At 54.4% G+C, this 139,314-nt stretch overlaps 3 protein-coding genes and 1 long non-coding RNA gene across 17 annotated transcripts in view; 2 read left to right on the plus strand and 2 right to left on the minus strand.

The window, feature by feature from the left end:
* Window positions 1–7,748: 7,748 nt before the first annotated feature.
* On the minus strand, window positions 7,749–8,215 carry LOC309854779. Its single transcript, XR_014306426.1, has 2 exons — window positions 7,996–8,215; window positions 7,749–7,781 (listed from the first exon to the last, which is right to left on the minus strand). It is a non-coding gene; the product is annotated as an uncharacterized lncRNA (long non-coding RNA).
* A 16,221-nt stretch (window positions 8,216–24,436) lies between these two features.
* Window positions 24,437–79,389, plus strand: SUN1 (Sad1 and UNC84 domain containing 1). 13 transcript variants are annotated; one of them, XM_082714027.1, is made up of 24 exons: window positions 24,437–24,650; window positions 41,271–41,367; window positions 48,323–48,511; window positions 49,828–50,012; window positions 51,523–51,549; window positions 51,661–51,858; window positions 57,311–57,508; window positions 58,092–58,175; window positions 58,424–58,534; window positions 59,611–59,709; window positions 60,200–60,293; window positions 61,026–61,084; window positions 61,223–61,368; window positions 61,791–62,030; window positions 64,687–64,773; window positions 65,956–65,999; window positions 67,201–67,336; window positions 68,527–68,781; window positions 69,237–69,321; window positions 72,228–72,343; window positions 75,285–75,452; window positions 77,173–77,265; window positions 77,636–78,468; window positions 78,516–79,389. In XM_082714027.1, exons 2-23 carry the CDS (start codon window positions 41,291–41,293, stop codon window positions 77,747–77,749), a joined length of 2,805 nt encoding a protein of 934 aa, XP_082570153.1. In that variant the 5' UTR covers window positions 24,437–24,650; window positions 41,271–41,290; the 3' UTR covers window positions 77,750–78,468; window positions 78,516–79,389. The 13 variants fall into 13 exon arrangements, with proteins under 13 accessions (XP_082570153.1, XP_082570161.1, XP_082570163.1 ...); XM_082714032.1 differs by having other exon boundaries at window positions 24,529–24,650; window positions 67,201–67,340; window positions 68,531–68,781; XM_082714033.1 differs by lacking the exon at window positions 24,437–24,650 and adding an exon at window positions 37,433–38,002.
* Window positions 79,390–80,797: 1,408 nt separating this feature from the next.
* GET4 (guided entry of tail-anchored proteins factor 4) lies at window positions 80,798–99,189 on the plus strand. 2 transcript variants are annotated; one of them, XM_082714064.1, is made up of 9 exons: window positions 80,798–81,040; window positions 85,759–85,837; window positions 86,114–86,195; window positions 86,631–86,780; window positions 91,606–91,744; window positions 93,177–93,317; window positions 93,416–93,491; window positions 93,581–93,653; window positions 98,345–99,189. In XM_082714064.1, exons 1-9 carry the CDS (start codon window positions 80,889–80,891, stop codon window positions 98,428–98,430), a joined length of 978 nt encoding a protein of 325 aa, XP_082570190.1. In that variant the 5' UTR covers window positions 80,798–80,888; the 3' UTR covers window positions 98,431–99,189. The 2 variants fall into 2 exon arrangements, with proteins under 2 accessions (XP_082570190.1, XP_082570191.1); XM_082714065.1 differs by lacking the exon at window positions 80,798–81,040 and adding an exon at window positions 81,162–85,341.
* A 1,974-nt stretch (window positions 99,190–101,163) lies between these two features.
* The window catches only part of ADAP1 (ArfGAP with dual PH domains 1), a 49,830-nt gene continuing 11,679 nt past the window's right edge, over window positions 101,164–139,314 (minus strand). The window contains exons 2-11 of the mRNA XM_082714063.1: window positions 125,207–125,337; window positions 120,890–120,981; window positions 115,607–115,689; window positions 109,463–109,575; window positions 108,741–108,887; window positions 103,062–103,145; window positions 102,809–102,871; window positions 102,194–102,265; window positions 101,779–102,007; window positions 101,164–101,696 (exon numbers count right to left, since the gene is read on the minus strand). Coding sequence (XP_082570189.1) covers window positions 101,668–101,696; window positions 101,779–102,007; window positions 102,194–102,265; window positions 102,809–102,871; window positions 103,062–103,145; window positions 108,741–108,887; window positions 109,463–109,575; window positions 115,607–115,689; window positions 120,890–120,981; window positions 125,207–125,337 — 1,043 coding nt within the window. The 3' untranslated portion in view covers window positions 101,164–101,667. The remainder of the gene's footprint in view (window positions 101,697–101,778; window positions 102,008–102,193; window positions 102,266–102,808; window positions 102,872–103,061; window positions 103,146–108,740; window positions 108,888–109,462; window positions 109,576–115,606; window positions 115,690–120,889; window positions 120,982–125,206; window positions 125,338–139,314) is intronic.

The raw sequence follows: 139,314 nt of genomic DNA on the forward strand, positions 1-139,314 counted from the left end.
CAGCCCAGATCTGTGGTGGGCCCGGTGGCCAGCCCTCCAGGGGATTGATCCCCTAAACTGGGGAGCCCCACACTCATGTTCAGCAAGAGCGCCATGTTCCATCTCGGATCAGCCGCAAAGTATCATAGGAGCCAAACGGAAGTGGCCGAGACCTTGGCTGGAGGTCACAGGCCCAAGACAGGCGTGGTTGGATGCTGGCATTGGCAGCTGGCTGCCATAGAAAGATGGGCATGGCATTCCAGGTTCTGGACGTCTCTTCCTCTGAGAGGAAGCATTCTGAGCATCGCAGAGGTCAGTGCCACCTGGCATGGCGTCTACAGGTGGGTGTGTTCAGAGAAAGACACACAACCTCAGCTCACAAAAGCTAGCTAAACACCTGAAAACCAACATCTCCCTCTTCATAAGTTTTTTAAATTCTTGGTGTGTCTGGGTGGCTTGGTGAGTGAAGCATCTGCCTTCGGCTCAGGTCAGGATCCCAGGGTCCTGGGGTCGAGTCCCATGTGGGGCTCCCTGCTCCGAGGGAGGCCTTTTTCACCTTCTTTCCCTCCTCCTGGCTCATGCTCTCTCTCCCTCTCCCGCTCAAATAAAAATAAAATGTTAAAAAAATATTTTTTGAAAGTCATCCACGCTGCTCAGTTAAACCAGCAGCTGTCTGTGGTTCGTTAACCTTCCGGCACAGGTGCGGAAAAACAGGGACGTGTGGGATGTAGCCCCTGAGGGTTGGCAGCATTACCGAGACATACTTAGGCACTGTGACAGTCACCCCCGCTGGGTATGCAGTTGGGTGGGAGTCAGCAAATCTTCAGAGCTGTCTTCGGACACCTGTGTCACCCGGAGAGCGTCACCGAGCCCTAGTGCAGCTGACCCCTGCATTCACAGCCCAACAACCACTGAGCCACTCTGTCTCCAACCTGGCGTCTGTTCTAGATTGCTTCACATACATGGAATCATCTCTGCAGTCTTCGGAGTCTGGCTTTTTTCTCGTGCCACAGAGCTTTTTTCTGTTTTGTTTTGTTTTTTAAAGATTTTATTTATTTATTTGACAGAGCGAAATCATAAGTAGGCAGAGAAGCAGGCAGAGAGAGAGGGAAACAGGCTCCCTGCTGAGCAGAGAGCCCAATGCGGGGCTTGATCCCAGGACCCTGAGATCACGACCTGAGCCAAAGGCAGAGGCTCAACCCACTGAGCCACCCAGGTGCCCTGGCACAGAGTTTTTGAGGGGATTTATTTGTGCGGAGTTCAGGGGTCAGCAACCCCTCTCTCTGAAGGACCAGAACATCCTTTTAGGCTTTGAGGTCTCAACTCTATTTGCCGTTCACCCACTGATGGGCACTTTGGGTGAGGCCATTGTGAATAGAACTGCTGTGGACTCTGTGACCCGTGTGGGCATGCTTCTGCTGTCTGGGGACTCCTCAGGGCAAAATGGCCTGTGTATTTGATACGTTTGTAGCCCCTGACGGATCGAGGGATTACTGTTTTCAACCGCTCCGTGAAAGGATGCTTGCCCTACAGTTCACTGCACACACTTAAAGCGGGCAGTTTGACAAGTCCTGACCCACGTGCACCCGTGAACCTCCCACCACCCTGAAAGTTCTCCCTGCCCTCTCCCGCAGCCCCACCCCACCCCAGACGACTCTGGTCTGGTCCAGTTGCCACACAGTATGCCCTGCGTGTTCTGGACTGACGCAGCACATGTTCACCCTTCAGTGTTTTGGCCTTCTTTTGTGATACACAATTGTTTCAAGCTGTGTCCACGCCGTAGCACCCATGGGTGGTTGCTCAGTCCTCGCCATTGCTGGGCAGTACCGCACTGGTTGACCACACCGCAACCTCAATGCGGGCTGGCCCCTAGCTCCCGGCTCCTGCAGAGAAGCTCCTCCCAAGGCTGGTGCCCAAGTCTCTGTTAGGACTTGGCTTTCACTCTCACCCCCCCATCCTCACCTCAGGGAAGCATCTGGGAGAGGATGGGCAATTGCACTGGATGTTATTTAAGTTTTTAAGAGACTGTAAGCTGTTTTCCAGGGGGGCGGTACCCTTTTATCTTCCCGCCAGCACCGTATGACAGTCCCAGTTCCTCCCATCTCTGCCAACATCTGACACATCAGCCTTTTCCGTTTCAGCCATGGGAACAGGCATGGGCTGATGTCTCAGTATGGTTTTAGTTTGCATTCCCTTCATGTCTCATGGTGTTGAGTATTTTTTCATGGGCTTATTGGCCATCTGTAGCTCTTCGTTGGCGAACTATCCTAAAATCTCTTGCCCATTTAAAAAAAATCTATTTATTTTTAGAGACAGAGCCCACGTGTGCATGCAAGCAGGGGGAGGGGCAGAGGCGGAGTGAGGAGGAGAGAATCCCAAGAAGACTCTGCACTGAGCGCACAGCCACGCGTGGGACTGGACCTCATGACCCTGAGATCGTGACCCGAGTCAAAACCAAGAGTCAGTCACTTGACCGAGCCACCCACACGCCCTCCTCTTGCCCATTTTTTAAAAATCAGGCTTTCTCGGGCACCTGGGTGGCTCAGTGGGTTAAAGCCTCTGCTTTCGGCTTGGGTCGTGATCCCAGGGTCCTGGGATCAAGCCCCGCATCGGGCTCTCTGCTAAGCAGGAAGCCAGCTTCCCTTTCTCTCTCTGCCTGCCTCTCTGCCTACTTGTGATCTGTCTGTCAAATACATAAATAAAATCTTAAAAAAAAAAAAAAAAGATCACAGCTCTGAGATCAGGAGCTGCACGCTCCGTTAACTAAGCCAGCTGGGCACTTCTGTTTTCACTCTTAACAATGTCTCAAAGAACAGAAGTTTCTAGTTTTGAAGGAATTTATCAGTATCTTCTTTTATTATGTTTCTGGTGTTATATCTAAATTATTCACTCACACCAAAATTTCACTTCCTAAATTTCAAACTCAAAAAGTTATTTTCAGGGCGCCTGGGTGGCTCAGTGGGTTAAGCCGCTGCCTTCGGCTCAGGTCATGACCTCAGGGTCCGGGGATCGAGTCCCGCATTGGGCTCTCTGATCAGCAGGGAGCCTGCTTCCATCTCTCTCTCTCTCTCTCTCTCTCTGCCTGCCTCTCCATCTACTTGTGATCTCTATCAAATAAATAAATAAAATCTTTTTTTTAAAAAAGTTATTTTCATAAAGATGATTCCTCTACTAGCTGTACCTACACCATGGTTCAAAAGCAAGCTTTACTTCCTTTGGAAATCTCCTTTCAGAGCATCTGGGTGGCTCTGTCATTGGGCATCTGCTTTCAGCTCAGGTCATGATCTCAGGGTGCTGGGACAGAGTCCCACATCAGGCTCTCTGCTCAGCAGGCTCCTGCTTGTGTTCCCTCTCTCGCTGTCTCTCTCTGTCAAATAAATAAATAAAATCTTAAGAAAAAGAAAAAATCTCCTGTGATCTGAATGAAACTAGGAGATCTCTCTAGGGTAAGTTGGTTGAAAATAAAACCCCTACCTTTTAGTAACCAGAGACAGTCCCATATGGGACAGTATGGGATGATCTTTAAAAAGCATTAGTAATCATAAACAAGGAGCACAGTGCTGTCTAGAATGAACCAGAAATAAAAGGAGGAAAGAGGTAGTAGCTGCTGAGCTGCTTTCATGCAGATACAGCATTTCTGGAAGGGTACAGAAGAAGCAGGTGGTTGCCTCTGGGATGGGGGGGGGGGACCTGCATGACAGGGACTGGAGTGGGACATCAGTCTACACTTTTTGGTGCCTTTGAATTTACTTTCTTGCGCATGTATTTCTTATTCAAAAACACAACTCTGCTGAGACTCCTCAATCAGCAACCCACGGACACTGGTGATGTTTTTAGCTCTGAGGCCAGCACACCTGTTTCCTCTGTAGAGAACAGGGTCCCGTTCCAGGCTAGGATATTCTGGACGTTTATCAACAGGTTGTTTTGTTGAGAAATGAAAATGTGGACACTTGCACCCAAGTGTTCATAGCAGCTGTCCTCCAGCCCCAAATGTCCATCAACAGTTATGAGTGGATCTTTATGCTGTCCACTGCACTGAAGAGTGCGCCCAGACGAGAGGAGCACACTCGGACACACGCCACGGGGTGGCTCTCCCAGCCATCAGGCTATGTTAAGGAAGCCAGGGTTTCCGTGAAAATGACTGTAGGATTCTAGAACAGGCAAAGCAGATCCACAGGGGCTGGGCTGTTCTTCCCTCTTCCCTACTTGTGTATGTGTGAATTTTGTGTGAGCTTTTTCATAACTTAAAGTGTGGAAACTTCAAAACAATCGTGGATTGAGCTTGGAAGGCAGAGGCTAAGACTAAGTGCTTTCAGACGCTGCCTCTCCTCCAACCCAGAGCACAAAATGGGGTGTCCCCTTACAAAGACCCACTTTTCCACTGCCAGTTGCCTTACAACCAGCTTGGAAAATTAAGTTTTCTGTAAAGATAAATCTTCCCTCCGGACTTTTCCCCATGTTCCAGGACTCTCCAAATACATCATTCAGACGTGCCCAGGTGATAGAAGACATAAGAGAAACAATCACTGGATGTTACTTGGGGTGGCAGGCTACGGATAGCTTATTTTCCTGACATTGAGTCATTCAGAAGTTTAAAATCCTTTTCAGAGGCCATGGGCAGTGCTGTTGAGGATGACAACTGGGACCTCAGAGAGAGGCTGCCACTGAGTCCACAGCCTGTCCTGCTTTTGACCTAAGCATGTCCTTGGCCTTGTACCCAGGGGTCTGAGCCCCTCTCCTGTGACCCTTTCTATAAGCAAATGATGGTTTCAGGAGCCGGCTGGGACACTAAGACCTGGACCCTGTGCCAAGGACAGTGGTACTCGCTGATTGTTCTTAGGCATCTGGGCGGGGTTTTCTGGTCTTGGAAAGTGTAATCTGAAGAGAATGGCACCTGTTGCTGGGAGACAAGTGTAACCCTAGACAGAAGGATCTTCTAGAAGTCTAGGTGTTTTCCTCTAGGACTTTGTTAGCTTCTTTGTTATTTCTGTCCTTCAGAGTGTGTTTATGGTTTTGGCTACAACTGAGAGCAAAGAGAGGCAGTTGGGTTGGCAAGTATGAACTAGGGACCAACAATGGCCTTTTAAAGTAAGGAAGGGGAACTCATGGGGTTTGGTGTTGGGGACACTGGATCTGTCTCAGAGTCTCCGAACGACAGGCATTTCGATTGAGATTTTAATCCTCATGATCAACTGTTTTGGGCTCTCTCTGTCCGTGCAAGAGGTATTCTGGTTTTAATGTACACACATCAGTGTTGCTGCTTACAGGTAAACAACGTGCTGGAAATTACCCTGGTAGGAAGTCTGTTTATCCTCAAGAAGGGCCTTGCTTTCAGAGGAATGGCTTCTTCAGCAACTAACACCTGTCATCAAAGTGCCCGAATCTGTCCTTGTTCCCCTTATCCACGAAGTAAAGCTGATGGTTCAGAAACGACATAAAGCCGCTGATGACAGGTCGTGCCGAAACCACCGACAGGCATTGCTAACGCGGGAGCGTAAGGCTCCGGGATAACATCCTGCCTTCCCACAACTGAGCGAAGTGGATGCCTCAGACCCCAGCCCTGGAGCCCTGCGCCCTGCCCAGCCTCGCTCAACAATTAGCAGCCAGGCCACGCTCAAGCGCCCGGGGCTGTGTGCAGCTCGGGGCATCCCAGCCCCGTGCCCCCAGCGCCCGCTGCCCCAGGCCCCCCAGCACCCCAGTGTCCACACCCTCAGCAGCCCCGGTGCGCGCCCGCGCCCCCAGCGCCCGGGCGCCTCCCAGAAGCCAGACAGGTGCCCCTGCAGCGGCGGCGAACAGGTGACCACAAGCCGGCCACCCTGGCCAGCCCCCGCCTGCACCTGTCGCCGCCGGACGCCGCCCGCTCCCGCGCCCCGCAGCCACCCAGGACCTTGACTAAGAGCTCCCGCGCGGGCCGCGCCCCCACTTCCCAGTCGCCCCCGGGGCGAGGGCGCGGCCAAGGCTACGGCCACGTGACCCGGACCCGCTCCTTCGCCGACGCCGCCGGCACTGGAAGGCAATGCGCTGGCGCTTCTGCGCATGCCCAGCCCGAGGCCGCGCCTACCCCAGCGCCGCGGCGTGGTCCATCCCCGGGCTCTTCCCTGGCAGGGGAAGCATTGCGATAGAGAGTCAGATGCCTGCCCGGGTTGGAATGACCTGGACGAGGTCGGCTTTGTCCGTCTCGAGAGCGTCGGACTGCCTGACGGCAAGTACTGGGACCGCTAGGGTTCGAGCCGTCCTCGCCGCGCTCAGTCCCCCCGCCCTCCTAGTGGGGGAGGAGCCCCGAGTTGGGGAGGAGCCCCCGTCGACAGCGCAGTGAGTGAGTCCGCGCTCCCCCGGGGTGCTCCGAGGCCCGGTCCTGCTCGTCCCGGTGCAGCGCCTACGGTGGGCAGTGAGCCCGCGCACCCCTGGGTTCAGCCCCGAGTCCCCGTCCTGCTTGTGCAGCCCCTGCGGTGAGCAGTGAGTTCGCGCTACGCCGGGTGCTCCGAGTCTCCATCCTCCTCGTCCCCGTGCAACCCCTGGGGTGGGCATTGTGTCCCCGGGGTGCTCCGAGTTCACGTCCTGCTCGTCCCCGTGCAGCCCCTGCGGTGGGCAGTGAGTCCCTGGGGTGGAGTTCCCTTCCTGCTCGTCCCCGTACAGCCCCTAAGGTAGTTAGCGCTCCCCCGGGTGGCCCTGCTCCTCCCAATGCAGCCTGGCACCCCATACCACCCCTAGGGAGCACCCAGGGTGCTGCAGGGCTTTGGGGTGTGGTCCACTAAGAGCACCCACGTGCTCTTAGCCACATCCTTCCTGGTGGGAAGTATACTTCTCTGAGACCAGGGGTGGGAGGAGGAGGCTGGGAGTGCCCTTCCTTCCTTTTTCACCACACCCTCCTGCTACTCCAAATCAACCAGCACTTAGAAATGGGCCACTTAAACAAGTGGTCAGTTCCAGGGCGGGGACAGGAAAATACAAGATGAACCTGGCGCATCCTGTGTCACTAGAGCTAGGGAGGGGCTTGCAGAATGATGGTGGGATGGGCAAGGACTCAGGAGCCAACCTGAACCGCCAGTGCGGGAACAGTGTGAACTGCAGAGCAAATAATACTGCTGAGTTCTAACTTACAGGGTAACAGAAATACTCTAGAATCCATAGCGATAAAGAGTAAACAAGTAAGTGAGGTAGAAGGAACAGCTCTTTCCTGTGGAAAGATCACAATTAATAGACATAGTAGGAATGAGAGAACTGGAAAAACAACTTTAGGCGAATGACAGCATAGTAATTGCAAGCCAGATCTCATAGATGCTAAGACTAGTGGGCAAAAGTTTTGAGACCGATTATTGCCTCAAATCTCTCTCCCAAGATACTTATTAACAGGGACAAAGAGTAACTTCATAGTGGAAAAACTTGATCAACACACCTCAACCAGGTAATTAAGGTATACAACGACAGCATCAGCCCCCGACGTCCTAATGCATCGAGAAAGATGCAGCAGCACTCCTGTGGTTTTCTTGCCAAAAATGTATCCCCTCAATCAGATCATGGGAAAACTTCAGAGAAATCCAAGCAAGGACATAGTACAGCGTAACTGAGTACTCTTCAAAAGGGCCAAGCTCCCAAGAGAAGGAAATTCTGAGGAACTGTCCCAGGCTGGAGGTGTCTAAGGAGAATGACAACTGAATGCAATGTGGGGTTGCAGATTGGCTTGGACTAGGAACAGTACTACTGTGGAAAACCATGAAATCTGAGTGAAGTCTGTAGTATAGCTGACAGTATCTGCCGTGGACTGAATGTTTGTGTGTTCCTGGAACTTCATCTATTGAAACCTAATCCCCGGGGCGCCTGGGTGGCTCAGTGGGTTAAGCCGCTGCCTTCGGCTCAGGTCATGATCCCAGCGTCCTGGGATCGAGTCCCGCATCGGGCTCTCTGCTCGGCGGGGAGCCTGCTTCCTCCTCTCTCTCTGCCTGCCTCTCCGTCTACTTGTGATTTCTGTCTGTCAAGTAAATAAATAAAATCTTTAAAAAAAAAAAAAAAAGAAACCTAATCCCCAGTGTGATGGTGTTAGGAGGTAAGGCCTTTGGGAAGTGCTTAGATCATGAGAATGGAACCCTGATGAATGGCTTCAGTACCCTTGGAAAGGAGCTGAGAAAAGACAGCTGTCTGTGAACCCAGAAGTGGACTTTCACCAGGCACCAAATCTGCTTATACCTTGGTTTTGGACTTCCAGCCTCCAGAACTGCAAGAAATAAAATTTTAAGCACCTGGCCTGTGTTATTTTCTTACAGTGGCCCAAACAGACCAAGACAGTATTACACCAGAATTAATTACCTGGCTTTGATGTTTGTACCATAGATACACAAGATATTAACCTTAGGAGAAACTGGGCAAAAAGCATTTGGGAACTCCCTGTGACTTTTTTTTTTTTTTTTGCCAAATATAGGTGGGATAGGGTGAATTCATCCCTCTGCTAGACCAGGTGAGCAAGGGATAGTCTCGCTTGTGTCCCAGGAGGGCAAGCTGATGAGAAGCTCAGACAGGTGCCCCTTCATGAACTCCCTGGTGCCCAGTGTGCCTCTGCTAGCTTGTCTGGTACAAACGTCCTGAGCAAGAACAGGCTTGGCAAATCAGAGGGCAGCAAGGAAGCCAGATGAGCAGGAGGAAGATTGCAGGAGGCGAGCTTGGACAGACAGCAAGCATCAGATGGGTGAGGCCCCATCAGGTGAGATTAGAGAAGGTATTCTTTCTCATTCTACCCCTTCACATCTCCCATCTCCATTTTTTAATATTTAGCAGACAGAGATCACAAGTAGCTGGGCGTGGGGGAAACAGGCTCCCTGCTGAGCAGAGAGCCTGATGCGGGGCTTGATCCCAGGACCCTGAGATCAGGACCTGAGCTGAAGGCAGAGGTTTTAACCCACTGAGCCACCCAGGCGCCCCTCCCATCTCCGTTTAGTACTGGGTTTTTCTCAGTTACCTGTGTAGCATTGTGTAACACTTAGAACTTAAACCGCTGTATCTTGTCCAGCAGCATGGGACAGTATCTGCCCTCTTGTACCATAGAAGACAGGGACCCATCCTTGACCGTCTGCCCTGCTTCCACCCACCTCCCAGCTCACGTCACCTAGATTTTGGCTTGCACATTGTCAACGTTGCTGCCGGTCATTAGAACAGATTGAAAATGATTTCTTCATGCTTTATTCATAGATGGGAATCTCAAGGTTAAAAATCCATCAGGGGTTTTTCTGTTGATGGCTGCATGTGTTTAACTTATTGAACAACCTGTTTCACTAGCACTTGCCTCTCTCTATGCTCAATGGCCTTAAAATGATTATATTCCGTGAGCTGCCCAAGCGAATGCTGCAGTTGGTCAAAGCACAGGGACAGGACCCATAGGCAGAAAGAGCTACTGGCCCTCGGTCCCCAGGAGTGGCTGTTTATATTCGCAAGAGTTGGGGAGGTGAGGACAAAGGGGGTGTTCAGAAGGGCTGTCATGTGGTAAAGAAGACTCAGGATACTGGAGGCCTGGTTATTGTCAAGCCAAGTTGTGGGGTTTTTAAAATTTTTATTCTAATGAGATAACATGAAGACAGTTGGGAGTCTTCTAGAAGTTAGGCTGTTGTAAATCACTAGGAGATTTGTAAACCGAGGGAGACGGTCCTGCAAACTGAGGGAGACTCCTGTCCTGCAAGACTGTGATCTCTACTAGTTAACCATTTATTCTTCTGTAGGGCAGCCAGGAGTGCCTGAGGAATGTCACACATGTCACAAGGGGGGGGGGGGAGGTGGTAGGGAGGTGCATGTAGGGTGCCAGCTTCTGCTTTGTACTCCTTAGCTAGCCTTTTGCTCCCTCATCACCCTCACTCCTGTCGTTTCTCACCTGTTTTCTTCTCTTCTTCCTCCTTTTCTTTCTATTGACCTTTTTATTTCAACCACTTTTTTTTTTTTTTAGATTTTATTTGACAGAGAGAGATTGATCACAAGTAGGCAGAGAGACAGGCGGAGGGGGGGTGGGGGGAAGCAGGCCTCCTGCTGAGCAGGGAGCCCGATGCAGGGCTCAATCCCAGGACCATGAGATCATGACCTGAGCAGAGGCTCTAACCCACTAAGTCACCCAGGCACCCCCAACCACTTATTTTTTAGAAGTCTCTATTGGGGCACCTGGGTGGCTGAAAGGGTTAAGTGTCTGCCTTCTGCTCAGATCACACGCCCAGGATCCCCTGTGTTGGGTTCCCTGCTTCTCTTCCTCCCTCTGCCCCTCCCCCTACTTCTCTTTCTCTCAAATAGATAAAATCTTTTTTAGAAAAGTCTAGTTTTCTTGGGGCGCCTGGGAATCTCAGTGGGTTAAAGCCTCTGCCTTCGGCTCCGGTCATGGTCCCAGGGTCCAGGGATCAAGCCCCGCATGGGGCTCTCTGCTCAGCGGGGAGCCTGCTTCGCCCCTTTCTCTCTGCCTGCTGCTCTGCCTACTTGTAATTTCTGTCTGTCAAATAAATAAATAAAATCTTTAAAAAAAAAAAAAGTCTAGTTTTCTTTAAGTGAACTTTATTGATACTGGATTTATGTACAATGAAGTGGTCGCATTTTAAGTGTACATTTTGATCAGCTCTTGTGCAGTTTTGTTGTTCTCACCACAGTCAAAACACAGTTGTTCTGGGCCCCTTCCCAGGCACACCCCAACCGATACCCACATGGGGAGAGGCAGCCAGAGAAGCAGGCGTCCCTAGCATTCACTTTTTTTTTTTTTAAGATTTTATTTATTTATTTGACAGGCTCTGGGCAACCACTGATGGGATTTGCAGATTGGAGCAGTGTTTTCTGGACCACGGTGGTGGTCCAGAGTGTGTTTGGGATCCTGGTTCTTGCATCTGGCAGCAGGAGCTTACATTTTGATTGCTGAATGGATTCCACTGTGTGCACATAACACAACAGTTAACACTGTTTGTCGGTTGACTGGTGTTTGTGCTTTGCCAGTTCATGTTTGAATGATGCTTCTGTAAACAGAAGTGCATAGGTCTTTGTGTGGACATGTTTCGCTCTTGCTTGGGCGGCTCCCTAGGAGTGGCCCAGCTAGACTGTGTGGTGTGTATTTAAGTACATACTAAATGGCTGATGTGCTTTCCAAAGGAGTTGTATCATCTGACATTCCCTGGAGAAACGTAGGAGTTGCATTTGCTCTGAGTCTTTGCGGTCACTGGGTGTGGTCAGAACGTTCTGAGATGTGCCAGGTAGCTCAGCGTCCCTGACAGGCCTCCCACCTCAGGAGAAAAGTTGGCAGGAGCTTCATGTCCAAGAGCTCACTGGGCATTGGGGTCTTTTTGTGAGGTATGGAAAGGAGGGAGCCACTGGAGACTTCACCAGATGCCAGACTGAGGAAGGGCACTGGAGACCTTACCAGATGGCAGATTGAGGAGGGAGTTACTTGGGAAGACCAGATCCGCTCAGAAAGGCTCCTAAGCACTTTGGGAGACAAAATCTGTGACCTCCTGAGCGGTGCTGTGTGGCAGACCTGGGGAAGGAGCAGCTGTTCCAGCCCAGGGCTTCGGTTAATCCCCTCGGTGCTGGCCTCTCCCCCAGACCCAACCCAAGCTGAGCCTCTGAGACCACAGGGGGCATAAGCCCCCATCTGCCCAACCCCAGCCCCCAGTGCCTATGCTGAAATGAAGCCTCCTCTGCCCACCGCTCTGCCTGTGCTTCCTCTTCCCCAGAAATGTTCAAAGTCTCTCCCCAACTGCTGCCTCCGTCTTCCTACGTCACTAGTCTCTGCCAGTCATCTCCCTGAGGCCTCAGGTGAGAGGGAGGAGGTTGCCTGTGGTAGGATTTCCGCCTCCCGGTACGACATCCACACAACTGGCTCTGTAGAGAAAGCCAGTTGTGAAACAGCACATACACCAGCCCCCCCCTTTTTAAGATTTCATTTATATATTTGAGAGAGCACAAGCAGGGGGAGAGGCAGAGAGAGAAGCAGGTGTCCCTAACATTCATTTTTTTTTTAAGATTTTATTTATTTATTTGACAGAAATCACAAGTAGGCAGATGCAGGCAGAGAGAGAGGGGGAAGCAGGCTCCTCGCTGAACAGAAAGCCCAATGCAGGACTCAGTCCTAGGACCCTAAGGTCATGACCTGAGCCGAAGGCAGAGGCCTAACCCACTGAGCCACCCATGTGCCCCCCTAACATTCACTTTTATAAAAATATGTAGTACGTACAGAGAAAAGTGACAGAATAGGCGTTGAAATGTTTGAAAAAGTTACTTCCTGGTGGTGGGGATTAAAGGAGTCTGTACATCTTTTTAACTTTAAGAAAAACTTTCACATGCAGGTCACCTGGGTGTCTCAGTGGTTAAGCATCTGCTTTTGGCTCAGGTCATGATCCTGGGGTCCTGGGATCGAGTCCTGCATTGAGCTCTCTGCTCAGCGGCAGCCTGCTCCCCCCCCCCCAGCGGTGTACTTGTGTTCTCTGTCTGTCCAATAAATAAAATCTTAAAAAAAAAATGTAAGTGGGCATTTTAGCTGTGGGGGAACCAAAATGATAAATTTACATATGCGAAGAACCTGATTAATCAATGGCGGGCCTGGTCTACCAGAGTGAGCAAATTCCCACAAGTCCTCATAAGTTGTCATCCTATGAACTGACACCAGGAATCCAGGTCTCAGCGGCTTGACAGAACAGCGCTGTAAGTCAGCCTGAGCTGTGCGCTTGACCACATTCCACGTTTCCCGCTGCGTAAAAGAAGAGAGGGATGTCCGAAGTTCAGAGAAAGGGTGCTGGAAGAGGAAACGAGGAGTGAGATTGCTCAGAGCGTCCTGGGACAGAAGGAAGCGGGTTGTGACCTGCTTAATTAGTCTTACTGTGGTGGTGTTCTCCCTTTAAGAGTCTTGCATTATAAAGGATCAAAGTATGGACAGACACCAGAGCTTGGATGAATCTCCAGGGAACTGTGATGAGTTTAAAAAGCCAACCTCAAAAGCTTACGTCCTGTGTGATTCCACTTATATAATATTTCTTTCAAGTAAACTATGCCCAACGCAGGGCTTGAGCAACTTGTGACCTGGAGACCAAGAGTCAGCACACTTTGCACACTGAGCCAGGTGGCAGATTGAGATAACATTTTTGAAATGATGGAATTGTAGAAAAGCAGGGCAGATTTGTGGTTTCCAGGGTTTAAGCCCCAGGGGAGTGGGACCGGAGGATGCGGGGGGGATGGGGTGGTTATAGAAGGCCGCAGGGAAGACCCCCGTGAGGCCGAAACTGCCCAGAGAGACTTCCAGGGGGGAGAACTTGCGCAACTACATGTTATAGGCCCAGCCTGCAGTGCAATCCAGGAGGTCTGCATAAGGCGGGTGGATTGTATCCATGTCAATCTCCTGTGACAGTGCGCCCTTGCTTTGCAAAATGCTACTATCAGGGATGGAAGGGGTGTTTCATTTCTTAGAACTGCATGCCAGTCTACAGTTACCTCAGAAGTTTCAGTGAAGCAGAAAGTTGTCTGTGTGTGTCTTCAGGATACATAATAACATAGTCTCCAAAATTAAAATGTCCAGTAAAGGAATTTTTTTAAGTGTAAAATCATGTGTTGTGGTGGCAGACAGAAAGAAACATTACACAATTTCTTCATGATTTCTTCTATTCATTATTATTAATTGCACTGTTAACTAGTCCTGTGGTGTTTTTGTTTAAAGGATAGTATTAATGTAACAGAAAAGTAAGTACTACAAAATAATGCATGGTTTCAAAAAACACCTTTCTTCATTGTTTGTATGAAGTGATAGCACACGTGTGGGTAGTTCTTTTCTATGATAGCGCTGTGTTTTGGGGTGAGGTCTGGTATGTCTTCATCCTGGGCTGGCATTCTAAACCCTCGGTCCCTTAATGCCATCCCAGGTTCTCAGGCGCCCCGGCAGTGACAGCCCAGAGGGCACTGGTGGCGAGCACTTAGAGGTTATCTCTGCAAGAAGGGGTTGCACTACACTTCTATTGAAGCAGAAGTGACCGTCGTCGCAGGGAGATAATCCGGGAGCGGGGAAAGGTGCTCATCTGGGCCTTCACTGAACTCCTGGGCCAGGCTTGGGGGAGTTGGGGCTGCAGGGCTGGAGGCAGCCCACTAAAAGACACAGTCCGGAGAGATAGTTGCCTGGGGTTTCCTAAGGACGTCCGCCACCAAAACCCACAGAAGCCCCAGACCCAGCATCGTCAAATTAAAGTGAGCTATGGCCCCTCTCCAGTGGAAATCACCTTCATGGACCCCCACCTCCATCCCAGGGTGTTTAAACCATTTTAATTGTAAACTTCCTTATATCCGTGCAAATGGGAATCTAAACATAAAGACCTTGCGCTCTTGGCTGTCATGCAGCTGTGAATCCAGCTGTGTGCACAAACCGAAATTACCAGGAATGATGTGCATACTGTGCCCGAGTGGGCAGTACTGCCGTGGCTGAGCCCACCCCTGTGTCGCAACCTGAGCACAGTTGAAGCAGGCTGGCTCTCCCCACTCCTCCCTTGCTTGAATCCCTGAGTGGGAAATGACATGTGATAAAGGGTTAGTAACCAAAGTGTATAAAGAACTGATACAACTCCACACCCAAAAAGCAAACAATCCAATAAAAAAAAAAGGACGGAAGAGGTAAACCGACATTTCTCCAAAGAGGATAACCGAAGGGCCAGCAGCCACATGGGAAGACTCTGGACATCACTCATCATCAGGGACATGCGAGTCAAAACCACCAGGAGGTACCACCTCGCACCTGTCACAGCTGCAAAATTCAACAACAGAAGGAACAACGGGTATCAGCGAGGGTGCGGAGGAAGGGGAGCCGGGTACGCAGGAAGGGGAGCCGGGTGCGCAGCTGGTGGGACTGCAAGCCGGGGCAGCCAGCCTGGAAACAGTGTGCAGCTTCCTCAGAAAGTTCAAAGCAGAGCTACCTCACGACCCCACAGTTGCACTACTGGGTATTTACCAAGAAACCCCACAAAAATACTAACTCAAAGGGAGATACACACCCTTATGTTTACAGCAGCATTATCTACAGGAGCCAAGTTATGGAAGCAGCCCAGGCGTCCACTGATACGAATGTGTAAAGAAGGTGTGGTATGTGTGTGCATGTATGTGTGTGAAAATGACTCCACCATAAAAAAGAATGAGATCTTGCCATTTTCAATGACGTGGATGGAGCCAGAGAGCATAATGCTAGGCAAAGTCAGTCACTCTGAGAAAGACAAACACCGTATGATTTCACTCCTACGTGGAATCTAAGAAACAAAGAAAAAAAGAGACAAACCAAGCAAGAGACTCTTAATTTATTTAATTGAGAGAGAGACAGCGAGAGAGCACAGGTGGCAAGAGGGGCAGGAGGAGAGGGAGAAGCAGGCTCCCTCAGCAGGGAACCCCACTCAGAGCTCCATCCCAGGACCCTGGGACCATGACCTGAGTCGAAGGCAGACGCTTCACCGACGGAGCCACCCAGGCACCCGGGGAACCGACTGTCAGCCGCAGAGAACAGACCCACTGATGGTCAGCAGAAGGGAGGTGGGAGGAGGGGGAAGCAGGGGTAGGGACTCAGGGTGCACCTGTCTTGATGAGCGGGGTGGCAGGGGCTGATGTATGGAAGGGATGACTCCCTCTGTTGGGCCCCAAGACTAACATACCGCTGTGTGTGTACTAACCAGCACTTGAATTTTAGAAGTGGAACAACATACTCCGCTAATAGCTTGCTGTGTGGAGTCCCTCCCCTGGGAGAGCCTGGGGCACGGGGAGCCCCCAGCCTGAGCGCCGTTTCCTGGCTCTGTGCTTTGCAGGAGGAGGTCATTTTCTCTGCGCACAATGTTTCTAGGGAACAGAAGCCACCCAAAATTTCTCTTGCCTTTGACGCAGTGACCTCACTTGCAGAAATTTCTCGAAGGAACTAGTCCAGCCAGAGAGCAAAGGTGGGTGCTCAGGTGGTTTCCGTTCATGGTGGGACATCTCCAGCCAGGAGCAAATGTCACTGGGGGATTTGCGCTGACCATGATGGGGGCTCTCATGAGAAAAGGTACAGGACAGCTCCATTTTTGCTTAAAGAAGGAAGTATGTCATGTCTAAAACATGAAAGGCTGTTCTTTTTTGTGAGTTGCTGCTGTGATTTTTAAAATTTATTTATTTTTTTAAAGGTTGTATTTATTTGACAGAGATCACAAGTAGGCAGAGAGGCAGGCAGAGAGAGAGGGAGGAAGCAGGCTCCCTGCTGAGCAGAGAGCCTGATGTGGGGGCTTGATCCCAGGACCTGAGCAGAAGGCAGAGGCTTAACCCACTGAGCCACCCAGGTGCCCGTTGCTATGATATTTTAAAGTAATATTAGGTTCCCCCACTGCCACCTCATTGGGCTTTTTTTCTTTTCTTCTTTTTTTTTTCTACAACACAGCTTACCTGTGATGTGGAAAAAACAATAAAAACTGAGCAAGAGGGGCACCTGGGTGGCTCAGTGGGTTAAAGCCTCTGCCTTCAGCTCAGGTCTGATCCCAGGATCCTGGGATCAAGTCCCGCATTGGGCTCTCTGCTCAGTGGGGAGCCTGCTTCCCCCTCTCTCTCTGCCTGCCTCTCTGCCTGCTTGTGATCTCTGTCTGTCAAATAAACAAAATATTAAAAAAAACAAAAAACTGAGCAAGAGCAGCTCCCCGCCGTGGGTGGCCTCCCCCCCAGGTCAGAGGGCAGCCTCCCTTCCCTTCCCTCTGGCTCCCAGGTCCCCGCACGCATGCTGCCCTTTCTCCACCAAGGAGTTGGAGTCCCTGAGCAGGTGGTTTCACACCCGGCAGGAGAAATGAATTCCTGAGTTCCATGGCCCCAGGGAGGTGGCTTCCCAGACGGCCCGCAGAATTGTGCTGAAACACACGTGCTGTACGATGTACTGCATTCACCATGTTGCCGTGGGTCGTTTGTGCTGTGGAGCCTGTTCACACTGTCCCCACCGCCCACCGTGTCCAGGGCTCTTGCATCCTGGCAAGACAAACTCTGTCCCCCGGCCAGCCCCACTGCCCACTGTCTGTGAGTCTGACAGCTCCAGACCCTCTCGGACAGGGATGCGACATGCTGTCTGTCATCTGGTGCCTGGTTTATCTCACAGGGCCACATGACCTCCAGACTCGTCCCTGCGGTAGTGGGCTCAGAGTCTCCTTGCTTCCGCGTGGCTGAGGGACAGCCCACCACGTGGACGGGCCACCTCGCGTTTATCCATCAGCTGGCAGTGGACACGTGGGCCGCCTCCTGCGCGTGTGGGGGGGGACAGTGTTTCTGGAGGTCCTTCTTTGGGTTCTCTTGGTCACCCCCTGCCATGGAGTTGCCCAGTCGCTCAGGGGTGCCAGCCTGTTTTATGCCAACTGCACCGCCCTACACGCTCATAAAATGGTTAATTTTGTGTTGGGTGAACTTCACCTCAATCAAAAGAAAATGTTAGAAGTGGGCGGGGTGTTGCTCAAGAGACCAGGATCTGAACTAGGGCTTCTCCCCTGAGTGACCTGAGAGCCAGGGGCGGCCGTGAATGGAGCAGTCATGGGGTGGAGAAGGGTTGATAGTGAAGGGTGGGCATAGGGAGACCGGCTGGGAGGCTCCCGTGATCCTCTGAGCTAAGGCTGGTGGCGGCTCAGGTCAGGGGCATCTGTCTGAATGGCAGGGAGGACCCGAGGGCAGGTGGGGTACAGGTGGGAGGACACCTGCGTCCAGAATTCCCAGGTTCCCGCCTAGAGGCATGAATCTGGGCTTCGTCAGCCTAGGATGTGTTGAAAGGAATGGCGTTGGATAGAAATAGGAAGTCCTAGGATGAGCCCCAAACTCCTCAGCATGCGGGGGTCAGAGGGATGAGGAAGGAGCCAGACAGCCAGGGGATGTGTGTGGAGGACGGGCCCAACCCAGATGCGGCTGCCCCCAGCCACCGGCTTGCGGGAGCCAGAGATGCAGGGGGAATAAAACAGAAGCCCGTGTGGAGAGCGAGGGCCTCTAGGTATGGATCTTTGAATTCCAGAGTTAGGGACGACGGCCACTGCTGTCCGTCTGGGTGCTTCCAGGAATCCCTATGTCTGTCATGCATGGGATGCCGTGGCGGACCCTGGGAGCCACGGACAGTGGCCTTCAAGGGATGCCCTCGCCTGAGCCCCGGGCCCCAGGAGGAGCCTGAGGTGGGCAAGACAGGAACCAGCACCAGGAGACGTGAGATTGTTTCCCCTGAGATGCTGCTCCTGGTAGTTTTCCTTCCTGGCTTCTCCACCAGCTCTACCCTCTATCTCACGTTGGCCCCATCGTCTAGATGCACAAAGCTCGGGCTTGGGTTTCTGACCCCGTCTTTCTTACTCCTCTGCCAGGAGTCAGGTTCTGTTTACAGCTGAAAGCCAGAACCTGCTGCTAGACAGGAGGTATGTGCGGCACGGAGAAGAAAGGGTCCTTCCCTCTGGGAGCTTAGCAAAACAGGCATCCACTGCCCTCCGTCTGCTTCCCTCATCTCAAGACCACGAGCAGGCCACAGACCGTGGCGCCTGCCTCACCTGTCCACACTAGCCAGGCTGCTGGTGCAACTTCTGCCTTGGTTTCCCTGGTTGTGGAACCATCCTGCCCAGCAGCAGCGGGGAGACAGGGAGTCTCAGGGACAGGCAGTTTGGCCCAGGCTCCAAGTAGGCTGATTGATGCACAGGCGGAGAAGCAGCCCCTGGCTATGCTCTCCTGCCCGCCTGTCCTTATCCCTCCTTGCACCTGCTCCTTGTGCTCCTCTTCTCTGGATGGAGGCCTTGCAGGCTGTGCCAGTACCCCAGCGGGAGAGGCCCAGCACCCCCAGGGGCCAGGTCCTGGTGCCAGGTCCCTCTCCAGGGAGAAACCCAAGCAGTGGGCTCTGTTGCAGAGCATAGGGAGTAGGCCCCAACCCGAGCCATGCCTCTGAAAGACCTTGTCTTCACGCCCGTGACATGTGACAGTTGTGAGTGTCCCTTGGGCTGGTCTGCAGGAGTGCAAGGTGGTGCATTGGGCCCGCAGATGCTGGGGTTTTGGAGCTGTGTGGCCCACCTCCCTGCAAGCCCACAGTGGGGGTCCTGAGCCCTCTGCCTGCCCCCAGACTCCAGTGGGCTTTGGCCTCAGACTGTCTCTGCTCCAGAGCCCACCCTGAGTTCCATGGCATAGCTGTAGGCAGCACTCCCACCATCACCCTCTGTGACCATGGACATCACTTACTGCTTGCTTCCAAAGGGCCAGGAGCTGCCAACATGTTACTGCCATTCTCTGGAGGCCCTGCAGGCAGACGCAATCAGTCCTGTTGATAGGGGAGGCCACTGGGGCCCAGGGAGGCCAAGGGCTTGGGTCAGTGCCCCACAGCTCCAGCTGGCTGAGCCAGGGTAGGGGTGGGGTCAGAGCTGCTGGCCCCCAGCCCACACTCCTCCCACTTACTCCTCAGGAGAACATAACAACTTAGAAGCTTCCATCCTCAATACTTGTCATTATTTTATTCCATACTCCTGGGTTAAGGCATTGCAAAGTGGCATCTCTTTGCCATTTATTTAAGTGACGTGAAGTTATGTTGAGAAGTTATTTTTAGCTCTAAACCATGGGAAAGTAGCAGAGAAAGTTTGATTAGGTTGCCTCTGCCTTGACTGAAATCCAGTGTGTTTTTCTTCGTTAATTCTTTGGAATTTATGTAGTCATAAGTGAATTATAGTTGTATTAATTCACACGATATACAAACGTATGGAACCCACTTCATTTATTCCTATGATATATAAATGTGCTGTTTGTAATCATAATCTATAGTAACTTTTAAAAAAGATTTTATTTATTAATTTATTTATTTGATACAGAGGGGCAGAGGGAAAGGGAAAAGCAGGCTCCCCGCTGAGCATGGGGCCCAATGTGGGGCTCGATCCCAGGACTCTGAGATCACAACCCGAAGGCAGGTGCTTAACTGAATGAGCCACCCAGGCACTTCTATATTTAGTAACATTTTAATAAATGCTTTACAAATATTATAAAATAAGAATTCTTTATGGAACATAGCCACATTAAATCAAACATTTACTTTTTTTAAAGATTTCATTTATTTATTTGACGAGAGAGAGATCACAGCTAGGCAGAGAGGCAGGCAGAGAGAGAGGAGGAAGCAGGCTTCTCGCTGAGCAGAGAGCCTGATGCAGGGTTCGATCCCAGGACCCTGGGATCATGACCTGAGCCGAATGCAGAGGCTTAACCCACTGAGCCACCCAGGCACCCTTCAAACATTTAGTATAAAGATAACTTGGGTCTATCTAAAATTGGTATGTGTTGTCTCTGTGCTGAGAAGCCCTACTGCTGGGCAGAAGACACCCCCACAGGTGGTGTTCATAGTGGTGAGACCCAGGAAGGGCTTACCACCCATTGGCGAGAACAGGTCTGATTTACTCTGTTCTTCTTGTGGAGGGGGTATATCCAGTACAGGGAATGGAGCAGAGCCCTTGGTATCCAGGCCTAGCGTGGGGGGAGGGAGGCACACTGAGCAGCAAGCCATGCCCTGGTGCTCCACGCACCTGACCCCCGCAGCAGGGCATGCACCCTTACAGGAACCGGCTTGTGGGCAGGAGGCCAAGCTGCCTCGAGTCTGTCCATCAGCCTCCCTGTTGAGGGAAGACGTTGAGGGCTACAAGGGGGACCAGCAAGCCTTAGGTCTATGTATCATCTATTGATATCTATCCATCTTATCTTTGCCTATTTATTTGACTTCCGTCTATCCCATCCAGGGTGGAAGGGGGAGGGAATTCAGCCCTCCTCCATGGCCCGCTGTCATCCTGATCCCTCCTGGTTTCACGCAGTTACTCTCTGGATCATTCCCTACTCCTCTGCCGTCCTCTTCCCCAAAGGTCTTACGGTTGGTGTCTCTCTTCCTTGCCGTGAGTGTCCTTATTACCCACACAGCCCTGCTCGGTGTGTCTTCACTCACCTGAATGGTGTTATGCAGAATAGAGGGGTGAGTGTATGTGTCAGTCCGGGTTCTCCAGAGAGACGGTGGAAGACACGGCACGTGGGGCAGGTGTGTACATGTGAGAGAGATATGCATATATGAAACTGGTTCACGGGGTTATGGAGGCTGGAACACGCAGCAGCGGAGACCCAGGAGGGCTGCTGGTGTAAGCTCCAGCCTGTCTGAATCTAAAGGCAGGAGAAGAGCTGGACGGGCCACCGGGAGCCCAGATATTCATGCAAAGATTATTCTGGACTGTCTGCGAGGGAGTTTCCGGGTGAGGTAAACATCTGATTCCATAGATGGACTCAGGCAGATGGCTCTCCCGGGAGTGGGTGGGGCTCGCCCAGTCCACTGTGTGCCTGGAGAGAACACACGGTGGAGAAAAAAAGGGATGCTCTTGGCCAGCTGAAGCATACAGTGAACCAGCATGCTGTCTGCCCAGCGGGCCTGGGACACCCTGCCTGGGGGGTCCCTATTTGCTCAGGGCAGAGTGTCGGGACCAGCACCTTGGAGGGAAGGCCCTGTTCAAGTTCCCTTCCCAGGGGCCTGGGGGCGGGTGTGCAGTTCACGGACACCAGGATCCCCAAGTCCTCCACCCACCCACCAGCACTTGGCATCCTTCCCTCTCTGCTACTGACTGGATGGAGGTGGGGCGAGGAGGAATTATTCTATTTGCATTTCTCTGATCCCAAATGAGCTCCAGCATCTCTTCTTAATTTTTGAAAATTTTTAAGGTTTTTAAGGTATAATTTTTAAGGTTTTTTTTTTCTCTGCACCTAACGTGGGTTTCAGACTCACAAGCCTGAGATGCACAGTTGCACTGACTGAGCCTGCCAAATGCCCCATCAAGCATCTCTTCTATTCCTGTCATGCATTTAGGTTTCTTCCCAGTGCATTGTCTGTTCACACCCTTTGCCTGCTTCTCTGCTGTGTTCCTGTCTTCCTCTTGATGATCTCCAGGAGCTCCTTGGACGCTCTAAGCAGTAGCTCCTTGTCTGTTTTAAATGTGGCAAATATCTTCTGACTGGTCACCAGCTGCTGACTTGTCATGGTGTCTTTTATGGAACAGACTTTTTTTTAAAGATTATATTTATTTGAGAGAGAGACAGACAGACAGCATGAGCGGGAGGGGCAGAGGGAGAGGGAGAGAATCTCAAGCAGACTCAAGCAGAGCCTGACGTGGGGCTCAGTCCCAGGACCCTGAGATCACGACCTGAGCTGAAAACAAGAGTTGGACGCTTAACCGACTATACCCCCGGGGCGCCCCCAGACACCCTTCATTTTAACATAATTCATCTGCGTTCTGCCGTTGATGTACTTCTGAGGTTTTGTTTAAGAAATCCTTCCCTGCTGCAGGGAAACAAATTCTCCTTGACATCTCCTCTAGACACTAGATTGTTTCTTTTCATTTGGCTTTCCAGTTATCAAGCAGCTGGTTTTATTTCTTTAAAAATGAAACTTCAAAAAGGGACATGACAAGATAGTCCCAGTTAATTTGGGATAGTGGAATCAAGGTGGATGTCACAGTACTTTCTTATAGTTTAACACTTAGAAACTTTGAAAACTTCTAAAACTGTTGAGTTCATTGTACAAAATACAGTAACACCAAGTAGGACTAGAAGAGCAATGCACCTACTTGGAGTTGCTGGCATCATTTTTCCAAGCTGTGTGTATGTGTGTGTGTGTGTGTGTGTGTGTGTGTATGTGTGTGTGTGTGTGAGAGAGAGTGTGAGTGTGTGAACACATGAAATCCCACAGCATATACTGTTTTCAGTTAATGGCTTGTCATTTCCTGAGTGCATTTCTTGGCCCAGTCTCTACATTTATGTGACACTATAAAGTGCTTTCTTTCTTTTAAAGATTTTTGCTTATTTATTTGAGAGAGAGAAGCAGAGCAGGGGTGGGGAGGAGCAGACAAGGAAGGAGAGAGACCAGCAGAGCTGAAACCGAGTCTACATCCAAAGCAATTGATCCACCCAGGTGCCTGTTTCATTTTGAAGAGCTAGCCTTGTTCTTGGACATGTCTCCTTTATGATTTAAGTCTGTGATGTCACCTTCAAGTCACGTTTCCTTATTGCGACTTCACACCGACTAGATGTCACTTGAAGAATTTCTTCCTTTTCTCTGGAAGCCAGTGTCCACACAAACGTGGCTTCCTGGACCAGTGAATGAAGGCCTCTACGTCTTCAACCCCCACCTCAGGGTGCTGGCATCTGCTTTTCTGTCTGCCCCGAATGCTGCTGGTTTGCTCCCTTGTGTCTCCTGTGTCCCCACCTGCCTGCCACATTCATAATTTGCAGGCCTCCCACACCTCAGCCCTGCCTCTGCTTGTTTTCCTCCAAGCTTGCACAGAAACACAGAACTCCTCCCATCGGAATGTGGGGACAGAGAATGTGATTTTCTACGTGCTTCAAAAATGCACCTGATACAGGAGGCATCCAGTGAACATGGGGTCGTGCCGTGCAACCCCAGTGAGGAGCGTGCGCCCACGGAGCTGTCCGGGAGTGAACATGCTGGGTTTGAAATAAGGGGATCAGATGGCCCAGGGGAGCGGAGAAGGCCCACATCCAGAGGGAGGGGGGCAGAGTGGGGGAGCCGGGCAAGCAAGGACCCCCCTCGCCCCTGACCCTGACGGAGCCCACAGAGAAGTGTCCCCTCTCGGGCCTCCTCGTGAGGCCGGACTAGGTGCTCTCTCGAGTGCTCCTCCCTAGGCCGAGAGGCCCCGCGTCGCGATGGCAGCAGAGGGACTCCTGCACACAGCTCCCCCATGCAAACGGGTTCCAGCCCGCTGAGTCCGGCTGCCGTCAGTAGGAACTAGTTGAGCCCAGGCGAAGCCAACGCAAACCCCGCACAGGCGGGGGCGGGAGCCAGGTAGGCGTGCAGGGGTCCCCCGTCCCTGGTGCGGCCTTTCTCCCAGGTGGCAGTTCCAGGACACAGCGGGCCGCAGGTTTCCTCCCCGCACTGCGCGTGTGTGTGAGGAGTCCTACCCTGCTCTCCAGCGCTTCTCCGTCCTAGAGCATCCCTCGTGCTCCCGGAGTCCTCCGCAGGGCACCGTGCCAAGCCCCTCCCCAACCTGCGAGGCCATCTGGTCGGCCCCGTGGCGCGCGCGTCCGGGACCCACCGCAGCCCGCGCCCCCCACCCCAGCAGTCCCCACCCCTAACACCCACCCCGGGGAAAGGGCGTCCGAGCTCCTCCGAGAGAGCGAGTCGCAGCGTGCGGTTGCGAGCGGACCGGCGCAGACTCGCGGAGGCCCCCGGCCGCCGGAGCCTCAGTCTCCACCCGGGTCCCGGGCAAGGGCGGACGGCAGGCGGGGCGCCACCCTCGCATCAGCCCCCCAGCTGCAACTCAGGGCCGGAGGCGCGGACCCCGCGGGGCGGAGACAATGGCTCCGCCTCCGTGCGGCCCCTCCCGCGGCGGCCGCGGTCCCGCCTCTGCCGTACAGCCGCCGCAGCGTACGTCGCCCCCTCCCGCCGTACGGTCCGGCGCACCGCCTCGCGGCCCCGCCCACTTCTCCGCTTGAGCGGTCGGCCTCAGCTCGCGATTGGCCAGGCTCCTAGATAGGCCGCCTTCTTACTGGCCAAGGGGCTTCAGGTGGCGCGCTCCAGACTGGTGGAAGTCTGCGTTGCTCCCGCCCGCCTCCAGTCGCGGCCCGCGATTGGCTGGCGCCCGCAAGGTCTCTTCTCGAGATCGGGTCTTGGTGGCGCGGATCAGGCCTGGGGCGGCAGCGGGGGCGCAATCGGTGGTGGCTGTGGCGCGAGGCAGGTGAGTTCCTGGGGAGGGGAGGGGAAAGGTGGGAGGGGTGAGGGGGCCGGAGCGAGGTCGGCGGGGGGAACAGGAATGGGGCTAGGGCGTCTCTCACAGCGGGCGGGAGCTGCGGGCCGGGGGCGGCGGGCACGGACTGTGCCACGGGCCCCGCCTGTGCAGCCAACGGCCGCCGCCGCCTCCTCGGCCTTGCGCGTCCCCGCACCTGGCCCCAGTCTGCGGCAGGCAGGTCCCGGGGGCGTCTCCTCCGCCCGACGTCAGCGGGGTGCCGGCGGGGCTGTGGGGACGCTTGCGCACCCGGGGACTTCTGTCGTCGCCGCCCTCCCCTACCCGGGCTCCCACACCCGGGAGCCCCCGCCTCCCCCGACGCCGACACCCGGGAGCCCCCGCCATCCCCGACCCCCGGGAGCCCTCCCCTTCCCCCGACCCCCGGGAGCTCCGCTTACCCCGATTCGACTCCCGGGAGCCCCCGCCTCCCCCGACCCCCGACTCCGACACAGGGGAGCCCCCGCCGACCCCGACTCCCGCCATCCCCGACCCCCGCCATCCCCGACCCTGACACCCGGGAGCCCCCGACACCCCCGACCCCGACCCCCGGGAGCCCCCGCCTCCCCAACCGCGGCACCCGGGAGTCCCCGCTTCCCCCACTCACCCAACACACGGGAGCACCCGACCCCCACCACCCCCACAACCTGGCACCCCAGCCTTCCGCACACCTGGGTGCCCCTGACCCCTGTCACCCCCAACACTCCGGTGCCTCCGATCCCCGCGCCCCCAACACACGGGAGACCTCCACCCCCGTCATCTGGGCTCCCCTGACCCCCCACCAGGGTCCCCGGCTTGGCCTCGGGGTGCTTGACCTCGCTGGAGCGCGGGGTGGGGCGCTCGCCCCCTTGACCTGCTCTGCAGCTCTCCTACAGGTCCCAGAGTTTCTGCACCTGGTGCGCTGGTCCTGGTTGGGCCCTCACCCTCCGCCCGCCAGAGTGAGCAGGTGTGGAGTGCTTGCCAGCCCCGGGGTGGGGCGGGGTCCGGGGCCTGCCTTCCCTTTGGGGACCTATTCGTGCCCACAGGAGCACTCCGGTGTGCTGTGCGGGGCTTGCCTTCCCAGGGTGCTTGCGGCCCGCTGCCCCAGTAAGTGCTGCTGGGTCTCAACCCCGGGTGCGCGCACTGTTTTCACTCCCAGGGTCTGCAGTGCTCGGAAACTTGGGTTTTGGTTTATTCGCCTCAATTTCGTGGGACATTGTGTAGTTTTTCTAAGTCTGGAAGCTCAGGAGGGTTAGTTCTGGGGCATTTTCTTGCACTGTTTTCTTGGACACTTTTCTTGTTTTACTTTTGTTTTCTGTGTGTTTTGGAAATGCTTTTACTTGGGACTTAGCCCTTTTGGTCCCTGTTTGTACTTTTTAAATATAAAATCTTTATCTCTCCCATTTTCCATTTTTGTCTTTTCATTTCACTTTGTAGATTTCCTCAGTGTTTTTTTTTTTTTCTTTTATTTAGCATTTTATTTTGGTCATCGTATTTTAAATTTCCCAGAGCTTTTTTGGAGGTTCCTTTTTTCCTCTAAAATTCAGCCATGTTTCTTTCTTTCTTTCTTTTTAAATTTTTATTTATTTATTTATTTATTTGACATACAGAGATCACAAGTAGGCAGAGAGGCAGGCAGAGAGTGAGAGGGAAGCAGGCTCCCCACTGAGCAGCTCCCCACTGAGGGATGGGGGGGGGCTTGATCCCAGGACCCTGGGATCATGACCTGAGCTGAAGGCAGAGGCTTTAACCCACTGAGCCACCCAGGCGCCCCTCAGCCATGTTTCTTATTTCGTAGACACGGTAGTGGCTCATTCTCTTCTTCCGTGACCTCAGTTTTTGCTTGCTTTGGCCTGTGTTCTGTGACATGTTGGGTGATCCTGGTTGAGCACATTGGAGAGCAGGACCCTGCCCACTCCTGTGGTAGTTCTGGGCTGATAGGGAGGGGCATTACCTTTATCCTTTATTGGGCATTTTATCCTCTCAAGGGCTTTCCAGTCTCCTGCCTAGTTTTCCAAGTTGGGTAGAAGAGTGTGGTTGTGGCCTTCAAAAGTGAGTAAGGAAGTGCTGTTCCTCTCCCTTTCTAGGAGGACATCCTGGGGCTTCAGGATTCCCCTTATCCTCTGCTATAGAGACCCCTTGGTGTTTGTTTTTTTGTTTCTTTAAGATTTTATTTATTCCTTTGAGAGATAAACGGAGAGAGAAGCAGACTCCCTGCTGAGCAGGGAGCCCCACGTGGGTCTCTGTCCAGGACCTGGGGATCTGGGACTTGAGCTGAAGGCAGATGTTTCACTGGCTGAGCCCCCCCCCCCCCCCCACCAGACCCCTGGGTTTTATTCTGCAGTCTTTCCTGAGGGAAGGCAGGAAGCAGCTGGTTGACGCATGCCAGCTAACCACTGCTGTTGTGTGGCTGGTGCAATACACAACATAAAATTTGCCCCTTTGATGGGTCTGGAGGGGCCAGCCCTCATCACGGTCTAGTTCCAGAATGGTCTGTTTTGCCCGTTAGTGGAAACCCCATACCCGTCAGCAGGCACTTCCCCGTTGCTGCCAGCCTCTGGCCCCACTAACCTCCTGTCTGTCTATGAGTTTTCCTGCTCTGGGTTGTTTTATAGACGTGGATTCCTACAGTATGTGGCCTTCTGTGCCTGGCTTCTTTTACTTAGCATAATGTTTTCAAGGTTTATTCATGTTGTAACGTATCAGAGCTGCATTTCTTTTTTTGGCTGAAGAATACTGCATGAATATACCACAGTTTTTTTTTATCCGTTTATTGGTTAGTGGACATTTGAGTCATTTCTACTTTTTGCCTATTAATGAGTAGTGCTGCTATGACCATTTGTGTACAGGTTTTTGTTGGAGTACATGTTTTCCCGTTTTTTGGGGATGTATCTAGGAGTGGGGTTGCTGGATCATATGGTAGTTCTAATTTAATGTGTAGAGGAACTGCCTGACTGTTTTCCGCAGTGGCTGCATCACTTTACAGTCCCACCCGCTGCATACAAGGTTCTAGTTTCTCTATATGCTCTCTTGCATTCACTATCTTCTTTGCTTTGTTTTGGCTTTCTTTTCTTTTCTCATTAAGATTTTATTTATTTATTCGAGAGCTGGTGGGATTGGCAGATGGAAAGGGAGCTAACAAACTCCCTGCTGAACTGGAAGCCTGAATTTGGGGCTAGATCCCAGGGCCTGGAGATCATGACCCAAGCTGAAGGCAGATGCTTAACCAACTGAGCCACCCAGGCGCCCCTCCATATGAATTTAAAGATTAACTTTATCGTGTTTGCAAAGAAGGCCATTGGAACTTTCATAGAGGTTGCATTGAATCTGGAGATCTCTTAGTAATCTTCTACTGCCATGTTTCAAAATATTAAGTCTTCTGGTCTATGAACAAGGGAAGTCTTTCCATGTATTTTTCTTTAATTTCTTTCAGCAGTGTTTTGTAATTTTCAGTGTACGAGCCTTGTTCTTTCTCGGTTAAATTTACTCTTTAAGTTTGTTTTTCTTTGGGAAGCTGTGGTAAGAGGAATTGTTTAATTTCATTTCCAGATTGTTCATGGCTATTTTATAGAAATACAACTGATTTTTGGGTGTTGATCCTGTAACTTGCATCTCTGCTGAATTTGTTAGCTTTTATAGTTTTTTTTTGTTTGTGAATCCTTTATTTCTATATATGAGATATGTCATCTGTGAGTAGAGATAGCTTTACTGCTTCCTTTCCAATTGGAGGTCTTTTGTTTCTTGTTCTTGCCTAACGGCTCCCGCTGGAACTCCAGTGCCATGTCGAATAGCAGTGCTGGAAGTAGGCATTCTTGTTTTGTTCTTGATCTTAGGGGGAAGCTGTGCGTCCTTTCCCACAGAGGATGATGTGAGCCGTGGGTGTCAGTGAATGCCCTTTATTGGCTTGGGGAAGTTACCTTCTACTCCTACTTGGTTGAATATTTTATAATGAAAGGGTGTTGGATTTTGCCAAGTGCTTTTCTGCATTGATTGAGGTGTGATCATGGGTTTTGCCTAACTGCGTTTAAATGGACTTTCAGTGTTCAATTCCTGCTGTATTTCGGTTCCAGTCTCCACCCTCCCATCCAGATGGAGTCAGGTGCCACTATTGTAACCTTTTGGGGGTTCCATGATGACAGTTGGACCATTTCTCAGTGCTTCTCCTTGCAAGCTTGTGACTCAGCTTTTTCTGGCTTAGGTGTGTTTTCGTTAATTTGCATTCTACCTTCCAGGTTTCTTGCTGTTGTCTTTTCTTGGTTTTGTTTTGATCTGTGGCTGTGTGCCTTTAGAAAGAAAACAATCTCATTTTAGGAGGGGTATCAGAAGAGAGTGGGAGCTACCATCTTTGTTCATTGTACATTTTCAACTGGAAATTACTGGGTGACCTATTTTCAGGGAACACTGGCGTTTGATGGAGTGTCTGCTCATAGCCATTGGTTCCTGGTTCTGAATTTGTGATGATCGGATGATCTCCAGATTCTGAAAGTAGAGCCAATTTGAATTTGCTCACAATTACAAGCGCCAGGCAACAGTTTTTGGTAGAAGAGATATGGGAGGGAACCATCTTTTAGCCCTGCATCTCCTGCTCCCACCTGAATATTTTGAGGGGAGGCAAGAGTGCGGGGAGTCATGGCACCTATGAGACCCACTGAGATGCAGGGGTGGTCGGCCTGAGCACCTGGTGGAAGGTTACGCCCACATGTAGGCTCCAGGGCACATGGGAACCAGACAGTGGTGGTGTCCCAGCAGGAGTGCTGTGGGAGCCAAGCTGCAGCCCCATCTAGTTCACTGGGGTAACCGTGCTCCTCCTTTCTTGCTCCCTCCATTCCCAGATTTGGAACTCATGGCTGTTTTGGCTTGCTGACCCTTCTTGATTTCGGGTAGAGGAGACTGAACCTAGGATGTGCTTTTGAAACCGTTTGCTTGCACTGGGTCAAAATGAGCAGGATTGGCAGATGGGAATACAGAACATGGCCCTGCCGCTTATGCTGTGTTTTGTTGGTTCTATTTCGTTAAGTGACTTGGGTCATTTGTTAGGCAGTTCTGCAGTTTGAATCACATCTGAAACTAACCATGCTTGTTATCTGCGTGCCTTGTTGACCATTTAGTCACAGGTGCACTCAGCGAGTAGTCCTGGGTTGCACGTTTTAGTTTAGGAGATAAGAGCTGTGCAAGGCACACTTCTTGATCTTTGTGCGTAATAGGAGTGCGGGTCCTTGATGCATATGGAGAGCGGTAAAGTATAGGTGAGTGGCTCCCGATGGGGAAGGAGCCGCTTCCCCTGGGGACATGTGTAGCTTGAAAACAAAGGTGTGCTTTGCCTGGTTGGTTTGTTTTCCAGTCGTTGGCAGTATTATTGGATGATGTGAGCTACATCTAGAATATGGAAAACAGATCAACTTGATGAGTTCTTCACTTGCTACCTATGCTGCAGAGCTTTTCAGGACCAGAAGACACCGATTTTGAGCCTGCTGCTTCATGTTTGTGGGGACAGCATGAGAAGGGTTATTGAGAACTCGTGTGGATTAAGCGTTTGCAGTACAAATAAGAGCCTGTGATTGCTGTTTCTAATTCGCATTCCCAGTTATAGGTGGAATAAGACACAGCTGACACAGCTGTTCTGATCTGATGAGCACAAGTGAGAAGCACTTTGAGTCTGTTAGGAGATAGAATAAGGGGGCCCAGGTGTGCAGGACCCTTCCTGCTTATCACACGTTTGTATCGCTCTCGGCACGGTTTTGCCAGGTGTGGTCACATGAGCAGTGGAGGCTGGATTTTCGGGTGATAGGCAAAGCGAGGAACCCGCACAGCAGTGAGTTCTCCCCGCTCTGCAGGCGCCTACACGGTGTTGATCTGTTGAAGTGATGTTCGGGGGCCGCGCTCAGAGCGCAAGGTCTCCTCAGAGAGGAAGACTTGTTAGTAAGTGGTGATTACGGTCTCCGTGGAGTGATGAGTGCTGGAGGGAGCACTAAAGCGAGCGTCTGACTTGGATGCGGGGTTGGGGCTCCAGGAGCGCTCCCTGCATGTGGACTCTCAGCTGAATTCTGAGGCTGAGCAGAAGATAGCCAGGAGCAAGTGGGGTGGAAAGAGACGGAGGGATGAGGCTGGGAGGATGGCCTCCCAGCCAAGGAGGGAGCAGAGGAACTGTGTACCTGGGGTCAGAAGAAGAGGGTTGTCTGGGTCCAGGGCCTCAGTGAAGCTGCCCTGTGGATTGCTGGGAGATGGAGAGGATAAGTGGGACGTCTGGATGGAGGGTCTGGTGCAGGCCGCCTCTTGGGCCCTGTCTGTGGGTGCTAGGGAGCCATGGTGGGATGCGAAAGTGGTGAGGTGGTCCCTCTGATTGTAGACAGCCCCTCCTGGCAGTATTCTAGCTAGAGGGGGCAAGGCTGGAGGGCAGGAGCTAGTCAGTGCTTGCTGGAAGCTGGCAGGAGATGGAGCAGCAGGGGGAGCCGGAAGGCAGAGGGGGTAACCCCCTGGGAGGGGAGGGCCAGACTGATGGGTGCTGTGGATGATCCCGGCAGATGTGCTCGGTGTGCACTCCTGATGCTTACCTCGCTGTACGCAAAGGACTCAGGGACGGGTGAGGGACCCAGATGAGCAGTAGAATCCATAGCAGACTGTTGGCATGTTGCTGGGTTGGAGGGAGCCTTTCTGAGCCAGCGGGAGAGGCGGGAACCTCTGGCAGTGCAGCCCGAGTCACTAGAGACTGCTTCTGTGACAGGCAGGGGTGTCCCAGACACGGATGAGATGCGTACGGTCAGCCTCCTGTCAGACAGTAAGAAAAAGGCAGCACCCCCTCTCTTCTTCCCACGTCGAAGTCGTCACACTCCCTGCAAGGGCCAGGAGGGGCCCCGTCAGCCGTGGGAGGGGCCCCCAGACTCACTGTGCAGTGCTACTGTGGGATGGCCCTCCACAGGGACGGCATCTCGCCATGGAAATGGCGTCGTGGGCAGCCCCTGTGACTGCCGCTTGTGAGGAGATGGAGTGCGTTCCGGGTTGAAGCAGACACTGCAACCCTGTGGTCATGCTTTCTGGACTCTCAGAACGAAGACCTTTTATGTTCATATGGACAGAATAAATAATTTGACTTTGGGCTTCTGCTGAAATACTAGGATAATACCACTATCAGGCAGTGGGTTTTTTATTAAAAACATCTGGGGCACTTTTGATCAGGAGAGGTAAGCATGTGATAACTGTTTTCTCTTAGGAGTAATTATCTTTCCTAAAACTCAGAGCTGTTCTCTTATGTAAACAAGCCCATCGGCCTACCTCTCCTGCTGTTGTCTCATCATTTCCCAAAAAAGGAAGGAAACACCCGGCCTTGGCTGGACACTGTTTTTCAGCACAGACTTGCTGCTAATAACTGACTTTGAGTATTTTTATTCTGTGCCAGGCAGCACCGAGCAGGTTGGGTACTCCCTGGCTGACCCTCCAGTAACACTCTGGGCTTGGGCGCTGTGGAGACTCCTGTCGACGGCGCCCGGAGGTGTGAGGACCTTGTCCTTCCCTTCTGTTCCGGGTTCTCCTAGCTGGGTGACAGAGCCCGAATGGAACCCGTGGGTCTGCCTGCCCATACCTCTTCACGGATGGAGAACAAAGAAACTGTTTGCAGAAGATAATAGTTACTGGATTAGTTGTTGAAATTATAAGGCTAATACCTGCTCTTTAAAAAAAATGTTGAACAGCACAGGAGGGGTAAGTGAGGAGTAGAAGTCTCAGTCTGTATAATTTACCACGAAATTTAGTGGTGTTTTCCTTGAAGTTTAAAAACATATTCGTGTATGTGTGTGTGTATACGTAAAACATGTAGCGTTCTGTGAAGCTTTCAAGTATTATTGTTTTAGTCATTTGTGTCCAATTCACTGTTTTACTCAGTTCATTTTTAGGGTCCTCACTTAGTGTAAATCACAGCTTTTTGTAAACATTGTTTTATTGCTTAAGATAAAAACAGATGAACACCAGTTTTCTATTTTTTATGGTAGAAGTAATTACATTGAGCATGACATTTGGAAAACACTCATTTCTAACCCAAATTATTATCATTTTTATGGTCTTACTTAGACCAAATTAAGATTTTTTTGGTTATGTAGACAAAGATAACTGATGTCTTTGTTAGTCTCTACAGTATTTAGGTTTAACAGGATTCCTGTTGAGCGGGACAGTTACATTAAGATGTGGTTCTAGGGTGGTGGGCACCGAGGGGGGGCACGTGGCAGGATGAGCCCTCGTGTCGTCCGCAGCAGATGAGTTGTAGCTAATGCTACGCCCTGTGTGGACCACCTTGACCTTATATACAGTCTTGAAAGGAAAAAAAATTAGTTCTAAGTTTTAAAGGGCCACCTTGGCATTTTACTTTGAAAAGTAACCCTCTTTGTAGAGGACGACACAAAGGAAACAGCCAGGGCAGCCGCCCTCTGGGTGATAAGGATCGGCCCCGGGTGATAGAATGTCGCTTCTGCTGCGGGTGCACTCGGCCCTGGGACCTCTCTGGAAGGTCTGTTGAGCGCCCACTGCTGGCCGGTCACGCTGAGTCCTGTGGGACCACAGGAACCCCGTGCTAGCCGCGCCCAGTGTCCCAGAGGGACGGCACCGTGGCAGATGGCGTGTCTGGAGATGTGCCAAGTGCTGGGGGAACGTTCTGGCTATCGCTGTCCCCTTTGATGGCTTCTGTCCCCGAGGACGGGTTATGGGCAAGAGCCACAGGTTCTGACGTTGACCTCAGGGGGACCCGCAGCAGGTCCTCTGTGAGGATTTCGGATCATGAGGTGGCACTGGCCTCTTCTGCTTGGGCTCATTCTGTTTTAGCCACTTTGTCAGTGACCAAATCAGCTGAAAGTTTGATTTGTCACCTACCCATCTCTGTAAACCCAGTGCTTTGTGCACTGTTCAATAAAATAAAACTGTCGGGGCGCCTGGGGCATCAGTCGGTGATGCATCTGCCTTTGACTCAGGTCAGGATCCCAGGGTCCTGGGATTGAGCCCCACATTGACTCCCTGCTCCGCGGGGAGCCTGCTTCGCCCTCTCCCACTCCCCCTGCTTGGTTTCCCTCTCTCACTGTGTCTCTCTTGGTCAAATAAACAGATAATGTCACAAAAAAATAAAAAAATGTATTGTTGAATAGGGAATGCTACTTGGGGCCTCCAGGGGTAAAAAGGAGGTTCCTTTTTCCAGTGTTTCTTAAGAACAGATAGCATTTCCTAAGAAAATATTGTGTGCTAATATTATTTCAGAGATGTTAGTTTTTTCTGTGTCTTTGGCTTTGCCATTTCCTCAAAGCTCCGGTTTTTTTTTTTTTTTTTTTAAGATTATTTATTTATTTATTTGACAGAGAGAGATCACAAGTAGGCAGAGAGGCAGGCAGAGAGAGAGAGAGGAGGAAGCAGGCTCCCTGCTGAGCAGAGAGCCCGATGTGGGACTCGATCCCAGGACCCTGAGATCATGACCTGAGCCGAAGGCAGCAGCTTTACCCACTGAGCCACCCAGTCAAAGCTCTGTTTTTAACCCTTGTGTGACACTTGTAAGTTTTGAGATTTTTCAGGCACGTTTTCTAGATTGTTAACTAGATTAGTACAGACATTCTAAATAGAAAAAATTCAAATTGTATGTGCCCACAGCACTAAAATTCATTCTTGGTTAAAATATTCAAGAACCAAACAGCTTTATATTTTTGTCTCTACCGTATGATGACAGTGTAGCAGTATGTACTCAAGGGGCATTGAAGGAGAAACCTCGCTGGGGTGCCTGGCTGGCTCTGTGGGTTAAGCCTCTGACTCTTGATCTCAGGGTCGCCCGCTTGAGCCCCTCATTGGGGAACCTACTTTAAAAAAAGAATCTTAACTCTGATTTTATAACTTTCTGTAAACTTTTAAAATTTTTACTTTTTTTAAAGGTTTTATTTTTTTCATTTGCCAGAGAGAGAGAGAGAGAGAGTACAAGCAGGGAGAGCAGCCGGCAGAGTGAGATTCTCAGCTGAGCAGGGAGCCGGATGTGGGACTCGATCCCAGGACCCTGGGTTTATGACCTGAGCTGAAGGCAGATGTGCCACCGACTGAGCCACCAAGTGTCCCTAACCATTTTTTTTTTAAAGATTATTATTTATTTGACAGAGATCAGAAGTAGGCAGAGAAGCAGGCAGAGAGAGAGAGGAGGAAGCAGGTTCCCTGCTGAGCAGAGAGCCCGATGTGGGGCTCGATCCCAGGACCCTGGGATCATGATCTGAGCTGAAGGCAGAGGCTTTAACCCACTGAACCTCGCAGGCGCCCCGCTAAACATTTTTTTAAATTCTGATTTTAGAACCCTACTAAGAATTGCATATTTGTAAAGGTTCTTAAGTCCTCAGGTTTGTAACTGAAGTTCAGCCTGAACAGAGGCCCTCTCCTCCTCCTGTGCTTGCCAGCCTGCATATTCTCTTAGCTGCAGGTAGATCGAGGTACAAGGAGACACTGAGTGATCTTTTCTGCTTGCAGATGCTGCACTCAGCCCTGTGGCCCCTAACGTGTGCTTTTCTTGTTTGGACATGGCAGCTCCGTGCCCGCCCTGAAGAAGCTCTCTTTCGGGGGTGCTTGGGTGGATCAGTGGGTTAAAGCCTCCCTTCGGGTCAGGTCATGATCCCAGGGTCCTGGGACTGAGCCCTGCATCAGGGTCTCTGCTCAGCAGGGAGCCTGCTTCCTCCCCTCTCTCTCTCTCTCTCCCTCTCTGCCTGCCTCTCCCCCAACTTTAGATCTCTGTCTGTCAAATAAATAAATAAAATCTTAAAAAAAAAAAAAGAAGCTGTCTTTCACCAGGATGGAGGAGGCGCCCTTGTGCACTCTGCCCAGACTGCCCAGGCAGGGAAAGTCCTGCCCTGGGGCTCTGGACCTGGGGCCTGCAGTGGCCCCTCATAAGGTCCTAGCAGCCAGAGCAGAGCACTCTGAGGACAGTGGAACCTGGACAGGGCCCCTCTTCTGTAGCACATGCATTTGCAGAATGTCAGCCTCAGATTCTTTCCAGGGTTTTCTGATGCCATTGAAGACATTTTCAATCTGCCTTTTTTTTTTTAAATTTTATTTATTTATTTGACAGAGATCACAAGTAGGCAGAGAGGCAGAGAGAGAGAGAGGAAGGCAAGCAGGCTCCCTGCTGAGCGGAGAGCCCGACATGGGGCTCGATCCCAGGACCCTGGGATCATGACCTGAGCCGAAGGCAGAGGCTCTAACCCACTGAGCCACCCAGACGCCCCTCAATCTGCTTTTTTATCTACTGTTGTATGAGTGCAACTCAGCTTTCCCTTGAGTCTCAGGCTGGGGCCAGTAGAGTCAGGGCCCTGATACCAGCAGGAAGGCTGTGGTGTTCGGGGGATGGACATGGAGGCTGGGAGCAGCGTTTTGAAATTGCTCAGTGCTCCCGTTTAGTTATCAGTGGATCTAGAACCCGAGTTGCACGTTTGCTGTTGGGAGTTCTGGTATGCGTCTGACAGGTCCGGGCTGACGTTCCCACCTGTGGGCTCCTGGTTGGAGCTGTCCACGTTGCTGATGGTCTTTGCCTTTAGACCTGGGAGTGAGTTAGATCTCCATCTCAGCGGTTGCTCACTCAGAAGAAAAGCAATGTTGAAAGGATTGAGAGTACAGCTGTATAACTCCATTCTACCAGATGTTCAAGCTCACTTTTTTTTTAAAGATTTTATTTATTTATTTGAGAGAGAGGCAGTGAGAGAGAGCATGAGCGAGGAGAAGGTCAGAGGGAGAAGCAGACTCCCCGTGGAGCTGGGAGCCAGATGTGGGACTTGATCCCGGGACTCCGGGATCATGACCTGAGCTGAAAGCAGTCGTCCAACCAACGGAGCCACCCAGGCGTCCCTCAAGCTCACTGTTGAGCATTGTGTGCCAGGCACTGCCTTGCACACACGATTTCATTTCATCCTTCTTGCCACCTTATTTCATTTTCCTTCTCTGTATTTAATGCGCACGTTTCATGGAGGGAACTGAAGAGTGATTTAAGTATTAGGGTTAGGGGACAGGGGGAGGGAAAATGGGAGAAAGCAGGATCAGTGGAGAGAAGCACCGGGTAAATTCCAGGACCGTTCACCATCACATCCAGGAACTCTGCTGCAGTGAGCGTGGAAGAGAGCAGCCCATCATCCCTTCCTTCGGAGACTCTGGGTCCCGCCTCTTTGTAGTTCTGCTTTGTGGGTGTTTGGTCCTCTAGTGCTTCTCCAGGGGAGAAGTGGTTTTAATGTCCTGTGGACTAAGCTGTGGCCAGAACACACCCCTGGGCCACAGGTCAGGCTCTGCATATGGCTCTGTACCTGGATGCACTTCATGTGGTCCGAGGAGTGAAATCAGAACTACTTGGAAGAGGTAGGCGCGTGTTTACTGGGCCTGGGCTGTCGCAGCTGCTGAGTGCCTATCGTGGTCCCCTCTGCACGCCCTCCACTGTCCCCTCCTGTCCTCCTCTCCTCCAGAGCCACACTGCCTGGTGTGCCTTCTAGAGTCTGGTGTCTTTCTGCACTGGTCCTTTGGAGGGTGTCCTCTCTGGGCATGTTATTATGTCCATGTCTCCTCTCCTGGCCCATTTTACCAGGAATCTGCCACTGTCTGCTGTATCTCCCGGTTCTCACCGGTTACGTTTTTGATGCAGTCGCTGCTGGAATTCTGTCATTCCTGGGATCCCATGATAGCCAGTGGCTGTGCTTGCTGCTTTGGTTGGATTTATTTCAGTGACAAGAAATTCAGTTTATTTATTTAGGAAATTTTTTTTTAAAGTAGGCTCCATGCCCAGAACCAGACCCCAAACGGGGCTTGAACTCACGACCCTGAGATCAAGACACGAGCTGAGATCAGGAGTCAGACAGTCAACCAACTGAACCACCCAGGTGCCCCCAAATTAAATTTACTTTTAAATTGTGGTGTAAGGCCTACCTGAAACCTGGCTAGAGGTGGTATGGTTCAGCCTTGTCATCTGGCTCATTGATGGGAAGAACCAGGTTGAAAAATAGGGCTGTAGTTGGTCTTACACCTCCTGTTAGCTTCTGAAAACACCATTAGAAACTAACCAGAATCTCTTTCAGGTGGTTGAAAATGTGAGAACATATAAATGTTAACTTTTTAAATGAGTCTGTGAGTTCTTACACAGGGCTTCCTCAGGCTCTGAGCTCCCTTTCTGTGCTGAGTCATGGGCTGGAGCTCCTGGGTCCTCAGCGGCCTTGTCAGGAGAGCTGGCCCCCCCTCCACAGTCTGCTAGTCGGGGCGGAGCTGGGACCGGAGCCCAGATCCAAGGACTCCGCCCTGTCCTTAGCAGCAGGCTCTAATGTCTCTGTGTCCTGGTCTTGATCTTGGAAGTGAATGCTCAGGTATTGGCTTTAGGGCTTCTGCCCTTGTTTGTTTGTAATGGTGACCTCTGTAAACTTCAGGGATGTGGTCACTAAGGGTGTGTCAGACACCAGTTGTAGCACAGTTGGTAGAAATTAGTGATTAGGACAGCTTTTTGCTGGGGTTTAACGTTGGTAATGCAGGTGTTGGAGAATATTAAGTGGGAATGAAGTTGGGAAGTTGGTGTTCCATTAATCAGTGGGTAACTAATAGGGAATAAGAACCTAGTCCATGGTCACCTCTGGAGAATGAGGATAGATATGGGGCATTTACAGTGTCCCCCTCCCAGGCCTTTCATGGCTGCCTGTTGAGTAAGTGCTCAGCCCACAGTTGTCAGGAGCCTTTGTGACGCGGCTGGGGTGGAGCTTGGGCGGGGCGGGGGGGGGGCTGTCAGTCCTCGAGGCCAGGTGCCAGGGAGCCAGGCGTGCCGGGAGCCTTGCTGGGAGGGAACGTGGCAGGAATGCGCTTGATTCTGCTGTCCTGCTGCCCCTGCGTCTGGACTTGAGCGTTGGCTAGAGTAGGCCCTGGGGGAGATTAGGCAGGGGAGCAGGTGGGCAAGCACACGGGTAATGCCATAGTGCGTTGATCGGTGCGGAGACGTTGGCGTGTGCACTCCAGTGCCACGGAAGGCTGAGGAGCGCATGTTAAAGGATGTTTCACGGGCAAGTGGCTGGGTCTCTGAGAAGAATGAGGAGTGGAAATGAGGAGTTTTGTGGTGTTTGTTGAAATTAGTAGTTAATATTTCTGTGTTTAACTCCATAAAGAACATCCGTGGAGCCCCCAGGTGGCTCAGTTATGCATCTGACCGACCAGGCATCTCCCCTCCAGTCTTGATCTCAGACTTGTCAGTGTAAGCCCTGTGTTGGGGTTTGCACTGGGCGTGGAGCCCACTTAAAAAAAATTGTTTTGGACTGTTTCAAAGAAAATGGTGTGAATCAGAGTACTTTTGGTTTAGTTCCGAGAAAATAGTCATTTACACATAAATATTTTTTGTCCATGCTGGTTTTTTTTTTTTTTTTAAAGATTTTATTTATTTATTTGACAGAGAGAGATCACAGGTAGGAAGAGAGGCAGGCAGAGAGAGAGAGGAGGAAGCAGTCTCCCTGCTGAGCAGAGAGCCCGACGCGGGACTCCATCCCAGAACCCTGAGATCATGACCTGAGCCGAAGGCAGCGGCTTAATCCACTGAGCCACCCAGGCGCCCCCTTTTTTTTTTTTTAAGATTTTATTTATTTATTTGACAGAGAGAGATCACAAATAGGCAAAGAGGCAGGCAGAGAGAGAGGAGGAAGCAGGCTCCCCGCTGAGCAGAGAGCCCAATGCGGGACTCGATCCCAGGACCCTGAGATCATGACCTGAGCCGAAGGCAGCGGCCCAACCCACTGAGCCACCCAGGCGCCCCCATGCTGGTTTTTATTTTTAATTTTTATTCCGTAGATTTTTCAGTAATAGGTTATGAACCATTTCACTACCGTGTGTTTTTAAATTTTTTTTTTTAAAGAGATTTTATTTATTTGAGAGAGAGAAAGCACGAGTGAGGAGGAGGGAAAGAGGGAGAAGCAGACTCCCCACTGAACAGGGAGTCCGATGTGGAACTTGATCCCAGGACCCTGGGATCATGACCTGAGCCAAAGGCAGAAGCTTAATGGACTGAGCCACCCAGACGCCCCTGCTTATTTTTAATTTGGTGTGTGTGCGTGTATGTGTGTGTGCGCGTGAGAGACTGTGTGAGAATATTTTTAGCCAGAGGAAAGTTTGAGTCATTCCAAAGAAATTTAGATGACAATCTGAAAACAAAACTTTTTTTTTTTTTTTTAATTAAAAAAAAATTTTTTTTTTTTTTAAGTAGGCTCCACACCCAGCGTGGAACTCAACATAGGGCTGAAACTTATGTGAGATCAAGACCTGAGCTGGTATAAAGAGTTGGACACTTAATTGACTGAGCCTCCTGGGCACAGCAAACCATTTTTTGTTTATTTATTTATTTATTTCAGATTTTATTTATTTATTTGAAAGAGACAGAGAGAGGGAACACAGGCAGGGGGAGTGGGAAAGCAAGAAGCAAGCTCCCCACCTACCAGAGAGCCTGATGCAAGCTCAGTCCCAGGATCCTGGGATCATGACCTGAGCTGAAGGCAGAGGCTTCATGACTGAGCCACCAGGCGCCCCCAAACCTTTTTTTCCCTTTTTAAAATATTTATTTATTTTTAGAGAGAGTGCATGTGCACTTTGGGTGGGGGGTCGGGGAGAGGGAGAATGGAATCCCAGGCAGACTCCTCACTCTGAGGAGGGAGCCTGACTTAGGGGCTCAATCTCACAACCTGAGCCAAAATGAAGAGTCAGACGGTTAACCAACTGGGCCACCCAGGTGACCTAAAAAAAAAATTTTTTTTTTTTTAAAGATTAAATTTTAAGTAGTCTTTATGCCAAATGTGGCTTGAGCTCAAAACCCTGAGATCGATTGGACTGAGCCACCCAAGCAGCGCCCCAAACCTTTTTAATTAAAAGATAATCAGTGTTCTTTGGGGGAAAAATAAAAGTGTAAGCCATGCCTTCAGCTCATGTGTCATTTAGCCTGCAGTCTTCTTGTTCAGCGGTGCATGGGCAAACAGCATCTAGAATGAGTGCTTGACTGTGGATTAGGAGGCCGTTCTATTTTATTTAATAACAATGAAAACTAGGGTGCCTGGGTGGCTCAGGGTTAAGCCTCTGCCTTCGGCTCAGGTCATGATCTCAGGGTCTTGGGATTGAGCCCCGCATCAGGCTGTCCGCTCAGCAGGGAGCCTGCTTTCTCCTCTCTCTCTGCCTACTTGTGATCTCTGTCTGTCAAATAAATAAATAAAATCTTAAAAAAAAACAAAAAACAATGAAAACTTAGTGCTGGAGAATGAGAACATTTTGATTCCTTTAGGAATTTAAAAAGACATTTTAAAAAGGGTCTGAATCACTCCCTGGTTTTTGGAAAGTGCCCCAATTGTCATAATTATGAGTGAGTAGTCTAGGGTTTTCCCTTTCACTCCTGTGGATTTGTCATTCTAGGGAACTAAACAGAAGGACTTCTAACTATGAGAAAATTTTGTCTCCTTTGCTTAACCAATAAAAGCAACGACTGTTAGTTTGTCTCACTCAAACTGTGGTGGTGATGTTTGGGTCCCCAAGTGTGTGCCCTGGGTTGGCTGCAACAGACAGACTTGTCTGTGTGTTTCTACCCTGTTAACACCCTGCATTGCTTTTTCCCCACTTCTGCAGTATGACTTGAGGCCGTGACCATGGATTTTTCTCGGCTTCACATGTACACCCCTCCTCAGTGCGTGCCCGAGAACACTGGCTACACCTATGCCCTCAGGTGAGCGCGCTTGCATCCGTCCTCGTCCTCGTCCTCTGTCACCTGTCCGCTCATAAAAGCCAGGGAGGGCCATCCCCTCCACGGGAGCTTCTTGCCACTTGTAGCCAAATGCTGTCTTTTGAAAGGGAAAATAACTGCCAAGTTCCTATGGTACTGCGGCTTTAGGAGACTGCTAAACCACCATGGAGATGGTGAGGTTGTTTTGAAAACTAAACGTTCTGGTGACTCAGGGTGAGTCATTGCCCATGTCCTGTTGTAGACCCCACCCAAGTGGCTGTGGTCTCCCGGGTAAGTCTTTGTGGTTATGGGTAGGGTTTTGCGACTGGTATTAATGGCGGGATATTTGAAATTAACAGAAATAACCTGGAAAGTGATTTGCCTTTGAGAGGAGGAGGTATCAGAACAGAATTGTCGGGACGCCTGGGTGGCTCAGTGGGTTAAGCCGCTGCCTTGGCTCAGGTCATGATCTCAGGGTCCTGGGGTCAGGTCCCGCATCAGGGTCCTTGCTCGGCAGGGAGCCTGCTTCTCTCTCTGTCTCTGCCTGCTTGTGTGCTCTCTCTCTTTCTCTCTGACAAATAAATAAATAAATAAAATCTATTTAAAAAATGAAGCCCCAGGTCTCAGGAGTTCCTGCAGCTCCGCATTGTGTGCTGTTCCTGACCTGATACTGAGGTCTGGGAGGCCTGGCTAGTTCACAGGGTGGCAGGGGTCACGGAAAAGAGGCTGAAGCCTGTGCAGCTTGGCCTAGTGTCAGACAGCACAGCATTGGGCGGGTCCTCCAAGGCACACGAGGAAAATGCCTTTGTGAAGTTTTCCAGTGGCTAATCTTCTAAAGGATAAAACTAGAGTAGAAACTATAAGAAAACTGGAAGGTATTTTAGCAAAGGTACTTTTTTTTTTTTTTTTAAAGATTTTTATTTATTTATTTAACAGAGAGAGAGAGAGATCACAAGTAGGCAGAGAGTCAGGCAGATTGAGAGAGAGAGAGAGAGAAGCAGGCTCCCGCTGAGCAAAGAGCCTGATGCAGGGCTCGATCCCAGGACACTGAGATCATGACCTGAGCCGAAGGCAGCGGCTTAACCCACTGAGCCACCCAGGCGCCTCTAGCAAAGGTACTTTTTAACTGTGTTAGTCAAACTTCATATTTGATAATTGGAGTGTTTAGTTCATAGTTTTAGATTATGTCACCTTTGACTGTTTTTGTCAAGAGTCCTGAAATATTTTAGAACAAAGGGAGTGGGCCGACTCAAGTAAAACTATTCCTTACTCTGTATTGTAGAGTCTAAAAATAATTACTCCTGGCAACTTATTTTTAGTCTTTAGAACCTGTTTTAAATACAGGTTTTTAGAAATGCACGTGTGTAGGTCTCCCCTTGGGGACGTGGCCCTGTGAGTTTCAGCACTACCACCATCCCTCCCACCACCCCCCTTCAGGTAGACATGTGGGTGGGGGCCATGGAAGCAGAGGAAAAGTAAGCCGAGGTGTGGTTCCTGTGCTGGGCTGTGAGCTTGGACTGTGTCTGAGGGCAGTGGGACCCAGGGAGAGGTTTGAAGCCAGGAGTGGTATGACCAGGCTTGGGCTCAGAAGGGTGCCGAGGCCGGCAAGGTAGGTAGCGGGGACGGGAGCTGCTCAGAGACCAGGTCACTGGGGAGTGCTGGGCAGAGCAAGGGTGTTCAGAGCCGGGGGCTGTGGGAGGGGCAGGTCCCTGTGTGGGCCCCAGGGTACAGATGGGGGAAGGGAGGGTGGGGAGAGCAGAGCCCTCAGCAGGAGACTCTGTAGGACTGGGGGCGGGGGCGGGGTTGTAGGCAAGAGGATGGGTGGCAGTCTCTGATCTGGGCATTGGTGTGGCATGTAGGGCTGTGCCCCGGTTGCTGGGGTGAGGGGGTCAAATGGTGAGGGGGCAGCCGGTGGGGTGGTGCGGAGCACAAGGCTGAGGCTCACACGCATGACTTTCGCCTCTTGTCTTTCCACTTGTACCTCTGTATCCCCTTTGAAACCTCCCCATCACCCAGTTCTGCTGGAAGCTGGGGGTCCCCACAGTCCCCAGCCACCTGGCCGCCTTGGTGGGTCCTTCCCCTCAGTGCTGGGGACTCTGCATCCCTGGCCGACAGCTGTCCAGCATGTCTTCATTGTGGTCTCCGTTGTGCACATGGAGGATCCGCCAGCATCCTGGGCGTTCCAGTTACTTAATTAAAATATTTTTCTACCATGGAGATTGCCATTAGTGTAAAAGTCTGGGGGCAGGAATAAGCCCTTCTGTCTTCCCCCCAGTTTCCATGCTTCTGGCACTAGGCTCCTCCCTCCCTCTCCAGTGGGGTGTTGCGAAGCACATCTCTAAAAGATGATACTTGAAAAACAATTAGCCAGAATACTAATATCACACCAAAAGCTCCTAGTAGTTTTTAAATTTTTATTTATTTTTTAAGAGATTTTACTTATTTGGGGGCGCCTGGGTGGCTCAGTGGGTTAAAGCCTCTGCCTTCGGCTCAGGTCATGGTCCCATGGTCCCAGGGTCCTGGGATCGAGCCCCGCATCAGGCTCTCTGCTCAGCGGGGAGCCTGCTTCCTCCTCTCTCTCTGTCTGCCTCTCTGCCTACTTGTAATCTCTCTCCCTGTCAAATAAATAAATAAAACCTTAAAAAAAGAAAGATTTTATTTATTTGACAGAGAGAGGGAACACAAGCAAGTGGAGGGGCAGAGGGAGAAGCAGGCTCCCCAGATAGCAGAGAGCCCCATGTGGGGCTTAATCTCAGGACCCTGAGACCATAACCTGAGTTGAAGGCAGACGCTTCACTGACTGAGCCCCCCAGGCGCCCCAGCTCCTAATAATTTAAAACAACCCCTGGTACCTTTGTAACACACCGAAGAGTCACTGCTCAGTTTCTCAGATCTTCATCTTTGTTTTAAATCAGCAGGATTTTGCATTTTCCCTAAGTGTTTGCCTCTGAAGTTCTCCTCTGGGTGTTCCTGTGAGCTGGTGGTTAGACACAAAGGTTCGATCAGTGCGGGGCTTGTGTGTGCGTTGGCAGGACGACACCCTTCCTTCCTAGCAGGGGAGGCCTGGCATCTGGTTTGGTGTCCCTGAGGAGCCCCCAGCTCCACACACGATGGGGATGCAGCTGTGGGGACACTGACTTGAGCAGGAGGCCGAGGTTCTCAGAGGCCCGCCCCCCGGCCCCTGCAGAGACAAGGAGACCCCGCTCAGGTGGCAGCCCACACTGGAGGCAGTGGTCTGACTGCCACCTTGTGCTACCACGGTCTCTGCCACAGACGCCACGAGGCCAGAGTGTGTCGAGGAGGGTCCCGAGGACAGGGCTATACCTGGGAATGCAGCTCCATGGGAGTTTGCACAGACACAACCTGAACACAGCAGCGGGGGCAGGAGTTGGAATGAAACGCGTCGAGTGAGTGTAGACAACGTTTTAGCCAGTGTGGCTGGTTAGAGAAGGAGAAAGGGCCGGCCCTGTTGATGTTTGTTTTTTCTGGCACCATGGGCACAGATGGGAGGGTGTCTACATGCTGATGGTTGGGGGCCACACAGAGGTTGCAGGGGAGGGAAGAGGCACCAGACAGAGAAAGCTCGCCCGGAGCGCACAGATGGCCGTTGGAATGGCGCGTCTGCTGTTGCGGGGAAGGAAGAGGACAGGGCCACAGGAATGGGAGTCATTCCATACGCTCACCTGAGAGGGGCCCGATTTCCTGGAGAGGAGGAGGGGCAAGCCCTTCTGTACCCTACAGTAGAGGTGGGGTGAGGCGGGAGCGCACTGCTGTGGTTTCCAGGGGTTGGCAGCTGTCTGGTATAGAGGCACAGCTGGGTTGGTCCCAGGGTCCCCACTGCTGGGACCAAGAGGCCAGTGGGCTGTGGCAATAATCCCCAGGCAGAACCCAAGTGAGGCTGAAGGACCCTTGTAGCAAAAGATCCCAAAGGGCGGGTGATGGATGGTTGGCTCAGGGGCGGCCGCAGGGCTCACATAGAGAAGAACTGGGACCCATGGGGGTTGGGGCAGATTCCTATATGGGACTTGCTCTGTGCTGTCCCCCTGCCCAGCGGCCGAGCTGCTCTGTGATGATGTTGCAGCTCTGGAGGGGGTTGGCACCACCAGCCACGCGGCACTGGCCGGCCTTTACAGCTCGTGGCTTCAGCCTGTGGTACATTGTTCTCTAGTCTTTTAATTAGAAGTGCATCTAAATAACTGACATTTCTAAAAGAACATTTCATTGATAAGGGACCCAAACTCCACTCTGCTCTGAGGGATTAAGTGTGTCATTATCTCCGGGGTCTCTGTACTCGTCGTATATACTAGTTATAATAATGGACTGTGACATGACGCTGGCTGAGGGGCTGGCTGGTCTGGGTGCCTGGTGGCTCACATCTCCTGCAGATGTTTGCACCTTTCTGCCCAGCTCTGGGCCCATCTGCCTGCAAGAACCTTGTAGGAATAATTGTTGGGATCCCAGCCTAGGGTAGAAGGGCACTCCTGGCTGGTGTGGCCCTGGGACCGCAGCCCTGGCGTACATCCAGAAGGCACCATGTAAGCACGGAGACCCAGACCAAGTGGCCTGTGTTAGCCCTGTCTCGGGGGAAAGGTGGCCCCACAGGTGTGTCCAGACTCAGAACCTGGAATGGCTGGCTGTTCCCTTCTTCCCTCCCTCCCTCCGAGCCCTCCTGCTTTGGAATTCAGTGTGCCCACCTCAGACTGAAAGGGCCTGAGGCCCCATCTGCTTTCTGCTCCAGAGGTAACCACTGTGAGCAGTTGGAAGGCGCCTTCCCGCTCTCTTCTGTGCCTTTCCCTACCTGTGTGTGTATACGAATGTGGGCTTCTGGTTTTTTTAAGGGATAGACCATTTTTTTTTTTTAAAGATTTTTATTTATTTGGGAGAGAAAGTGTGTGTGCATTCATGAGTTGGGGGAGGAGCAGAGGGAGAGGGAGAGGCAGATTCCCGCCGAGCAAGGAGTGCGAGGCAGGACTGGATCCCTGGACCAGACACGATGTGAGTCAGAGGCAGTTGCCCAGCTGACTGAGCCACCCAGGGGGTCCCTCTCTTTTTTTGTTTTTTGTTTTAAGAAGGCTCTAGGCCCAGCGTGGGGCTTGAACTCACGACCTGGAGATCAGCGTGGCACGCGATCCACTGAGTAAATGTCCCGTGTGCTTCTGTTTTATAGTTTGTTGTAACATAAATAGAATGATACTAGCGTCTTTTCCTTTTCTGTTTAACAGTATGTACAGATCTCTCATGATCATGTTACAGAATTTAGGCAGATGTAGCCTGGTTCATTTAACTGTTCCCCTGCTGGTGGACAGTTCCCAGTTGTCTGCTGTTGTAACACTCCTGTATTTGCTTCTTCTAGGCCCTTCTAATCACACTGACAGGGTTTAGAACACTCTTTTGATGGCCAAGGCATTCCAGGTTCTGTGTTGGAATCCTGGGCCCCCGTCAGACCGCCGCAGTGTCACAGGCTAGGGCCTTCAGAGCCCGTGAGCTGGGCTGCATCCTGTCAGCTCACTCACCTACCGAGTAACGTGTTTGTCTAGAGTGGCCAGAGTCACATCTGTTTTGGGGCTTGGACAGAGGTGGATGGACTTGGATATCATTGTCTTCTGACGTTCAGGTTTTTCATAAATGGCTGTCCTTAGATGAAGAGGAAGAGTGTGCTGGGGGAGGGGACTGGTCCAGAGTTACACAGTAAATTCTGACTGGAAAGAAGAGAATTTTCTTAAACTAAGATTGTACTTGTATAAAATATTTTTGGAAGAAGAGTATAACCCATACTTTGGATTGTACTCAAGTTCTGCTTCCGTCCTTGCCGTGTGCTCAGCGTGGGTGAGTGTGGTATGTCTGAGCCCCTGCCCCAGCCTCTGGTGAGAGTGAGGAAGGGGTGCTTCCTGAGGCTGTTTGAGACCCCTTAGTGCACGTGGCAGGTGGGAACAGCTGGTGTTTACTTACTGCTGGTTTGCTTGAAAAGTTTTCAGTATCAGATCTAATATATTTATGGTGAACGTGATTCTGAAAAAAAAATTTTTTTTTTTTTTTTTTACTTTGATATAATATAAAACATAAGGCAAACTTGTCCTTAGCTTGCTTCCTTTGCTTGAGAGCCTCATGGTTTCTGATGGTTTCTAGATGCTCAGCCCAGCCTGCTCTCCTGAGCAGGGCTGTTGTCCTTCTGCTTCCTGGATGCCTCCCTGTGGGTAAACAGACCTGCAGGACAGGGGCCCCCCCTCCAGCGGGGTAGGCAGCCCCTCCTCAGCCTCCAAGTTTGTCTCTTGCCCGCTTTGCTGCCCTCTTTGGCCAGGAAACCCTCAGCCCATGCTCCTCTGCTCACGGCACCGTGCCTGCCGAGCGTGGCTCATCTCCAGCTGTAAGTGTGGGGTGCTCACTGGTGGGAACCTTGCAGTCGTCAGCGGGATGGTCTGGGCAGATCAGGAAGTACACTTCCCTTCCCAGGGGAGGCACAGGATAGATGCTTAGTTAAGGCATCTCAATTTGGAAGAACTTTCTAACAGCACAAAAGTATGCATCTTTTAGTTGGAGATGATTATGTACAGGGGTATTGAAGTGACTTTGTGACCAGCTTGTGTCTGGCTTCCTGGTGAGTTAGTTGCGTACGGCACAGCATTCTGCTGCTTTTCTCCCTGTGGGGTTAGTGGTCCTGTGGTCACCATGTCCTTAACTGCTCTGGCAGGCATAGAGTCTGCTAGTAAATGCATTCTGACTCTTTAAGGATGTTGACGTAGTTCCAGGTGGAGGTTCTCGTGAGCACGTCCTCACACAGGTTAGGGTTAGCTCTAGACTGAGATATTTGGGTACTTGGAGCCTCGATCCCATAGATGCTGTGGCCAGAGTGTGTCTGTGGTGAGCAGATCAGTACCCGTTGTGTTCACTCTTTGGTGAGGAGGATGTTTCAGAAGTGGCTGTCTACATTCTTCGTCTCTGACTGTGTTTTTCCTTCCAGTTCAAGCTACTCTTCTGATGCGCTGGCTTTCGAGGCTGAGCACAGACTGGACCCCGTGTTCGATTCTCCAAGAATGTCCCGCCGTAGTCTGCGGCTGGTCACCACCACGTGTGCTGTGGAGGATCGCCAGGCTGGGGATGCTCATTCCTGCACCAACAGCGCTGTGTCCCTGAAGGACCGCGTTGCCAGGTGAGCGCTGCTTCCCGTGTCCCCTGACATGCTTGAATGCTGTGCGATCCAAGTGAGCAAGCTTTCAGGTCCACTCTTGTGTCTAAGGCTGTGTGTGTGCACATGCACACACATGCCTGAAGTCGTAGCCCTTCTTCGGGACAGTGTGGCTTGTCTGGTGCTTGTGCAGGCTAAGGTTGCTAGCTCACGGGCTCTTTGCACCGACAGCTGGCCTCCGGCGTCATCTATGGGGCCTTGCCTTACCAGATGGTTGAGTGGCGCTGAGCTCTGCATCGTTAACACTTGGTCTGTTGATTGAAATCTGTGTGACCTAACAGACGCATCCATGAGATTTAGCTGTTCACTTCTGATCGTGATTACGTTCACTTGATTTCTGAGCTCTCCGTGTGCCCGTCACACGTGCATACCCAGGAAGACGCAGTGTGCGAAGTCTTCCTGCCATTTCAAGATAATGTTCTGTTGCTCATGTAAGAATGATGAGTTTCCCATCTGAATGGTCATCTTACGCTCAGACTGGGGCAGTCCCTGTGAAGACAGTGGTGGAAGGCCAGCTTGCAGCCGGGCCAGGCACTGGCAGCTGAGGCCGCGTGTGCCGCACACTCACTGTGGGTTACTCAGAGCACAGGAGAACGGGACTGCACCTCCTCAGACTCAGGACGTGTGTTGGAGAGCGCCAGTGACTCCCTGTGTGTGCCCTAGTGAGTCTGTTTTCTGCCCTGGGGCAAGGCCCTAGGCGGTATCTGGGCACTGCATACTCAGGTTAAGAGCACGTGGCTGTGTCCTGGCTCACTCCCTCCAGGACAGAGTCGTCTTATCCAGCCTGGTGCTGACATTAATGAAGTTTGTCTTCAGCGGTTTTGTTGTCTGTGCTGAATACGGGTACACAAAATGAGGTTGCAGCCTTTCCTTGCTGTCCTTAGTGCCGCTCCATCTTTACCAGTGAGTGAGAAATTAAGCGGGTATCTGTGTGAACACGCTTGTTCTGGGAAGGGGAGGAGTTAAATTTATAAATCATAATTTTTATTTTAACTTTTTTTTATTAGATTATTTTAAATTTTAACTACTTTTGGGTCGTGAGGCCTAAAATAATCTGAAAACTGTCTTGTGTGTATAATTTTAGAAGCCGCTCTGACCCCAGCTTCAGGTTTCCTGTGTTAGATCAATGGTATTTCATTACAGCAGAGAAGACAGAAGAAAATGGCCTTAAAAACACTCTAGTTGTTTTTAGAGATTTTGTATTGGTGAAATAGAATTCTTTTGTATTTACCATAGGAAAGAAGTCTATAAACTTGTTCCTTTTATTCTTTTCTTCTTAGAACAGTAAAACAGCGCAGGAGTGCAAGCAAGCCAGCTCTTAGTATAAACCATAGCTCGAGGAAGGCTGTGTCCTGTGCCGCAGGCCAGAGTGTTGCTAGCACACTGTCAGGGGCGGCCTGCCTGCGGCCTCCCGTGCTGGATGAGTCTCTGATCCGTGAACAGACCAAAGTGGACCACTTCTGGGGTGAGTCATCTGCCCCTTACAGGGTGGGAGAAACAGCGGGAAGGCCCAAACTTTCCTCCAGACTCAAGTGCAGAATGTAGGCAGTGTCTTATAAACCCCGGCTGCTTCTGCTGGCTGTGCTCGCACACACTCCCTGGCGATGTGAACCAGAAGTGGTCAGGACATAATCTGGGCGTGCTGTTTCCATAAGATGGGGGAGCACGGTTGTTAAAAAAAAAAATTCACCTGTGAACGTCAGGTTCCAGATAGCTCTCAGCAGCAAAGCAGACAGTATTTTTGTCATTAGGAAGCACCCCACATGGATGAATTAACTCTAGGAAGCAGTGTGGCTCGTGAACCTTCTTATCTGAGGCAGCGGCTGTGACCCTGTCCTTGCCGTGGGTTGGGTGGCAGCCACAGGATATGCACCTGCTTGCTTGGTCCTCTCCATGTTTTGGTCGGCCCCCTTGAGAAGACCAGAAGATGTAGATCAGCTCCCAGAAGTTTGTGTGCTCATTTGGGGCAACCTTGGGATTGCTGCTTGCTCCGTTTGGTTCGGCTAGCCAGGGTGGTTCCCAGGCGACGCCAGAAGCAGAGGGTGCTGGTGGGGCTTCTGCCTCTCCGTACCCGGGTCTTGTCTTTGTGCCCCCTCTCCAGGTGTGTGTGTGTAGGTATGGGTCTGCGTGCAGGTGCGTGTGAGTGCAGGTGTGTGCAGGTGCATGTGCGTCTGTGCAGGTGTGTGTCTTTGTGCAGGTGCATGAGTGCAGGTGTCTGCAGGTGCACGTGTGTGTGTGTGCATGTGCCTGTGCAGGTGTGTTTGTGTGAGCACAAGTTTGTGGGGGTGTGTGCATGTGAGCATAGTTGTGTGCAGGTGCATGCGTGTGTGTGCAAGTGCAGGTGCATGAGTATGTGTTCAAGTGCCTGTGCAGGTGTGTGTATACGTGTGCGTGAGGACAGACATGTGCAGATGTGTGTGTGCAGGTACATATGCAAGTGTCTGTGTGCAAGTGTGTGTGTGCAGGTAAGTGTGAGTGCAGGTGTGTGCAGGTGCTTGTGCGTGTGCAAGTGTCTGTGTGTAGGTGTGTTTGAACACAGGTGGGGCTGTGTGCAGGTGCCTGTGAACACAGGTGTGTGTGAGTGCCTGTGCAGGTGAGTTTTTTGTGAGCACAGGTGTGTGTACTTGTGCAGCAGGGGGGCAGGTGGAAGTGCAGGTGTGTGACTGTGCAAGTGTGTGTGTGCAGCTAGATGTGCGTGTGCTTGCCGATGTATGTAGCTGCATGTGAGCATAGGCGTGTGTATGTGTGGAGGTGTGTGGAGGCGATCTTTCTGGAGATGTGCTTTTATCTTGAATCAGAAGATGGTGCCTATATATATCTCAAGGAGTTTCCATTAGTTGCAGGCGTTTCAGGAAATAAGTCTTGACTGTTGCCAACATGCTGATTATTAATCATTGTACCTTTAAATTTTGGTGTATTTGGGCTTTGTTGTGATAATTGGGGGTCATAAGCAAACATGTGTGTGTGTGTTTTAGGTCTTGACGACGATGGAGATCTTAAAGGTAACTATTTTAGTCCTTTTTTTCTACCCACTTTTCAAGATGGAAGTTTCTTTTTTAGGTGTCTCCAGATGGTGATAACACTGGTTTCCTCTACTTTGTTGTGAACTTTAGGTGGAAATAAAGCTGCCACTCAGGGAAACGGGGACCTGGCAGCAGAAGGCACCAGAAGCAACGGCTACACGTGCAATGACTGCCTCCTGCTGTCCGAGCGCAGGGACACTCTCACTGTGCACTCGGCCCCCCATGGGGCGTCACCGAGGTTGTACTCAAGGAACAAGAGTCAGAAACAGGAGTCTGTCTCTTTGAAAGGTTAGAAAAAGATTTCATGTCCAAACATTTCTACTTTTTTTTTTTATAAACTTGGTTTTATAGGGCTCTTGACATCTTTACTGTTTCCCGTCATTGCTTGAACTCAAAATTAGTCTGATAAATTTTTTTTTTTTTTTAAGATTTTATTTCATTTGAGAGAGAGAGAGAGTGCACAAGCAGGCAGGGTGGCAGGCAAAGGGAGAGAGAGAAGCAGGCTCCCTGTCAAGCAAGGAGCCCAATGTGGGACACCATCGCAGGACCTGAGCCGAAGGCAGCCACTCAACTGACTGAGCCACCCAGGCGTCCCTGTCTGATAAAAATTTAAAAAATATACCAAAAATGAACTTTGTTCCTATTTATCTATCCTCTTTGAATTTAAATTTTTTTGTTCATAGTTTTGTGCCTGGAGTGTCTGAAATTCTGTGAATTTGAGCTTCAGGTGAGCAGAGGCAGACTCTCCTTCAGGGAATCCTGGTGGCAGTGTGTGGCCACTTTGTTTTCCCATAGGGTCATGGATGCTCCTGTGAGTGGGAGAACAGCTTGGTCGCGGTTCATGCCCATGACATGAGGAGCATGTGGTCTCTGTGGTTACATAGAGTCCGTGAGCTCAGGGTTCCTCAGGAGTGTGTGGTGTTATCGTGGGGAGTCCTCATGGGCCTGTGGCCTGTGTGCCCGTGGCCCGTTCACTAGCCGCGGTGGGCTTCAAGGCCTGGCTGCACTTGCTTGAACAGAGAGGCCCTCGGAAGTGGCTCTGGATCCATTGGGCTGCCACAGCTTTTGTAGGCTGGCCTGCAGGCCGTCTCCCTGGGCTGGGTACTCGCTGCCTCTCCTCTTTGCCTGGGTCCCCGGGGAGAGCATAGCAGCAGATCCCTGTCCAGGTTCTGTTGCTCGGCCAAGACATACCTGCTGGCTTGGGCACTCATGCCTGTCCATGACTCCCTGTCTTGTGATCATGGAAAAGCCAGGGAGCCCTGGTTGCCTTGTCTTCAGCCACCCCCCCCTCGCCCCGTCTGTTTAAGCCAGTCTGCTTGGTCAGGCTCAAGGGCATAGTCAGGTGGGCAGGGATCCAAAAGGGCGGACATACCGTCTGTCACTGTGTTCCTGGCTGTGTCCTCCATGTGAGGGCATTCAGTGTTTTTCACATGACTGTTTTCAACGTCATGCAGGACGGTAACAGGACTAAAAGTTATTTCCATCTTAGTGTCTCATCCTTGTGGCTCAGTTTTCTGGTTCTTCTACTTTGGGTTATTGACACTGTTGGCATTAATAGATCAAAACAGGGAGGCAGGAAGGGGAGGGGGCAGAGTTGGTCTGAGGAATTCGTTCCTGGCACCTTCTGGATTGTGGCAGCCAGCATCGCAGAGCCCTCTCTGGCTTCCCCTGGCCTGCGCCCCGGCCCTGCAGTCCTGTTGCTCTCCGTATCTTCTATACTGGCACACTGGGCTTTAGCTAGCTCAAGAAGCTCACTGGTAAGTGATGGAGCTGGAACCTAGAGCCAGATGTCAGGCCTCCAGGGTGCTCTTCCCGAGGCGCTGTGCCACCTCCTGAGGGCTAACCATTTGGGTGGAGCCCAGGAGCCAGGCCCGGCACCCAACTGTACTGTATGCTGCTGTCAAACATACCGTGTGTCTGGCTTTATGGAGGCTGTGTTTTGAAGCATGCTGTCACCAAGAGGAAGATAGTAAAAGCATGTTCCACCAAACGTAACCTCATGCGATATCTGCTGAAGTGAGCATGTGTAGAGATACTCCCTGCTTTCCTGCAGCCTCTTGCTCGCATCTGGTAGAGGTCACCTCTGTTTGCCAACAGCCAGCTGTCTTCATCCTGAGGCTGTGGGTGGGTGTTGACGGTCTGAGCTCAGCTCAGATACAGTGGGCCAGATGTGGTTTTGGGAGTAGTCTCTGGACATCTCTTGTACTTTTTTGCTTGAATTGGTCTTGATTTTTTTTTTTTAAGATTTTTTTTTTTTTATTTGACAGAGAAAGAGGGCAAGAGAGGGAACACAAGCAGGGGGGGAGTGAGAGAGAAGCAGAGTTCCTACCGAGCAGGGAGCCCAGCAGAAGGCAGATGCTTAACAACTGAGCCACCCAGGCACCCCCTGTTTTGAATGTTCTTGGGAAAACAAGCTATATTTTTATCTACTTTGGGCCTCTGTGCTTATCCCCTTCCTTGCTGTTTTAAATTATAATAATGATTACAATCAGCACTAATTTAAAAACCTCTGTTCTTGATTATTTGGGTAAAGCGTTTATCAAAGACCATTTGGAAATCCCAGACATGCGCAAGGAAGAAAATTAAAGTCGCCTGTAACCTACCATCCAGAGGGGAGGCTGGGTCCAGCCAGCTTTCCCCCGTTGCCTGTGGAGACCATACTGCACGTTACTGCAGTTACTGAAAATGCATACTAGTCTTCTCGAGCATGAATTAATACCCGACACATTTTCTGTCTTCGTTTTTGTTTTTACTTATTGTTCTGGTTGTATAGTCTTGGAATGGTACAGATAGAAGAGGTTCCTTCCCCTTGTCCTTCCTCCATTCCTGTCTGGTCTCCCTTCTAGAGGGAACTGGAGCTAGGACTAGGAGATCACGGCGAATTCTTCCGCTTCTTAAAATGACGTAAAATGCACCTAACATAAAATTAGCTGTTAAGCATCTTAAAATATATGATTCACTGGCATTTTTAGTGCATTCACAATGTGCGACTACCCCTCCGTTTTGCTCTTGTGCACTTACAGAAATATGTCATGTATTTCTATAATGTCATATCCTACATGCTAGCATGGTGTGGATATGACTTTGCAGCTTTGTATTCTGTGCCTGTTCAGGTTGACTTCTTTTTTTATTTTTTAAGATTTTATTTATTTATTTGACAGAGATCACAAATAGGCAGAGAGGCAGGCAGAGAGAGGGGGAAAGCTCAGCAGGGAGCCTGATGCGAGGCTCTATCCCAGGACCTGAGATCATGACCTGAGCTGAAGGCAGAGGTTTAACCTCTGAGCCACCCAGGCGCCCTGGGTGGACTTGATTCTTTCCGATGCTTACCTAACACTGCCTTTATGGTTGTATGAGTGTATTTAATCAGTGTATGTCTAATGGACATTCACGTTCTTTCTGTTTGTATGTCGTTAAAGATTTTATTTATTTGAGAGAGTGAGCGAGCATGCTGGTGTACATGTGCATGAGCAGGGGGAGGGGCACAAAGAGTGAGTGAGTCTCAGACTCTGTGCTGAGCTCAGAGCCTGACACGGGGGCTCAGTCTCATGACCCTGAGATCATGACTGAGCTGAAGTCAAGAATTGAATGCTTCACCAGCTGAGCTACGGAGGCACCCCTCTGAATGCTTCTGGAAACAGTGTTGCCCAGGTGTGTCCCTAGTGTGTATGTATTTGTGTATGTGGACAAACCCTTCCCTAGGGCAGACAGACTGGAGGGAGAACGGCTGTGTTCGTGCTCATGGACCCACTTGAGCCGTATGGTTTGAGTCCTCAGCCTTTCGAGGTTCGGGTGAAATGCAGCCCTGATAGGATGTGAATTTCTGGTGCCCATCCAGAAGGCTTTTTTTTTTTAAGATTTTATTTATTTATTTGTCAGAGAGAGAGAGGGAGAGAGAGCGAGCACAGGCAGGCAGAATGGCAGGCAGAGACAGAAGGAGAAGCAGGCTCCCCGCCGAGCAAGGAGCCCGATGTGGGACTCGACACTGGGATCATGACCTGAGCCGAAGGCAGCTGCTTAACCAACTGAGCCACCCAGGCGTCCCTCCAGTAGGCTTTTTAAAAGACTTGGAAGTCTTTTCCTTGGGACATCCAGCAGTGCTCTACAGGAGAACTCCTGCGAAGCATGGAAATCTGGACCCTCAGGGCCTTCCCAGTCCTCATAGGGAGGCACCCAGGAAATGAGAAATGGAAAAAACAGCCCTCCGTGTCCTCTGTTTTGCCTGTGGCAGGTCTGAACTTAAACCTTCCGTTGGCTGTAGCTTAGAAAGGAGAGAGGCCACGGCTTTGACATTATTATTATTTTTTTTTTTTGGATGAAAAATCGTCATTCAACTTGGTGGCTTAGAGCCCACATGTGGCTCATGGAACCAGCATCAGGCTTTGGAATAATCGGAACTTGTGCCCATTTCCTTTGGGCCCACGGAGGAGCCCAGTGCTCCCATCCCACCGGTCGGTCGCGGCTGCAGCTAGAGCCGGCAGGCTTCCTGGACAGGGCTGTGGGCTTGGGGAGGCAGCCGCGCATGCGCTCTTCCTGTGCCAGGCAGCCCTGACGTCCCCGCTCTCCCAAAGAAACTGTAGCTAGCAGTTAAGGAATATTTAAAAAGTAGTTCTAGTCTGCACCTTCTAAGTAAAAGTCACTGCTGGGGACAGAGAAGTTCTTGTGCGATTCTATTTTAAGTGAACTCCCGCTGGCTTCCCAGAAACCGGAGCCCGGTGCTCTCACCCTTTGGCAGCGTGAACATCCTCACCGTGTGCTCCGCTGGTTCTTTGTGTGTTTGTGCTGCCCATATTTTGTCGACTCCTTGGGTACGAGATGGACTTGCAGTGTGTGTGATTACCAGTGGGATGGACTACAGGTCACCTCTTCATAAGCGTTTTCTGTGTTCGCGGAGCATCGCCGGTGGGCGACAGTTTCGGTGCTGCTGGCGGGGTCGACTTGCCGCCGTTCCATTTCGGTGTGGTGCTCTGATTGCCGGTGGCTACCAAGTAGGCGATTTGAAAAAGGAAACATGAAAAAACTCATTTCTTTAAAATCTCTCCACCTCTACTTCACTGGTCCCAGCTGGCTACATGCCAGACATCCTGACCTCATGCAGGGCTTCCCAAACCAGGAGAGGATGTGGACGGGTCTCAGAAGTGCTTCTGGGTCTACACTTGATGGAATAAAAACTTCTAGCAGCTGTAACTTGTAGACTCTCACCTTACCCATTTTAGGGTAACAGAGGAAAAGTTGTCAGGGATTCTGTGGTGTCTCCTGAAGCCACAGGCACTAAAGACAGGTAGCAGAGGACAGTGGGTCCCGTGATGGCCCTGCTCCTCGCAGAGGCTTATGCTGCTGGTTGCAGATAGATGCTCTAGCAGACGTCGCTGAAGCTGCTGGACAAGTCTGGGGGTCCTTTCCTGTCAGGTGACAGAGGACGGTGGGTGGTGAGCAGGTATCTAGGCTTTGGAGTGTGTGTGAGCAGGATTGGGGTGCAGTCACCTCACGCAGGCTCTTCCGTGCAGGCTCACCTGTGACCAAGACATGGCGTGCGGGGCTCAGTGTGGGGCTGCTGTGCAGCTCGGCCTCCGTGAGGAGGTGACATGTATCCTTATGGCTCCTCCCAGGTTGTCATCTCTGATATACATGTGAAAAGTTGGTTCTCTTTTGCCCAAAGTGAATGATTTGGCTCACTTTTCAGGGGGAGGAAGTGTTGACTTTTGGGGAAGAAATAACTGTGTTCACGGTTTTTCAATAGGCGGTGCCCCTTTCCACACGGATAGGATTTTGTGGCTGGCCAAGAACACTTCGTCATCCTTGTCATCATTCTTAGTCCAGCTTTTCCGAGTGGTTTTAATGAAGCTCAATTATGAATCAGAAAATTACAAATTGAAAAGTTACGAATCAAAAGAATGTGAATCAAAAAGCTATAAATCAAAAAGCCATGAATCAAAAGGTATTTAAATCATTTTTTTTCCTCTTTTTTCCACCTACTAATGCTTTCAAGGTGGAAAAAACACTCCTTTCCCAGCGTGGTGCTTCCTCCACGTCTCTCCTCTCATGCTCTTATGCGGATGTTCTCGTGACGCTTTGCTGGGGTCTTCCTGTGAGGAGCTGATGGAGGTTTCTATGCTCTTGTACTGATTCCACTTTCTGAAAGGGGAATGGTGTTTCAGCGCTTTTAAAGTCATTTTTAAAAAACTAAACGTACTCAAGTTTTTATTCTTATGACCTCTTTAAAGCAGAAACCATTTATTATGAGTGGCATTTAGAATGTAGTTGTTGGCAGCCATTCCTATGCGGGCCTCAGTGTTGCATTGGCTGTGGGGCCTTGTTTCACCGGGTGGGGCTTGAGGCTCCCTCCGCCCACAGCCCGGCCTGCCACCTGCACCGCCCCACCATGCCTCACCTGTGCACGGGAGCCAGCAGCCGTCAGCCTGGCATGCGCCTTCTCGGACCGTGTGGCCCTGTCGGCGCCCGGGATGCATCAGAACCCCACCTGGACAAGGGTCTCTGAGCCTGTTTTGCGTGTGTTGCAGCTCATTCCAGTCACTGTGGGACAGTGCATGTAGGAGGGCTTCTCAGAGAGGACGGCCACCTCAGTGTGACAGGGGAGTCCTTGTGTAAGTATGGCTTCACGGTGCGGGGGCTCCCACAGGGGGCGGTGTGGGGCTGCCGACACGGACCGGGCACCCCCTCGCTCATGCACACTTGCAGGGGCCAGGAGCCTCCAGATTGCATTTGCTTAGATTGTTCTCTTTTTGTGTGTAATTTCCTAATTTTCTCAAAGTGACATTGTTGTGCACAGTTCCAATGGACCAGGTTTGCATCATAATCTGTCAAATTAACTGCTTGTCACCACCACCCGCAGGTGATGACTGTAAGAGGAAGGAACTCCTTGAGACGCACACAGCTGTCCGCTCGCAGTCCTCGAGTCCAAAAAGGGTAGCAGGGGCCATTTGGCACATCTTTTCTTATGCAGGTTGTCATTTGCACCTTTTTATTTTGTTTTTATCATATTCTTCACAAATGCTGTAGTTCCTTCTTTGTATTGGCCCGTCAGGTGCTTGTAATACTGATTTGAGCTTAAAATACAGAGGATGTCTTTCTTGAAAAGCTTTTTTGTAAATGTATTTAGTGAAAGTTACATGTATGTCAAGTAGCTTGCTTTGAGGTGAATCAGAGGCCAAGAAAGGCTGGTTGCCCTCCCATGGGGCAGTTGGTCTGACAAGAAGCTGCTTGTCCCTTGCCTGGTTGCAGGGACACACGGCATCACTCCGGTGACTGCTGTGTCCTGAGCCTTTGCCAGACGGAGGTGTCCACCTGAAGTTAGAGGTTTTCTAATTTATACCTGTAAGCTTCTTGCCAAAGGGCACCTTTTTTAGACAGTTTTTTTTTTTTAAGTTGAGCTTCAAAAATAATGATCTCTTAACTGCTAATAAAATAAAACGATAGATTAAAAGAATCCCTTTAAGCCATGTTTCTTTTCACATCAAGTATAGTGTCAGGAGTCAGCACACACATTCTTAGAGGAGTGTATGACTTCCAGCAGTTACTCTTAAAAAACTGAACCAAAATGGATTTCATAAGCAGTTTTCTGCCTTCTGTAATGTGTGACATGTGACAAAGTTTACTGTCTTATTAGGCCATCCAGTGGTGCTACCATTTGTAATCCCCAGATACTTTTTTCCTGAAAAAGTTAGACTTTAGAATGGTCTGGGAGCAGTGAGCCCTCCTGCTATCAGCTGGAGCTAACTGCTGGTGTCTGCGGGGTTTTCTCTGCACGTTGTGTTGGCACCAACTGTGAACATGCGGGCAGGGGAGGGGGACACGGGGGATGCTCCCAGGGCATCTGTGTTTCTGCGGGAAGAAGTGATCAGCCATTCCGTATGTAGCACCACTTCCTATGTGAACTTCAGTCTTGCTTGGACTTGCTTGGTTTTTTTCCCTGAGAAGAGACTGTGAACTGATTTGAGAGAATTTTGGTAAAATGCATACGAGAGTAGGTTTTCTGGTGTGTGTTGAGTGTGCCCCTCTTGCACACGTTATCTGTCACAGGTCACCTGCTGGTGCAGACGCTGCGAAGGATCGGCGGCTGGGGATGGTCTGTGTCGAAGACACTGTTGTCGGTCCTCTGGTTGGCTGTGGTGGCTCCAGGTGGTTATTTTGGCTTTCTCTGTCAGCACTCTTGGCAAGTCTTTGGCCGTTAGGCACCTACAGTTAATGATTGATGTAGCCAAATGGAAGGTTCATTTGAGGGTCCTGTGTTTTGCTCCTTGGTCTAACACATGTCATTGCCTTAGACGTGCTAACATACATGCTCTGGGTGCATGAGCGCTCGTCGTTTCCCTGCTGTGTTGGGTCCTGTGGACGTCCAGCTGCTCTGCTGAACTGGCATGGAGAATGCATGGGTGTGGGGTTTCCTCATTCGTAGCTCGTCCTGTGTGCTGCTCAGTGTTGCCGTGTTTGAGCGTGTGGACACTCCCCCTCGGGACGTGCCATCCCTAACTTCGTCTTCACGTACTTACACCGTATTTGTTAGCGAATGTCCTTGTGCTTCTTGCTTGACCTGCACAAAGACGATCCATTTAGGAGTTTAATTTTCCAAAGAGCATGTCTTTAGAATGTTCGGTGTTTTCTCTTTCAGGGAAAGCAGCCTCTGGAATATTCTGGTGGCTAGGGATTGGATGGTACCAGTTTGTTACTTTGATTTCCTGGCTGAATGTGTTTCTTCTTACAAGGTAAGGAAACCAATATCGTATCAACTTGGTGTTTTTAAGAGTTGACTTTGTGCTCATTGCAGGATTTAATTTGATTTGTTGTTCTTTTAAAATAATGATTTGGTTTATGTTTACATTGTTTTTATAGTTTGGTATATGAACGTCCTATCTTTTTTATATCACTTTATATTTCGTGTTTTTATGTAATTTTTCAAACTATGACTGTAAGAAAGGAAAGGCAGTTGTTATTCTTAAAATCCCAGTGGATAGGAGTTATGGGCTTTGTTCATGGATTATGCAGATCGGGAGAGGGTCTGGCTCCCACATCCCCAGCCCCGGTTGAGTAACTATAGTGGGCCAGTAGCCAAGGTCCTTCAGTGCCCAGCACAATGCCGTACAAATCACTAATTAGTGAGTGTGTATGGTTGTTATTGTGGGCCAGGACACTGTTTCATAGACAGGTCCCTGCAGGTGTATACAGACCTTGTAGATAACACCAGAACTGCGTTTCTGGAGCACCTGGCCAGCTCAGTCAGAGGAACATGAGGCTCTTGATCTTGGGGCCTGAGTTCGAGTCCCATGTTGGGTATGGAGCCTACTTTAAAAAAAAAAAAAACAATTGTAACTGCATTTCTAATACTGTAGACTTTCTTTTTAAGATAAGGGCAAGGTTATTTTGTGTAAAATTACCCAGAGATAAAATAGAATGGTAACTCTTTTATATCCAAGTTAAGTTTTTCTTTTTGTTCCTAGGTGCCTTCGAAATATCTGCAAGTTTTTAATCTTGCTCATTCCATTATTACTTTTACTAGGTAAGTAAACTTTGACTTAGCTCCATGATGAGTATCTGCACACGAAGACGTCAGTGAGGGGAGAACTTAGCATTTCAGTGCATGCGTCACAGAGCCTTGTCCGTACACACGCATATGGTTGGCCCCTGTCCCCTTCAGGTGCAGGTCTGTCCCTGTATGGCCAGGGGGACCTCCTCTCAGGCCTGCCTGTGTTCAACTGGACGCGCGTGTATGGAGCCTGGTGGGTGGGCAGCCCCGAAAGCACGTTCACACCAGATGCGTCTCACCTGCACCGGCCGCTGGAGGTAACCACACAGAAGCCCTCTTCTGCGGCGTTCCCCCTCTGTGTTCTGCAGAGAGCAGGCGCCCTGGTTCAGAAAGTGTTGTTAAATGTCAAATCAGCAAGCTTTATAGCTCAGTAAGTGTTCTGAGGTAGTCCAAGTAATGCATAGGTAAATAATCTCATTTAGTTAATATTAATTTAAAAAACAGTAGTATGCATTACTTTGGAAAATATAGAAAGTAAGAAGGGAAGTCAAGCCCCCATAGTCTGCCATGTAAGGAAAATCCCTGAGAATAGGCACTGTCCTGTCCAGTCCTTTAGCGTGTCCACACTTATTGTAAGGACGTTCCGCTGTGATACTGTGCTCTATGTCTGTGCCTGAGGTTATTTGATGCCAGGCCTGATGTCTCCTTTTTGCTGCTGGACTTGCTCTTACTGTTGTAGGAGGGAGACAAGGCTTACCATTGGCATCGGATGAGTGAAGTGGAAAGGGAGATGACCTTGCTGTCTGGACAGTGTCGCAACCACGATGAGAAGCTTAGAGAACTGGCTGCTGTGCTTCAGCATCTGCAGGCACGGGTGGACCAGATGGACGGCGACAGCGAGGGGACACTGTCCTTGGTTCAGCGTGTGGTAGGGCAGCACTTGAAGGAAATAGGTGCCGACAGACTGTCGGGCTCTCAGGTAATGCTGAGGGGTTCTCAGGTGTTTGCTTTCTGTTTGGGGATGAACAGGAGAGGTGCTGCTGTGACAAGTGGTTGTGCTTTTTGGCTCTTGGGAGCAGTGTGCTGAGGGCCAGGGCCTTTCCTGATGCTTGCCCGGGACTGGGAGCTGCAGCCTGTGGAACACTGGCAGAGTAGGAGATCCCGCTGGGGGCTGGGGGGCTGGGAGCAGCAGCCATCGGGCATAGAGTCGCTGTGGGAGGTTTGCTCTTGGGAGCCACAGGTCCTGGTGCCGTCTGTGAGTTGCTCCTGACCCGCATTTTACTTTGACAAAGGATTGAACCTACTAATTCAGTGAAGTTTCCCTGTCAGCTGTGATTTGATTTGCATTTCGTGCAACACTGATTTAAAATGTTCAAATCTGTGATCAGTCTCACAGTAATGAAGTTCAGAGGAGTTGCTGTTCTGTGTGGAACCCTGAACAAAAATGTCTTGTTTATTCAGTATCCTTGAGGAAAGAATTGTCAGTTTTCCCCAAAACTGGTGTTTATTTTCCTAAGTTTCAAAATGAGTATTTATTCAATATTTAGGTACATTGGAAGGAAGTCTTTAAAATATGTGTTGCCTGTTGCGCGAATAGCCTGCTTCTCCCTGTGTCTTGTCTCAGAGCGCCTCCACCTAAGTTGTCCTCAGCACAGTAGAGGAGGAACTGCTGATTCCCCCCACCCCTTGAAACCTTCAGCTAGACTTGGCTCCGGGCCAAGCGTCCCCAGGCCGGGTACTCCCTGACAACCACCTTCCCTCCCACCTTTTAGGTTACTATCTTCTCACCTGTGATGGTGAATGAATGGCCCTTGTCTTGACTCTGGTCTGGCCCAAGGCGCATCAGTAGTTATCACTGTAATGTGCTGATAGCACGGGGACCTGAGGGAACAGGGCATGCTGGCACCTTCTCCGCATGGTCGTAGTGGCCATACGTGGAGTTCCCACAACTGCTCAAGGTGCACTTGGCATCCTGCATTGATTCCTCGGTCTTTGCTGCTTTTCAGCTTCTTGACCCTCAAACTGAGGATGATTTCGGTAAAATCCAGTTGACACAGTTGTGATTGGCCTGTTTTTACTGGTTGTTTGACAGCTTTGTACATGGAAAGGGTGAACGGAATTTAGCTTGTTTTTTGCAGACATGTTGGACCAGTAGGTAGGATTGAAGCTCGTCCATCTCAAGGGAGATGCTGTTTGCGAAAAAAAAAAAAAAAATAGCTGGACTGTCCCTGTGGGCGGGACGTTTCCTAGGTGAGTGTAGTGTCACGGCAGGAAACGTGTTGATCTTAAGGAGGGTTTCTCAGGTGAGGCATTCTGAAATAATTGTCCCCACCACAGGGATGATACGGCTGTGAAATCCTAATTCTCTTGGCAACCTTCAGTTGTGGTGATTTCTTTCTCTTGTAGAGAAAAGAGATGACGGTTCAGAAAAACAGCAAAGCATCAGTTGTGTTGTGTTCTGTGAACTCTCAAATCTTACACAGTCTGGGCTCACTTTAGAACTGGGTTCTGAATTAGATTAGTTGAGTACAGCTTGAGCGTCGTCTTCTCACCCCGTTCTCTGGTATGTTCCTGTGCGCACGTGCACCTGTGACACTAATCCTGTCTCAGGGGCGTCCCTCGATCCCAGGCTGGCTTCTGAAGTGGCCTGTGCTCAGCTCACACTTGCGCTCGGTCCTCTGGTCCTCCCCCATCCCCTCCCGGCATGTGTTTGTGCCCTGCATCTGCACCGTGCCGTCGAGCACACCACCAGCTGTCTGGGCAGTGGGAGCCTAGTTTCCCAGCTGCACTGGTGGACAGCCGAGAGAGTGGACCCTCTCGTCGTGGTACAGAGTTCGGTGGCGGGCAGCAATGGTGAGGAAGCTCACGGCGGCATTTGTGGCCACCCTTTCTGTGTGTCAGCGACTTGGGTTTGTCTGTCTAGCTAGCCTTCATCCCTGTGCTCTGGTTTATCTCGTTTTTAATTTGTTTTTATGTAAGCCTCTATAAATTCATTGTGGTTCTAATTTGGAAGAGATGGGGTCTGATTAATAAGCATGACCTCCAGTAATGAAAGATTCAAATTACTTTCTGTTTCTGTATCTTCTGGCCTGGGTTTCAGTCTCTTCAGGGCGCTTGGTGCCCGTCCCTGCCTTCTGAGCGGATGGTTGGCAGTGACTTATCCAGGAACGGTATCTGACAATCTGCATGTACCTCTCCCTTCTAAGAATTGCTGAACAAGTTGGCCGGGCATAGGTTAAGCAAACCATAGTTTTTTAGCAATTCCCTCGCTTCTCTGATACGCTTGTTGCTCTCTTGTTTCATGAGCTGGAGGAGTAGCTTGTGTGTTCAGTGCTAAGAAAGTCCCTTGAGGCATGTAGGAAACTGTGCTGCAGGGTGGTGCTCTGATCGGGTCCTTCCTAGAGCCTCGTCATGTGTCGCACAACTGTGTGTGAGCTCGGAGAGCGGGTCGCTGTGTCTGCCCTCCCTCACGTGGGGGGGCTGTCCCCATGGCATGTGTGCGCTCAGGTGAGGGGTAGATGTGCGGACACTGAGGGGGCCCCCCTGAGGACGCCAGGCCAGGCTGTGACCAGGCGGTCTCGTGTTTGGGGTTCTGTGTGGAAGGAGCGTAACTCCCACTTGTGTTCCTTTCCAAGAGTGACGCTGTGACTGTCCGCCAAGAGCAGGAGTTGCGCCTCTCCAACCTAGAAGACCTTCTTGGAAAGCTGACGGAGAAGTCTGAGGTATGCGCCTCGACCTTCCCTCTGCGAGAGGGCACCTGCATCCGTCTGTGTGCTCGCACTCCTCAGTGTGCGAGGAGAGAGCTTTCTCAGTGTTGCCTCCGCCCCGGGAGCTCATTATACGATTTGCACAAGGGTGTGTTTTTCATGGACTCCAAGAGAAAGGCATCTTTTCCAGGGGGCCTGAGCCCCTTTTTCTCCTTGAGGTCACACAGCCTCCTGCAGAGAGACTTTGTAGAGCAAGAACCTTAGACAGTGTTAATTTTCTATTGGAAAAGCTATTATTGTCAGATATTGGTGGGGGGCTGGGGGTGGCTAGGATGTTTGCACTGATCTGAGCCGCAGGGACAGTGGCGCGCTCTGGCACGTTGGATTCAGGGCTGACATGGAGCAGTGTGGGGGGTATTGGGGCAGCTCTCCTGTTCCTGCACGTGGAACCAGGTAAGTCCCAGTCACCTGCTGACAGCAGGATCTGTGGTATCAATGGGGAGGGGACGGCTGGAGAAGGAAGCCAGAGGCCAGGAGCGTAGTCCTTGCTTTGTTTTGTGCTAGGGGATTCTGACCTCGTTTAGCTGGAGTTTGAATGGACATGGCTTCCCCACGTGGTGTGGTGGTGTCAGCCCCCATCTGTGAACAGACCCTGTTCCTGAGTCCTCTCTCCATGTGTGACTCTGTCACAGTCTGGTCCTTCCCCTTTCAAAAATGACTTCCCAGAGGTGCCAACGGTGTTCTCCGTGGCCTGGGTGCTGGTTGCAGGAGCTGCTGTTTTGAATGTCCATCAAGGTGTTTCATGTGATTTCTGCGCCTCTCTGAATATTTCTTGTATGTCTTCTTAGGGTTTATTTTGAGGGGTGCCTGGCTGGCTCAGTTGGAAGAGCGTGTGATTCTTGACCTTGGGGTCGTGGGTTCAAGCCCCATGCTGGGTATAGAGATTACTTAAAGGAAAAAAAAAAACAAAAACAATGATATAATCCTTAAGAAAACAACCAAAAAAACCCACATTTATTTTGAAAAAGTAAAAATCCCTTGCCTTCCAACCAGCAGGCAGGTCCGGGCTTTGAACTACAGGGAGAAAAAGTCACGGGTAAATACGTGTAGTTCCATATAGAAATAATGTTAAGTGTGTGATTTATGAAATGTTGGTATATAGCTCCTGTTTAAACAATTCTTTCTCATTTTTTTTAGGCCATCCAGAAGGAGCTAGAACAGACCAAGCTGAGAACAGCTAGGTAGGCTACTTTCAGATGAGTTAATACTGGTCTTGTGTTTGTGTGAACGCAGCAGACGTCCCTGAGGGGGCGCTGTGTGCACCGTGCGTTCTGGGCTTTCTGGTGGACATGCTCCCAGCTGTATCTTTCTGGGTGGCCCTTGGTGCCACCCGAGGACCAAGAGCCCAGGGTGCTCTCAGAGCCAGGCCAGTACCCTGGTGCGGGCAGACATCTGCACCTGGGCTCGGTGTCACGGCAGCTGTTCAGGCATGTGTGTGGCTCTGTGAGCCACGACCTATGTTTTTGGCAATCTGAGTGACCCTCCTGTCCCTGATGGTTTCCTGGGGGTGTGGTACGTGGGCTGCTTTTGTCTATCCCCCTGAATTCTCCTGGAAGTGTGGCCTTGCCCTTTCCTCGATTCACTCACCGCACCTTTCCCCGCACCTCTCATTTTATTGACATGGACTCTCTGCACCCCTGCCATGTATGTCTAGATGGGACTCCTGTCCCCTCCTGTTGCCCTAGGGTTTCCTGCAGCTCTGCTCGGACCAGACATGAGCTTTAACTAAGCACCATCCCATCTCTGGCTCCTGTGTGTGTTAGAGACCCTATGTCACTGCAAGTCCCATGTATCCTTCCTGAGGGATAGATTTGAGTGTTAATACATCTTACTCCCTTCCAGACCCTTTACTGCCATAAAAAGGTGTGTTGGTATGCTGACACACAGATCCTAAAAGGTGTATCCCGAAGTCTGCTTTTCTGAGGAATGAATTATTGGTGTCTCACCAACTACACTGACATATTAAAAAAATATAATATTGCAATATATTGCGTTATAATGTATAATTCCTATATAAAATGGAATTATTAAACTCTGAAGCCATACATTTTTAATTCAGTTATCTGTTCCATTAGCTTGAAAATTTCATATTCAACTTTATGATGATTATTGATAAATATGTCTCATTTCTGCGGGTGCGTGACTGGACACGAATGGGGTGCGTGGACACACTGCGTGGACTGGTGGGGGCGGGGTCTCTGTGGGCTCTGACTCGAAGCTGATGGTTGGTGTCCACGTTAAGGTGGGACAGGTGGAGGCGGGTGTAGACACGACTGGTCTGGGGTGGCGCTGGTCCCCCCCATGAGTCTGTAGCCACGTTGATGCATGTGTGACTGCTGACACGGACTTCTCTCCTCCTCCCTCCTCCCATGCACTGACCAGCGGCGCTGAGGAAGAGCAGCGTCTCCTTTCTGTGGTCACGCACCTGGAGCTGGAGCTTGGTCGGCTGAAGTCCGAACTGTCCAGTTGGCAGCATCTGAAAAGCAGCTGTGAGGAGGTCCATAGCATCCACGGAAAGGCAAGTTGGAAAGTCTCACAGAAAGGAAAAGAACGCTTGAAGTTTAGGTTTATTAAGTAGATTTCAATTTTCTCTAGAACCTTTTATCTTCTTACATATGAAATGTTTAAATATCGGAGATAAAGTAGTGAATAGCTCTCCTGGGATTTCCTGTAACTCGTGAATGCTTCACTGTGCTGCTTCCCATGCTTCCTCACATGCACATGGCCACGTGCCAGCCCGGCGGGGTCACGCTGCCTCTGCCTCGTAGGGTCGTGTGTTGGGCGCATTGGGCCCACGCCGCCCATACAGAGAGAAAGTCCGGACATTCATACGTGAACAGTTGTGTGCAAATGCAGCCATGAAGGTTCGCACGGTAGACGTCATCGTCATCGCGAGGCAGAGGCGGATTGGCGGGTTGGGAAAGAGGAATTCCGACACAGGTGGTACACTGATTTCTGCTCAGCAGAGAGCTCCTGAAGTCGCCAGGAGAGGGGACAATGGGGCCATGGAGGAAGCAATCCCCTGACGGCATTTGCGGGGAGGAGGAGGACAGGGCTCCCGGGCTGACCTGGCGGCGTCGTGAACACCCACAGCGTTTTGGGGGTGGGCTGTCTGGGGGTGCCGAGCAGTTACAAAGATGCACACTCTTAGCCAGTAGCAGCCATACTCTCGGGGCTCCCCCAGTAGAAGTGGACGTGCTGGCAGGCGGGGATGGGGAGGGCGTAGAGAGGTGTTTGTGGTGTGCGATGCCCTGGAGCTCTGAGGGGCCGGGCTGGGCCTCCCTGTGTTATTTCTCCCCAGCCGAGCGAGAGGGGGGTGTGGAAATGACGCGCAAGGGCATTGTTAGTGTACGTGAAGTAACACCTCAGTTGCTGGTGTGGCTGGTTCCCCGCCGGTCCAGGTTCAAAGACCAGGGGCTCCCCTGTCTCTGCACCAACCTCCGGGGCTCCCTGCGCCGAACGCCTGCTGACAAGGTGGACGGAGGAGCTCTCACCTCAGCTCCCCGGGTGCTCTTCTGTTCCCATTGTCCGTAACCCAGCATTTCTGGAGTGCTTCTCAAAGTGTAAAGGAGGAGAGTTGTCGCAGTTACAGGATGGATATTTGAGAATCCTTGTGAGAGTTTCGAGGTGTTCAGGTGACAGAAGAGGAGTGTTGAGGATTTTGTTAGAATAGTTACTTCACGTTCTGCTTGTGTGTGGTTTTCCTAGGTAGATGCCCAGGTCCGAGAAACCATCAGACTCCTGTTCTCGGACGGGGAGCAGGGCGGGTCCCCAGACTGGCTGCTGCAGGCGCTGTCTTCTCGGTTCGTGAGCAAGGACGACCTGCAGGCTCTGTTACGGGATTTGGAGCTGCAGATCCTGAAGAACATTACGCACTACATCTCCGTGACGAAGCAGGTTCCGGATTCTGAAACTGTGGTGTCTGCTGCCAAGGAGGCGGGGGTTTCGGGAATCACGGAGGCGGTGAGTGTGTAGGAGACTGGGTTGCCATGCATATTGTGCCCGAGCTGGGGCGGTGATGCCACGGGCGCTCAGTACAGCCCTGTGGCTGGGACCCAGCTGCTCGCATCCCAGAGATTCCGTCCACCCGGGCAGCTGAACAGCATCTGCAGTCACAGAAACTGCCCAGGAGCGTGGTGCCGAGCTGCTGTCCCAGACCCTAGTCCTTGCTTTACTCTGGGGAACCCACAGATTTTCCCGCTCAGGATTGTTGCGGCCGTGTAAGTCCTGGGTGACAGGGCAGCCCTGTCCCACGTCCACATGAAGGCCCCTGTGGTGGGGGCACAGGACTGAACCCTCCAACCCTATTGCCCCCAAATACAATTAACTGAAAATGTGTTCTTGGAGGAAACGTCTGGCCTTCATTTTCCCATTAACGCTGAGTCTTGTCTTCCCCACGGTGCCTTGGCTCCATCCAGCAAGCACGTGTCATTGTCAACAACGCTTTAAAGCTGTATTCCCAGGATAAGACTGGCATGGTGGACTTCGCTCTGGAGTCTGGCGGTGAGTGAGCTCCTGCTTACTGAGTTTAGCGGTCACCTGGTGGCCAGCTGCTGCCTGCCCACTCATAAGCAGTCTGGAAGCTGATGCTGAGAAAGGGCATCATTCCAGGGACGCCCCTCGCGCTCTCCATCTAGGGAACCGTCAGCTTCTCCCGTGGACGAGCTGCTGGTGACCTGTGTGACTCTCACATAGGTTGGCAGAAGCCCGTGTAAATTCCTTGCATCAGCAGAATCCCAGGCTGGGGGCATTTGAAAACTTTTGGCTTCTTCTGGGTATATCAGTTTCCTGACGCAGAAGCATTGGTTGTTTGTGATCTGGCGTGGGGTCAAGTGTGATTTCTCTTTTTTTTAATTGAAATGTAGAAGTGCCATAACAGACGCTAGAGCAGCAGTTCTCAGACTGTTTCCCAGAGCGCTTGGTGGCGTGAGCACATGTCCCTCCAGGTATTCAGTGAGCGGCGGGTTCATGCCTGCTGCACGCGGGGACCAGCCCCGTGGGAGCCTTCCCTCCGTGGGGGTGACAGGTGGCAGACAGAAGGCTGTTTGTGATACCTCACCATGAGCAGAGCTGTGGGGGGCTGCTTGAGTTCTGCAGAGACATGAAGGGGAACGTGGCAGTCTGTTAAGTTGGGGCAAGTGGTGCAAGGCACCGAGCTTGGGCCTCTGTCCTCTGGGCCAGGTGTGTGTGAGCCACCAGAATGGCGCTGTAGGGAAGCGTTGTGGTCCACATGTCTTCTGTCACCTGCCCCTTTGGTGACATTTGGGATGGTGCCCCTGGATCAAGCATGGGAGCATTTCTTTGAGGAAATGGGTGAATGTCTGTACTGCATGAGGGGTGAAGGCTCCAAGGGACATCATGTATGTTTAGGGGAGGTTTTGGCATCTACCATCTGTGTCACCGAAAATTGTGGTTTTCTTAAAATATAGGACTTGTAGATCAATGGCTAGTTGAACCAGCATTTTCTCAGAGAAAGGAGGTTCTTGATGCATGGTAGCTGATGAAAGGGTCAGAGAGCCCTGTAGGGTAGCTGTGACTTGGTTTATTCTCCCCCGCCAGTGTGGCAATCCGTGTGATGGCCCTGGTCAGGAACCGGTCCCTGCAGGCCCTGCGCTGGCCTGGAGCTCTGCTGTGCGCGACCCCCTTGCCCTCCCAGTGTCCCCAAGTCAGGAAGGCTCGGAACTGTTGTCAGTGGAGAATGACTTTTGTGGAGAATGACTTTTTTTTAGAATATTAAGTGATTTTAATTACACATTTTTGAAATGCAGTGATTTATGAAGAAACCATTTCAATTCAGAAACATCAAATGCTGTTTTAACCATTCAGCTGGGTCATTGTTTTCTCGGGAGCGTAGCTGATCCTGACAGACTTGTACATCCTGTAGAATTGTGGTAATTTTGATGATGCTGAACCGAAGGTTCTGTCATTACTCAGGGCATTCATTGACTCTGTAAGTTAAAGAACTGTTTTTTATGGGGTCCATATTTAAGTATGCCAGGTTTTTTTTTGTTTGTTTTTTGTTTTTTTAATTTAATTTAAATGAGGCTAGAACATTTAAAAAGGTAATCAAGAGGTTCAGAAGTTCAGGTCTGTTGATCAGCAAGGTCTTGATTTCTTTAAATTCCTGGTTCTGCTGGCTCACGATCAGAGAAGGAGTCAGATTGCAGCCCCACAGCTGCCTTTGTCAGGGGGCTTTGATGGGCTCCCCACCTTGGCAGTCCCCCTGCCTGGAATACAAACTTCTCAGCAGCTTTTATTTTATACTATTTTTTCTCGAGTATTTGTTGTTGCTTCCCACACCATCTTGTCATGGCACCAGCACCCTGTCTGCCTGATTTCCTGTTGAGGGGCCAATTGGATATATTTTTTGTTTCGTTTTTTCTTTTTAATGGAGATAGAATTCACATAAGCTAATCTTCACCCTGTTTAAGCATTGGGATTCAGTGGTTTTCAGTGTAGTTGTTCTGGAATACTTAGGTCACCCCAGATAGAGCCCTGGGCCTGTCAGGTTAGCAGATGTGGCTCCTGACCCCGGCCCCCCGGGCAGCCACTGAGGTCTGCCCGTTATCATGCCGGGGACGGTTGGCCCTCTATGACACACACCTGTCAGGGAACCACAGTGCCTATCAGAGCCGCTGCTCTTTTTTTTTTTTTTTTCCTTTTAAAGGTTTTATTCATTTATTTGACAGAGAGAGATCACAAGTAGGCAGAGAGAGAGGGAGAGGGAAGCAGGCTCCCTGCTGAGTAGAGAGCCCGATGCGGGACTTGATCCCAGGACCCTGAGATCATGACCTGATCCAAAGGCAGTGGCTTAACCCACTGAGCCACCCAGGCGCCCCTGCTCTTTCTCTAGTAAGAGGCACGGAAGCACATTCCGAGTCACCGCTGCTAGAGTGGCAGACAGGCTGCTGCTTTGGGGGTGGCGCCTGTGTCCCCCGAACTTGGGAGATATCTGTGTGAGGTTGGGCCGACCGTGAAGTCAACTGCTGTTTGTCAAAGTGGAAGCTTAAGAATATTCAGCCGTTGCAGCGAATCCCTGCTGGGTGGTCCCTGCAGGGGATAGACCCCTCCCCGAGGGTCAGGGGCCGGGGTTGGGGGTTGCTGAGGCAGCTCTGGGTTGGGGGCCAGGAGTCAGTGGCTGGGAGTCAGGGGTTAGGGCCTGGGGGTCAGGGGTCAACGCAGACGCTGAGGCGGCTCTGGGTCATTGGCTGGGGGTTGGGGATCAGCGCAGACACTGAGGTGGCTTTGGGTTGGGGTCTGGGGGTCAGGGGTTGGCACAGACGCTGAGGCAGCTCTGGGTCAGGGGCTGGGGGTTGGGGGTTGGCACAGATGCTGAGGTGGCTCTAGGTTGGGGGCTGGGGGTCGGGGGTGGGTGCAGACACTGAGGCTGCTCTGAACCTTGTTTTAAGGTGGGAGCATCCTGAGCACGCGCTGCTCTGAGACATACGAGACCAAGACTGCGCTCATCAGCCTCTTTGGGATCCCGCTCTGGTATTTCTCACAGTCCCCGCGCGTCGTGATCCAGGTTAGTCCTGATTTGGCTGCCCCTCCCCTGTGTCGCGGGGGTAGCCAGGAGCCGCTCTGTGGCTGCCTGTGAGTATGGCATGGCGTGTGTCCCTGCAGGGGACTGCTGGCCCGATGGCTTAGCTCTGGGGGTCCGCACACCCATGGGAGCCCTCTGGTGCCCTGGCTTTGGCTATGCCTAGCACCCTTGTCCCTCTGGTGCATACCTGCAGTGCGGCCCGGCCCCACTGATGGCCGCAGGGGTCCCTGCTGAGACAGGTCGTGCTTCCCTGCTTGTTGAAGGGGCAGAGCGGGTGGAGACCCCTCCCTTGCGCCACTGTGCGTGGCACCTGGCTCACACCAGCTGGCGAGGCTGCCCATGCTCCGTCGGGGCCTCCAGGGCCACCCATGGGCTGCACGGCTGCTGCCAAGGCTATTGTCACACAGTCAGTTACAGAGGCTGGGGAGGAAGGACTTATATCGTCACATGTGCACGTTTGTTTCCTAAAGTGCTGCCTTGTATGACTGTTCTGAAGAAGATTCAGACAATTCTTCTTGTGTGAAATATCCCCATGGTGGTTGTCCTTTTCTTTGAAAACAAGAGTTTACTAATTCATCTGACCATGAAGTATCAATTAACTAAAAATTTCGATGCCCTGGTGCTGTCGTCCTCCTCTGGTCCTTGGGAACCCGGCTGTGGTGGGTGTGCACGGGCGGGCTCCCTGCGGGCGTGAGTACCGGCTGTGGTGGGTGTGCATGGGCGGCCTCCCTGCGGGCGTGAGCACCGCCAGGCAGTGCCATCGCTCCCCCGGCTCCAATTTGCAGCCGCTCACGGGACCCCCCCGGGCAGGCATCGCCTCGGCGGCCTCAGACAGTGTGGAGGGCTTGATGTTCTGGCGTCCCCACGATGCCACACGGACCCCGCGGCATTGTGTCTGTGAGGCGACTGCATCCGGCGGTCTCCAGGAGCTGGCATTCAGATGTTAGCCCTGTGAGTGAGGGAATGCATTGTCAGGAGAACTCCCAAAGGAACCAGAATGGGGAGGGTTGCAGAGGAGGAACCATTATCTGGAATGAGATTGGAGGAATAGGTGATTGGCTTCTTAGAAGTAAAGAATTTTTGTAGGATCTGGGAACAGCCGACACAGCATCGCCTCCTAACTTCCGTGACTGAGCCCTGGTGGGGGTGTCCAAAACTGCTCCCCAGCCCTCCTGGGGCTCAGGCCCAATCCTTTTTGTAGAGGGCACAGCCGGGGCTCACTGAATGGTGCCACTCCCTGGGAACCCATGCGAAGCCCAGTCTCCACGGTGCTGGGGAAACTGTGGAGACTGGGCTTCGCATGGGTTCCCAGGGAGGGGACTCCTGGAGGCACTTCACTGTCAACAACGCCCAGAGGGGTGCCCAGGGGACCTGCAGTGTCCCTGCAGCACCATCTGGGGACAGAGCATAACCTTGGAGGGCCCAGATCATTTTCACAGGGCAGGCAGAAAGGCTGCATGGTGAGAACAAAGGATCCACCAAGAATGACTCCAAGTGTAAGCATCTGGTGGAGGGATCACCACGCGCCTGCCCCTTCCCTGCCTGTTCTGCATTGGGAGCGCACACGTGCAGGTGGTGTGCTCTGGTCGGCACCGCACACTCAGCTAGCCTGGCAATAGGCATGTTGGCTCCTCTCTGGAGTCCTCTCCCAACAAAATATCCCCACGCCTGTCATTTTGGGTTTTTTTGTTTATTTATTTGAGAGAGAGAGCATGATGGGGGAAGGTCAGAGGGAGAAGCAGGCTCCTACGGAGCAGGGAGCCTACGTAGGATTCAATATCAGGACTCTGGGATCGTGACCTGAGCTGAAGGCAGATGCTTAACCGACTGAGCTGCACAGGTGCCCACGCCTGTGATTTGTTGTTTTTGCCAGTGTATCTTAGGGATAGCAGGGGACTGCTGGGTCAGAGGGTCAGTGGGTGAGGAGCTCTGCTGGCTATTGCCAAATGATGCTCCTTAAGGGGGTATGTTGTGTGTACTGACCAGCTGTTAGCATGCAGGGTTCCACGGGTCCTGGTGTTACTGTTGATCTTTTTGGTGAGAAAGGACGATACCTGTGGCTTAAGTGTGTATTTCTCTTGTTACTCTGTAGATGGAGCACCTTTTCCTATGTTTGAGGACCATGTAAATTTACTTTTTTTAAACATGCTTGCCTCGCCCAGTTTTGTTGAAGGTGCTGGCTGACATAAATGTTGGGAGGCTCACTCCCATACTGGAGACGGCCCCCCTCTGCACAAGCCTTTCCCTGGTTTGTCGTTTCAGTTTGTTTATCGTGGCTTTTTTACTTTGCAAAAAGTCTTTCGTGTTATTATTGTTTTCGTGTTTCTGTATTTCAAGTTTTAAAATGTCAGGTGCGTTCTAAAGAGCTCGTATCCCTGCATTTGACCCTTCACAAGGGGGTTTGAGCAGAGCAGTCTCCCTTCGGGCAGATGTGTGTTTATAAACGAAATGCTGTCAACAGTAGGTTTCCTCTTACAATTTCCTCCAGCTTATTTCCTTGTAAGAATACAGCAGATCATATGCGTCTATGCCATGTGTTGATCGACCTCCTGTGATAGGTGAGGCTTCTGGTCACCTGTGGGCTGTTACTGGGTAAGTGTGTAGGGAGTCAGAAGTTCCAGATGGAGTTCTCTCTCTCTCTTTTTTTTTAAAGATTTTATTTATTTGAGAGAGAGTGAGGGAGAGCATGAGCGAGAAGGTCAGAGGGAGAAGCAGACTCCCCATGGAGCTGGGAGCCTGATGCGGGACTTCATCCTGGGACTCCAGGATCATGACCTGAGCTGAAGGCAGTTGTCCAACCAACTGAGCCACCCAGGCGCTCCTCCAGATGGAGTTCTCACAGTGCAGGGAGGGTCAGTGCTCCAGCCTCCACATGGATCGAGGGTCAGGTGGACTAAGTCGTCGTCTTCTGCCTCTTCCCTAGCCTGACATCCATCCAGGTAACTGCTGGGCGTTCAGAGGCTCACAGGGCTACCTCGTGGTCCGGCTGTCCATGAAGATCCGCCCCACCACCTTCACCCTGGAACACATACCGAAGACGCTTTCGCCCACGGGCAACATCACCAGCGCCCCCAAGGACTTCGCCGTCTATGTGAGTGAGCTGGCTCCCGTTCTCCTCCTCCTCCCGCTCTGGGACCTACCCGGAGATGAGCCCAGTGGCAGAGGCTGGCTTCTGTCCCCCTCCCTGCCAAGCCCTTCAGTGCTCTCAGCAGATCTGACGCGGAGGGCGCCATCTCAGCCCTTCCCTGGGGAGGCAGCTTATACAGAGTGTGTTTGCTGCTCCTCAGTCTGTGCACCTGCCGAGTTCTGTTTCCAGAGAACATAGGGCCGTTGGGCTGTAAACTGTTTCCTGCTCAGTTGACAGGACATTTCCCACACACAAGTTGGAAAAAGAGCCCCCAGAAAAGCCATTGTTCATGCTGCGGCATTTTCTGCTCTCCTTTCTTTCTAAAAAATACAGTCGAGAAAACACAGTTCATAAAATTTCATTTCTTAGTGTAAAAAAACAAACTTTCCATAGATATTTTTTGATGGCAATTAACTTTTTTTTTTTTTTTAAGATTTTATTTGAGAGAGAATGCGCAGAGCAGGGGGGAGCAGCAGGCAGAGGGAAAGGGAGAAACAGACTCCCTGCTCTGCGGGGTGCCCGATGCAGGGCTCGATCCCAAGGACCCTGAGATCATGACCTGAGCCACAGGCAGACCCTTAACCGACTGAGCCACCCAGGTGTCCTGATGGCATTAACTCTGCACATATCTTTAAATAGCACAAAATACCATTTGGTAGCTAAACCCGGATGTATCTCTCCAGTTTGCCTGCTGTGACTTCAGCTCTCCCTCATTCCCTCAGACCAGGCGCTCACAGCCCTGTGTGCCTCACTGCAGAGGGGGCAGGCAGGGCACGAGCATCTGCAGGGCCATTGACCCCTTGCTGCGGGCAGGTGACCAGCACTGACCTCTCTGTGCCCTCTTATTCTAATCTCTGCTAACTTGACAGGTGAAAACCGCATATTTCATCGATGTTGCTGTGCATTTCACATGTACTTTCCTTTGTTTTTTGTAGGTCCATTTCGTTTTTACTCATTTATCTTTTGGGATCTTAGCTTCCCCATGCATACCTGAGCTGCTCTGTACAGAAACGCTAGTCAGGGGTCACATACAGACACACTTTCCGGTGTCGGTCTCGATTCAGCATTTGGCCACATGTGCCCATGGCCCATTGTTGCCTCCAGGCATCCCACACCAGGCAGTCCTTCCCCGTGATGACGTGCTCTAGCAGTCACCTCTGTTTCCTTTTGGTGACTTCCTTGTGGCAACACACACAGCACAGCCCTGCCTTCCCTGTCTAAAGCATGTAGTTCCCTGGACAAAGCTCCTTTACACGGCTCTCCCTCACAGAACGTGCTCATCTTCCCTGACGGAGACTCTGCCCCCACTGCACACCAGCCCCCGGCACCCCCGTCTGTTCTCAGTGTGAGGTGGCCCACTGTCCTTTTTCCAGGCTCCTCAAGTTCCACTTGGGGTGTTGAGGGCACTGTGAGCCACTGGGTGACGGTGGGGTCTGTGCAGTTGGACATTCAGTACCATGTCTCTTGTTAGCTCGCCAGTTGTGGTGTGGTTTTGCCTACCTGTGTGACAGGAGGAGTAACGCCTGCCTCGTGGGGCTGCTGTGACTATGGGAAGCCCTTAACACAGTGCAGAGCATTTGACAGGACTTCTGGGGAAGATCATAGGGATGCTTGCCTCCTCCCATCCTAACGAACGGCAGTGTCCTTATTCCTTTACTTGATGACTATCTGGTTTCGGTTTCAGGGATTAGAAAATGAATACCAAGAGGAAGGGCAGCTTCTGGGACAGTTCGTGTATGATCAAGAAGGGGAATCACTCCAGATGTTCCACGTTCTGGTAAGAACTTGCACTGCTCCTGGGGGCCTGTAGGTTCCTTCTGTCCAGTGGGCAGGAGAGCTGCCGGGGTGCACATGGGCATCAGCGCCAGAGGGAAGTGGAATCTGAGCTTCCTAGTTCTTCCCAAACGAGCCTTTGTAGTGTATATTTTGCTCTGCACACAGGCGTCCTGTTTTTGACGCTGAAAGTAAATCTGTGGCTTATGAGGAGTCCATTTGCCTGAGCTCTGTGTCTGACGACAGATGACGGAGTTAACACTGACACTGAATTTCCCACATGGCTACTTCCTGTTGGATGGCAGAGTGGGGGAAGTGACTGGGCCTGGGCTATTACTGTGAATCAGGTGTTTCCCCTCCCCTTTCCATTTCAGAAGAGACCTGACGGAGCTTTCCAGATAGTGGAGCTTCGGATTCTCTCCAACTGGGGCCATCCTGAGTACACGTGTGTCTATCGGTTCAGAGTTCATGGAGAGCCGGTCGAGTAGAGACCCTCTTGTGGTTCTTGTACATTTTGTATATATGGGGACAGCCTCAAACACTGGAGCCCTTCCTGAACCAGGCACCTGGAGCATCGGGAGGATGTCACCCCTCAATAAACGCTGCCGACTGCCAGTGGGGGCTGACGCCCAGCTTGCTCTTCTGTCCGCAGGAAACCCTGCCTGGCGAATGCCTGGCTTCCCTGAGACCAGCTGGCCACGGCCCGTCTCTGCGGGAATCTGGCGGAATGCGTAGTTGTTCTGGGGTTTGTTTTTGAACAGAAAGCTCTTGATTCTTATATGCTTTCGGCATCAGGAACAGAGCGAGTGAAGTTAAAGGTCAAAGTGTTCTTGAAGGTTTGATATTTAGCCTTTCACTGGTCCATCTAAAGGACTTTGGGGGCAGACCTGTTTCATCTGTTCCATCCAGCACACATTTCTTTCAGGGAAAAACGTCACCAAATTTCAGAGTTCTGAACTCCTTTCCTTTAGGAGAGGGCTGCTTCTTTATTCAGCATCAGTAGTTAGCTTAAGTTCCCAGGTGGAGGAAGGGAATAATTTTTTCTACTTAGTTTGCTCCTGCTTGAGAAAGACTTTCAGAGTCAGGCCTGGGTGTGTTGTTTCTGTTCAGAATCCGGGATGGGTTGGTTGGTTGTGGGCTTGAAGTGGGACTGATTTGAGAAGGGTGGTGGTCTGGACCTCAGCCAGTGCTGGAACAGAGGGCTCATGTCTTCTTATTTAACAAACACACTCTGTAAGGCTCTCGCTGCCATAGACCGTGATTCCTCTGATGGTCTCCGCCCTTTGGGGCCACCCTGGAGTTGGACCTCACAGTGTCCGTAGGAGCCCAGAAATCCAACCTTGGGGGTGTCATCAGGTTTTGTTTTAAATCTTGCTGCAAAGTTGAACACTAATGTGCTCCCAGTCTTTCAGAATCTTCAGTTTTTACTCTACTGATGGTTCTCCAAGGACACTGTCCAGTGTGGCAAATTCACCATTATGTTGTAGGTTTATAATTTTTCTTACGGTGGCACTTTTCTTCCTGGCTTTCGTCGGGATTTGCCTCTTAATACAAATGTCGGCCATTCTCAATTCCTAGGAGACTTGTTTTGTTTATAATTAATATTTAATATTTAGACTATTTTACTGAGCAGACTTTATAAATGAGATATTTGCAAGGCACTTAAAGTGTTACAGATGTTTTAAAAATTATTTAAGTTTTATTGGGTTAAGACCGTTCTTTCCGGTTCTCATAAACACTGTATTTTCAGAAACAGAAAGTGATGGTGCTGACTGGGGTTTTATGTGTACTGCACAACTGTCCTCAACTCCATAAAGTAGCATTTTTTTTCACTTTTAGAATTGGGACTCAATAATGCCTATGCAGTTTAGTTGGATAAAATGTATACAGATGTTTCAGATATTACAGGATAAATATATAAGTCAAAATTTCCTATATAAAACTAAATTTGGGAGTTGGGGTGGAAATATTTTGAATATTTATTTTTAAAGATGCAGAATAGGACTTTGTGCACGGTATTTTTGTAAATGCTTTTCAAAATACTTGTCTTTGGTAGTGCTGCTTTTGCTGCCACCAAATTGATAAGATGCTATTGAAATGTTTAAATAAAGAGTTTAAATTTTTAAAAGTGCATGTGATGTTTCCAGTGAAGAATAAACTCTTTCTTTCTTCTGTTTGCCTTGTTCCTGCCCCTGGGCGGGTAGGGGTGGGACCCTTTGCATATTCCTGGGGCCTCTGCCTTCTGGGGTTCCAGGTCAGCTGCCCAATAACATGCCATCAGGGCGACTGCTACTGAAGGCAGGTGTGGAACTCAAGCTCATTTTCAAGCCTACCCTGGGGGTCGCTGCGTTGAGTAAACACAGTGTGGGTCACTGAGCTAAGACTCACTGGTGGGCCAGGACAACCCGGGGCCCGGTCCAGCTTTGCTGGTGCCACCCCGACACTGGATTTTCAGGGGCAACGAGCATTCCCACGTTGTTTCCATACTTCTGTATACCCCTCCGCCCACTAGTAAAAATGTGCGTATCCTCCTGTCTCCCTTGTTGTGGTTATGGAACGGATCTTGGACATCGCCTATCCATAATGAGCTTGTTAAAAAGCAGCCCTACTGGGGCACCTGGGTGGCTCCATGGGTGAAGCGTCTGCCTTCGGCTCAGGTCCTGGGATCCAGCCCCGCATCAGGCACCCTGCTCGGCGAAGAGTCTGCTGCTCCCTCTCCCCCTGCCTGCTGCTACTTGCATTCTTTCTGTATCTCTATCAAATAAAAATCTTTAAAAAGAAAAGCTCTACTGTTGTTCGCAGGGATGTACTCTTGAGTTAGAACCAGTCCCCAACGAATGGACATCTGCTCGAACTTCTCCCAACACCACCAACAGATGTGCAAACAGGAGCTCTGTACTGCATACCCTCGCGCGTCTCGAGAGTTGACTAACCCTGAAATCCAGGGGCCTTCAGATGGAAAACCTGTCCCCGTGCCCGTCCCCGGGTTCGACCCCGCGTCCGTTCTTGTCCCCTCTCCCCCAGACCGCCAGCTCCGCGTTAATAGTCCGTGCTGCGTCCAAGCGGGGCCGACCACGGCTCCTCGAGCGGTGACGTGTCACCTGGACTTGGATCTCTCTTTGGTCCCCAAACCCGGCCAAACAGGATGCGGCTTTAGTCACCCTCACCTCCCCGGGGCGGCCCGCAGCAGAAAGCACGAAAACACGGCTTTAATTTCAGAATCCTGGAATCCCAAAGACTGTTCAACTGGTGGCTGCTGGGCCTCGGGCCACTCGCCTGGGGCGCATCCGCGGCGCGTAGGCCCGGCGCCCGCGTTCTGACGTCACGCGCCGTCGCCATTGTGGCGTCCGCGTGCCCCGTCGCGGTCACGAGCGGCCCCGCCCCGCGGCCCTGCGGCCTCACGGCCGTCCCTTCGCAGACTCTGCGGCCCCGCCCCGCGATCACGTGCGCGCCCGCCGCGGCCCCGCCCCGCGGTCACGTGGCCGCCCGCCGAAGCGCCCGCTTCCAGCTTCGCGCGGCTCCTCGCGGGCCACCGTAGAGGGCGTCTGGCGGCCGCCGGGACGGAAGCCGAGAGGCGCTGCCGACCGCGCCTGCGACAGCGTCAGCCCTGCGCGGAGCGCCGGCCTGATGGCGGCGGCGGCGATGGCCGAGCAGGAGAGCTCCCGGAACGGCGCCCGGAACCGCGGCGGTGTCCAGCGCGTGGAGGGCAAGCTGCGCGCCAGCGTCGAGAAGGGCGACTACTACGAGGCGCACCAGATGTACCGGACCCTGTTCTTCAGGTAGCCGCCGCCGCCGCCGCCGCCTTCCAGGGCTTTCCGCCGCGCCGCTGCCCCGCCCCCGGCCGCCTGCCATTGGCCGCGCCCGCCGCCCCGCGCCCCCGTTGGCCCGCGCTGCTGCCCGTCGCCGCGGCGGTCGGAGCCCGGGGCGGCCGGGGGGCGAGGACGGAGGACACCCGACCCGGCGTCTCCCCTCCCCCCTCCGGACCCTCTTCCCCTCTCCGGGCCCCGACCCGGCGTCGCCCATCCGCGGTTTTGCCAGGACCGAGCCCCGGGCCCTGCGGTCCCCGGCGGTCCGGTTGTGCTAGGGAAACGTGCCCCTGCCCCGCGGCTCCTGCGACCCCAGCGGCCTGCGCTGGGGCAGCGGTGTCCCTGAGCCCGGCGCCGCGCCTGCACTTGCGCGGCCGCGGGCTCTGTCGATGGGGGCGCGGGGAGTGGGATGTGGGGGGCCCGGCGACGAGTCCCGGGGGCTGGGGGCGCTGGGTGCTCCGGGGCTGCGTGGGTCTCACGGCACGTGCGGGGGGCGGACACTGCTGCGGGCGCGCTGAAATCAAAGGTGCCGCGTCGGCGGGTGTCGTGTGGGCTGCGGTGGTCCCCGCCTGGGCTGTGGGGCCACGAGAGCTGTGCTGTGGCGCGTGGCTGCTGTGATCCGAGTTGTCGCTTGCGCGGGGCGTTCGGTGTCCCTGGACGGTCCGGGCGGAGCAGTGGAGGGGATTCGCTGGGAGGGATTGGCCTGAACGACAGGTGCAAGAGTTTAGTCCGGTCCGTGGAGGGCCTTTTCTGCCCCAGCTGTGTGGCGGGGAGCTGAAGGGCCGTGGGAGGCTTTTCACCACCAGGCCCAGACTTTGATATGCAAGTGGCAAGAGGGGTCAGTGTTTCCGCAGACTCTGAGGTCCTGTCCCGGCCATGCTCGGCTCAGCTGGCTGGAGGAGCCCGGGTCGGAGTGCGTGCTGCTGAACGTAGACAGCTTCACCTACCAGAAGTCCGTGTGAGGGGAGCTTTCTGAGCTAGGTGCTTGCTGTTCTCGGGATTACTAATCAGCAAAATTCCATTTTCCCAACAAGAAACAATGTTTCCTGTTTTGAGACAGTTTTGCCTTGTGGGATGAGCCTTGAAGAGGCAAGTCTCTCTGCCCACGGTGTGTTTGGGGGTGGTGATGAAAAGCAGGCTCTCCTCCACCCCAGCCTTGACTTGGCTTTGAATTCTATGTGTTCTCTGTGATCTAAGACCAGCCTTGGCTTCCTCGTGGGACATCTGGTGTGCACCGACACTGCTCAGGAGTTGGGAAAAAGAAATCTGCCACTGGCCCCACTGGGGACAAAGTTAATGGTGGCGTTTGTGGTCGTCATTAAGGCCTGGCTGAACTATCCTGGAGTTGTCCCTGGCTTCCAAGGTGCTGTCCATCAGACCTGTGATCCCAGCGCTGTTGAGACCCTGCTGGGGGTGTGGCTCTTGGACAAGTCTGATTCACTGAGTTATACTAGGTTCTGGGCCTTTTTGTAAGTCAACATACATGTCTGTATTTGTTTACCTGAAACATACACTTTGAGGAGTTATGGCCCATATGTTCCCATGAACCTATCACCAACCAAGATAGGGAAAACAGCCATTACTGCTAAGGTTCTTTTCTCTGTTTTCAGAATCCATCTCTCACAAACCCTTACCCTCAGGCACTCACTGCTCTCTGTGGCCCCATAGTTTGACTTGCATCTTCTAGAATGTTTTGTAAGTGAAATCATATCTGCTTTTTGTGCATTTTGAGTTTACACAGCATGCTTATTTGGAGATTTCCCCACGTGTAAAGCATTAGTTCATCCCTATTGACGAATGGTGTCCTGTGAGGGACCACAGCTTGTTACCCACTCACCTGTTGGATACATTCGTCAAATTGGTGTCTATTTTTTTGTTTTGTTTTGTTTTTTTAGGATTTTTTTTATTTGAGAGAGAGTGCACAGGGAGCCTGGGGAAGGGAAGAGTCAGAGTGGGAGGAAGAAGCAGGGGCCTCAATCCCAGGACCCTGGGATCGTGACCTGAGCCGAAGACCGATGCTTAGCCCACTGAGCCACCCAGGCGCCCCCCACCCCCAAATTGCACTGTTTTAATTGTTGTGTTTCACAGCAGTTGAAGGAGAGGGGGCATGGAATCTGGCGGTCCAGTGGGTTGGATTTCCTCAGTGCACCTGCCTCAGCTGTGGGCAGTAGTCGAGGCCTGGTGGCTCAGCTGGTGCCAGCGGATGGCCACCTAGTGTCTTCAGACCACTCTCTGCCAGGAGGAGGGAGTCTGTTTTCCAGACCTTTTGTGTTTTGGGCATTTGGTCATCCTCCACCCACTTCTGGCATTCATGGCTATTTTGCGGGGTGGCCATAGGGCTTCTTGGCCCAGTGTTGGGAGGGGCTCTGCAGCCAGCCTGCCTCCCCCCAGGGGCATTTCTGAGAATTGTGTGGTTTTGCCTCTTAAATCAAATGAAGAAAAATTTTTAAAAGAAAAACTTATTGGGGCACCTGGGTGTCTCAGTGCAGCGTCTGCCTTTGGCTCAGGTCATGATCCTGGGGTCCTGGGATGGAGCTCCATGGGGAGTCGGCTTCTCCCTCTGCTCCCCACCCGCCCCCCCACCCCAGTCTCCAATCAGTTGGCAGCTGGCAGATGACACCAGCATGTGTCCCCCAGGTGCACTGAGCATGTACACCTTCCAAAGGTGTGGGCATGGGGGTGCAGACAGCAGGACTGCGTGGATGGTGCCGGGCCGGAGGGTTCCTGCTCCCTCTGCTCTCAGCAACCTCCCAAGCCTTGGACTCAGACAACTAAATCCCTTCCCGTTCCCCGCGTTCTGCCGAAAGGAGGATGCTCATTTCTCAGCGTTGCCTTTATCCGCACCCCCCCCCCCCCAGCTTTCCTTGATCTGCAACAGGTGATCCCATGTGGATGGGACGAGTGCTGGCTGTGGCACATCGCCCCACTCCCCCTTGGCCCCCAACCCCAGGAAGGGAGGCACCGTGGGTGCTTGAACACCGTGGGTGTTACCCCAGGGATTTGCTGTTACCTGCTCCTTGGCAGCTTCCTTCTTGGGGTGTTTTGAGAGGTTGTCTCTTGCACTGCATCAGATGGAGGAGTCTAGAGTTCTGTCACATCTTGCGTAAGCAGTAGCACGCTGGCGAGATTGTCACTTAGAAGAAGTGCCTATGTGTCCATGGAAATGGCAACATGAGGTGGTGTGCCTCCGCATACTCATCTTTCCAGAACTGCCTGTGGCAGTGCTGGCCACGGGTCGTGGGCAGGGCGGCTCCCAGCAGAACCAGACCGGGATGAGCTCGGTTGGTGTGGGAGTAGGCTGTGTACATGTGCAAAGGAGAGAGACAAACAAGACGGCTCACAGAAGTCCTGCTACAGAAACCGCAGGCCGCACAGATGACGGTGGGCTGGCAGTGGTTTCCTTTCTTGGGGTATAGGCTCTTCTCGCTGGCCCCACCCCCCTACCCAGCAGATGGGGTCTTCTGTTGGGGCCATGTCTGGGCCCACTGGGTTCCCCTGTGTGTGACTGTGATGGGGTTGGGTTCTCTGGGGCGGGGAGGGGGGTGTCTGGTTATGGAACTTTTTGAAGAAAAGACCTTTTCTGTGGTTAGTCGAACTCACGTTCCCCCCTGCCCTGTCGGTCCCAGTGAGCTGCAGACAGGCTCCCTGGTGCACGTGTCTGGTGTTGGTCTGTCTTGGTAGCCCCTTGGGGCTGCTGCTTTAGTATCTCTAGTTTGTTGTGTCTGGACTGGGAGGCACAGACGTTACTGGTTGTATTTTTGGTTGTACTTCTTTTCTGAGGATTGTGGAGCTGAGTTCCCACCGATGACTGGAGCATCCGGCAGCGCGTGTGCGTGTGGCCTTCAGGCACTCCCTCCTGCTGTGCATTCTGGGGGAGCCCAGAGGTGCTTCGCTGAACACTGTCTGTTGCGGATGGACCATTGTCCAGTTTGTTTGGGTTTAGTTACGGGCTGGGCTCTGGCTGCTCTGTGCTTCTGTCTCTGCAGTTCAGGGAAACTGAGAAATGTGTTCAAAGTGGGATAGTAAGGCAGGACAGAGGGGTGGAGGGGCAAGAGGAAAGCACAGGGGGCGGGGAGGGACCGCAGGGACCGTCGGTGCAGTCATCACAGTGGGTGCTGTGTGTGCGTGTCCCCCACCTGAGAGGTCTCTATCCTGGAGCTCTCGCTTTCCCGACCCCTGAGTGCTACCTGGACCCTTAGTTCTCCAGTGGACCCCAGTGTAACACTGTGTCCCACATGCAGCTCCTACCACCGTGGCTGGACGTGCCTCGTGGTGTAAGCCACCCAGCCTTTCTCTGGGTCCTGCAGAAACCCTTGAGCTGCTCTAGGGCTGTTTGGGCACAGACAGTGTCCCCTGCCGGTGCTGCTGTCACATGTGGCGCCCAGGTCCGCTGTTCCCCTAAGGTCGGAGCTGCTGACAGCAGGGACTCTGTGCACACCAGGGGGACCTGGGTTGTGGAGCCACCCCAGTGTGGAGGCTGGACAGACTCAGGGGGCAGGGCGCCGTGACTGCCGGGTAAGGCAGTGGGCTCAGCAAAGAGAATGCATTTGCACTCCCATCTTTGGTAGGAGGCCCGTGCGCCCGCGCGCCTGCGTGCCTGTGTGCGGGACCGCGTGCTTTAGCGCTTGCATCAGTTGGGGGGGGTGTCTGCCTGACTGGACCTAACTGGGGCTCCGCTCTCTCTCTCACAGATACATGTCACAGAACAAGCACACAGAAGCGCGGGAGCTCATGTGCTCGGGGGCGCTGCTGTTCTTCAGCCACGGCCAGGTACACAGCGACCTCATCCCCTTCTCTGCGTGGGGCCTGCAGGCTGGGAGAGGCCTGGCGGAGGGCTACAGGTTGTGCTTGGCCCTGACCCTGCCAGTGTGTTCACGTCCCAGGGCGCTGTCTGAGGTGCTGCGCGTACAGCTGGGGTCTCGGTCCTCAGGCCGTGCTGCCAAGTGAGCTCTGTGCTCAGAGTGGTCTTCTTAGCTTAGGTCTGCCACAGCTGCTGAGCTCGAGCCGGAGCTCAGTTTTTGTGATTCTTGCTTCCATGTTTTATAGCAAAACAGTGCTGCAGACTTGTCCATGCTGGTATTAGAGTCGCTGGAGAAGGCGGAAGTCGAGGTGGCGGATGAGCTGCTGGGTGAGGCTCTTACTGTGCGGGAGGCACCTGCAAGTGTGGAGTGGTGACACCCCTATGCACTGTTTGGCGATGGTGGCCTCTGGTCCCGGAGACCTGGCTTGCCGGCCCCATGTGGCACAGTGGGGGTCGTCCTCCTTAGGGACTGCCCAGCTGGAAGGATGGAGGAGCGGCGTGCACCCGCTGCTGCACTCCCATGGGTCATCCCCTACCCGCCAGGCCTTGCTCCTCTGTGGGTGGGCTTCCTGCTGGAGCACCCCCCTTCCTCTCCACCCCCCCCCCCCCGCTCCCCGGCACACGCTGAGCTGTGAGGCCACCCCAGCACACCAGTTCCCAGGTTTTGAAGCAAAGTAGTTCTCGTGAACTATAAGATGTGGGACACAGAGCTGAGCAGTAGCGTGTTTCTGTGGGTAAGAGTCTGTATTCATGTTGTTCTAGAAAATCTGGCCAAACTGTTCAGTTTGATGGACCCCAATTCCCCAGAGCGAGTGGCTTTTGTGTCTCGAGCCCTGAAGTGGTCCAGTGGAGGATCTGGGAAGCTGGGCCACCCCCGGCTCCACCAGCTGCTGGCCCTCACGCTGTGGAAAGGTAGGTCTGGGGCACCTGTGCACAGAGCTACTCTTGGGCGGGTGCTGGCCGTTTCGGCAACAGCTGTCTCTTTTTATGTACGGGACTTTTATTTGGATTAGCTGTTTAATCAGGTAAACTCCTGGGACACTGGATATGAGGGGAGATTTTGTTCTCCACTGGCTTGGCCCTACCTGTCCATGGGCCTCGGGCGCAGCCCCTCCAGCCTCCTTTCTGGGACATCCTCCCTAGACTGGCCCTCTGATGGCACCTGCCCTGTGTTTTCTTCATATTTATCTCAGCTTCTGAGTAAGCATTTATGGGGGGGATCCGTGAGGGGGATCCTGGGAGTTTCTGGATGTGGTTCCCATCCTGCGCTGAGAGGCTGCTGCCCACTGGAAAAGGCACATGGTTGGGTGCTCTGACCAGCATTTGTTCTGGAGAATTCGAAGAGCTCTGTCCTGTGTGGTGAGCACCCACAGGCAGCTCATTCATGCTGCCGCAGCCTTCCCAGCAGCCCGGCAGTGCGTGGGGCGGGGCGGGGGCCTTGGTGGGAGCTGAGGGACAAGGACCTTTACTTGGAGACGACCTTCACCAGGAACGGCTGTGACAGCAGGCTCCTCCCGGAAACAGCCTGCTTCCAGCAAGCCGTGCGGTGGTCAGACAAACGGATCTGTCTCCCCCACAGCCAGCAGGCCCAGGGTGCCTTCTTGCTGTTTCTAATGCAGCAGCACGCATGTGGTGGGCACCCACCACGAACCCGGCCCTTGTGCAGGCTGGGAAGCCAGCTGTGTGTGCATCTGAGGGCCATGCGCTTACTCCACTGTGTCCCCACCCGCTGTGACCCACGAGGCAGGAGGTTTCGGCATTCCTGCCTGCCGGCCTGCCTGCCAGCACTACTTTTACACCAGAGGGATAGGAAGAGAAAATGGTCAGACGTCCATAAAGGCTGGACAGTTAAGGAAGCCCTCCTTGAAGGGTGTGGCTGAGTCCCTTCCCCAGACCACCCAAGAAGCACACAGGGTCCGAGAGAGAGCATCCGGCATTTTGAGGCCAAGGCCGTCTTAGGCTCCCTCCCCTTCTGATGTGCGTTCCCTACGGGCGCCTTGCTCCTCCAACCTTGGCCTCACCCACTGCTGGTGGCGGGTTCCTCCATCCCCCAGGCCATCCTGGCCTTTCCAACTGGCGTGGTCCCCATATATTTTCTGTCTGTCCTGCCCACGGGACACTGGTGTGTCCTATTCACTGACCTCGGAGAGAGGCCATCTGTGCTTGCCTGCCTGGCGGGGGTGGGGGAGTCCCAAAAGCCCCTGCCGTTGACTCCCACCTTGACTTCAGGGGGTGCTGAGTCTGCATGTGCGGGTGGACAGCCTGGTGACTGTGCCAGTCAGGTGCACCTGTGGCAAACCGCTATTGCCAGCAAGTAATATTTGGCACCACTTTTGCCCAGGCAATATTGGGTGGCGCATGGGGGACACTGGGCGGGAAATGGGGCATGACCCTGCGTCTGTGGCTGAGAAGCAGAACTCAGGCTGCAGGAGTTCCTCAGAGCCCTCGTTGGCTAGGAGCCAACTGTAAGGCATGGACAGTTACTAGTACGATGTTCAAATTCAAGAGACCGCGATCACACGTAGTACCTGAGCCCCAAGCCCCAAGGGAGACAAGCGCAGAGTCCATGTCCTGTCCTGCCCTACAGTGTCCACAGCTTGTGTCTGGAGGCTGTGCTTAGGGATGTCTGTCCAGCTGCAGTGCCTGGGGGCAGGCCCCCAATCGGGACCTCCAGGCAGGTGTGGCCCGGTGGGCACGGAGCCACCCGCCGTCCTGCCAGTCTCTCTCCACGACCTTGGCTTTGGGGGGGGGGGTCCGTCATGCAGTCCCTCATCCTACTACGTGTGTCTCACAAACTCAGGGTTTGTGGCAGCCTTGCCTCGAGCAAGGTCACCAGCGCCATGTTTCCGACAGCACTTGCTCCCTTGGTGTCCCTGGGCCACCGTCGGTCATTCTAGCAATGGCACAGGCTTTTCCATTATAACTTGTTATGAAGTCTGTGACCATGGTCTTTGATATGGTCCTGGTTTTGGTGCACTAGGAACTACGTTCATGGAAGATGGTGAATTTCCTGGATAACTGTGTGTGTGCTCACTGCTGTACCGACCAGCCGCTCCCAGGTCTCTCCCCTTCCTCCGGCCTCCCTGTTCCCTGAGATCCAGAAATATCAAAATTGGGCCTGTTCCTGATCCTACGGTGGCCTGTCTGCGTTCGAGTGAAAAGAAGAGTCCAATGTCTGTCATTCTAAATGACAAACTGCAGAACGTTTGTCATGCTCGGTGAGAATGCTTGTCCAAAGCTGAGGTGGGCCGAAAGCCGGGCTTCTTGCATCAAAGAACAGGTAGTGAACTCAAAGGACAGGCTCCAGGAGGACGTGACAGGAGCTCCTCCGGCGACAGCTGGATAATGGGGACGCAGAACAGCCTCTGGCTGATGTGGAGGCGGTTGGAGTGGTTGGGACAGTAGCTGAGCCACCATGTTTCCTCAAGCGAGAGCCTGATCCGGAGGGAGGCCCTGAGTCTCTCTGATTCCATGAAGGCTGAGGGAAGCGAGCTGGCTGCAGAAGGGGGCTGTGAAGCTGGTAGAGGCCGGCTCGAGGTGGATTCCGGAAAGAAGTCTTCTCCATAACCTAGAAGCTGCGGCCGGTGACACTGACGAGCGAGCTGAGGTCATTACTGATGGGGCTGCGCTCCACAGCAACCTCTCGGTATAGGAGAAACCGCCGGAGAGAAGGGGATGCCTTCCAGGACTTCCAGAACCTCCGTACCTGGAGAGAAGTCAACGTCCGGCTTCAGAGCTTCCAAGGACAAGCTGACACTGCTGTTAGGAGCTAATACAGCTGGTGATGGTAAGTTGAAGCCAGTGCTCGTGTACCATCTGGAAATCTTCAGGCCCTTAACAATTCTGCTAAATCTACTCTGCTTGGCCTCTGTAGATGCAGCAACAAAGCCTGGATGACTGTGTCTATTTACAACATGGTTTATTAAACATTTTAACCCCACTGTTGAGACCTATTGCTCAGAAAAAGATTCCTTTCAAAATATTACTGCTTGCTGATAAAGCATCTGGCACCCGAGAGCTCTGATGGAGACGGGCAGCAGGAGAGATGTCGTTTTCATGTCTGACACGACATCCATTCTGCAGCCCGTGGATCAACGAGGCATTGCAACCTTCATGTCTTCTTATTTAACAAACACACTCTGTAAGGCTCTCGCTGCCATAGACCGTGATTCCTCTGATGGTTCTGGGAAAAGTCCATAGAAAACTTTCCAGAAAGGATTTGTCTTTCTAGATGCCACTAAGGACACCCATGATTCATAGGAAGAGGTCAAAACATCAGTAGTGACAGGAGTTTGATAGACGTTGATTCCAACCCCCATAGATGACTTTGAGGGTTCAGGACTTTGTGGAGGAAGTCACTGCCAATGTGGTGAAATGGCAAGAGAACTAGAATCAGAAGTGGAGCCTGAACGTGGCACTGAACCGCTGCCATCTCACACTTTACCAGATGAGGAGCTGCGTCTCATGGAGGAGAAGGAAAGTGGTTTGTTGAGATGGGATCCGCTCCTGGTGCAGATGCTGTGACCACTGTTGAAGTGACCACAGAAGATACCGAGGAGGACATCACCTGAGCTAATAAATCAGCAGTGCGGTTTGAGAGAGAGGACTGACTTGCACACTGAAAGATGTTCTCCTGTGGGCAAATGCTACCCAACAGCATCACGCACTCCAGTGTGTGCAGAAAACATCATAGCCTACTTATTTTAAGAATGTGGCATGGCCGCCCCCGCCGCCGGCGGCCCCGATCAGTCGGCGGCTACCACCATCGAGGCAGGCCCTCCTCCAGCAACAACGAGGACTCCCTGGGAGTTCAGGAGCGGGTTAGCGTCTCGTGGCCATCAAGCATTTGTTTCTGAAGGCACGTACCTGGGCTTTAGACCGTGCTGTCACACTCAGCACAGCTCTTGCGCGCCCTGGGAAACCTGAAAGCTTGACTGGCTTTGAAGAGGTTGCTTTGCCGCGGTCTGCAGTCAGGGCCACAGTATGCCTGAGCTGCTCCTGGGCGGGCTGCAGTCCAGTTCGTGGAGGGAGCCTTGTGCGGGGCAGGGCCTGTGGGTGTGGTTTTGCCTAACTTCTCTTCTCATGATGCTCTAAAGCCAAAAAGTTATCCCAGGGGGTCTGAGGGAGAGAGGAGAGACCGCACAGGTACACAAAGCAATGCCGACTCAGAATTAGTCTGTGTTTCTGAAGGCGGCAGTCTGGGCCCTGAGGGCATCTGCCATGGGCGGGAGGGCAGCCGGGTCCTCGGAGCAGGTGTTCCCAGCAGAAGGTGGAGGCAGCTGAGGCACAGGGCCCGAGCCCTGGAAAGGTGTGGGAACCAGGTGGCTTGTGAGCAGGACGGGTGTGAGCCGGTCTGCTCCAGGAGACAGACGACGGTGGGCGGGGGTGGCATGGCCTAGGCTGGGGCTCTGCTTGGCACCGCAGCCACTCTGGGTGTCCTGTGTTCTGTCCACGGGGGTGGGGCGGGGAGAGGGACAGGAGGTAGATCGATTTTCCCGTGATGAATGGGGAGAGCAGGTTTACAGCCTGAGTCATTTACTGATGTTGAGAAGATTGGGATTTTGATTGTTGTTTTTAAAAAACAGAAGTGGTTACGAACAGCTGAGCGTTAGAGCAGACGTGCCCATGGTGTTCTTAGCCCCAAAGCTTCCTGCGTTGCTGAATGTGACACGGCAGAGCCGGGCAGGGGCCGCACAGAGACCCGTGCACGCTCATCGGTGTCCCCTCTCCTCTGTAGAGCAGAACTATTGTGAGTCCCGGTACCACTTCCTGCACTCTGCGGACGGCGAGGGCTGTGCCCACATGCTGGTGGAGTACTCGACCTCCAGGGGCTTCCGCAGCGAGGTGGACATGTTCGTGGCCCAGGCCGTGCTGCAGTAAGTACCACACTCGTGGGGTCCCGTCTCCCTGCACGGCTGCCGGGTCTGCCCCGTGGCCCTGCCGCAGATAGCTCCCTCCCCCTCCCACCAAGGACAGGTCACGCTGTCCCTCTCCACTCTGTCGGGCTGCCGCGGACGTGAGTGTCTGTTCAGAGCTAGCGTTCTGCTGTGGCTCCCCAGTGTCTATTTTCTCACATCACCTCTTTGGTGGGTTTTGTTTTTGTTAGCATCAGGCCACTGTTTCTTGTAGGGCTTGTCTGTTTATTTTTTAAAAGATTTTATTTATTTATCTGACTGAGAAAGAGAGGGAACACTAGCATGGGGAGTGGCAGGCAGAGAGAGAAGCAGGCTCCCTGCTAAGCAGGGAGCCCGATGCAGGCTCAATCCTGGGACCCCGAGACCATGACCCGAGCTGAAGGCAGACGCTTGGCCGACTGAGCCACCGAGGTGCCATGGGCATGTATATTTATTGAATTTTACGAGGTGTATTGGAATGGGGAGTGCACATGCCTTTAAAGCTTTCCCAAGCCTGCTCCTGCCTTCCCAGGCATCCCGCGCATCTGAAGGTTCCTCGAAAGCTGTGTCCCGAGTCTGTCCCCATCCATCAGGCCTCGCTTCCTCATCTACTACCAGGCCCATAGCCGGCCTGCTCCAGGCTTCTCCTGCTCACGCTTGTCCAGTAGAAAGAGGCGGGTTTGGTGGCTGGGCGTCAGGATAGGAAACGTCTTACGGGTTTGAGGGGGTTTTGGGGCCCCAGAACGCTCACCATACACACCCAGCAGCGCTTGGGGCTTCCATGCTCTTGTGCTCCCTGCACAGCAACGCAGGGCTGCCGTCCCCAACTCAGAAACGGAGACGTTTCCTAGACACCTGAGCTCCCTGCCCCAGCCTGTGCAGTATCCAGTGCTCAGAGTCCCCAGGCTGGGCGGGATCGTGTGCAACCACCAGACACCTTCTTCTCGGGCCCTTATCCCTTAACAAGGTGGAGGCCCCCCACCACAGCTCGTCCAGCTGTCGCCCAGGGCCCCTGTGGACAGAGACGTTCCCCGGGGACAGAGAGCTCGGGCCCCTGGGCTGACTGCTCTGTAGGCAGGGGCCTGATGGGTGTAAGCCAGCCGTAGTTGGGCAACTCCCCACGGCATCTGAGCTCCGTTGACCTGGGATGGTCACCTTCCCGAGCTTCATTCCTTCACCGGTCAACTGCGGCAAGCAGGGGGTGCCCTGCTCACGGGGGCGTGGGGACGGCAGCTGGGCTGGGCACAGAGCTCGGCACGGCGGGCCCGCGTTGGCCGGAGCTGCAGGATGGTGTGAGCAGGCAGCCCCGCAGCTGTCGGCCAGCATTCTCCCGCGAGCCAGCGTGGACCTGAGCCCCTGCTAGAGGCCACGGCGTCCCCCTCCAGCAACCCGCTTACTGGCCTCTCGGTTCCAGGTTTCTCTGTTTAAAGAACAAAAGCAGTGCGTCGGTGGTGTTCACGACGTACACACAGAAGCACCCGTCCATCGAGCACGGCCCTCCGTTCGTGCAGCCTCTGCTCAACTTCATCTGGTTCCTGCTGCTGGCTGTGGACGGGTGAGCCCTTGGGTGCTTGGGGCTTGCGGCCGCGCTGGGCTCAGGGGGCCCTCTGGGACTGTCATGCAAACGGAGCCGGACCCCCTGTTGTGTTCCAGGGGCAAACTGACGGTGTTCACAGTGCTGTGCGAGCAGTACCAGCCGTCCCTGCGGCGGGACCCGATGTACAACGAGGTGAGAGGCGGGGCCGCAGTGGGGCAGGCAATCTGGGGGGCGGGGGCGGGGGTGCGCTCCCCGGTGACCCCGTGCCCCTGCCCTTCCAGTACCTCGACAGGATAGGACAGCTGTTCTTCGGTGTGCCGCCCAAGCAGACGTCTTCCTACGGGGGCTTGCTAGGTAAGGCCCAAGCAGGGTGCACCTGGGTGGGGGGAGGAGAGCCGCCCTGGCCGCGTCACCCCTTGGCCTCCCCCCCGGGGGCTCTCTCTCTCCTGAGGCTGTCGCTCTCCTGCGGCTCCGTGTCTCTGCCTGGCCTCGAAGTCCTTCTCCAGCAGAGTCCCAGACACAGCTGAGAGGGTCCCGTTGGCCCTAGTTCGCCCTCTCCTTTGGCCACAGAGCCAAAGCGGATTTCTTCTTTTCTTATTCTGGTAAAATACACATATCCCAAAATTTGCTGTTTAACTATTTCTCAGTGTCCAGTTCAGGGGCACCATCCCCCGGTCCGGCTCCAGAACGTTCCATCCCCACATGGAGACCCTGTCCTCGTGATGCACAGACCCCTGCCCGCTCCCCCAGCCCCGGCCCTGCCGTCTGCTCTCTGTGTCTGTGAGTCTGATGACTCCAGGTCCTTGTGTGGGGGTTCCCCGTGCGTGCCCTTGTCTGGCTCGTGTCCTTGGGGCTCGTCCCTGTGGGGGCAGGGGAATCGCTCCTCCCTTTAGAAGGCCAGCCCGTCCTCCGTGGTGTGGATGGACAGCACTGTGTCACCCATCCCTCTGTGGGGGACCCCTTTTGCTGCTGTTAATATGGGGGCGCATGCGTCTCTTTGAGCCCCTGCAGCCACTGCTCTGGGTAACACCCCCGAGGTGGGATTGCTGGGGCACGGCGAGATTTGGTGTAACTTCAGACGCTGCCAGAATGTCTTCCATGGCAGCGGCCCTGTTCCCCGTCCCGCCTGCTGCGTACAGGGGCAGTTTCTCCACGTCCCCGCCATGTTTGCTATTGTCTGTGCCTCGGTAGTGGGTGTGCGGCTCTCACTGTGGCTCTGAGTCCCGTCACCCTGACGATGAGTGGTGCTGAGCGTCCTTTCTTGTGCTTATTAGCCATTTGTATGTCTCTGTCCATTCAAGTCACGTGCCTGTTTTTGAGTCAGGGTGGCGGTTTCTCTGTACTGGATACTCATCCCTTGTCAGATATAAAATTCCCAAGTGTTTTCTCCCATTCTCTGGGTTGCCTCTTTTTTTTTTAAAGACTTTATTTTTTAAAAGCAGTTTTCAGCGGGGCATCTGAGTGGTGTATTTGGTGGTTGAGCATCCATCTCTTGGTTTCGGCTCAGGTCCTGATCTCAGGGTCATGACATCGAACCCCATGTTGGGCTCCGTGCTCAGCGTGAAGTCTGCTTGGGAATCTCCCTGTCCCTCTGCCCCTCCCTCTCCTCACATGCACTCTTTCTAAAATAAATATAAAAGATAAATAAATATGAAATATAAATAAGTAACTATTTTTAATAAGGTAAATTACAACAGTTTTAGCTTCCCGGCAAGACAAAGGAAGGTGTATCCGTTTCATCCCGGCCCCAGCTGTTCACGGCGTCCCCGTCTGAGTGGTGACCGTGTCAGAACCCTGGACCTGCATGGACACGGCATGTCACCTGAAGTTTGGGGTTCACATTGGGGATACTTTACATGCTGTACGTTTATAGGTTTGGACACACGTGTCCACATTAGAGCCCTGCAGAGTTGTTTCTGTGCCCCAAATCCTGTCTGCCCACCTTGCACTGCCTTCTGTCTCTGTGGGCACTGCCCTGGGATGCACAGAATTCGAAATTTTCCTCCAGTCCAGCTTAGGTGTCTCTGCTCTATTGCTCCTGCCTTTGGTGTCAATCCCTAATGTCCTCATCCGGCCCAGGCCTGTGAGGCTCTTGCCCCATGTCGTCTTCTAAGAATTTTACTGGTTTTGGGTTTCCACAGTGGTCCTTGATCCCTGTAGAGGGTTTTTGTACCTGGTGTGAGGTAGGGGTCCAGTGTCCTGGCTTCGCTTGAAGAGACCCGTTCCCCCGCGTGGTCTGGACACCCTTGTCAGAGATGGCTTGACTGCCATGCACGTGGGCTTCTTTCTGGGCTCTCTGTTGTGTTCTGCGGGCTTTCCGTGTCTTCGTGCCCATGCCATACTGCTGGGATTACTCTGTAGGAAGTTTTGAAATCAGGAAGTGCAAGCCCTCCAGTTTTGTTCTTTTTCAAGATCATTTTGGCTGTTTGGGTCCATTGCAATTCCATATACGTTTTAGGATGTTTTTCTTGCAAACAAGCCATGGGGATTCTGAAAGGGACGGCATGGAATCTGTGGATGGCATTGGGTGGCCTTGGTCTAGGCAGTGTGTCAAGCCCCCCAGCCCATTGACATGGGAAGTGCTTCCATGTGTTAATGACTTCAGTCTCTCTCCGTGGTGGTCAGTGGTTTTCATGGGTGAGTCCTTTGTCTCCTTGGTTAAGGTCAGTGCCTAAGTATTTTAATCTTTTTGATGCTGTTGTAAATGGAATATTTTTATCATTTCTTTTCCAGATTGTTCATTGTTGGCGTAAAGAAACGCAGCGTGTTTTCACGTGCTGACTTTGTGCCCCCTTCCTTTGACGGATTCCCTTACTCCGACAGCTCCTTCCTGGAGTGTTCGGGTTCTCTGCATATGAGACCATGTCCTACGCAGACAGATCGTGTTGCTCCTTCCTTTCCGCTGTAGATGCCTCTTCCTTCGTTCTCGTGCCCGGTGGCCCCGGCCGGAGTTTTCCAGGACTGTGTGGGACGGAGGTGGTGAGGGCGGGCGCCCTCCCCTCGTTCCCGCTCCTCGAGGAGGAGCTCTCAGTCCTTCACCGTCGAGGATCACGTTGGCCGGGGGGTTTCCGAGACGGCGGTCAGTGCGTGGAGGTCGCGCCTCCAGTTCCCGGTTTGCTGAGTGTTTATACGCGAGCATCGGGTTTAGTCCGGCGCTGTTCCTGCATCAGTAGAGATGGACAATCATGTGGGCTTCCCCTCGTGCTGGCGTGGGGCGTCACGCTAGCGGGTTTTCAGGGGGGCCCTCCGTGCATTCCACGAGTAAAGCCACTCGTTGTGGTGTGTTGTCCTCGCTGTGCTGCCGAGTCCCGCTTTCCAGAGGTCCGTTGAGGGTGTAGCCTCCGTGTTCACAGGGGTCACTGGTCTGTGATTTTTCTCGTAGCATCTCTGGGGTTCTGCTGGCCGCGTCAGATGAGTTGGGAAGCGCTCCCTCCCCCTTGATTGTTTTGGAAAAGTTTGGGAAGGACGGTGTTGGTCATTAAGGGTTTAGTAGAACTCACCAGGAAAGCCGTCAGGGCGTGGCTGTTCTTTGTTGGGAAGTTGGTTTTTTTGTTTTTTTTTAAAGATTATTTATTTATTTATTTATTTTGACAGAGAGAGGTCACAAGTAGGCAGAGAGGCAGGCAGAGAGAGGGGAAGGGAAGCAGGCCCCTGCGATCATGACCTGAGCCGAGGGCAGCGGCTTAACCCACTGAGCCACCCAGGTGCCCTGTTGGGAAGTTTTGATGATGGATCCAGTCTCCTTACTGGTTCAGAGGCCCATTTGGATGGTCACTTCTTTGTGACTTGGTCCTGGTGGGTGTTGGAGGCCAGGCCTCCGCCCCACGTCTGCCTGGCGACATGGTCTGGCCTTCCCCAAGGTCTCGTACAGACTTCTTCCCTCCACCAGCCAGAGGCCAGTTTAGTTGTTCCTCTGAATGTGGCTTTTCAGAGCTGAATGTGGTGGTATTTTTGAGTTGATCGTGTTCCCAGAGTTCATCGTTCACCCACACGCACCTAGTCCCACCTACACAGCCCTGGAGAGGGCTCCTGTGGCCCGACAGCATGGAGGCTTCCCTCCTCAGCTTCCTGCTGGGGGGACGTTGTAGAGTCACAGGTGGCTGGTCTGTGCAAGGGGCACGCGTCCCCCACACAGATGCCAGCCTGCTCCTGCCGGAGTGGAGGCAGCCCCAGGTGATGGGGGGCGGGGTGGGGGTTGCTGGTCCCACCAGGCTCCATGATGGCTCCCCCGCCCCTTAGATCCAGGTGGCACCCTGCCCCAGGGGCCCTGCAGGGCTGGCCTGGGTGGGATTTTTGTCCTTGGAGCCAAATTACGCTCCATGGAAAGGTTTTTGGTCTGAGATGATTTCAAAAGTCGTTGGCTGCTGTTCAGCCTTGTGTGGCAGGTGCTTCAGCCCCATGCGGGCCTGGCCGGGCTATGTGTCTGAAGCCCCGGTGCTGTTGCTGGGTCACTGCTGTCGCCCCTCACACAGGGGAGCCGACGCCGGTGTCCATTCATCTCCCGCCGGAACCTCCGCCTCGCCCCTCCCAGTCCCAGGCCGCAAGTGGCGTGTTCCTTGGACCCAATTTCATGGGCCCGAGTCTCTGCAGACGACCTTGCTCACTTTTCTGTTTGTTTCTTTTCATGGTGGTTTGGCTTCAGGGGACTTTCTGGTCTCCTGAGTTCATATTGAATCGTTGTTCTTTGACTAAAAATTAGATAAGTATCAGTGGTGGCAGCCCCACCATTTCTGCCTGGGAATGCGTCCTGACCTGTCCGTGAACCTGTGATGCACACGCGCGTGCCCGCTCAGCAGTGGCCTCCCCGTGACGGGGTTCTGAGGACGATTCTCCAGGGCTGTCTGGCGGCCGGGTTGTGTCCCACGGGTGGGCACTCGGGGTCTTTCCCCAGCTGCCAGGTCCTTACAGGCACGCTGAGCACTCCCTGGGACTCATGCCGTCCCAGCCCGGGAATGCGGCGGCTTGGCAGGTGGGGTTCCCCGGGCAGCCAGGGGTGCCGAGCGCGTGCAGCTGCTGTGCCCCTGACGGCACCTGTTTGCTTCCAGGGAATCTTCTGAGCAGCCTCATGGGCGCCTCGGAGCAGGAGGGCGAGGACAGTCAGGACGACAGCAGCCCCATTGAGCTCGACTGAGCCCGCCCGCCCGGCCTGCATGAAGACGCCCTCGTCCCCGGGGCTCCCGCCGTGAGGCTCCCGCCACGGGGCTCCCGCCGTGGGGTCCCGCCTGAGGCGGCGGGGGCCACGTGGGCCTCGGCGCCGGCCCGGGGCTGCGGGGCCTGCGGCGGCTGTGCTGGGCCGCCCTGCACCCCCAGACTGACCCACAATAAAGCACGGGCCTTGCTGCGCTACCATCCTCTTTCCCTGTCCTTTGTGTCTGGTTTGCTTGGGGAGGCGACCTGGTGTCTGGCACGCGCCCGCGGGCCCGACCCTGTCGCAGGTGGCGTGGGGGGCGGCCGCCGTCCCACCAGCCCTGCACAGATGTCCCGTGGGGTCCCAGAGAGCGTCTGGGTGGCTGCTCCAGGCCACACTGAGGCCACGGCCCCTTGAGGCAGCTCTTACAGCGGGAGCAGGATCTTTTCCACGTTTCGGGACGTGGGATTTATTTTCACTGGGTGATGGATTCCTTTGACCTGGCGTGGTAGGTGTTAACCTTGTGACCAGTCCAGGAGCGAGCAGATGTGCCCTTTCCCACTGACGCTGTACCAGATGTTCGCAGAGCAATGACGAGAGGGGAAACACTTTATTTTTTCACAATTAAAGTAAGAGTTGTAGATTAATACACAGTGATCATGCATGGGAAGGAGTGAGATATACACTCTCGTTGACTGTAAAATGGAATTTAAACGAAGGTTTGTGTTACTTGTTGAGTTTAAATAAATCCTTTATACTGGGTTTTGCGGCGCTGGTCCTTTCTGAGTGAGCTCCTGAGGCTGGCGGGCGGGGGAGCAGGGCCTGAGACCCCATCTGCAGTGGCCGGTCTGGGTCTGCCGCGCCCGCAGGGGGCGCTGTGGGCAGCTACGAGTGGCCAGTGTTGGGGTCTTGTGATTGGTGTGTAACTACGAGGTGGTGGTTTCTCTAAACGCGAGACCCCAAATCCAGTGGGGTTCTGCCTTGTCACAGGTGGGGGAAGGAGTGCAGAGTCCCCCCCTCCCCCACTGGGCAGCCCCCCCCCACCCAGCCCCGGGGCGCACTGAGGAGGCTGCTAGTGGAGGGAGCCCTCACTAGGGGCAGGCCCCAAGCCCACAGTGGGCCCCCTGCCTGGAGCCGTGATGCTTGTTCTGAAACCACGAAATGCGTGCAGCGCAGTCAGTGGGCAGGATGGTGGAGCAGCACTTGGGTTTTTCTGTGGAATGTGCCCGGCCAGAATGGACAAACACAGAGCACGCACACCTGTGTCCCGCTATGCTCCTCCTGGTGGCGGCGTCTGTCTCGACCCTCAGCACGTGGAGACCTCCCTCCCCGGTCGGAGGGCCGCCCCGTGCACCCGATCCCACTTTCCCTGGGAGCACGGCCACATTTTTCGTGCAGTTGTGAATGGCGCTGTCATTTTCTGGGAGCGCGGCGTCCCGTGTGTAGCCGTGCAGGCCGTGCGTTGCCCTCGTCTCTACGGAGGAGCGTGAGGGATGCGGACGCCGGCCCGAAGGCCACAGCCACCAGCAGCCCGGTGTGCCGAGGCCTGTGAGGTCCGCACAGTGACCACCATCTGTGGGCCATGAGCTTCCTGCCTCGGGAGAAATTCTCCTGCCAGTGGTAAGTGTTTCTTTTTAACATGTTAGTGTCTTGGGCAGGACACCCTTGCATCTGGTTCAGAGAGGGTCTAGAAGGCCAGTCCCCAAGAACGTGTGGCTGGGGCTGCTCCCCACAAAGGGAGGGGCAGTCCCGGGGACCTCTGGCTTTTCGTTTCCACCTAGGAGGAGACCCCCTACCTCTGGGACTTGAGTGTCCTTGTTTGGAAGCGGGGACAACAGGCCAGTGATTGTGGGTGATGGCGTCTGGCATGGCTGGGGAGGGGGTACCTGCCTGGGGCAGAAGGGGGCAGGGGCCCTGGGTGACCCTGGGACTGTCCTACCTCCCCGGCCCGGCTGTCTTGGGGCCTGCAGCTTAGATGGGAGTGAGGGGGGCGCTGCTGTCCTCTTTTGACCCTGCGGCTGGTCCCCCCCATCCAGGTTTACATGATTCTGAGTGGGCCAGCCCACGCTCAGGGGCAGCAGGGAGATGGGGTGGTGGGAGTCGGGCCCACAAGGACAGGCAGAGGCCCTGGGGCACCCTTCTGGGGACGTCCGCACTCCAGGGTGTGTATGAGAGGCCAGCAGGTAGGTCCTCCTCGGGACCCAGAGCCCACACCCTAGCTCCTGACCTACATAAGGGGCCACTATGGAGCAGGACATGAGGGCTGGCGTGACAGGACACCCTGCCTTGGGGATTCCTGTACCTCTCAAGGGCTGGTCCGGGGCCGTCTGAGGGTATGGGAGGGGGGCTGAGGGACCACCCAGATCACCCAGCAGGTACCCCTGCTTCTGTCCCCCCAACCCTCCACCGAGGGTGGACAGGGAGCCAGGGCCCCTGGGGAGGATGCTCGAGCGTTGTAAGTGCCGGCTGGCCGGTGGCACATTGGGTCCTGATGGGGGACACCCTGGGCTTCCATCTTCTAAGGGCTCAGTGGCTGGTGGGGGGGGTGGCGGTCAACAGTCAGGAGCTGCCCCTCCCTTCTCCCTCCCCATCCAGGCATGCTGGGGCCCAGTGAGCTGCAACTCCCCGGTGCCTCTGACCCCCAGGCCCTCAGGCACATGCCACGTCAGCTGGTTGAGGACAACGATGCCGTGCCCCATGCTAGCACCCAGGACCCCATGACTGACACACAGCAGGTAGCTCAATAAATACTTGTTGACAGAGACTTGAGGGAAGGGCAGGAGGGGGAGGGGAGGCATGCAGGCCACCCGCTGTCCCCACAGCCCAGCCTCCTGCTTAGGGGCAGGGTCCTGCTCAGGCGGGCAGGGGGCAAGGGCAGGTAGGGAGGGTCTGCCGGGCTGCCCTGAGCCAGGAGGCCGGGCCCAGGCCTCAGAGGAAGGGTGGTTCAGTGGAGGGGTGTGGTGGGGGGGGAGAGGTGGGGGGGAGGGTGGCAGGGGTCACAGCGGTGGGCAGCAGCATGGTGGGGTCTGAGAGCAGGTCAGGCCGGCCTGCAGTGAGGTTCCAGAGAAAAGGGTCCTAGTGGCTAAAGCTCAGGCCCCACGTGGCCGTGTCCGGGGCTGCCCTTGGGGCCGGGGCCACGAAGCTGGTTCCTCCATCTGGCAGCCCCCCAGTCTGGTGCTGCCTCCTCGAGGGCCACTTCCAACAAGTCCGGTTCCCTCGGGCCTCCAGAACCGTCTCTCGTTAGGGTTTATGCTTGAAGTGCGCTTCCACTGGAAAAGGACAGGCGTCCAGCCGGGTCATAGCCACCCAGGAGGGGCTGGGCTCGGTCCCTGCCACCCCACCCGCACTCACCTGCATATTCCTGGGGCAGCATCGGCCTGTCCACGACCTTCCGGAAAGCCTCCACCCAGGCCCGCTGCTCCATCTCCGTCTCGCAGGCCAGCAGGAACCTGCGCTCTGGCGTGACGATGGTGATGCCGTGGGGCCAGTGGTGGCCCTGGGTGGATGGCGGGAGCCCGTCCAGCACCGTGTAGCCGCTCTCCTTGCTGCCGATGAAGACTTCCCCGCGAGCAAAGGCATCCTGTGGGCAGAGGCCAGGCAGCCCCTAGGCAAGGGGGCAGCTGTGCTCCTAGTGGGGGAAGCCCAGACCCATCCCCACCGCCTGCGGCCAGCAGACGACAGCTGGTCTCCACATTGTAGGAGCGGAGACATCCACCCTGCAAGGGCCCTAGCTGACCTGGGCTGAGACCCTCCCTGACCCCCTTACCAGAGGGTCTTTGAAGTACATGAGCCTCCGGTCATCCATGGTGAACCAGCGCTTCCGGAAGCCTTCTGTTTGCTGTGGGTCAGAGAGTGCCGGGGTCCCGCCGGTCAGCCTGAGGCAGGGCACCCCCACATGCGTTCACTCATCCTTCGCTCATTTGTGCTTTCTGTGGGTGGTGCCGCGTCCTGCTCTGCCAGGGGGCTGCCCCCAGGGCTTTTGCACATGCTGTTCCTCCCAGGTACGTGCCCTCCCCTCCCCACCACACCAGTTCCTCCTCCTCGCCGGTCTCCCGTCCTTAGAGCCCATCTTGGTTGTGAGGCTACCCCTTCTACACGTCCACGAGGCAGGGAAGGGGCCGAGTTTGCCCTTCTAGGGACCGATGGAAGGGGGCAAAGGCACGAGGCAGGCTCGGCTCAACCCAGAGCCCCACAGTCCTGGCTCCACAGGGTCCCCACTCACAGAAGGTTGTGGGGTCCAGGGCCATCCACACACCAAAGTGATGTGTTGGAAGTCCTTGCCTGGGACTGTTGCTGACACTCTGACTCTCCACGGCCACCCCAGCCCTGGGTAGCTGAGACCCTAATCTCCGAGGGGCTCGGGCCAGCCGGTCAGACCCACCTTGGGCCCCGTTTTCTCCATGTAGCCTTCCTTCAGGTAGTTCCGGGAGAGCTTCGGTACCAACTAGGGCAGAAGACAGGCTCAGGCCTGGGCCCTCCCAGTCACTCTCCCCCAGTGTGTCCCCGGCACCCTCCGCCGCCCCCCCGCCCGGCTCGCTGTTGCTGAGCTGACATGCCCCAGAAGAAAGGAAGGGGTACGTGGAGACCCTTGGCCAGCGCCCCGGCCCCCAGCGATACAAGCCACCAGCACTTACGTCGGCATCACTGGCCCCGGGGAAGGCCACCTGCAGGTAGTGGAAGCGGGCGGCTCGGAGCGCGTTGAACCAGTCCACGATCTCCTGCGGGTCAGAGCGGGTGTCAGCCCTGAGCGCTGCCCCCCTGTGGGCCAGCCGAGGGCAGCCATGAACACAGGTGGGAGGCAGACCTGCTGGGGGATGGCCCCAGGGGCAGCCTGGGTGGACAGCGATGGCTCCACACAGGAGCCAGGCCATGCTGGGGCCAGCCGGCCTGGGATGGGCAGGGGACAAACGGGGGGAGACTGATGTCCAAGCCAGCCGGCCCCAGGCCCTGATGCGGCTTCAGGTATGGGGTGGTTCTTCTCTCCAGTGGGGTTATTTTTACAAACCAAAGATGTTGCCCAGAGCAAGGCTCATCTATTCTTAAATCCACCCAGAGCTGCTGCCTCCCATCTCCAAAGGAAGGAAGAGAGCTGCTCTGTGTGAGCCAAACCCCTTGCTGGACAGGGTGGACCCGCAGCCCCTCCCTCTCCTGCTGCAGTGCAGAGTCCCCCGCCGACCAGACGCTGGAGTCTGCCCCACTTGGGTGAGCCCAATACCTCCTTCCCCTGCCAACACCGGGCCATTGCCAGCCACCCAGCACCTGCACTCCTCTAGGGCTCTGGAGCCCACTCCTGCTCGTGGGGTCATCCCACACCAGACCATACTGGAAATGATGCCTCCTCACCACCCCCACCTGCTGCACGCCCCCCAACCCCCAGGAGCTGGCCATACCTCCTCACCAGCCCTGCCCTGCAGTGTGCACCCCAATGCTGTCTTCCGCACCTAGGGCACAGGGTTCCCAATCCGGGCTAGGACGTACGCTCTGGGCCCTGCCCACAGCCGCCTTCGCCCATGGTACATCCAGCCGCATCCCGGTCACCAGTGAACTCTCCAGTCCCTCCCCTGGGCTTAGGAGGCATCATCTCCTGCCTACTCCCCAGCGCGGGACTCCCTCCGATCACTGGAACTGCAGCAGCTGGACAGGTCAGTGAAAGTTCAACTTCGGCCGTGACAACTTCCCAGCAAACCACTGCCCCTCCAATAAAGACACAAGTCCACAGCCCAGCTACGGGCCCTACGGGCTCTCCCCAGCCCAAAGGCCCTTCCTTTCTTGCCAGCCTCAGCCTTGTCAGCTGCTCAGGTGTGTCCTATTCCATGGCCTCTGCACATGCCATCCCAATACCTGCCACCACCCTTGGGTTGTGGTCCGCCCCCATTATGCACAGTCACTGTGCCCAGCCCTCAGTACAAGTAGGACTCTCTGACTCCTGCCTGTGTCTACTGGCAAACTGTGTAGTCACTCAGAGGCCAGAGCCATGGCAAACAGGCTTACCTGTATCTAGGCACAGGGCCCAGCCCAGGCAGGTGCCATACCACAGCCCTCTGACCCTGGGGGAGGCTGCTGGGCACGCACAGCCGCAGAGTATCATGCCACACAGAGAAGGTCCCTGGGCTCGGGGTCCCAAAGATGACGAGGGTGGAGGCTTCTAGATAAAGCTGAAGATTGGCACATGTGCCTTCAGCCATGTCACCTAAAAGCTGTTAATACCGCATGTCATCTTCCAAAACCAGGTCAGAAAGAAACAGAAAATCTGGACATACCAATTACTAGTAACAAAATGAAATCTGTAACCAAAGAACTCAAAACACACAAAAGTCTAGGACCGGATGGCTTCACCAACGAATTTTACCAAACACTTCAAGAGTGAAGAGCTATTCTCAAACCACAGCAAAAAAAAAAAAAAAAAATAGAAAGGAAGCTTCCAGATTCATTCTGTGAGGCCAGCGTTACCCTGATAGCAAACCAGACGCACAGTGAAAAAAGAGCAACAGGTCCGTACCCCGATGAACACAGACGCAGAGACCCTCAGCAGCTTCTAGCAAACCCAATCCAGCAAGACACTGAAAGGGCTGCTCACCCCAAGTAGGTTTCTTCAGGGATCCAAGGATGGCTCAATATTTGCCAGCCCGTCAGCCAGATTGGTCGCCTCAACAAACACTTAAAAACCATACACCATCGCAATAGATGAAGAAAAAGCAAAGGAAAGCATTTGACAAAGTACAACATCTTTCACAATGAAACCAAAGGGGTTAGACGGACGAGCGTCGACATGAGAGGCCTCATTGTGCAACAGGCCTCCCGCTGCCCTCGCGTGCTGTAGGGAAGAGCAGTGCTTTCCCCTACGACCAGGAACAGGGATGACAAGAGGGACAGTAGTAACTGGAAGCTCTATGGAGAAATGAGCTCAGGGAAGTTTCGTGATGACTTTGCGTTCTCTGCGTGACTTAAAAGACTAAGACTTTGGGGGCACCTGGGTGGCTCGGTTAGTTAAGTGTGTGCCTTTGGCTCAGGTCACAATCTGGGATCGAGTCCCCATGTTGGGCTCCCTGCCAAAGAAGAGGCACGTTTCCCCCTCTCTACCCACTCATGCTGTCCCTTTCTCTCTCTCGCTCTCAAAATCTTTAAAAAAACAAAGTAGTACTTCTAAGGAAAACAGTAAGCAGGAATTAAAAGCTATTATTACTATAACTTGTTTGTAATTGCAAATCTTTCTTTATACCTACCTTAGGAAATACTGCATTTAACAGAATGACTGTGTCTTGGGGCAACAGTGTGTACAGATGAAACACTGTGACACTGACCACCGAAAGGGGGTTGTGCAGACAGCTGTGCAGGGACAGGGTTTCTGCACGTTACTGAAGTTAAACTACTATAAATTTGATTTAGAAGATTATAAATTTAGGATGTTAAATGTAATCCCCATGGCAACCAGGCAGAAAAGAGCTACAGAAAATACACAAAAGGAAATCAGGAGGGAATTCAAACATTGCACATGAACTAAACACAGAAGACACCAGGATTCCAGCAAACAAGGGAGAAGAAGCTGCAGGCCACACACACACACAGGGCACAAGACAGAAGATGATCAGTGAATCGGCAAACCTTGAGCTGGACGGACTAAGAAATTGACTCAAGTCACGACACTCGGACACAAGGCTGGGGACGCTGCCACCAGAAATGAAAAGGTCTAGGAGAGCGTGCCGGGAACCGCCGTGCACCAACAACGGGGTCACCTCGATGAAGTGGACATGTTCATGGAAACGGAAAACCCACCAGGACCAAATCACAAAGTGACCGTCCAAATGGGCCCCTGAACCAGTAAGGAGACTGGATCCGTCTCAAAACTTCCCAACAAAGAACAGCCGTGCCCCGACGGCTTTCCTGGTGAGTTCTACTAAACCCTGAGTGACCAACACCATCCTTCCTAAACTTTTCCGAAACAACCGATGGGGAGGGAGCGCTTCCTAACTCACCCTGTACGGTGTCGGTACCGTGCCCAGCATAGCCTGGAGACTGACGTGACACAAATACAAGACCGCACGGACCAGTATCCCTTGTGAACACTGATGCGAAAATCCTCCACAAGATACTCACAAACAGAATTCAGCAGCATATGAGGGACTACCTACCACGACCAAGTGAGATTTAGTCCTAAAATCCAAGGGATTCTCCGCATGGAACTGAAGAAGGCAGTATACCACATGAACAGAAGGAAGGAAAAACAGACCTCGATCATCTTAGTTGATAAAACATTTGACAAAACGCACATGGAATATCTGGGAACCCAAGTAGCCAAGCAACCCTAAACAAGAACAAAACGGGAAGACTTGGACAAAGTCACAGTAGACTGTGACTATGGCACCGGCATAAAGACAGACATGGGCCAGTGCAGTAGAAGAGCGCCCAGAAATCGGTCTCCTTGGTTGAGAAAGTGCATCAGCACTAACTAGGAAGGGACAGTCTTCGCCGCGGCGCTGGGAAACCTGGATATCCACGGGCAAAAAAATGAAGTTGGACTCAACCTCACATCCCGTATTAAAAAACTGGAGGGGCACCTGGGTGACTCAGGTCATGACCTCTGGGTCCTGGGATCAAGCCCCAAGTCTGGCTTCCTGCTCAGCAGGGAGTCTGCCTCTCCCCCTTCCTCCCCCAACACCCCTCCCCACCCTCGTGCTCTCTCTCTCTCAAATAAATAAAATCTTTAATAAATTTAACTCAGTGGATCAAGGTCCCAAACATAGAACCCAAACCGTAGAAATCTTAGAAGAAAACGAGGTAAGAGATTCATGACGTCGGATATGGCAAGGATTTTGTTGGTCTGATACCACAGGCCCAGGCGGCAGAAGAAAAAGACAAATTGGACTTCATGAAAAATAAAAAATGTTGTGCTTCAGGGGACACTATCCACAGAGTGAAATGCAAGCCCCAGACTGGGAGGAAACGTTTTCAGGGCACAGATCTGATGCGGCCCCAATACCCAGGAAGCAGAAGCCCTACAGCTCAACGCCAGAAGCGAACAATGCAAATCCGAACTGGGCCAAACGGGACCCGGACAAACCCTGCTCTGGAGATGAGCAGACGGCCGAGCGGGGTGTGCAGGGGGTGCTCACGTCTCCTCAGGGAAGCGCAGGCGAAAGCAATTCACACCACAGTGGCTGCCCGAACCCAGAAACGGGGGTTGGAGAACGTGGAAACACGAGAGCTCTGTTGGCGGGAGCGCAATGTGTGCCGCCGTCGTGGACTGCAGCGGGGAGGGTCCTCCAAATATTAAACCATCGCCAGGGCGCCTGAGTGGCTCAGTGGGTTAAAGCGTCTGCCTTCGGCTCAGGTCATGATCCCAGAGTCCTGGGATCGAGCCCCGCATCCAGCTCTCTGCTCAGCGGGGAGCCTGCTTCCTCCTCTCTCTCTGCCTGCTTCTCTGCCTACTTGTGATCTCTCTCTGTGTCAAATAAATAAATAAAATCTTTTAAAAAAAAAAACCATCGCCAAGTGATCCCACAATTTCACCTCTGGCCACATAATCACAGGAATTGAACATAGGGGCTCAGAGGTGTCGTAGCCCAAGTTCATAGCGGCAGCCATCAGGAAAACACCAGGTGGGAGCAGGCCCTCTCCCCGTCACGGGAGCAGCCGGCAGACTGTTCTGCGTGCACACGACAGATCGCTCAGCCTCGGAGCAGCCAGACCCCTGTCCTGTGGGGATGAGCCCCGATGACCCCAGCCAGACAGAAAGACACACCCCGGGGCCCCACAGATACGAGGACCCAGAGTTGTCAGGCTGACAGACACAAAGGGCGGACAGCGGGGGACAGCAGGGCCTGGGCTGGGGGAGCAGGTAGGGATCCATGCGTCGCGGGGACAGGATAGAACATTCTGGAGCCGGTGGGGGAACAGCTACACGATGAATGTGGCCAGACCCATATGCTTGAACATCATGATAATGGTGAGTTTCAGGTTATTTGTACACACAAAGAAAGGTTGCCAGACCCTGTCTCTAAAATGTCGCAGACACATTTCGTCTTTTAACTCACGGGCCATGTTGCGGAGGTAAAAATGGAAAACCAAGTGATGAGGAGGAGGGGCCACCGTGCCGAATAGACAGACCTGGCGGGGTTGGCGGGGGACTCCTGGCCCCCTCGCCCTGCAGAGCATCTGGGAGGGAGGCGGGTGTGTCGGCCACAGAGCAGGACATGGCACACGTGGCCCCAGCCTGTCGCCTTCTCCCCGGTGGGCTCCAAGTCCGCTCCCCGGCAGGGGAGGGCAGAGTGGGGCGCTCCAGCTCCCTGCCCCCACCAACCAGCCCGGGCACCCACCTTCCCGTCCTCGTGGTAGACAAAGATGTTACGGGTACTGTTGTCCTTCAGGTAGGTGACCTGCAAGCCGTGGGGGTGGCCGATCTTGGCGGGCTGGAAGGTGGCGTTCAGATGCTCGATCTTCATGATAGCCTTGGGCTCCTTGGCCTGGAAGCAAGGCCGTGCCTTAGCCCCAGGTGGGCCTGTGGGTGCCCGCAGTGCTGTGTGGCTTTGGGGAAGTTACTTACCGTCTCTGGGCCTGGCTTCCTGATCTGTAGGTCTAGGGTAACAGCATCGCCCTCCCCGGGGACGAGGAAGGGGTATGTTCAACTCCTAGGCAGACTGCTCCTCTCCCCTTCGGCACACCACTCCTGTCTGGTGTGGCGCCCCACCCCCTCCTGTCCTGCCAGCCCGGCTCTCCTCTCCACGGGCGGACTGCCCTGAGGATGTCCTCTGCCTCTGTCACTGGGGATGTCCTGACCTGGAGCTGGTCTGTGGGGGGCAGGGCCGGGCCAGTCACGGCCTTCGGAGCCCACCTGCCCTTTCCCCCTCACTGCCTGGATGACCCTCTCAGGCCCGGGAGTCCCAGCAGTACCAAACCAAACCTGGCCCCAGGGAGCAACTGTGGCCAAGGGGTGGACAGACAGGTGTCCCCACGGGAGGGGGCAGCCACTCCAGGCCAGGCGTTGCTTGAGGGCAGCTGGGGACAACATTCAGCCACTCAGGCCCTGTGCTGCGCTCACATCATTTCTGTTGAAATACTTCAGCGAGCCTTCCCGTTCCGTCAGCACAAACTTCCGGCTTAAAAACTGCCCGTTGTCCCGGCCCCGCTTCCAGAGAAAGCCTTCTCGGTATCCTGGGGAGAGACCAGGCGTGGGTCAGAGGGTCAGAGTGGACCAGAGTGGAGGCTGTTGTCCTGACCCACACAGAGGGTGTGGGCGGGAGGGCTCCAGACTGCTGGCCCGGGGACCCGTCGGCCTCAGGGCTGCGAAGCCTGGTGGGCGCAGGCCTGACACGTTCACAGCGCTGGGACCCGAGGCCACCCCTGCTCCAACAGCTGACACCCGCCGCTTGGGGTGTCTTCTTTCTTTCTGGAGACATCCCATAACAAACACGGGACGGGGAGCGGTGTGCTGCCCTGTGTGCAGGCCCACGGTGAACGTGTGAGGTGCACCTGTGTGGCCAGCCAGGGTGGGTGCAGAGCAGACTAAGGTGCCCACAGCCAAGTCCTCAGGGCAGCACAGGGATAGGACTCGCATATGTCTGGGGACAGGCAAGGGTCCTGAACTGTCCGGGGGTGGGGGGCCAAGGCCATCACAGGCAGGGGTCCTTGCACTTGGAAGGAGGAAGGAGAAGGGAGCATGGAAACCAGAGGTGTGGGGAGCAGCCGGCCCTGCCCAGCCCTCCACTCCAGCCCCTGACTCTGTGGGGCTCCGAGCTCAGATGCACCAGTCAGGCTGCAGGTTGTGGCCCGCTGTTCCTACAGCCGTCAGAAGGGATTACTGCTGCCGTGCCACCGTGACTTCCTCCCATCACGCTCCTGTCGGTGACGCCCATTCCAGTACCTTGGCCCAAGGAGCTTGACCTGTGTGTCCCCACACTGTCCCTCCACAGGGCTGCGGCGGGAGAGGCGGCTGCCGCACTCCGAACTCAAACATGCCCACCAGGATCAAAGCTCTGGGGACACCCACATTCCTTGGGTGTGTTCCTCGGGGCCTCGCAGGTCACAGGCAGGGTCTGTGGTTCCCATACAGACCACCCAGCAGTCATACCTGGGTTTCAGGGCACCTCCCACCCCAGGGAACCCGTCCCACGGCAGCAGGGGCTCCCAGCGCTGTGCGGCGCCCACCGAGGCCAGCCCACGATGGGAGGACAAGACTAGGCCCGATGGGCGGTCCGTGCTGGTGCAGGCTGTGCGGCCGAGGCAGAGCCCAGACTGACAGCCGCAGCCAGCGGCCCTGATCCATGCCCCGCCCCTGCAGCCCGGCAGCCCCTCCCTGACCCCACAGACACAAGGAGCTATTTTCTCTGTTTCGGAGACATGCGGCCATAAAGAGGCGGCAGCCTGGCATCGGGGAGGGGGCAGCTGGTGCCTCTCAGTCTATCGTGGGACAGCACCAGATGGGGCCTGTCCCCTCCCAATGCTGAGGAGCCTGGACCCCTGGGCCCCCTGCGTACAGCAGCAGCAGCAGGCACAGCCCCGCTCTGTGCACAGGGAGCAGGGCCACCACCAGGTCCTCAGGCCCACATGGGGCCTACCCTGAACGAGCACATGAGCAGTCCGCCCAGGCTGAAGCCCAAGTCCGCTGGCCTGCAGGTTGGCCTCGCCATGGACACAGGGGAGGGCTCACGAGCAGCTTCTGCACAGCTGCCGGAGCCCTGACACCTGCAAGGGGGGGCCCGCCAGCACCTCTGAATGGTGCCCAGGGCAAGGCCCTGGCCAAGCACATGAGCCCTGGTGGCCCCAGAAGGACTTCCAAGTCGGCATCCTCTTTGTACAGGAGGGAAACTGAGGCACAGAGATGCGAGGTCCTGGTCCAAGGTCACCTTGCTGGCCAGCACTGACCTTCGGCACTGGCTGGGACTCCTGGCCCGCAGGCCCCCTTGCCCAGTCACCCCCACCCCTGCCGCCTGCCTTGCCTGCCGGGCCCAGCAGGTGGCAGCAGTGTCTCAGGCCCTGACAGGCAGTGGGCCGGGGGTGGGGACACAGCACAGCCCGCCACCCCGCACTCCCACTGGCACAGGCTGGGCTGGAAGCCTCGGGTGGAGGGAAGTGCTGGCCCCAAGTCTGTCTGGCTCCTGGGCCGTGTGCTGCCCGCCAGCCAGCCGCCAGGAGGCCTAATTTCAGGCACCGCGACAGTGGCAGCAATATTTTCAGAAAGGCGCTGGCCAGGGTCCCTGACTTGGCCCCATCCAAGGGACACCCGTTTGGCCCTCCGCCCGAGCCAGCGGCCTGCCTGTCACACTGGGGGGCCCCTGCGGACTCTAGGGCTCCATGCTGTCGTCTACGCAGACTCAGGGTCTTTGTGCTGCCCCCCTCCCGCACGCCCCTGCCAACCGCACCCCTGCCAGAGGGGTCTCCCCCAGCAGCCCGCACTGGAAAGGACCCAGCGGTGCCTCCTGAAGCGTAGGCCTGCAGCTGGGCCATTTCCTTTCCTCCCAAAGGAGCGGCCAGTCCAGGGCAGAGGTCAGATGCTTCACTCCGCATTCACTGAGCACCTACGGTATGTCCACGCCTACTACTTGCTGGGCCCTACCCCAAGCCAGCACCCACCGCGTGCCAGGCGCCCTGCTTGGGAGCTGGGAGGGCCGCCCTGCTCCCTGGGGCCTCCCCGGCTGCCTCCTCCTGGAAGCCTGCCTGAGGAGCACCTGGAGGAAGCACAAGGAACCTCAGCACTGTCCGTGGGGACCGGAGGCCATTGTTCCCCCAGAAATGGCCAAACCCTGCCACGAAACAGCCCGCCCCAGGCGCAGGCACACGCACAGGCACGGCGCTCCCTTCGCCGGAGGCCCTGCAGGACGGTGGGGTCACTTCGAGACCCCGTCTCAATCAACGAGGAACCGCCACGTGCTTCACACACGACCCAGAAACCCATGTTCAAGTGGCCTTGCTCTGAGGGGCAGGGGGCTCCCTGGGTGGCTCACACCGCGGGTTGCCCTCCCAGGGCAAGAGACAGGCACCCATGCCATGCAGCCTCTGCCAGGGGATGCCGGTTAAAAGGTGTCCTCTGGGCACAGAGCCAGGACCTGGGGAGACACCAGGGAAACTGAGGCCCACCTTGATCACCTTCCCAGAAGCACCAGGACCTGGATTCAGGCCTATAAGTTCTGTTCCCTGAGAGGTTGACCCGGGGGCCCAGCACAACCTCCTGCATAGCCAAGTCCATGTGCCCCAAACCCGGTCCCCATGCAGAAGATGCTGCCAGGAAGTGGCCAACAGCAAATCCAGCAGTGGGAGGGCGGGGAAGCACATCTGGCTGAACCCCACAGCGCCTTCCCTTGACTAGGCCTGCCCTAGCCATCCCAGGGATGCCTCAGGGACGCTGGGCACCCCACACCTGACGTCAGTGTTTCCAACGACGACCCCGAAGGAGAAACTGAGGCACGGGGGGGCGGGCTCTGTCTCTCAGGGAGCCCTGGCCCCGCAGCCCTCTGGGGCTCTCTGTCCACCCCCACCACCCCACCCCAGGGAAACTCAGGACAAAGGCGGGGCAGGGCGGTAGCTCTGGGACCAGCCCGGCTTTGCACAGACAGGAGGCAGGGGGAGGGGGTCCGAAACCTCACCAGGAAGTGCTGTGTCTGTTGGTGACTGGGGGCGGCCTAGGCGGCCTGGCCCTCGGGACAACAGGGGGCATTGTCTGGTCTGTGAAAGGCGGCCACTGAGGCTGTGGATCAAGGCGGGGCAGTGTGGGGAGGGAGCCAGGAGCAGCTGTCTCCAGGGTCACCCCTGTGAGCTGGGCCGGGGCGGGGGCCCTTCTCTCCACACACCCGTGACCTTGGCCGAGGGCGGGGTGCACCAGCCTGGTGCCCCCTGGAGCCCCGGGCCCTGCAGCCTCCCCATGGCCCTCACTCCCTGACACCAGCTGATGCCTGGCCCGTCGGCGCTCTGATGCACACGACCTGAGAGAAGCCATGGCAGGGCCCCAAGCCCGGCGGTCACCCCGGATGACACTACTACTCCCACTCCCGTCTGCCCCACGATGCACGCCTCTGAGCACACACGCCGGACGCTTCTCAACCTTGACCTTCCCGAGGACTGCTGGTCAGTCACTCTGCTCAGGGTTCCTCCGGTGGGGTCTGTGTGGCGTCTCCTCAAGGCCAAGGCGAAGCTGTGCGTCTTGGGCAGGAACGCTACAGTCCGGGCACCGGCGCCCCGTCCAGACCAGGGGAGGCGGGTCCGGCAGCTCTCGGCCAGCCAGGCCCTTTCCTCCAGCCCAGGGCACATCCAGGGGAAGATACTTCCCGATAAGCATGTTTCGTGTGCCCTCCCCCCCACCCCCACAGCTTCCTCGGGTTTTGGTGCCTGGCGTGGTCCAGACCACACCTGTCCCGCTGGGGCCTTCGCCCGCTGATGGCCCCCTCCCCCCATTTCTTGCTCGGGACAGTGGACCTCCCTCTGCTGTCAGAAGGGCTGAGCCCTCCTCCCTCCCTGGCCCACGCCTGCCACAGGCAGAGCTCACAGCCTTTCCTCTGTGACCCGTCTTGTTGCCCTCACATCCAGCTTTGGTGCCTGGAGCCCTTGCTCACGGGAGGCCTGGCGGGACAAGCTGTGGGTGGCACGGCCCACGCCCACCGTGCCCCCTGCAGGTCCCCGCGGCCTCTCCAAGCCATGGGCCTCACGTGGCTCCCAGGGCCGGAGCCATTCCTGAGACCCTCTCCCTTCCTCCTCGTGGGAGGGGCCAGGTGGGCATGTCCTGCCCCTGCCTGGGACAGGGCTCTGACAGTAGCAAGAGCCCACAGGAATCCCCTGGTGCTCCCGCAGGGTCAGGGAGCCTCGGGGGTGTCCCCGGTGCCCCTGCTCCTCCCCTCCGCCAGACTGGGGTTGGCGGCAGGGAGCTCCGTGGGGCTGGGGGCCTGCCCCCTGCCACCCCTGGGCTGCACGGGCTTTGGGTCTAGAGGCACCTGGCTGGCCAGGCCTCAGAGGTTGTGGGGCGTGGGGCCCCAGGAGGGCACAAGGGGGCACCAGGGAGGCTTCTGCCACGGGCAGCCGTTTGGGGCCAGCGGGCCCCTCCCCACAGGATGGTGGCTGCGGCAGACCTGGCTGGAAGCAGGTGGGATGGAGCCCCGGAGGGCTGGAGGGGCTGACAGAAAAGCCACGGCTCCGAGCCCCGGGCTCAGGGCCTACCCCATGTCCCTCCTGCCGTCCCCTCTGTCCCCAGCCCGACGTCTCACCGCTGCCTGAGAGGAACAGTGGCTGATGGCACCAGGAGCTTAGAGGAATGCCTTCTACTGGGGGACCCAGGACAGGAAGGCAGGAAGGACCCCAGCTCGTCCGGGGGTCAATACCACCTCCAGAGCTCCGGGGGCAGGAGGCTGAGGGGGACACCTGGCCCTCACAGGCCCTCGCACCTGGAACGGACCCAAACATGCAGGGGAGAGGTCTGTCGGTGCTGCTGCTGCCCTGTGTGCACCCCCTACTTCTGGAACCCAGACCCTGCTTCCTCCCGAGAGGGCAGCTCCAGGACCCAGAGGCAGGCCCATATCCCACCTCCCAGCCTCCGTGACTGGGCCCCATGGCGCAGCCACTCAGTACCACCTGGGCCCAGGCCCTCCCACCAGCAACTGCTCCCTCTGCACACAGCCCAGCACAGGGCCACCTCCCCAACCAGCCAGGGTGCCCAGTGCAGCCCTGCCATCCCCACGGCACCCGCCCCACCTGAGCTGGGCTGCTGAGGGCTGTGGGACCTGAGCACCAGGCCACCCAGCTTGGTGTCGGAAGGACCAGACATGGGCCCAGACCAACTAGCCCATCCTCCAGATTTGACGTGAATCTGGCAGTGCCAGGACCGGGGAGGAGGAGTACAGAGACCAACACCGAGGGACAGACAGACAGGGACAGAGAGGCAGAGACACAGGGACAGACAGGGACAAAGGGACAGGGAAAGAGGAATGGAGACAGAGGAAGGGACAGAGACACAGAGAGGAACAGAGAGAGACACAGGGACAGAAACACAGACAAAGACAGGGACAGAGGACAAGAGAGGAGCAGAAATATAGAGACACAAAGAGACAGGACAGAGAAAGAGAGACAAGGACAGAGAGATACACAGAAACAGAGACAGAAGGACAGGCAGAGACAGAGAGACAGAGACCCAGGCACAGGGACAGACAGGCAGGGCCAGAAGGAGAGGCACGGAGACCAGGGGGGCACAGAGTGCGGGCCTCACCTGCGGAGTAGGGCTCCTGCTTGTCCGGGTGGGTGAACTCTTGTCGCTCGTACTTGGCCCGGATCCACTGCTCGCGCAGGAGTCTGGGAGGAGAGAGAGCGTTCTGCTGGGCTGGACCTCAGGGCTCCTGGAGGCTGCTGGCGCCCCGTGGGCAACATGCGTGTCCACCACCTTCGGAAAGGGGAGCTAAAGGGCTGCCAGCTTTCACGTTTAAAATTGTTTGCCGGGGCGCCTGGGTGGCTCAGTGGTTTAAGCCTCTGCCTTCAGCTCAGGTCATGATCTCAGGGTCCTGGGATCGAGCCCCACATCGGGCTCTCTGCTCAGCGGGGAGCCTGCTTCCCCATCTCTCTCTGCCTGCCTTCTGCCTACTTGTGATCTCTCTCTCTCTCTATCAAATAAATAAATAAATAAATAAAAATCTTTAAATAAATAAATAAATAGAATTGTTTGCCAAATAGTTTTACTACTAAAACCTCTCCTTAAGAACAAGTCAGTTGGGGTGCCTAGGGGGCTCAGTCAGTTGGGCATCTGACTCGATTTCAGCTCAGGACACGATCTCAGGGTCGCAGGACCAAGGCCTGCGTGGGGCTCTGGCTCAGCAGGGAGTCTGCATGAGCTGCTCTCTCTGCCCCTCCCCTTGCTCACATGCTAAAGTAAACAGATAAATCTTTGAAAACACAGCAGCTCTAGGGGCGCCTGGGGGCTCAGTCGCTGCTGTGAGCAGCTCTATGGGCGCCTGGGGGCTCAGTCGCTGCTGTGAGCGGCTCTTGATCTCCGGGTTGGAAGTTCAAGCCCCATGCTGGGTGTAGAGACTGCTAAAAAAAATATTAAAAAGTCCTAATTCACATATGAGCAGTCAAGGAAGGCGTCAAATAAAGAGCTTCACAGTCCCTCCCAAGGTGGTCCCACCAACACCCCGGAGAGGACACAGGCCCCTGCTGTGTGGGCGGGGCTGTGTGGCCGCAGGTGTGGCCTTCTGTGACCAGCTGGCGCACAGAGTGGCGTCTGCGGTTCACCCTCGCTGTGGCACTTGCCCATCGTGCCCATGTCTTCCCGCAGCTCAGTCCCCTGCCATCCCTGCCCCAGGCCTCCCTCAGGTGTATCCCTCAGGTAGGATACAGTGACTGCAGAGGACGGCTGCTGTGCCCTGCCCTGCACCCCCCCCCGCCCCCGCCATGGACCCCTGGGCTCCAGCTCCTCACACTCTATGCCCTGTACCTCGGCAGACCTCTGGGCTCAGCTCGGCCTCCTGTCCCTGCCGCCACCCTGACCCGGGCCACCCCCATGGTCTGCTCTCTGGAGCCGCTCAGAGCCCTCCGTGGCCCCCCTGCCTTGGCTCTTCCAGTGCTGATGAGCCCCTCACTGATCCCCAGCTCAGCACCACCAGCAGCCCCCGGGCCCCCATCTTCCAACTCTCACAGCGGTGCCAACCCCTCCTGTCCCCAGACAGCGGCCTTGGCAGTCGTTCCTACATCCCAGTCATGTCAGCTTGGCAGGCATCACGACAGAGAGCGCTCAAGCCCTCAGGGGTCCTTTGGCTCTGGACCCAGGTGTGTCTGGGACCCCAGCCCGGCCCGCGTTCCCGCCCAGGCAGGCACACAGAATGCAGCACACAGGCCACCTCAGACCTCATGCGGGGCCCATGCGGCCAAACCAGGCTCTGGGGGCCCAGCTCTGTGGGCGTGCACATGGTCCCGGGGCCACCCGCAACCGGCGCTCCCAGGGGCCTCTGAAAGCCGCCTCCTGAGCCCCTCTCCTGGGATTTACCATCTTCTGGGTCCCCAGGCCCCAGGTCAGGTGCAGAACCAGGCCCTCCTCCGGGGTCCTCGGTCTCTGCCCATCTCTGCGCAGACCCTCCCTGGGTCCCAGCACCCCTCCCTCCTCTTCTGAGGACCCTCGCCCTCGCAGCTCTGCCGCCTGGAACCCACATGCCCTCATTCCGGGCCCTTTAATTCATCTGCAGAGACCCTGGTCCCAGATGAGGGCCCTTCATAGGTCCCGCGGTTCAGACCTGACCTGCCTGTTGGCGGACACCATTCAACTCCCGACAGAGTCTAGCTAGAGGACCCCGAGGAGGGAGCTTCCCTCCCACACCTGCTTCCTGTAACACAGGACCCACATGCCCGGCTGCTCCGACACGTGTGCGAGCCAAGTCCTGGCATGTCATTGGGATGCAGACAGCTAACGGCCCTTCCGTGGCCTTGTCTACACCCTATCATGGAGGGCATCCACAAGGGCCCAGGCCAATGCCTCTGCATGGACGCCGGCCCCCAAGGCCCCACCCGAGCCTGGCACAGAGGCTCTCAGCCACAGTAGGAGAGAGCCTGGGCAGCAGCCACCAGCGGGGAGTCCCCACCCTGCTCGGCACACAGATCCCAAACCTCTCAATCACCAGGGGCTCCGACATGGCCAGGCTGACCCCCTGAAGCCATCCGGCCCCGCCTCCTCCACCAGGGAAAACCAGCATCGAAGGGGGTTCCCACTCTCCACCAAACCTCATGACAAGGGAGCCCCAGAGCCCCGGCGGACGCTGCTCTTGAACCTGAGACCAACCCTGTGCTCTTGGGAACTTAGGGGGAACAGCCTTCACTGCCTTTCCGCCAGGGTCTTGGGGTCAGCATGGGTCCCCTGAACCCAGAGCAACTGCGGAGCTGGGATGTGGGCTGAACAGGTCGCCTGGAGCTGGGAGGGCAGAGGGCGGCCAGCTCAGTGGGGTGACCACCGCCCTGGTGTGTAGTGGCCCCCAAGCCTGCCCCGCCGTGGAGTTACCCTGCTCCGACCCCCAGAGCCCACCTCCCACATTCACACAGCCTGTCGGGGGTGCCCCCAGAGCAAGGCAGGCAGTGGACCCTTCCATCCCCCGACCCCCCGAAGCTGCAGCAGGACCCCTACAAAAACGTGGCTGTTTACTGGCTATGGTATCTGGTGTGGGCGTCTGACCGCCATTCCTGACCGCCCTCCTGCCCCCGGTTCCATCAGCCTCTGAGTCCCATGCTCCAGGACACTCTGCCCAAAGTCCCAGGCCTGGGCCTTCCCTCCTGGGGAGGTCACTGCCCTTGGCGCCTCGGTCTCCCCTTCCACAGGGTGGATAGCTCACCCCGCTAGTGTCTTTCCTTTCCTTTGCACCGCGGGGAAACGGACCATACACCCTCCCCAAGTGGTGAGCCCACGGCCCGCCTGCTGTGCCCCGCCCACCGTGCCCTGCCCACCGTGCCCTGCCCACCGTGCCCTGCCCACGCCCACGCCCTCTGAACACTCCAAGGCGAACCCAGACCTATCATTTCATCTGCCGGATTTCTGAGGCCGTTATGGGTTGAACTGCATCCACCAATCTCAAAAATATGTTGGCGTTCTAACCCCCAGCCCCTTGCAGATGGGTCCGTTTGGAAGGAAGATGGTTGTGGATTGGTGAGTTGCAGTGTGTCAGGCCAGATAATGGGGGCGACCCCAGAGAGAGGGTCTGGGCAGACATGGGACGGCCAAGTGGGGCACGTCGGCTGAGGCCCCTCCTGGGCTTAGAGCCCCGCACACTTGGACCACTGGCCCCCAGGAGGTGAGACAGTGCACTTCTGTTGTGCGAGCCGACCTAGCTAGGCTCTCGTCCCCCCGGCCCCAGGAAGCGGGCACAGAGGCCCGTCCAGCTGGGAGTCCTGCCCGCCGAGGGCTCCAGGCTTCCCCCAGGCCCCTGCAAGGGAAGCAGGGGGGCCAGGCTCGCCACAGAAGCAAAACCGAGAGGCGCCCTGCTGACCTTCCCGCGACACCAGAGCTGAACCCGAGGGCAGTGGGCGAACACAGGAAGGGGGCCCAGGGCCCCGCCTCTCTCTGAGTCACTGTCTGACACGAACATGACCTTGTCCCCCAGCCTTCTCGCCCGTGGGCTCCAAGCCCCAGATGGGAGGTGGGGGGAGAGCACACATCCCATGGTTCTGTCCTCAGGACCCCCAGGGGGCCTCCCTGTTCCAACAGTGCCCTTCTGGGGGTGCTGCACAGAGGGATTCAAATGACACCTCCCACCACGCAGGGCACCCCACACTGAGCTCGGAGTGTCGGCTGCCACGCACCGGCCTCGCCACTGCCCAATCAATTAGCACTTCCTGCAAGGGGCTTGGAGCCCAGCCCTGTAGGCATCTGCGTTCTCCTGGGCCTCGGGAGCTTGGCCTGGGCACACCTAAGCGCCTACTGAGCATGAGGACAGTGGCAGGCTCAGCTCCCGCAAGCCTTCACCTCGTGGAGGCTTCTGGAAGGCAAGGACGGCCCAGGGTCCGCTTGCTCCCTCCCAGGCTGCCCAGTTACCCGGACACGGTGCAGGGACAGATTCTGCGAGCTCGTCTCAGGGACCAGGACACAGAGGCACCTGCCGGGCATCGTGGCCGGGACACGGCCTGGGGTCAGGCTGTCCCTTGTCACCCACTCCAAAGGGAGATACAGAGCACGCATGCAGATAGGCAGACCGCAGAGCACAGCCTGTGGCCGAGGTGATGAAATCAGGCTGCAGAAATAGTTGCCCAGCCTCACTGATTCAGAACAAGAAGGCCAGGCGGGGCCTCAGGCTCCAATTTTCCCCTGAGTCCAGGCGTGGCTGGTGGCAGGGGAGGCTCAGGACGGGAGCCTCCTGCAAGGTGTCCTGTCTCCGGAGACCCTGCAGCCGGGAGCAGCATCTCCCCGGCCCCGTAGGCAGGTGGGCCAGGTCCTCACCCTCCTTTCCAAGGAGAAACCCGCCCCCAGGCAGGTGGACAGGAGCAGGGAATGCCCAGTGTTCAGCCCACATCCCAGGTTCTCACCAGCTTGTCTGCTGGCCTCTGTGTCACCCCAGAAAACCCACTCAACCCCTTTGGGCCCTGGAAGCACCCTTGTCCAAAAAGGGCCATTAGTCTCCACGCCGTGGCTGAGCCACCAGGGACTCCAGCCAGGAGACACAGTGCAATCGGGGGCTTTGGGGAAGGCCCAAGGGGCAGGACCTGTGCTGGGGGGTGGCCCCCAGGGAGGGAGGGGATTCCGGGAGGTCGAGAAGTACTGGGAGAAGGGGCACCTGGACAGGGCTGGGCACCACCCTGAGCTGCTCAGTGTCCTCCTCTGACCCCCTGGGGCACACGAGGCCCCTGGAGACCCAGGCTGAGACCCAAAGGAAGGGCCCTCCTGCCCTCCCTCCCTCTGGCCACCAGCCACCACCCCAGTGGCAGGCTCTGGGGACCTGGTCGCCCTCCCCAGCTCCCAGGAGGCAGCCAGTGCCCCTCCCAGTGCATCCTTCTGACACCAGCCCCGGAGAGACCCCCCATGACTTACTGACAGTCGGAAAACGTGGGCCGGTAGTAGAAGGGAGGCACTTTGGACTCGTACTTGTCCCTCGCAGCGTCATTTCCGTGGGAGGCCATGAACTGCAGAGGGAGGATGGGGTCAGTGCGCCCAGAGCCCAGGCCCAGGGCAGGGGCCAGCCGACCCCAGGGCCCTCCTGCCCCAGGGAAAGCAGTTTGCAATGGCCTCAGTGACAGCACCTGCAGTTCTGCCAGGGGCTCTGGGAAGGGTGGGCAGGGTGCTCCTCACACCGCCCGGGGCTGCAGAGCTGCTCCCTCAGCCCACGCAGCTCCCTTGCCTCATGCAAGGCCCACTCTCCACTCCTCTGACCCCATAGGCAGCCCTTGAGTAATGGGCCCAGTGAGGGCCCTGAGATGGAAACTGGCCTGGGGAAGAAAGGTCTGGGTTCCCCCAAGGTTGAGGGGGAGTCAGAGTGGCAGGAGTCAGGAAGCTGGAGCAGGTACTACACAGGAAGTGGGGGGGAAAGCAGGTGCAAAGGCCCTGGGGGCAGTGCTAGGTGTGTTGAAGCAGATGCTTCTGGCTGGATTGGTGCGGGGAGCAGGGAGGGGACCAGCGGGGCCTGACGCATGGTGGCCTCAAAAACGAGGAAAGCAGAGGAAACTCTTTCTGCTCCAATCCTGCCTCCTTCCTGACACTGCCACCCCCAAGAGAAAGCCTTTCTTCTAAAGGCATTGAGCTCTGAGGATGATCAGTTCGTGATCATGGCCAACCCAAGTGGGTCAACTGGGAAAAATCACCGACAATAAGTCACTTCAGCAAAAGGCTGGTACCAAATTAGAATTTCAAAATCAGTTGCTTTTCTATCTTAAAACCTCAATCAAGATCTTGGCAAAATATGGAAGAGCCAGTCTCGTGAGAAATGCTCAAAGTCTCCACAGAGATAGAACATCCGCGCCCCCAAGGGATGCCCCAGAGATCTTGCACAGAGACACGCTCAGAAGGCGGCGAGGGGGGAATACACGTTCCCTCCTGATGTTGATCTATGTTGTTTTTGAAGTTGTCAAAAAAAAAAAAAAGAATTTTTAAAGCTAGCAATGATTCTAAAGTTCATTTCATAATTAACAAGCAAAAATGTTCTAGAAAATTCTGCAAATACTCTTCCTACCAGATACTAAGACCTGTTACGGACTGGAGAGCTGAATCAATGCCACCAGGAAGAGGTCCAGAAACAGATCCAGTAAGGTCTAATACTTGACACTGGATTTAATGCATGTCCAGATCAATGGGGGGTGGGGGGGCGCATTTGCTGATTGACAGTTGGGGGAGGAAACGGGGAAACCAGCAAAGAAAAAGTGCCGTTGGACGCAACCCTTCAGCCACATAAGCTCAGCTGAATTAAAGACATGATTTCCAAAATCAAACAGTAAAAGTAGTAGATGGAAACCGTGGTATAACTTTAAGAAATGGTTTTAGAAAAATACGGGAGGAAATCTGACTTCCGATTAAGAAATGGTTTCTTAGATGTGATCCCAAAAGCACAAACAACAAAAGAAAAAAAAAAATGGAACTTCATCAAAGTTAAAACCTTCTGTGCTTCAAGGGACGCTGTCGAGGGCGCGCAAACATTACAATAGATGGGACACGCCAGCCGCTGAAGGCCACAGTGCGTGGCTGTCTTGGCGCACAGTGGCTGGAAGGGGCATCTGCCCAGACGCAGGATGCAGCCGGGCAGCCGCGGGGCCGGAGGGCCACTCCTTGCGGGTGCTGGGGATACGTGGAGCCAAACGTGGGTGGGGGTTGCCCCACCCGTGAACATGGTAAGTGCCACTGGGCTGTTCACTAACATGGTGGGTTTATGTGACTCTCAGCTCAGTAACAAACACATACCTACAGCTCCTGGAGTACATAAACGGCACACTTAGCTTTGCAAACATTTTCTTTCAAAAGGGAAGTTAACAGATAATCCACAGAAGGAGAAAAACTATCTGCAAATACTGGATCCAATGAGGGACTCGAGTCTAGAACATAGAAAGGATCCTGTGTAAATGCTCCTAGCTCCAGAATAGAGAGACGACCTGGTTTTAAAGCTGGTAAAGGGGGGCGCCTGGGTGGCTCAATGGGTTAAGCCTCTGCCTTCAGCTCAGGTTGTGATCTCAGGGTCTTGGGATCAAGCCCCATGTCAGGCTCTCTGCACAGCGGGGATCCCGCTTCCCCCCTCTCTCTCTCTGCCTGCCTCTCTGCCTACTTGAGGTCTCTATCGAATAAATAAATAAAAATATTAAAAAAAAAATAAAGCTGGTAAAGGGTCTGAACGGTTATATCTCCGAAGGACACACACAGACGGCCAACAAGCATTGGAAGAGCTGCTCCCCACCGCTCACTGCCTGCGAGACCCAAGTCAAGGCCACAGCAGGGCCCACCCGCAGCTGTGAGGGAGGCTGGAATCGGAGACCAGCCCATGAAGGGCTGGGGGGGACCGGGGCCGTCCTGCAGCGCCAGCGGGCCCACACCCCTGTGCCGGGCAGGCTGGCTCATCCTCATTAGACACAGCCATGCCACGCCGAGCTGGCCCAGGGCAGTTCCCAGCAGCATTATTCACGGCAGTGGAAAACAGAGGACCCGTACGGCCACCGCCAGTGAGTGGGGACAGCAGCCGAGCATGGTCTGCCCACACAGCAGGAATTACTGTGTGACAGAAAGGCTTGTGGCTAGGACACCTGCCACCCTGTGGATGAAGCCCAGACACGTGGTGCTTCACAAGCAGGGAGGGGGCAGCGACAGGACAGAAAGCACACCTTCCTGCTCCAGCGGGGGCCGGGCGGCAGTCGTGGGGAGCAGGGGGCTGGGCTGGGGGACTCGTCGGGGGGAAAATCTTCCTAGATCGGGCAGTGGGGGTGACTGTGCAGCCGTGGTGGGTAGTGAAGCCCCCATCGTACATGGCATACGCCTTCCGCCTCAGTGATGCCATGATGAGTCAAACCGGCCTGGGAGAGCGCAGGCCCATCGAAATACCCTAGAACCCTGAAAACCACAGAGGACCAACAGATGAGACTGCATCAAAGTCAACAAGTTTGCACTGCAAAACCCAGCACGAGCAAAGTCAAAAGACGACCCAGAAACACTGTCTCCTACAACCACCTCAAAGGGTTAAATCCCCAAATATAGAAGAACACGAGAAAGCAAGGGGCCAAGGGCGCGCAGAGAAAGCCACAGACTCTAAAGCATGTCACAAGGTGCTCAGTGTCCTTCAAGACCCAGAAATGCCACATGACGACCCCACAGGGACACAGCCGAGGAGGGACCCAGGGGCCAGTGTTCAGGGATGCTGCAAAGGGTCTCCTGTGGGGGAGGCAGGGAAGCCACTAGGGTGGGGACTGCAGTCACGTGGCCTTGGACCCTGAGCTCCCAGGTGCAGGGACAGGCTTCCTGGAGCTGCCTGTGGTCCTGCAGGGACACAGGAGCACCTGCCCGGCGGTCACTGAACCTCCAGGCATCCGGTTGAATAAATGTGCGTTCGCGGGGAGGACAGGGACCCCATGTTCAGGGGCACCTCAGGGCTGGCCACCTGGGGCTCCCCCCTTGAGTCACATGCTCCCTGTGTGCACACGGCCTCAGGGAAGCCTCTCGGGGCTCATCACAGACAAAACAAGGTCTGTCCACACGGTGGACGTCATCCCCTCATAAAAGGAGCGAAGTCCAGATGAGCCAGCACGCCGGCGACCCTGGACGCAGGGAGCTTGGTGAAAGAAGCTGGACCCCGAGGCCCCCCGCTGCCCGATGCCTTCCACAGAAATGCCCACAGCGGGCACATCTTCAGGGATGCAGAGCAACGAGTGACGGCTAGAGCCTTTCTCAGGGTGAAATGTCCTACAGGTGACCTTAGTGACAGCGGCCTGTGAACACACCGAGGGGCGCCAAGTGGTGCGCCGTAGACAGGTGACCTGGGGGCCAACGGCACAGGACAGGTTTCACTCCTGCAGGCCGCCCCCTCCCCCCTTGCCCCGTCCCCAAACCCCCCAGTCCCTCCCCCTCCCCCACCCTCACTCCCCACCCATCCCCCTTCACATCCCCATCCCCATCCCTCCCACCGCATCCACCCTCTACCCCCTCCCCTCCCCTACCCTGTGCCTTTACCCCTCTTCCCCTCTGCCTCCCCAGCCCCTCCCTCTCACCCCTGTATCCCTCACCACCACCACCCACTGCCCCAGAGCATTGGCCCCAGTGAGTAGCCGGGAGCACCTCTGGGGTGTCTGAGCTGGGGGGCCGGGCTGAGGGAACCCAGGGAGCAGCAGGACTGCAGGGCCTCCCCACAACCCCCCGCGGCCCCACCTGTTCGCAGACCCATACCTCCACTTGGGCCTCCTCCCAGGCATCCAGACGGACGGACTTCACCTTGCTGACCTGGGGAATGTTCCGGTGGATCCCAGAGCAGCTCAGACAAATGAACACCCCCAGGGTGTAGGAAGCCCAGTCGGGATCTGGAAGACAAAGGCCAGATGCTCAGGGAGGCTCCGTTCCAGGGAATGAGGTATAGCCAGGGCTCTCTCTGGCCTCAGTGTCCCCATCTGTGCCGAGGGGGGCTGGCAAGGAGATCCCGGAGGCTGACGGGCTCGGGTCCCACACGAGGACCCTCCGTCTGCCAGCTCCGCAGACACGCTGGTGGACAACCGTGGCCGTGGGAGACGTGCTAGACGATGCCACGTGGTTGGCGCCTCAAGGCATGACAGGGACACTGGCTTGGCCATGCACTTGGACACACCCGGACATCTCACTCAACCGCAAAAAGCATTGGGAACCTGTGTGCGCAGCAACATGCCGGTGCTGATGGCTGCGTGGCCCACCCCGGGTCCAGGACAGGGGGAAGCATGCTGGCGATTTTTCCCATTGACCTGGGCTAGCGGTGGAACATGGCACGCCCTGCGCTGGTAACCGAGTGTGGGGCTGGGGGCTGAAGGAGCGAAGCACCTTCCACTGGTAAGGAAAGCTTCTCCTGCCTCGGGCTGGTTTCAACCCAGAGGCCTCTCCTCAAACACCAAAGGCTGGCCCACAGGTCCCAGCACTGTGCGAGAGGCCTGTCACAAGGCGTGTGCCTGTGTATGTGCTAGAGGCGTGTCACAGGGTGTGTGCCCATGTGTGTGTGCATAGGTGTTAGGGACTGGGCACCAGGCACCCTTGCTTTCGAGAGCTCTGGCCCTAGGCCCCTGGCCCTGGCCTTGCAGTGGCCCCAGGGCACTGGCACATGCCTTGGGCCCCAGCCTCCCTCCCTGCCTGTTTGAGGAGACAAGGGCGGGCTTGCTGTGAGATCTGAGAGGGACACGGGGGCCGGTGAGCACAGGGGTCCTGGTGGCTACAGGCCTTGCTCACTTTCCAGACCTGGCAGCGGAGCACACAGCGTCCCTGTCCCCAGCCCCGTGACACCCGTGGGGTGTACAACCTGCTCTGGGGTCCAGCAGAGGAAGTGGAGGTCAGGAAGGCAGGTCGCTTCTAAGTGGCCCCCAGAATAGAGAAGTTTCAGGAGAAAAACAGCCACGTCACCGGTGGGCCCCATGCCGAGCCCCACGGGCCGCCTGTCCGTGGGGGATGGGGACCCTCCCAGCCCTCACCTCGATGCATGTTTAGGGGGTTAGGCAGAATAGGACTCCTGGTGAGTCTGGGGGGCTGAGGGGAGGAAGTGACCCCACGCACAGACGCAGGCTCCTGCCCAGGAACTTGGAGGCTGGTGCTCCGAGACCCACTGGGGCCCCAGTCCCCGCCTCCACCCTGTGTGGGGTTGGCTGACATCAGCCTTCCACTGGGGCCAGCCCAGGGAGCCCGAGGCCTTGGCCTTGGTTCTGGGGCCTTGCCCTGCTCAGAAGAGCTGTGAGCAGAGGGGCAGGGCCAACCACCGACCCATCCCCTCCACCATCCCAGACATGCCCACCATCCACCCCCGCTCCCTGCTGTCCCCCCCACGGCCCCTCTGCCGGCTCCACCCACACCCACAGGAAGCCAGAGCATCGCATCACTGTCAGTTTCTGTTTGGGACCTTCCGGGGACTTTTCACCACCTCTCCTGGCTCCTCCCCAGGCACTGCTCCAGCCCCCAACGCCTGGCCGGCCCCTTCCTCTGCGCCACTCTGTGCAAATGTCCCCCTCGCAGGGCCCCAGCCACCAGCTGGAGGCCCCCTCATGCGTCCCCCGTTATGATGTCCTTCTCAATTCTTCACACCATCTGCCAGGTTGGTGTGGACCTTCTTTTGCCTGTTAACTGAGCACCGCCTGTCCTGACCCCTAGAATGCAAACAGGTCAGGCACCCAGTGTGCTCTGGGCCCCCTCCCAGCAGCCCGGTCCCAGGTGTCTACATGGCCCCCACAGCCATGTCCCTGAGCTCCCTCCCACTAGCCCAGGGTGACGATTTGGGGGACACTAAGGGACAGAACACCACCCTGCTGCCCTGAGCACTGACCCAGGGAGCTATCTTGGCCACAGGGCTTGACTGCAGCCAGAACCCAGGCTTCCAACGTACTGAGATTTGCAGGGCAGGGAGGACGGGCAAGCAGGGGACCCCAGAGATGGGGCAGTAGGGGAGATCGGGTGGGGGGAAGGCCACGTGCCCCAGCTCCATGCCTCCCTGAGGGTTGGGTGGGGGTCAGAGAGCCACAGACCAGCCTCCCGCCACAGTGCTCTCGGCAGCACAGACTTACGTGAAGACCCCACACGTGACCCAAGTGTCCACAGGAACCTGGGAGTGTAGAGAACGTGCAGGGAGCGCGCAGAGGACACGCCGGGAGCAGGACAAGGGTCCAGGGCTCTGCATGAACCAACCATCCACCTCGATCCCTGACTCTCAGAAGACACATGCCCTGCATTTTGGTATCGTTCTCAAGAAAATGCCTCGCTGCGGCCAAGGGGCACACCAGAGCCCCTGGTACTCCCCCATGCCAGGCCCCTGCCCCATGTAACCCCCGTCCCGCGGCCACAGCCCACCCTCGGCAGCTGGCCTGGATGCCTGGGCGCACCCACCCTCCTTGGGCCCCAGGAGCCACTCCCTCTTCAAGAAAATGCTGTCCCACCAGGAAATGAGCCTCTCCTCTGGTCCGGGGAACGTGAGCAGGAAAGACCCATGTGGGCTGGCTGGGCTGGGGCTCTGGGCCGCTCCCACCCTTCCCCTGGCACTGCTGCCCTGGGAGAACGGGCCCTTCCAGCAGTGAGCCACCAGCAGGAGCAGCCAGACATGGAGCCGGGGGCCCAAGCAGCAGATCCCCAGCAGAAAAATCACACTGGGGCAGGGCAGCGGGCATCCTCCCAAAGCCAGACTGGGGGCCTGTGGTTCCTTCCCCGTTCACACTCACAGGAGAAATGCCTGGGCACCACCCCCACCCCCGACCGGCCACACTGGCCGCTCACCAGGGAGGACCCCATAGCCCCTGTCACACACGCTCCAGAGCTGAGCAGACTGCCCCCTGAGCCGGGCGGGCTGGGTCCACCCCCACCCCACTCTTCCGAGCTGTGTGTCCCAAAGCAAATGACTTCACTGCACTGTGTCTCAGTTCCTCCTCTGCACAGTGGACAGACTCCATCAAGGACACTGAGACCACTCATACACGGACCGCAGCGGGAGCGGCCCGGAACACGCAATGCTCGGTTACTGCCGATCTTCCCAGGGCGGCACATATGGCCTGACCCGCTTCAGATGCTCACTTCCCCAGCCCTCCCAGAGCACGGGGCTGTGGCAGAGACCACTGGGGCTCACCTGTGTCTGTTTCCCCTCCTCCCCGGGGTCACAGTACATGCACGACACTCCCCAGCCTCATGGAAGTCGGCGTGGCCGTGATTCTGGCCTGCGGAATGGGATCAGAGGGACCTGTGGCCCTCCAGGCCTGGCCGATGGCCATCACCCACCCATGGTACTCCGTGCCTCCATCCTTGGCTGACAGGTGGGGGTGGGGAGACTCTGGCAGGGGTCAGGATGGAGGCCTGAGTCACGCTCTGGAGCAGAGAGGTTCCAGAGAATAGGGACCAGGTCCCTCTGGAAAGCACTGGGTTCTGAGCAAAGAGAAAGAGCAGTCTCTGAGCTGTGGGGCCGTTACAGCCGCCGGCCTGGCTAACAGTCTGTCCCCCGTTCACTGTGGGTGACTCCAGGACCCAATGCAGTATCTAGGCAGAACCAGGGGCTCAAGTGCTCGTGATGCAAGCAGCCCTACGCCTGTCTTCCCCGGAAACCGCCACCAAAGCTGCTCAGTCAACAGCTGTGCACAGAAGGCCCGGCAGGCACGGAGTCTTGGGCACGCAGCAGCCCTTCTGGGCCTCACTCTGCTCCTCTGAGAGATGGGACAATAATGGTGACATGCAGAATGAGCCCAACTGGGAAAGTGACTAGGGTGCAGGAGAGACCCCACTTCCCACCACTCGCTAACATCCGCTCTGAGTGTGAACCCCCAGCCGGGGCCTCTCCTCACAGCCTTCCCTGACTTGCGTGGGAATTCTGAGACGGGCTGAACCAAGACCACCAAACACTCCCACTCAGCCGCCCCCCATCCTTAGGCACAGGCTCTGGGACAGGGTGGTCTTTGTGCTGGAAGACGTTTCCCGAGCACTCTGGCAGGGACTGGCAAACCGTGGCTCTCAGGCCTATTTCGGTAAATAAAGTTTTATTGGCACACGGCGAAGATGCCCATCACGGACGTCTTGGTCTGGGGCTGCTTCTGCAACAGGATGGCAGAGTTGGGTGGCTGTGACAGAGGAGGTGTGGACAGCCGAGCTTGGAATGTCTACTTTCTGGTCCTTTAAGAAAACATTTGCCAAGCCTTGTGTTAGAGGAAAGAAGGGAGAGACAGATGCGAGCCCCAGGGAGGCAGGGGTCAGGGGAGGCAGGGCACAGCACCGGCTAATACTCATCTGACAACAGGGCTCCTAGGCCGAAGGAGGCGCTCTAACCCGCCCTGGCATTGGCATCCCGCAGCTGCCCCGGGACCCGCCCACCCACCCAGCCTGGGTGCAGGGGCACAGGCACACGTGCCCGCAACCATGACTCAAGAGGCAGCTTCCAAGGAGGGCTCGAGGAAGCCTGAACTTAAGAAACGGAGACACTAGGGGTGCCTGGGTGGCTCAGTGGGTTAAGCCACGACCTTCGGCTCAGGTCATGATTTCAGAGTCCTGGGATCGAGCCCCGCATTGGGCTCTCTGCTCAGCAGGGAGCCTGCTTCCTCCTCTCTCTCTACTTGCCTCTCTGCCTACTTGTGATCTCTCTCTGTCAAATAAATAAAATAAAATAAAATAAAGAAACGGAGACACTAGATGACACCAAGTTATCACGTGTGCCTTTTTTAAGAAGCTCTGGGGATGGAAGGCTGCTCCGCACCCACGGAAAGGGCTAAAATGTGTGCAGGACCGATGCGCAGTGACAAGGACGGGGCAGCTGGGCTCCCCGGTGGCATGCGCACCGGTCTAAGTGGGTTCCACTCACTTTGGAAAAGAAAACAGTGTGGCGGTTGCTCACCTAATTAAACATCTCTCTCCTGTCAACCAGCAGTTCTACTCCTCGGTATTTAGCAAAGTGAAATGAAAACATGCCCACAAGGAGATCTGCGTTCCCAGTAATATACAAGGAAGAGAAAAACCATGACCAACAGCGATTGGTACCAGGAATGCCAAGTTGGCTTCACATCTGAACACCGATCAGTGCAAATTATCGTATTTACAGATTAAAGAAGAAAAACCATAGGACTGGGTGAATAGATCAGAAAAAGCATGTGATAAAATGCACCATCTTGGTAAAAATTCTCAGAAAACTAGGAGTAGAGGAGGACTTTCCCAACTTGGTAGACAGCATCCACGAAACAGCTGATGTCATACGTACTGGAGGAAGACTGAGCACTTTCCCCTAAAATCAGGACCAAGGCAGGAACGTCTGTCCTGAGTGAGTATTTCTATTCAGAACTGAACTGGAGATTCTAGTCAGGGCGCTAAGGCAATAGGAGAAATAAAAAGCTTCCAGATTGGGAAAGAAGAAATAAAACCTCTTTTATTTATACACAACATGATCATCAATGTACAAAGTCTGAAGGCTTGTACAGAAACACTACTAGAACCAGTAGGGCTGCAGGACGTAAGGTAAGTAGCAACGATAATTCGTATTTCTCAGCAACAAGCAGCTGGAAACCGAACCGTTTACGTTCTGGAGATTGCCAACCAACAACGAGAATGTTTGAAATGCTATTGAACTGTATACTTAAAAGAGAGTGCAATAGAAAGTTCCACGTTATATGTACTTTGCTACAGTTAAAAGTTAACCACACCATTTATAATTGCATTAAAAAAAAATGAAATACCTCAAGTAAGTACACAAACAGCACAATGACCACGACAAGGTCTCAGACGCCCTAAATATGTTGTGAAAGACAGAGGACTCTCGTGGGTTGGAAGACTTGGTATCATTAAGTCATCAATTGTCTCCAAATTAATCTACAGGTTCGATGTAATGCCGATCAGAATTCCAGCAGGATTTTTACAATATAAATTAACAAACTGATTCTAAAATCCGTATGCAAATGCAGAGGGCCCAGAGTAGCCAAAATGACTTTGGACAAAAACAGAGGACTAACACTGCTTGGTTTTAGGATTTATCGTAAAGTTAGAGTTATCGTCAGTATCGGAAACAAAAAGATCAGAAACAAAAAGATCAATGGCACAGGATGGAAAGCCCGGACGTAGACCCACACGGGTTCCTGACGAAGGTGTAAAGGCAGTTTAGTGGAGAAAGAACCGTCATCAGTTAGATGTCAGAAACCCGCAGCTTCTTTCCACGCCTCCTGCCATACACAAATGTCATATACAAAGAGAATACATAGAAAGTCATTCAAAATGCATCGTCATGCTAAATGCAAAACCCAAAGCCGTAAACCTTCTAAAAGAAATCTGACTTTGGGTTAAAGAAAGACTTTTTGGGTCACAGAAAAACATAAAACAGAATCAAATAAACAAAGAAGATAGCTTCATCAGAATTTTGAGACAAGATCTGCTCTTGGAAGGACGCTCTTGGAGACGAGTTACACCAGCAGAAACGTTGCAGATCACGTATCTGATAGAGGACGTGTGTCCAAAGTGCGCAAAGGACCATTCCAACTGGGTAAGAACACAGCCCTCTCAGAGACAAGAAGAGGCGGAGGGAAATCTGTCTGCCGGGGCAGGGACACAGGGCGCGTGGCGGCGACGGCCCCGTGCTCTCCTCCCAGCTCCCTGGCACTCCTGGAAGGGGTGCATTTTGTTGTGTGTAAATCACACCACCAGAAGGGTGAATCTAAGAAAGCAGTGACTGTTTCCAGGGCCCCAGGCTTCCCCCAGAGCCTGGAGGAGCGAAAAACTCAGGGCCTCTGACCCCGGGGCCCCATGCTCTGTGGGGTTGGCAGGAACCTGCCTCCTCTGGGAGATACGCTCTCCCTCTCCCAGACCCACAGCCACACTCTCCCAAAGGCTACGTCCAGTGGGCACCTGGGGGCCTTGTCGGCTGATTTGGGGGCCTGGCCTTGGAGAAGGAAGCAGGAAAGTCCTGGGCACCCTCCAGAGCCTCCCTGGCCATCCCGTCCACCGGGGGCGGGTGCACTGCCGCCTCGTCACGCTCCCTGGGGGCTAAAGCCTGAGCACCTCGGCTCACCTGGTCCCACAGCTCCAGCCAAGGCCAAGCCTGCCCTTACTGCCGTTGCACAGAATGAGGCAAATAAGGCCCAGAGAAGGTCAGACACTTGCCTGAGGTCACCCAGTGGCAGACTGGAGCAGACCAGCACTGGTCTCCCAGAGCCCACCACCACCGACCCTGAACTACCTTCCTTCACGGGTGTGACACAGGCAGGTGCCAGGCAGGGGAGGGAAGATGAATCCTGTGGGTGGAAGCGGTCTCCCCCGCTGGGCCATCTGGCCAGGTCTCTAGGCAAGACCACTGCTCACGGGAGGTCATGGGGATTGCCGGCTGCTGGTAGGGCTCCCCAGTGCCCGTTGACACCTGATTAGGCTCTGAGCCTTCCAGGGGAAGAGGAAGGGACGTCTTTATCCTGTTCCACATTGCACCAAGGCGAAGGCCACCAGGAGAGGCATGTGCTGGGGAGGCACCAGCGGGCGGGGGCTGGGCTGGCTCATGCAAGCGGGACGCTGTGACCTTGTGCACCCACTGTGGTTTCCATGAACCTCAGGCTAATGGTCACACTACGTTTGGTCTGGGTGCCCCTGCCTAGCAGAGATCCTCCACAAGTGGTCACCTCTCTGGGATCACATGGGACACAGCTGGCCCCACACACGCCCTCACCTGTCACAGGGCAGCCCCAGCACCTCTGTAGGAATCAGGGGCGGGAGCAGGAGCTTCCCTTCCTGAAGGGTGCCTGCTTTTCATGGAGGAGCCAGGACTGCTTGGGATCCAAGCCCCGCTGTCCTCCCTAAGAAAGGCTCCGGGGAGAATCTCAGGAGGGTCTGGACTCCAGAGCGGATCGGTGTGCACACTCGGGTGGTGGAGGGACACAGCCGGCCAGATAGAGGCTGGTGGGAGGTCCCCAAGTGAGGACGGACAGGGCTGCACCTGTGGCTTCTTCTCGGACTGCCGGAGCTCAGCTGGGTCCGCCCGCTTGCGTGCACACCCACAGCCCCGCATCGGAGCCTGGAGAGACGCTCCAGGCATGAGGGGTCTGCATGGCTACATACCCTTACGCGCCCAAGCTCAGAGCCCCTCCAGGGTGGGAGGGCGGTGGGCGGGGGTATCCCGACACCAGGACCCCCAGCCCCAGGCAGCAGGGCCCCCATGCCACTCCAGGCTCTGCTCTGGCCGCACCCCCTCCCCACAGTGCAGGGAGCCGTCCCAAGTCTGCCCATCCTCTCTCTGGACCCCAGAGGATCCCACCTTGGCAACTCCTCGCCCAGTGGCCTGGAGTGGGCCTCCAGGGCCTGTGACCCCCAGCACAGACCACACCCCAGGGCATGTGCTGGTCTGGGGGAGGCAGACAGAGGTGATGCCGACAGAGGCAGTGGTGGCAGAGAGGAGCCAGGCATGAGACCGCATCTCTACTCCTGCCCAGCCCCAGAACCACACCAATGATACTGGGCTGCCCTGCACACCTCCAGGCCACAGCCCCACCCTCCGTGCAGTGGGTGACATCACACCTGCCAGCCAGGACAGACTCTGACCCAGGCCGCCAGCCTTCTCCCAGCTCCTCCCAGACACCCCTGCCTCCTCCTCCCCACTCCCTTGCCTTCTCCCAGGGAGTGCAGAGGTGACCCAGCCCCTCACCATTTCCGGGAGCAGAGAGAGGCATCTGGGCAGGTGAGACACATCCTGGGGCCAGGCTGGGCTGAGCAGGCAATGTCACCCCCAACCAAGGCCCCACAGGGAGGAGGGAGCACTCCTGGAAGCATGGGTCTGGCAGGGCCCTGTGGCCGGCTCCTGAGAACTCTGCCCATCCCACACTGAGGCCAGGAGGGAGGAGGGCACAGGTGCGGGGTGGGAGGGAGGAGGGTGTTTGCTTCCACACCTCACACACTGCAAGGAGTCACCAAAGAGGGGAACCATCCACAGATCTATGGGGCAGGGGCTTGGTGAGCCCCTGAAGGAGGTCCCTCTCTCCCCAGACTTCCCTCCTGACCCTCCCCTCCCACCTGCTTCTGGCACATTCTGTGTCCTCCCTGGAATACCCTCTTCAGGACACCTGCTGCCAGATTTCGGAGCCCATCTCCTGACCCCCTGGCCCCGGCATCCTCTGCACCTCCCACCCCAACACAGACTCCAGTGGCCTGCAGGTGAGGCACCGGGTCCTTCCTGGGCAGTGTGTACCGGCCCGCCCATCCCATGGCATTCCTGCTGCCCACCGCCAGGCTCTGGACCACCCCTCCCCATCTCATCTCCTGGTTGCAAAGACCGTACTTGGGAGCTGAGTGCATGTGGTGGTCACACACTACACTGGGAATGTTCTAAAAGCCACTGGACTCTGCTGGGTTTTGAGGGTCAATTTAATGTTATGTGAATTTCACTTCAGGGAATAAAAAGAAAGTAATAAAAAATATGCACATCATCAGTTATTGGCTACTTGCTGTCTACCTCCGGCCACTTTCTCCAAAACATTCCTCAAGCTCGAGTCTCTGCCCGCGGTCTGTAGCATCTTCTCACTTGCAGCCCCTCACACCAGCTCCCGGTCTCCCTTCGTCCTAGGCTCTATACCAGAGTGTCCCCGTCTCTTCTTGCCCGGCACCCCACACCCCATGTCCCAGCACATCTTGCTCCCTAAATTTCAAAACATATCCAGGACTGGACTTCTCACTGTACCCCTGCCAGCACGCTAGACTGAGCCACTGTCCCCTCTCATCTGGATGACTCAGAGACCCCTAATGGTCTCCCAGCATCCACCTCACCTCTGCCGGCCCAGGACCCACCCTGACAGCATGCACAAAGGCTCTGCGTGTGCCATGCTGCCAGTGAGCCTGTCCCCCACTCTCCTCTCTGGACATACTCGCTTCCTTGCTTCTCCCTTGAGCACACAAAGCTCACAGCTCACAGTGACGGAGGTCACTGCACCTGCTTTGCCCACCCCTCTTCTGGAGGAGCTGTCTCCCCTCCTCTGTGGAGAATTCTGGATAAGCCCAGCACCAAAAACCCCAGGGTCTTCTCACCCACCTATCCCACATCCCCTTCTGGTGACATCTCCCTGCTCAGGGAGCCCCAGACCTAACTACACCCCAGGACCACACCCTAGTCGTGGCCACTGCCAGTAAACTCACACTTGCCCCCTCAGTACCTACGCTCACCCACGGTCTGCTCTGACACCAGGGACCACTAGTCCACGCCCGTCTCCTTCCACAGCACCCTGTCTTCTCTGCCCTCCCCCATCACACCATGTGCAACCTATCCCTCCACCAAAGCCTGTGCCCAAAGAGCTGAATGTTCTAGAGAAAGACACAGGACCTTGTAGAAGGAGCTCGGGTTAATCTGGGACTAGGGGAAGGGTGGATGGGTACTTGCCAGTGTCAGCTCCTAGCTCGGGACCAGCTACCTCTGGGTCCCCGGTCCCAGGCAGGCAGATGTGCAATGCTCCTGAAGAAACCACACACAGCTGGCAAGAGCCAGGATGGGCAGCGAGGACCCAGTCCTCCAGGTATCAGGTTTGTGCTCTGCTCACAGATTGCTGCCAGTGCCCAGGAGGGAGGCAGCCACTCCCCTCCAGCTCAAGTGACTTCCAAGGATCTAAAGGCCTGGGCCCCCCACCCTTGGAAGCCAGGCATTAAAGACTAGGGCACTCAAGACAGCTGCACATATGGGAAACATTTACGAATGACCACAGAAAAGCTTAGAAAAGACCAGAGAAGGGGCATCTGGGCAGCTCAGTTGGCTGAGCCTCCACCTCTTGATTTCAGCTCAGGTCATGATCTCAGGGTCGTGGGATCAAACCCTGTGCCGGGCTCCACACTCAGCGCATGGTCTGCCTGAGATTTTCTCTCTCCCTCTGCCCCTCCCGCTCATGTGCTCTCGCTCTAAAATAAATAAATAAATAAGGGGAGAAAAGACCCAAGAAGACATTAAGTTTACACCTCAGGCTGATCCCTGGCAAGTAGTCCACAACAATGACAACAAAACAAAGACACTGACTAAGCCAGCAAGCCCTGGGAAGAGGGGAGAATCTGATTTCCAAGTTTCCACATTATTAGTTTCAAATGTCGAACAAAAACAACCCCGAGGCATACAGAGAAAGAGAAAAGCATGACCATTCAAAGGAACGGAAGAACAGAATCTGTCCCCGACAAGGACTTAGTGGCAGATATTATTACACAGATGTTCACAAAAGTTGTAAATATGCTTGAAGAACAAATGCCATATGGGAAGAAAGTCAAGAAAACCATGTACAGACAAAGGAGAAATAGGAATAAAGACAGAAAATCTACGCTACAAAGAAACCAGAAAAAAACTTCTGGGTGTAAAAGCACAGTAACTGAAGTAGAAAGTCTACCAGAGGGATTCAAAGGCAGATCTGAGCAGCCAGGAGAAAGAATCAGTGACCTTGAAGACAGGACAATGGAAGTTACGGAAGCCGAGGAGCAGGCAGAAAAGATGGAAGAAAAGTGAACAGAACGTAAGGAGCCAAGTGACGTGCGTGGGACACACGGGGGAAGTGAGAGAGGAAGGAACAGGGAGAAGATATGAAGAAATCACAGTGTGAGGAGACGGGAGTGCAAAACTCTATGAGGCCACGTGAACACCAAGAGGCCACATGGCAAGGAAAATGACGGTTCGGCATCCAAAACCCAGACCTAAGGATCACAAAGGCAGCAGGAGGAAAGCCACTTGTGATGGTTTCCACAAGATGTGATTTCACAAGAGATCCTCAAATAGATGAGAAGCAGATTTCTCATCAGAAACTTCAGAGGCCAGAAGAGAGTTGGCTGATATGTGCCAAGTGCTCAGAGGAGAAAAACTGTCAACCAGGAATCCTATTTCTGGCAAAACTGTCCTTCAGATGTGAGGGAGAAATCGAGATGTTCCCAGAAAAACAAGAGTTGAGGGAGTCTGTGACCAGAGCTGCAGCGTCACAAAGCCACGCAGAGAAACGATGATCCCAGGAAAGGTAAATACAAGGCCAACGACGAAAGCTAGTGTCATTATAACAGCGGTCATGTGGCGTTCAATGGTATTAAAACAGTGGTTTTCGGGTGCCTGGGTGGCTCAGTGGGTTAAAGCCTCTGCCTTCGGCTCAGGTCATGATCTCGGGGTCCTGGGATCGAGCCCTACATCGGGCTATGTGCTCAGCAGGGAGCCTGCTTCCCTTTCTCCCTCTCTGCCTCTCTGCCTACTTGGGATCTCAGTCAAATAAATAAATAAAATCTTTAAAACAAATAAAATAAAACAGTGGTTTTATACACGATACAAGAGACTGACTCATTTGATTAAAAAAAATTATTAACGTAAAACTTAGTACTACTATAACTTTGGTATTTAACTCCAGATTTTGTTTTCTACATAACTTAAGAGACTAATGCATTTAAAATAATTATTATTTATGGGACACCTGGCTGAATCAGTCAGGGAAGCATGTCACTCTTGATTTCAGTTGGGTGGAGAGATTACTTTTTAAAAAATGAATTAATGAATAAACGAATGAATGAATGAATTATATGTCTTGGGGCACACAGTGTGTACAGATGAAACACTGTGACACTGACCACCGAAAGGGGGTTGTGCAGACAGCTGTGCAGGGGCAGGGTTTCTGCACGTTACTGAAGTTAAACTACTATAAATTCGATTTAGAAGGTTATAAATTTAGGATGTTAAATGTAATCCCCATGGCAACCAGGAAGAAAAGAGCTACAGAAAATACACAAAAGGAAATCAGGAGGGAATTCAAACATTGCACATGAACTAAACACAGAAGACACCAGGATTCCAGCAAACAAGGGAGAAGAAGCTGTAGGCCACACACACACACACAGGGCACAAGCCGGGGGGAGACCCTCTTTACCAGCGCTCACATTACAGGAAGCTCCCCGGTCAACAGAGAACGGTGGATGGACAGAAACACAAGGTGCAACCACTGGCCTCCCTGAGAGACTCGGCTGGGATCTGAAGACACGGCAGCTTGAAAGTCAAAGGGACGGGAAAGGACACTGCGCGTGGACAGCCAGCAGGAGGGAGCTGGAGTGGCTGCATGGACATCAGACAGACGGACTAAGTCAGGAAAAGGCACAAGGGACGAAGGAGAACAATCTATGTGAGTAAAAGACTCGATACAGCAAGAAGATCTAGTGATTCCGTGTATGCGCCGAATGACAGACCATCAAAGCAGAGGAAGCAAAACTCGGTGGGATAAGAAGGAGACCTCGCCAGCCTAGAATGACAGCTGGAGACCGCAATGCTGCCCTCACAGTGACGGACAGAAACATCCGGCAGGGGTGAGGAACAGAGGACGTCACACAACAGCCAACCAGATCCCACCCGACGCCCCACCGGACCAGGACGGCACACGCATTCCTCCCTCGTGCCCGCCGGCCGTCATGCCGCTGTGCAGGACCCACCAGGCGTGAGGTCGCAGAGAAGTGCAGATCGATTGTAAGAGGTAGATTTCGCATGCAGCATCGTCAATGGCCACAACAGGGTGCAGTTAGAAGTCAACACAAAGAAAACGGGAACGTTCCCAACGTGGCCGAAACGTGACACACTTTTAAACAACCAGTGGATGGAGGAAGAAATCACAAGGGAAATTAGAGGCGAAATGGAATCAGAGGAAGGGAAACAAACCACGACACCAGAACATGGAGCAGCGCCGGTGGTGCTAACGGGGACCTCTGCAGCTCTCAGTGCTGACGTCACAAAACACAAACGATGTCAACCCAACCACCGAACTCACGACTGAGGGAACCAGACAAAGAACAAACAAGCCTAAAGCTGCCAGAAGGGAGGAAGGCGTAAAGATCGGAGCAGAGATCAATGAAATAGAGAAAAGAGAACCAAGAGAGAA

This window comes from Mustela nivalis (assembly GCF_964662115.1).
Source record: "Mustela nivalis genome assembly, chromosome: 19".
NCBI lineage: Eukaryota > Metazoa > Chordata > Mammalia > Carnivora > Mustelidae > Mustela > Mustela nivalis.

Coding starts and splice junctions, on each gene's coding strand:
- SUN1 (XM_082714027.1), top strand. CDS start 41,291: ATGGATTTTTCTCGGCTTCACATGTACACCCCTCCTCAGTGCGTGCCC. Junction 67,337..68,526: donor TCCATAGCATCCACGGAAAG/GCAAGTTGGAAA, acceptor TGGTTTTCCTAG/GTAGATGCCCAGGTCCGAGA. Junction 69,322..72,227: donor CTTCGCTCTGGAGTCTGGCG/GTGAGTGAGCTC, acceptor CCTTGTTTTAAG/GTGGGAGCATCCTGAGCACG.
- GET4 (XM_082714064.1), top strand. CDS start 80,889: ATGGCGGCGGCGGCGATGGCCGAGCAGGAGAGCTCCCGGAACGGCGCC. Junction 93,492..93,580: donor GGGACCCGATGTACAACGAG/GTGAGAGGCGGG, acceptor CTGCCCTTCCAG/TACCTCGACAGGATAGGACA. Junction 93,654..98,344: donor TTCCTACGGGGGCTTGCTAG/GTAAGGCCCAAG, acceptor GTTTGCTTCCAG/GGAATCTTCTGAGCAGCCTC.